This window comes from Haliotis rubra, unplaced genomic scaffold (assembly GCF_003918875.1).
Source record: "Haliotis rubra isolate DU_JTF1 unplaced genomic scaffold, ASM391887v1 Scf177, whole genome shotgun sequence".
In the NCBI taxonomy this organism is placed as follows: Eukaryota; Metazoa; Mollusca; class Gastropoda; order Lepetellida; family Haliotidae; genus Haliotis; species Haliotis rubra.
The window spans coordinates 1,046,760-1,178,580 of NW_025765747.1; the positions used below are offsets into that span (position 1 = coordinate 1,046,760).

The following is a 131,821-nucleotide window of genomic DNA, read 5'->3' on the forward strand; positions in this document are numbered from 1 at the left end:
GGACAACATCTTTGGTAGCTGCAGGACTGCTGGTGGTTGTAGGGGTGAGTGACTCCCACAACTCAAGGGCAGATAGATGGGCTCCCATGGATGTTCTTTATTTCCTCCATAACGGATGAAGATTGCAGAAAATATAATATCTAAACTTATTTCATCACAAGAGCTAATTTAATGATTATGGCAATCAGCAGTAGATGTAGCAGATTTCATATAGATTGATGTAACATTAAGAAAACATTGACGCCTGTTTTCTTATTGTGCAACAGATACTTTGTGAATCATCTGCTGCAATACATGGAATTCTAAACTTGTTTCCGACTGAGTAGCTATGGCTCCAGGTTTGTGCTGTGTGTTGTGTAGATGCAGGTGTGTGTTGTGTAGATGCAGGTGTATGTTGTGTAGATGCAGGTGTGTGTTGTGTAGATGCAGGTGTATGTTGTGTAGATGCAGGTGTGTATTGTGTAGATGCAGGTGTGTGTTGTGTAGATGCAGGTGTGTGTTGTGTAGATGCAGGTGTGTGTTGTGTAGATGCAGGTGTGTGTTGTGTAGATGCAGGTGTGTGTTGTGTAGATGCAGGTGTATGTTGTGTAGATGCAGGTGTTGTGTAGATGCATGTAGATGTGTATGTTGTGTAGATGCAGTTGTGTGTATGTTGTGTAGATGCAGGTGTGTGTTGTGTAGATGCAGGTGTATGTTGTGTAGATGCAGGTGTATGTTGTGTAGATGCAGGTGTATGTTGTGTAGATGCAGGTGTGTGTTGTGTAGATGCAGGTGTGTGTTGTGTAGATGCAGGTGTATGTTGTGTAGATGCAGGTGTGTGTTGATGCAGGTGTGTGTAGATGATGTGTGTTGTGTAGATGCAGGTGTGTGTTGTGTGTAGATGCAGGTGTGTGTTGTGTAGATGCAGGTGTGTGTTGTGTAGTGTGTGTTGTGTGTAGATGCAGGTGTGTGTTGTGTAGATGTATGTTGTGTAGCAGGTGTATGTTGTGTAGATGCAGGTGTGTGTTGTGTAGATGCAGGTGTGTGTAGATGCAGGTGGTAAGTTGTGTTGTGTAGATGCAGGTGTGTGTTGTGTAGATGCAGGTGTGTGTTGTGTAGATGCAGGTGTGTGTTGTGTAGATGCAGGTGTATGTTGTGTGTGTGTTGTGTAGATGCAGGTGTATGTTGTGTAGTGTATGTTGTGTAGATGTGTTGTGTAGATGCAGGTGTGTGTTGTGTAGATGCAGGTGTATGTTGTGTAGATGCAGTGTGTGTTGTGTAGATGTGTATGTTGTGTAGATGCAGGTGTATGTTGTGTAGATGTGTATGTTGTGTAGATGATGCAGGTGTGTGTTGTGTAGATGCAGGTGTGTGTTGTGTAGATGCAGGTGTGTGTTGTGTAGATGCAGGTGTGTGTTGTGTAGTGTGTTGTGTAGATGCAGGTGTATGTTGTGTAGATGCAGGTGTGTGTTGTGTAGATGCAGGTGTGTGTTGTGTAGATGCAGGTGTGTTGTGTAGATGCAGGTGTATGTTGTGTAGATGCAGGTGTATGTTGTGTAGATGCAGGTGTGTGTTGTGTAGATGCAGGTGTGTGTTGTGTAGATGCAGGTGTATGTTGTGTAGATGCAGGTGTGTGTTGTGTAGATGCAGGTGTGTGTTGTGTAGATGCAGGTGTATGTTGTGTAGATGCAGGTGTGTGTTGTGTAGATGCAGGTGTGTTGTGTAGATGCAGGTGTGTGTTGTGTAGATGCAGGTGTGTGTTGTGTAGATGCAGGTGTGTGTTGTGTAGATGCAGGTGTATGTTGTGGTGTGTGTTGTGTAGATGCAGGTGTATGTTGTGTAGATGCAGGTGTATGTTGTGTAGATGCAGGTGTGTGTTGTGTAGATGCAGGTGTATGTTGTGTAGATGCAGGTGTATGTTGTGTAGATGCAGGTGTGTTGTGTAGATGCAGGTGTAGATGCAGGTGTATGTTGTGTAGATGCAGGTGTGTGTTGTGTAGTGTGTGTTGTGTAGATGCAGGTGTGTGTTGTGTAGATGTAGATGCAGTGTGTGTTGTGTAGGTGTAGATGTTGTGTAGATGCAGGTGTGTGTTGTGTAGATGCAGGTGTATGTTGTGTAGATGCAGGTGTATGTTGTGTAGATGCAGGTGTGTGTTGTGTAGATGCAGGTGTATGTTGTGTAGATGCAGGATGTGTGTTGTGTAGATGCAGTGTGTGTGTAGATTGTGTAGATGCAGGTGTGTGTTGTGTAGATGATGTATGTTGTTGTGTAGTGTGTGTTGTGTAGATGCAGGTGTGTGTGTTGTGTAGATGCAGGTGTGTGTGTTGTGTAGATGCAGGTGTATGTGTGTGTTGTGTAGATGCAGGTGTATGTTGTGTAGATACAGATGTAGATGCAGGTGATGTGTTGTGTAGATGCAGGTGTGTGTTGTGTAGATGCAGGCAGGTGTGTGTTGTGTAGATGCAGGTGTGTGTTGTGCAGGAGTGATAGATGCAGGTGTGTGTTGTGTAGATGACCAGAAGTGTACTGTTGTGTAGATGCAGGTGTATACATTGCAGTAGATGCAGGTGTACCGAGGGATCACGGAGCCTTTTAATCCAGAATTAAGTTGGCCATGATGTAGCTGAATTGCTGTTCAAAGGATCCCCGACAGCGCCATATCAAAAGACATTAAAATATGGTACTTGTTGGTCCCTGCCTGGCTTCGCATTAATGGGTACAACAAGGACTGGTCGGCTCGAGTCAGTATAATGTGTCTGAGTGGGGTATTCATGCTTCACTGCCGCATGGTATCTCTGAAAGTGGGCTAGCACTATAAAACCAGCTTCAAAGTACAAGCAGCCGCATTACACATGCACGCTTGTCATATGAGCCGAAATATTCTCAAGACGACGTTAAACCCAATTCCACCACCAAAAGAGCATTGAACTGAAGTCACTCCGATAGTGTATAAGCTCAAGAATAATGTTGAACTTCCAGATGTTTTGGGGAAATGGAAACTGAATTTCATATGTATTTCTGATTGCTCAAAAACACTAAAATCAATTTGTGTTTTCTCACTTAACAATATTTCATTGACAAGATATTATGCCATGACAAAAGGCCCATTGAGAAAGTTTGATGAAAGTGTTATGGATCAAATATATAATGATTCTCTTTTTTCATAAATTATGAAAGAAAATATCTAACATATCTTTGGAGCATCCTGTGAAACAGCAGTGTAATTTCTTATTTAGCAATCTTTCATTGTCAAGATGTTATTCCAAGGCAGAGGACACATTAGAAAAGATAAAATTTGCCTGCATTGAACATGTGAAATTGAGGTTAGGTTCCATAGCTACCTTTTATGATTGGAGTTAAACCAAAACCAAAACCAAAACCAAGTCAGCTGGGCTCCAAATGATTGTTTTGAGCCATTCAGTATTTGCTTACCGGTAGGTATTTTGAGACACCGCTTTGTATATTGTTCAATCCATTAGTATACTGAGATCTATAAGCATGAAATATATAATATATTACATATGGCTGTAATAAATTGGGTTCTGGTGACGTATTCTGCATATTTTTGTGCTTATGATGCTACGTATTTAGAACTCTGATTATGATGACGATTTTCTGGTGTTGCAGCTATGTGCCATGGAATTTTCATCAGCGCCGCCCCTTCCAGTCTGATTTCTCTGGGAATCTGGACTTTGCAACCTTTGTGAAACTGGCTCAAGATGTGGGCTTGCTGGTCATCCTGCGGCCCGGCCCCTACACTGATGCAGGCTGGGACTTTGTAGGTCTCGTTTGGTTGCCTTGGTTACAATGTAGTGCTGCTACAGGTGTTTGATACACAAGTCTGTCAGTCTGGGTCTGTATTAAATGTGTCTGATTCAGTGACACATTACACAGAAGGATCTGTTTTGTCTTGCATAGTTCAAAGTTGTCATTTCTGGATACAACTTAATCAATTATAGGAAGGTGTCACTTACAATGAACTTAAGTGTTGTCTCTAGCTGTTGTTTGGTAAGTCAAGTAATTTTGTTGAAAGATAATATGTAAATTTGAGATTTTTCCGCCCTAAAATATGATGATATACCATGTTTACGATTGTCGACAACACTTCATGTCCTCTAAATACCTCTAAATAGGATAACCTAACGCTTCACTTGAACCATCTCTGAACTGTCGTTTAGTTAATCCAAGTCTCGCTCATTGTAGATGAAGGTAATTAATCCCCTCAGAGTTACATGTACCTTCCTTGAACACATCAATTAAATCATTTTTCTTGTTTTGCTACCACGTTATGCATGGACGTTTGCAAAATAGAATTAAGAACAGCCATGTTATAGTTTTACCTGAGCACTTGCAAGTTTAATAATGTGTGTTTTATAAAAAAAAATCAATATCTGATGTGTGAAGTTTCCAGAACAAATAGCCCTATTCTTATGAACAATTATTTTAACATTTTTACATTTCAGTGTCAAGATAAATGTACATTGATACAAACAGTATGAATACATGCTTCTATTCATGTATATTATTATGTGTGTTTGGTCTTCTTGTTTACAAAATGGATAAAATGTACAAAACCTGTCCTCTTGGAATTCCTATACCATACTTGCCATGAGATGCCTTGACCGCTCAGTGGATGTATATATACCTGTCAGATACCCCCGCCCTACGCCTGTGTCTGATGGAGACAAGACGGATGTCTGTTACTTCTGTTGCAGGGCGGCCTGCCTGGCTGGCTGATGGAGAGTCGCTACGTCAATAGGAACATTCTCCTACGTAGCAACAACACAGGTAGGCATATATTACAGGTAGACACTCATTACAGGTTGGAAACCATTACAAGTAGGCACACATTACAGGTGGGCACACATTACAGGTAGGGACACATTACAGGTGGGCAACCATTACAAGTAGGCACACATTACAGGTGGGCAAACATTACAGGTAGGCAACCATTACAGGTAGGGACACATTACAGGTGGGCACACATTACAGGTAGGGACACATTACAGGTGGGCACACATTACAGGTGGGCACACATTACAGGACGGCACACATTACAGGTGGGCACACATTACAGGTAGGGCACACATTACAGGTAGGCACACATTACAGGTAGGCAACACATTACAGGTGGGCACACATTACAGGTGGGCACACATTACAGGTAGGGACACATTACAGGTGGGCACACATTACAGGTGGGCAACCATTACAGGTAGGCACACATTACAGGTTGGCACACATTACAGGTGGGCAACCATTACAGGTGGGCACACATTACAGGTGGGCACACATTACAGGTAGGCAACCATTACAGGTGGGCAACCATTACAGGTGGGCACACATTACAGGTGGGCAACCATTACAGGTAGACACACATTACAGATGGGCACACATTACAGGTAGGCACACATTACAGGTGGGCAACCATTACAGGTGGGCAACCATTACAGGTAGGGACACATTACATGTAGGCACACATTACAGGTAGGCACACATTACAGGTGGGCACACATTACAGGTAGGCAACCATTACAGGTTGGCAACCATTACAGGTAGGCAACCATTACAGGTAGGCACACATTACAGGTAGGCACACATTACAGGTAGGGTAGGGACAACCATTACAGGTGGGCAACCAATACAGGAAGGCAACCATTACAGGTGGGCACACATTACAGGTAGGGACACATTACAGGTGGGCAACCATTACAGGAAGGCACACATTACAGGTGGGCACACATTACAGGTAGGGACACATTACAGGAAGGCAACCATTACAGGTTGGCACACATTACAGGTGGGCACACATTACAGGTAGGCACACATTACAGGTAGGGACACATTACAGGTGGGCAACCATTACAGGAAGGCAACCATTACAGGTGGGCACACATTACAGGTAGGCAACCATTACAGGTAGGCAACCATTACAGGAAGGCAACCATTACAGGTAGGCACACATTACAGGAAGGCAACCATTACAGGTGGGCAACCATTACAGGTAGGCAACCATTACAGGTAGGCACACATTACAGGTAGGCACACATTACAGGTAGGGACACATTACAGGTGGGCAACCATTACAGGTAGGGGTAGGGACACATTACAGGTGAAGGCAACCATTACAGGAAGGCAACCATTACAGGTGGGCACACATTACAGGTAGGCAACCATTACAGGAAGGCAACCATTACAGGTGGGCACACATTACAGGTAGGCAACCATTACAGGAAGGCAACCATTACAGGTGGGCACACATTACAGGTAGGCAACCATTACAGGAAGGCAACCATTACAGGTAGGCAACCATTACAGGTAGGCAACCATTACAGGTAGGCAACCATTACGAAAACACATTACACACATTACAGGGTAGGTAGGCAACCATTACAGGTAGGCACACATTACAGGTAGGCACACATTACAGGTAGGCAAACACATTACAGGTAGGCACACATTACAGGTAGGGGCACACATTACAGGTGGGCAACCATTACAGGTGGGCACACATTACAGGTAGGCACACATTACAGGTAGGCACACATTACAGGTAGGGACACATTACAGGTGGGCAACCATTACAGGTAGGCAACAATTACAGGTAGGCAAACCATTACAGGTAGGGACACATTACAGGTAGGCATACATTACAGGTAGGCACACATTACAGGTAGGGACACATTACAGGTGGGCACACATTACAGGTAGGCAACCATTACAGGTAGGCAACCATTACAGGTAGGGACACATTACAGGTAGGGACACATTACAGGTAGGGACACATTACAGGTAGGCACACATTACAGGTAGGGACACATTACAGGTGGGACACACACATTACAGGCACACATTACAGGTGAGCACACCATTACAGGTAGGCACACCATTACAGGTAGGGGACAACCATTACAGGTGGGCACACATTACAGGTAGGGACACATTACAGGTAGGGACACATTACAGGTGGGCAACCATTACAGGTGGGCACACATTACAGGTAGGGACACATTACAGGTGGGCAGACATTACAGGTAGGCACACATTACAGGTAGGCAACCATTACAGGTAGGCACACATTACAGGTAGGCACACATTACAGGTGGGCACACATTACAGGTGGGCACACATTACAGGTGGGCACACATTACAGGTAGGCACACATTACAGGTAGGCACCATTACAGGTGGGCACACATTACAGGTAGGCACACATTACAGGTGGGCACACATTACAGGTGGGCACACATTACAGGTAGGCACACACAGGTAGGCACACATTAGGTGGGCAACCATTACAGGTGGGCAACCATTACAGGTAGGCACACATTACAGGTGGGCAACCATTACAGGTGGACACACACATTACAGGTGGGCACACATTACACGTGGGCAACCATTCCAGGTAGGCACTCATTACAGGTGGGCAACCATTACAGGTGGGCACACATTACAGGTGGGCACACATTACAGGTAGGCAATCATTACAGATAGGCAACCATTACAGGTATTCAGATTCTTGCTACAAGTAGTGGTAGGCATTCAGTATGAACATTTGTGACAGGAAATTATGGTTTTATTTGTTTCCGTTAACTATAAACAGAGTTGATACACAAACAAGTCTTTCAACCAATATATCTGCAGAGTTTGTCTGGCCAATGTCCTGTACATGTGTGCTTGTATTCGACAGATTACATGGAGGCTGTGGCGAGATGGTACGCTGACCTCCTGCCCCGGGTCCGCCCTCTCCTCTACAGTAATGGAGGACCTATCATATCAGTGCAGGTGTGATATGTACCTAAAACGTTTCTTGAAGATGTAACAATTCAGGTTTAGATCATTTAATATATCAGAATAGATAAAAGTGACTGGAATGCGTACATCAGTTAATCTTTTCTCCTCCAACTGATCATGTACAAATCTGAAAGATCAGTCATCACGCATTAACAAGGGAGGGAACTCAGTTGCAGTTGCTTTACTGGTATTAAACTATCTTAAAACTCCAGTTATCTCCCTTTAAGTCTTTGGTACGGAAGAACTTATTATTTTCCTCCTGCATTTTTTGAGGATCACTTTTGTCCGCCTGGTTTGAATAACGGGGTAATGTACTACTGAGCATGTCCATCCGTGTGTCTGTCTGAAGCAGACCATTGAATATTTCTGGATAAAACTTGCTGTACAGCTCAGTCTCATGGTGAACTGGTGTCTTTTGATGATTTGGGATATTTATATTGTCATGACAACAAGTAGGACTTTACTTTAGAGCTCATTTCTAGAGCAGAACTATCGAATATTTTCAGATGAAACTCAGTCTCACTCACTCAAGCACCAACAAGCTTGCTAACCAACTTTTCCATTAACAAGCTTGTGAACCAACTCACTCACTCATTTTCTCAAATCCTAAATCCACTCAAGCTCCTACCCATCTACTAACTCACTCACTCACCAATTCATTCACCATCTAATTCCCTCACTAACCACTGTATCACTCACTAACTTACTGGCTACAGGTGGAGAATGAGTATGGATCGTACTTTGCCTGTGATGACAACTACCTGCAGACACTACGTGACATCATGAGGTCCTACCTTGGTGACGATGTCATCCTGTTCACAACAGATAATGCTATTGCAAGCTCCCTCCGATGTGGGACTCAGGATGGACTGTATTCTACAATTGACTTTGGGCTGACAGGTTAATATAATTTATTTTATTTATTATTAAATGATATTTATATAGCGCACATATCCACGCAACTAGTGCATGCTCAAGGTTCTGGTATATTTTCCCCTCAATCATTGGATGTCAAATATTACAGTTTTCAAGTTCAGATATTCTGGTAATATAACTCCCTGATCAGGTATGTTTTCTTCAATATATTGTGAATCTAGTAAATGTCCAAATTATAACTGACAGATTTATAATAAATTATAAAGTAGCCAAACCAATCCAGGACATGGTGAAATATTATTTCTATTTATACAAATTCACCAAATGGTTAAACAACTTCCAGACTCGCCCGAGAAAGTGTTTGCTGTCCAGCGTCAGTTCCAGCCTCACGGCCCGCTGGTGAGTCACCTGATGTCTGCTGTTCGTGGATATGTCACGTGACACTTGTCTCCATTTTTCCGAGAAGAAAAGGATGCTCTTTCTTTTGTCCTTACATCATTATGTGTGTGTTTCAAATGTTATATATATTCGAATTCGTGTAACCGGAAATCAAATGATGACAACTATGACAGGGAATGGTGGGGACCGACAGGTACTTCCAGTTATGCATAATATTCGAGACGCCGGCATTCGACTCATCGTGATTTGACTGTATTTATTTGATTCATAATTTTGTTTCATACAGTGAGTCATGAAATTCTTTTCACAAAATATCTGGGCTGTGTTCTGCTGTTGATTACTGATAACATATTCACAATCAAGGCATAATGTAATCATTCTAGATCAGGAGACAGTGTCATCATGGAATCCTGTTTGCATATTTGCAGGTGTGTTCCGAGTTCTACGTGGAGTCTCCTCTAGACTACTGGGGATACAACCACTCCCAGCAGTCTCCCCAGCAGGCAGCGCAGAGTCTGGACCTCTTGCTGGCATATGGTGCCAATATCAACATGTAGGTATATCTTGTGGTATATGGTGCCAATATCAACATGTAGGTATATCTTGTGGTATATGGTGCCAATATCAACATGTAGGTATATCTTGTGGCATATGGCACCAATATCAACATGTAGGTATATCTTGTGGCATATGATGCCAATATCAACATGTAGGTATATCTTGTGGCATATGGTGCCAATATCAACATGTAGGTATATCTTGTGGCATATGGCCAATATCAACATGTAGGTGGTATATCTTGTGGCATATGGTGCCAATATCAACATGTAGGTATATCTTGTGGGCCAATATATGGTGCCAATATCAACATGTAGGTAGGTATATCTTGTGGTATATCTGTGGCACTGCCAATATCAACATGTAGGTATATCTTGTGGCATATGGTGCCAATATCAACATGTAGGTATATCTTGTGGCATATGGCGCCAATATCAACATGTAGGTATATCTTGTGGCATATGGTGCCAATATCAACATGTAGGTATATCTTGTGGCATATGGCGCCAATATCAACATGTAGGTATATCTTGTGGCATATGGCACCAATATCAACATGTAGGTATATCTTGTGGCATATGGTGCCAATATCAACATGTAGGTATATCTTGTGGCATATATATCTTGTGGCATATGGCACCAATATCAACATGTAGGTATATCTTGTGGCATATGGTGCCAATATCAACATGTAGGTATATCTTGTGGCATATGGTGCCAATATCAACATGTAGGTATATCTTGTGGCATATGGTGTCAATATCTACATGTAGGTATATCTTGTGGCATATGGTGTCAATATCAACATGTAGGTATATCTTGTGGCATATGGCGTCAATATCAACATGTAGGTATACCTTGTGGCATATGGGCAATATCCATGTAGGTATATCATACAATATCAACATGTAGGTATATCTTGTTGTGGCATATGGTGCCAATATCAACATGTAGGTATATCTTGTGGCATATGGTGCCAATATCAACATGTAGGTATATCTTGTGGCATATGGTGCATCAATATCAACATGTAGGTATATCTTGTGGCATATGCCAATATCAACATGTAGGGTATATCAATATCAACATGTAGGTATATCTTGTGGCATATGGTGTCAATATCAACATGTAGGTATATTTTGTGGTATATGGTGTCAATATCAACATGTAGGTATATGTTGTGGTATATGGTTCCAATATCAACATGTAGGTATATCTCGTGGGATGTGTCATAATTCTCATACCTTTTCATTTGCCAGTAAATATGTTTGACTGTTCTGTAGGTATATGTTTGAAGGAGGAACCAACTTTGGATATACAAGTGGTAAGTGTCAGTGTAACCAGTGTAGTTTTTAAGATTGAGCCCGGTTTATTTTCAACAGCTGATTAGATTCGCTGAGTGTTGTGACAACTGAAAACCTACATGTAGAAGATAAGTTACCTATTCTGTCATTTCATTTAGGTCAAATAATTGTTATTAGTGTCAGTATTAGTACAGTAGATTTGTAGTAAAGTTTCAAGTCGGCATGTTGTAGCTCACTGGCTTCAATTTTCGGTACACAGCATAACAAAACAATTACTGGCAAGGTCAGTATGCAAAAACACGGATGGGAGGACCCAACACCTCTTGTTGCCTGACCAAATCTCATTATAATCTTTTACTCTGATGGAACACCTATCTGTGTCAAGATCTGAGATTGGGAGGTTGTGCCAGGAGAACCTATGGCAAACTTTGACCACCCAATCAAAATGAAGAATGGGTGGATTCTTGAGCCAGTCAGCTGTAAGTCAGCTGTCAGATATACCTTTGATGGTACTCCTTGTTGGGGGTACAAGCCAGAGTACATCCAATAGAAGTTTCATCTGATCTTCTTGTGGAGAAGTATCCTATCAGAATATAGCTCTGATTTTAGTGACATTGACACTTCATGAATATGGTTTCATTGTTTTATTAATGATGCAGCAATTATCAGTAGCGGCTGTTGTGTGTTGAAGGAAGTTTACCAGGAACTGGGAACAAGGTGAAGTTTGTCACGACGACGTACGACCATGATGCTCCCATGTCTGAGGCAGGAGATTCGAGGGAGAAGTACCACACGATACGGAAAGTTGTTTACAAAGTGAGAATTAGGACTGCAGTCTCTTCAGCATTGCTATTGCCAGAAATTACATTGATATACTTAGGTCTTACGACACTCTCCCTCACCAAGCTGACATGCCACGGTACTTTACAAAGTGGGCTCACTCACTCACTCACTCACTCACTCACTCACTCACTCACTCACTCACTCACTCACTCACTCACTCACTCACTCACTCACTCACTCACTCACTCACTCACTCACTCACTCACTCACTCACTCAGGTGCATTCAAAAGAAGTCAAAGAACATCTGATTTGTTCACATAACTCTGACTGTCGTAAGTCAATGTTATAGGAGTTTCGATGGTGATAGCACTACAATAGCTGTGTGAAGATACATCTGATATTACACACAAGGCCTAATTGTTCTGTCTGTTTTCAGTATGTGAAACGGCCAGTTGCTCCAGTCCCACCTAATACAGTGAAGTTTGCATATGGTCAAGTACAGATGAAGCTGGTGAGGGCCCATTCTTTGGTTTTGTCTGAAATATTAAACTGCTCAGGTAAAACATAAAGGCCGAAAGATTTTTACCAAATCTTCCGACTGGATAGAAATGAGTCACCTAATAATGAACACTAGATTAGTTGCAAATAAAACCATATAAACCATAAACAGGGATACTCTTCTATTCTCCCTGCCGTAAATGAGTTTGCAGGCTTTGCACTATTTAAAGAAACCTTTAGAAAAATAGGATGACATCACATGACATCAGCTTCACTGAGGTTAGTTATGTTACCCTGTTTGTATTGGGTAACGGTTATTATCAGATGTATATCATATATTGCAGGATGCAATTGTACAAAAATAACTCAAGCTAAGATTACCTTATATCTCCTTAAGTTTTAACCTTAGGCTTTTGCAAAAGTTGACATCCCTTTGCACAAATCTAACTTACACAAAGGTAGCCTTAGTTAACTGTTGATCCGACCCAACATTAGTGTGGCTAAGGGTGATGTGTTTAGTTATTTGAACATGGCTACATTCTTGTGAATGTGTGAGGTAACTGGTAGATAGCATATATGAAGGATCATATAGATCTGTTTTTCATCAAATAACCAATCATAATTACGGAGTTAAGGTTGCCGCTAAGCATCCTCCCAACATGAAGTTGAACAAAAGGTAACTTTGTGCAACGTGTGTAACTTTTTGTTAAGTGTGTAACTTTTTGTTTAATGTTTAACCTTAGTCACTATATATATATTAGTGAAGTTTGTTTTGTATAACGGCACCCAGGTAGATATCCAGGGTATGCCATTTTAGCATGACCACCCGAAATTTTTGTTATATATATATATATTTGAGGGGAATATGAATATAATGTTTAATGTTGATATCTGGTGTATGTCATGTGTTGCTGGGTTGATATCTGGTGTATATCATGTGTTGCTGGGTTGATATCTGGTGTATATTATGTGTTGCTGGGTTGATATCTGGTGTATATCATGTGTTGCTGGGTTGATATCTGGTGTATATCATGTATTGTAGGGCTGATATCTGGTGTATATTATGTGTTGCTGGGTTGATATCTGGTGTATATTATGTGTTGCTGGGTTGATATCTGGTGTATATCATGTATTGTAGGGCTGATATCTGGTGTATATTATGTGTTGCTGGGTTGATATCTGGTGTATATTATGTGTTGCTGGGTTGATATCTGGTGTATATTATGTGTTGCTGGGTTGATATCTGGTGTATATCATGTGTTGCTGGGTTGATATCTGGTGTATATCATATATTGTTGGGCTGATATCTGGTGTATATTATGTGTTGCTGGGTTGATATCTGGTGTATATTATGTGTTGCTGGGTTGATATCTGATGTATATCATGTGTTGCTGGGTTGATATCTGGTGTATATCATGTGTTGCTGGGTTGATATCTGGTGTATATCATGTGTTGCTGGGTTGATATCTGGGTATATATCATGTGTTGCTGGGTTGATATCTGGTGTATATCATGTGTTGCAGGGTTGATATCTGGTGTATATTATGTGTTGCTGGGTTGATATCTGGTGTATATCATGTATTGCTGGGTTGATATCTGGTGTATATTATGTGTTGCTGGGTTGATATCTGGTGTATATTATGTGTTGCTGGGTTGATATCTGGTGTATATCATGTGTTGCTGGGTTGATATCTGGTGTATATCATATATTGTTGGGCTGATATCTGGTGTATATCATGTGTTGCTGGGTTGATATCTGGTGTATATTATGTGTTGCTGGGTTGATATCTGGTTTATATCATGTGTTGCAGGGTTGATATCTGGTGTATATCATGTATTGCTGGGTTGATATCTGGTGTATATCATGTGTTGTTGGGTTGATATCTGGTGTATATCATGTGTTGCAGGGTTGATATCTGGTGTATATCATGTATTGTAGGGCTGATATCTGGTGTATATTATGTGTTGCTGGGTTGATATCTGGTGTATATTATGTGTTGCTGGGTTGATATCTGGTGTATATCATGTGTTGCTGGGTTGATATCTGGTGTATATCATGTGTTGCTGGGTTGATATCTGGTGTATATCATATGTGTTGTTGGGCTGATATCTGGTGTATATTATGTGTTGCTGGGTTGATATCTGGTGTATATCATGTGTTGCTGGGTTGATATCTGATGTATATCATGTGTTGCTGGGTTGATATCTGGTGTATATCATGTGTTGCTGGGTTGATATCTGGTGTATATTATGTGTTGCTGGGTTGATATCTGGTGTATATCATGTGTTGCTGGGTTGATATCTGGTGTATATCATGTATTGCTGGGCTGATATCTGGTGTATATTATGTGTTGCTGGGTTGATATCTGGTGTATATTATGTGTTGCTGGGTTGATATCTGGTGTATATCATGTGTTGCAGGGTTGATATCTGGTGTATATCATGTATTGCTGGGTTGATATCTGGTGTATATCATGTGTTGCTGGGTTGATATCTGGTGTATATCATGTGTTGCAGGGTTGATATCTGGTGTATATCATGTGTTGCAGGGTTGATATCTGGTGTATATCATGTGTTGCTGGGTTGATATCTGGTGTATATCATGTGTTGCTGGGTTGATATCTGGTGTATATCATGTGTTGCTGGGTTGATATCTGGTGTATATCATGTGTTGCAGGGTTGATATCTGGTGTATATCATGTGTTGCTGGGTTGATATCTGGTGTATATCATGTGTTGCTGGGTTGATATCTGGTGTATATCATGTGTTGCGGGGTTGATATCTGGTGTATATCATGTGTTGCAGGGTTGATATCTGGTGTATATCATGTGTTGCAGGGTTGATATCTGGTGTATATCATGTGTTGCAGGGTTGATATCTGGTGTATATCATGTGTTGCTGGGCTGATATCTGATGTATATCATGTGTTGCAGGGTTGATATCTGGTGTATATCATGTGTTGCAGGGTTGATATCTGGTGTATATCATGTGTTGCAGGGTTCATATCTGATGTATATCATGTGTTGCAGGGTTGATATCTGGTGTATATCATGTGTTGCAGGGTTCATATCTGGTGTATATCATGTGTTGCAGGGTTCATATCTGATGTATATCATGTGTTGCAGGGTTGATATCTGATGTATATCATGTGTTGCAGGGTTGATATCTGGTGTATAACATGTATTGCAGGGTTGATATCTGGTGTATATCATGTGTTGCGGGCTGATATCTGGTTTATATCATGTGTTGCAGGGCTGATATCTGGTGTATATCATGTGTTGCAGGTTTCATATTTGGTGTATAAGAGTTTTTTGAGTGTTACAGGTTGGTGATATCGTGGACGTGCTGCCCTCTGTGTCGCTGTCTCCTGTCAAGTCTCTCTACCCTCTGTGTATGGAAGACATACACCAGGTGAATATATTCACTGTTTTCATGGTGTGGGAATTCTGAATAAGAAATGACATCAGCACCTGGACTTGTGTGGTCAGACTCGGTGGTTGATGGTCTCCCTGTCACAGATTTGTCTGCTTCACACTCTTTTATAACACCGCCCGAAGTCCTGGCTGGAATATTGCAGTAAGCAGTGTAGACAAAATACACCCACAAACACTGTCATGATGAATAGAGGTGTTGCTACCTGCCTGTATCTCTCTGTTATCATGAACAGAGATGAAGCAGTGACTATATCTCACAGTTATCATCAGTAAGGATGTGACAATGACAATATCTCACTGTTATCATGAGTTAAAATGTGACAGTGACATATCTCAAAGTAACAATGAAGAATCTTTTTCGGCATAACATCCAACTGAAACCTCTGTCATTTGAGTGTAAAGTAAATTATGACATGGAAATCATTAATAGTTTGATGTCTCATCTTGCCCCTTTCATCAATATCGTTAACGTTGTTCCTACAGTATTATGGCTTTACCCTGTACCGCCACGTCTCCGAGAGGTCCTATGTCAGCCAGGAACTGTTGTTGGATGGCATTCGCGACAGAGGTTACGTCATCATCAACAAGGTATTACAGGGGTGGGGGTGACAAACTGGCTTATGTTGTCTCCCTTTGCTGCCAGGGCTCCACTGGTTGTTGATGGGCCCAATTTAGGCATCAGGAATCTTATATTTGGTCTGTCAGCATGTGTGATGATTTCACCATGCAGACTAGGGTTTCCCTGTTAAGGTTTCAAGAGAGTGGGTTTAAATGGAGTCGGTTTATCAAAGAGGATGTCATTTGTTTATAATAATTCTTTCGATGTTTCTTGCTCTGATTTGTTCAGCACCATAAATGAGCTGATGAGTGTCAACAAGTAGGTAGATGTTTGATACCTACATCACTTGGGACTCCCTCCACTAGCTGACATGGTACGATAGAACTGGAATACTGTTCTCAGCATATTTTAGCCAAATTCACTCACTCACCCTTGCAGGTGATGCAGGGTATCCTTGTCAGAGGGGAGATAACCCATCTGAACATCACTCTACATAAGGGAGACAACCTTGACATCCTTGTTGAAAATCAAGGCAGATCATTAAATGGCATTGACTTCAATAAGAACCAGAAGGTAAGATGTTGTACTCAAGATTGTCTCCAAGTATTTAAATTCAGAATATAAAGGTACGAAACAGAGTTCTGTCCCTTAGCTGTGCCAGGCTCTTGTACCTTCACCATGTGTGAGGGATGGACCAAAGTGAAAATACAAAGTACAAAATGTATCACATGGTCATTCCTTCCACAAGAAGTTGAAATGCCTTTGTACAACCGAAAACTAGTCCAAGTGCAGAAAAATCCATCTCACTGAAATACTCTGTCCTTGTTGTCATGTGGTAACAACATCACACAGTCGATTCTCTGTTGTGTGGAAACATGTTAGATACGTGGGTGTAGGGCCTGTGCAATACTCTGACAGGCCAGTGGTATGCATAATCTACTTGTATTCATGAAAACCACCAAGGCTTTGCCTGTATTTTCTGAGCAATGATACCTTTATCCTTACTCCACCCTTAAACATTTCTCAGCTGGGGCAGCGGGGTAGTCTAGTGGTTAGAGCGTTTGCTTGTCACACCGAAAACCCGGGTTTGATTCCCCACATGGGTACAAAGTGTGGAGCCCATTTCTGTTGGAACTGTTGAGAGAATAAAATCTGTTTAAATTGTTTTCCACATTGCAGGGTATAGTTGGGAATGTCACTGTGGGAGGCTTGGTGCTTCAACACTGGACAATGTTCCCTCTCAGCCTGGCCAATGCTTCAGTCCACCTTGGCAGCTCAGTATCCAGGTCAGTAGATCTATATCTAGATCCCTGCCCACCTTAGTAGCTCAACATCTAGATCCCTGCCCACCTCAGTAGCTCAACATCTAGATCCCTGCCCACCTCAATAGCTCAACATCTAGATCCCTGCCCACCTCAATAGCTCAACATCTAGATCCCTGCCCACCTCAATAGCTCAACATCTAGATCCCTGTCCACCCACCTCAGTAGCCCACCTCAACATCTAGATCCCTGCCCACCTCAGTAGCATCAATCCCTGCCCATCTAGATCAACCTGCCCACCTCAATAGCTCAACATCTAGATCCCTGCCCACCTCAGTAGCTCAACATCTAGATCCCTGCCCACCTCAGCTCAGCTCTAGATCCCTGCCCACCTCAGTAGCTCAACATCTAGATCCCTGCCCACCCAGTAGCTGAACATCTAGAGCTGCCCAACATCTAGATCCTGCCCACCTCAGTAGCTCAACATCTAGATCCCTGCCCACCTCAGTAGATCAACATCTAGATCCTGCCCACCTCAGTAGCTCAACATCTAGATCCCTGCCCACCTCAGTAGCTGAACATCTAGATCCCTGCCCACCTCAGTAGCTCAACATCTAGATCACTGCCCTGCTCAACATCTAGATCCCTGCCCACCTCAGTAGCTCAATATCTAGATCACTGCCCACCTCAGTAGCTCAACATCTAGATCACTGCCCACCTCAGTAGCTCAACACCCATCTGTGTAACTCAACACCCATCTCTGTAGGTCAACATCCATCTCTGTAGGTCAACATCCGTCTCTGTAGCTCAACATCCATCTCTGTAGCTCAACACCCATCTGTTTAGCTCAACATCCATCTGTGTAGCTCAACATCCATCTCCATAGCTTAACATCCATATGTGTAGCTCAACATCCATCTGTGTAGCTCAACACCCATCTGTGTAGCTCAACACCATCTGAGTAGCTCAACACCCATCTGTGTAGCTCAACACCATCTGAGTAGCTCAACACCCATCTGTTTAGCTCAACATCCATCTGTGTAGCTCAACATCCATCTCCATAGCTTAACATCCATCTGTGTAGCTCAACATCCATCTGTGTAGCTCAACATCCATCTGTGTAGCTCAACACCCATCTGTGTAGCTCAACATCCATCTGTGTAGCTCAACATCCATCTGTGTAGCTCAACACCCATCTGTGTAGCTCAACACCCATCTGTGTAGCTCAACACCCATCTGTGTAGCTCAACACCCATCTGTGTAGCTCAACACCCATCTGTGTAGCTCAACACCCATCTGTGTAGCTCAACACCCATCTGTGTAGCTCAACACCCATCTGTGCTGCTCAACACCCATCTGTGTAGCTCAACATCCATCTGTGTAGCTCAACACCCATCTGTGTAGCTCAACACCCATCTGTGCTGCTCAACACCCATCTGTGTAGCTCAACATCCATCTGTGTACCTCAACACCCATCTGTGCTGCTCAAGTCAGCAGGTTAACATACCTGGTTGGATTATCAGTTTGTAACAGACATGTTTGAAATGATTAGAACTGATGCCACATCCCCAGCTGTGGTCACCCTGTACACAGCTTGGAGAATTCAGGCTGGTCTCCAGCAACCTATGCTGGTCATATGCATGTGTAAGACAGACTCGGTGATTTGATTCCTGGCATGTCCCAGACAGTGTGGATCATTGTTTACAACACTATCTGTCTGGTCCAGGCTATATTGTTTACAGCTTAACATGTGGTATGGAATATGCCAGTACATGCCATCATGATCACAGATGTCATTATATAATTATAGACTGTTTATGAGGTCAATACCTGTTTTTATGTCTTTATTGACCGAGGTCAATATTGATTTTTGCGGGTCCATAAAAACAGGTATTGACTGAATTCACCAGTCCATAATTGTTTTATTATGTAATTACCACAAAAAAAGCTTCTAGAAACCAAAACATGTCCATTTATTCAAAAAAAGTAATTGTATTTTCGCTGCAAACCAATAACGTTCTGTCATAGCTTGACATCAAAATCTATTTTTAGCAACTCAAGTGAAAAATAATTTATCGTCGGACCTGGGTTGGAGTCAATATGCTGTTCTGTCGACGGTCAGGTGACCGCCTCTAGACCAATCAGGTGGCAGCCTCTAGACCAATCAGGTGGCTGCCTCTAGACCAATCAGGTGGCTGCCTCTAGACCAATCAGGTGGCTGCCTCTAGACCAATCAGGTGGCTGCCTCTAGACCAATCAGGTGGCCGGAAAAATATGCTTACATAATAATGTAGAATATTAACAAATGTAGTGGGGTTTGCAGAGACAAATCAAGTTTTTAATGGCTTTCATTACAGGCTGAAGGCCAGCAGCGACACCAGTGAGACACTTCTAACACCATCCTTGTACATAGGCTCGTTTGTGTTGCCTAGCACACTGTCTCAGCCACTCGACACCTATGTTGATATGAGACCCTGGCACAAGGTAGGCACACTCGACACCTATGTTCATATGAGACCCTGGCACAAGATAGACACACTTGACACCTATGTTGATATGAGACTGGCAGAAGGTAGGCACACTCGACACCTATATTGATATGAGGCCCTGGCACAAGGTAGGCACACTCGACACCTATGTTGATATGAGACCCTGGCAGAAGGTAGGCAGACTCGACACCTATGTTGATATGAGACCCTGGCAGAAGGTAGGCACACTAGACACATATGTTTATTCTCAGGCCCTGGCACAAGGTAGGTACACTCGACACCTATGTTGATATGAGACCCTGGCACAAGGTAGGCTTTCAACACCTATGTTGATATGAGACCCAGGCACAAGGTAGGCACACTCGACACCTATGTTCATATGAGACCCTGGCACAAGATAGATTCTTTACACGTATGTTGACATGAGACCCAGATGCTCCCCATACACTGAACACTTTGATATAGATGTACGGTGTTTAAGAAATACGTCTTTCTTTCAGGGACAGCTGTTCATCAACGGCAACAATGTGGGTGGCTACTGGCCATCCCTGGGGCCCCAGGTGACTCTGTATGTCCCCCTGTCATTCCTCAAGCCCCACCCTGCTTCCAACACAATTCTAGCCTTTGAGCTGGAGTCAGCACCCTGTCCACACACATGCACCATTCGGTTTGTTGATCAGCCATTCATCAACAAGACTGTGAATGTATTTGATTGATCTACCATTCATCAACAAGACTGTGAATGTATTTGATTGAGCTACCATTCATCAACAAGACTGTGAATGTATTTGATTGAGCTACCATTCATCAACAAGACTGTGAATGTATTTGATTGATCTACCATTCATCAACAAGACTGTGAATGTATTTGATTGAGCTACCATTCATCAACAAGACTGTGAATGTATTTGATTGATCTACCATTAATCAACAAGACTGTGTCAACAAGACTGTGAATGTATTTGATTGATCTGAAATGGGCTACCATTATCAACAAGACTGTGAATGTATTTGGATTGAACCCATTGATCTACCATTAATCAACAAGTCTACCATTAATCAACAAGACAGCAAGATTCTAGTACAACATGCACAGGATGTCCCCCAGCAAATCCTCTTTCATTCTGAGTGAGTGAGTGTAGTTTATGCCGCTTTTAGCAATATTCCAGCAATATCCCGGCGGGGGACACCAGAAATGGGCTTCCCACATTATACCCGTGTTTGGATTCGAACCCAGGTCTTCAGCGTGACAAGCAGACGCTTTAACCACTAGGCTATCCCCTGTGAGTAGTACGTTGCTCACAATACCTGTAACTGGGTATTCTGCTTCAGGCTCGGTCATGTACAATCTGCTGCCTCACAGCTGGAGTGAGTGAGTGAGTATGGATTTACACTGGTGACACCAGAAATGGGCTTCACACACTGTACCCATGTGGGGAATCAACCCGGGTCTTCCACGTGATGAGCGACAGCTACAACCACTAGGCTACCCCAATGGGCTTCACACATTGTACCCATGTGGGGAGTAGAACCCGGGTCTTCTGCATGACGAGCGAACACTTCAACCACTAGGCTACCCCATCGCCCCCAAACGGCTGGAATATAGATAACTGAAGGTTATACAACAACCAAACAAATAACCAAACAAAAGTCCATAATGATTGCATTCTTTATTGATATTACAAAATCTACATAGAAGTGTACAAAGGACACACTCAGCAAGATGAGAAGCGTGCGTTATCTGACGATAATGACACAAGTTGAAACATAAGGACGACTTTACTGTGATATCTTTGTGCTGCGAGTTGGACTTCGACTTTACCATTGAACAACCATAATTTAGCCACTGATTTCAGTGTTTGAAATGTAGAAAATATATACTTAACATATACATATGCAGCAAAATATACTTTTCTCCATCATAAAGGATATATGCATATATACATGTGTGTATGTCCCCTGAGACGGAAGCAAGTCAAAGACAATTACAGCTACACAGACAGTGACACGAGACTTACAGAGGTACTGTCAAACTTCTTTAATCCACACTAAACGTTATTGATGGTCTGGATAAACAAACATCTGGATTAACAAATCTGAGATATGTGGTAACGCCCACATTTCAGATAAATGGCCAAGATAATCAAACCTCTAAACAAATCTCGGGTATTTAGTTAAAGCATTTTTTTAAATCTTTACAACAGGAATCGTCCAGGCCTTAACATTGGTCTAAAATCTAACCACTAACTGAATTATCCCCCTTCAAATATATTGCAAGTGATTCCGGGCCATTTGATTGGCTATCCAAGCAAACTGTTTATGCATCCATGTCTCCATAAACAAATGGCCCCACACATGTATAAGGTACTAATGCTTCCTAATCGACTGACAACTGAGTGTGAGGGGTGTGTTGCTTTATGGACTTCCTTGTCGGGATCCCAAATAATTATTTTTGTATATTTTCATGTGGAAAGAATCATCAATAACAGGAACTATGACATGCACTGATTACGGAATAAATACAAAATAATATGTATACTAACATATACAAACAATTATCATAAAGAGTTGAGAAAAATGAAAATAGAACATGCAGCATAGCTTACATGTAAAAAAAGTTACAAAATTAATCCGTCATATTCAGTGTTTGCAACACCATCTGATCACTATCGCTACGTCAAAAATTTCATACATGCAATTAATATATATTGGTAAAGTCAAAACCAATTAACATAGAAATCTGTGTCAATATCAACAAACACCAAGTAGATGTATTGCACATCACACAATACCATTGCCCACTAGAAGCACCACGGCGTGCACAGATTGCAAGAAATTTCGATTATATCATTCAAACCTACCACTGAGGTAGCAAACAGACATGTACACACGTTGCTAAATATCTTCGTTCCTTTGCTGACAACCCTACTCCGCGCCACGGCCTACACATAACTTAACAACATATTTACACTGGAGAATGAAAGCACCAGAAACAGCTTCAAGGTACCCCCTCAAAGGACACTTTCAAGTGAAACAATACAGCAGGAGAAAAATAAACTATTTTACACAAAAATATGGTGTACATTTTGTATATTCATCAAGCTTAGTCAAAACATTCCCGTGTTAAGAAAAGATAAACAAAGTATTCATATGAAAGCATTTGTTACATATCGATAAGTTCATTCTAATTATTTTGTCCAAAGTTCTCACAGACAGTGAAACAGTGTACAGAATACATAGTTACAAAATGTGTTTGAACTTATTAATTTGTTGTCATGGTGATTGAATCAGAAACCAATATCTGACCTCTGGCTACTTCTTCAAATTGGAGATCCATTCAAGAGGCGTTCTAGAATACTGTCTGACTGAGACTATCTACCAATCTTATCCATTGGTGGCAATAGTAACACATATTCTTTCTTAGTTTTCAACAAGGAATACATCATCACATAAGTCTGAATACATCTGGTCAAACTCTATTAAATTAAAGAAAAGTCTATTCTGTTGTAACAACTATTGATCTCTAAGTAAATGTCAATGAAAATATTTGATTTGGTCGAAGGGATTACTATAGAAAGATACTGCTACATCATACACAGATAGAAATGAATATGAAATGTCCACACAAGGAGCAGATAAATCAGGGTAAAGTGACGCCTCTAAATGTTATCGTGCAATCATCAATATTAACTGAAGATGTTAAACACATGTCCAACCCATTACATTCATGCAATTTTTATACACCCAATGCACTGATGATTTACAAAAACCCACCTGAAACGGTACCAGTCCAGAATGGTCTTCTACAGTACACGCTACACAAATAGAAATGACATATTTGTTCACACTTACGGCTGGGATGAGTCCTAATTTACTACCATGGTACCTCACAACTTTGGTACTCATTGTAGATCTGAACTCTAAACTGTTTAACTAGAACAACAACAAAAGCTACTTCAACATAAATATATAACAATGTGGTCATACATACACTGAAGATGTATCTTGAAAGTGACATAATAAAGTGAATGGTAAGAAAGAAATGCAGACATAAGTGAGTTGTTGTGTAACCATGGAATAATATTGTTGTTGTCATTGTACAATACATCTCAGACTAACAATGGGTCAGGGTGGGGACTAGTACCAAAGTTACCCATCCCTAGCCTAGTTCAGATCACGACATACTCCTTCATACAGAACACCCAAAATGTTACTGAAAATGGCTACTGTGCTAACATGTTGAAGCCAGAATTTCAGTGTGGTAGACAAGGAGAGAGGTGGAACACCAGACATTGACACAACGGCCTGTTCATTAATATAATCCTATGCAGCAACTTTTTATGCAATGCTATGCTGGAATATTCCAGATCTACGCCAACCGGCCATAATTATACCATTTAGTATCATGATTAAGCTTATGACAATGCATGCCATTGGGGTACAATTAGCAAAGGACACAGGCTGGAGTACCTGAGGATGATTTAAGAGAGACTGGTCAAGTGTTTTGAGAGAGATTAAGTTGGAATTAACAGTGCTTTGAACAGTGTTTCTGTTACTTCTTTTGTCAGCTTTATTTGTGAGAAAGCCCTTGTTGGTACAGACTCCATTTACCATTCAGATGAACTCACAACCACAGACATGATTCTATGAAACATCATAATCAAGGCAACATATCCTGATACCACTAAGGGAGGCAACTCTCTGCAGCCAATATCAATCCTTGATATCACTGAGCTCCCCAAATATTTTACATCTCATCACTAGCATGCATCTACTGACAGTAGCTCAAATTCTCAACACAAATGAAACTGTACAAAAAAGCAGTTGTATAAGCTTGTTTTATGATGAACACTATTTTGCAAAGTGGTGATAAACATGTTAGTTCTGATGTTGTACCTACACTAAAGCACATAGCTAGAGCACATGGCAAACACAAACTGGACAATCGATGGGAGTGGTCTCCTTTAGATAGACATGTCTGTTCACATCAAGAAACCTTGTTCCATCAGTTTTCCCCATGTCTATACATCCAATTTTCTCAAACACACACTGAAACAGATGAATCACACAGACTCACGATACTTTACTATGTAATGACCTACAAACCAGAAATCAGTCGACATTTCATAGCTTTCCTTTTAACAATTTCAATTTATATAAACTGTTTCAGAGACGTAGTATCAGTATTCACAATGAATAGCATCCCTTGCAGACTGATTCTGTAGTATTTTAATCTAAAGATCACAAAATCTTAAGCTGTCACAGGTTTTATAATCTGACCTTTAACAAGGAAAGATTAAATTGAATAAGATTGGTCTGTGTCTGAAAATATAATACAAGATTGAAAACATATCAACAGATAAAATCATCTTAAAATTTCATTTAGGCGGTAGGTGATGACTTTTGTCAAGTCCTGGCCTGGTTTGGGTTCTGATGTTATAAATCCGACATCCGACAAGTCAGTGTTATAGATTGGCCTGACAGTGGATTGGTTTAACATATAAAGTTGATTCACGAAAAGAAAATATTCCAATTATATAAAATTCCCAAAGTGATCTTCACCCTTGGCGTTGTTAAAAAACATGAAAATAGTTTTCTTCTTAAAGTTTCATTTTGAATGAACCTTAAAACAACCCTCACTAAGTTAAGACCAAAGTTTACAATTAAAATGTACATACACATGTAGGTCATACATCATACAACACTTATATGCCATGCATCAAATGAAGAAGCCACTTCATACCCTCCAGTAAGGTTGAACCTCACAACTAAATGTAAAACCACACATATACACATACAATACATGCTATCATGATACACATACGCATGCACACACGTCCACATGCACTCACTCACATGCAAAGATAGATCTCAAATTCAGGCAAGGATGGGTAAACTGACATGCAGGAATGTCACAAAGCCAATATTACCACATACAAGAAGCAAGAATAACAGTCAAGATGCATAGTTTGTATAAAATGGTCACAGCATTTTTTCAAAATACCAATCAAATATACAAAATATTACGTCACACCCAGAAACAACTAACAAGTCAGAATTAATCATTACATGATGTGCTAATACATGGAAGTGAAAAACCAAGGCAACAACTCAACATACATCTGGTGCTGACAAACCAAGAATCAGGGATTCAAACTGATATGTAGCAGATCCTGGCATGACCATCAGTTTGTCATATACCATACCCCTTTAAATGAATAATTAGGGCGTCATTGTTAAAACACACTGGTTGATTGGCTGAATCTCCTTTGGACAAATTCTTCAGATACTGGATTGTCATGTCATGTTTGCTTCATTATGAGTGAGTGAGTGAGTGAATGGGTGTGTGAGTGAGGGAGTGAACAAGAGTGAGTGAGTGAGTGAGATAGTGAGTGTGTGTACGCGTGGGTGGGTGGGTGTTTTATGTGAGTAATTATGGCTCAAAACTGCATCAGCAATCTTGCCGCTATGTCTGAGAGTATTTTTGAAAGGTATTTTAAAAAAGAAGAAGACACATAAAAAAGCAAATAAGCTTAATGGCTAAAGCAAATAATACAACATATTCTGTAATGACACATTAACAAAACATTTGAGATCATATCATGGAAAAAGAGTCACAGAAAGTAACGTTGGTGTAACACTATTAGACAATTCATATGATAGCGTGTCAGTATGATGTGAGAGGTAAACCCATACTGGTGCAACAGAGCAGAACAAACCATACTGAAGATAATGTCTTTCAGTGGCATTTAGAAGTTGTACATTGATGTCCAAGATATTTTTATGGATTAAACTTCTTTGTAATTTCTCTCACGACGTTTCAAGACCATTCCAGGTCCCTTCATCAGGTGAACTGGCAGTTAGGACTATGACGTCGTCACTATGACGTCATAACTGAGTTATGACGTACAATGCAAGTGACATCACAGTACACTAGGGAGAGTACTGTATAAGTGAGTTTGAAGAGTTATTTACATAATGATGAAAATTCATGCTAAATAATAGAGTTGAAAGTTGAATTGTCATAGTGACGACGTCATAGTCCTAACTGCCAGTTCACCTGATGAAGGGACCTGGAATGGTCTCGAAACGTCGTGAGAGAAATTACAAAGAAGTTTAATCCATAAAAATATCTTGGACATACTGAAGATGTTCACCACTCAGGAAGAACAGAGCAGAACAAAGAAAGGAGAAAATCCCCTGAAGAATTCAAATCCCAATCAGCAGATTATGGCAAGAACTTGTACACCTATGATTTCAGAAACATAACATTTCTTCAGAGAAAAAAATGTTTCAACAGAATTCAGATTTAAAAGAAATTGTGTCTCTTATATTAGAAAGGCAACAACCCAAAATATCTTCCAACAGGTAGGAATTGTGCACAGATCCTATATTGTAAAACAAAAGAACATGAAAATACCATTATGATAAAATATGATTATTACAATGACATGGATGAACATAACAACATTCTCCTAAGCAAGTCAACACCACAATAACATGAAGGACCGTTATGTAGAGCATTTACACAACAAAATGAACAGTTGAAATAAAAGGACTTCATCCCGACTCCACATACAACACACAGTGTCCTTCAGTGTGATGATTTCCCCAAGCTGGCATCGAAACAGATGTAGACCCACATTCCTCATGTGTAAATTAGTCCTGATATGTTACATTGTTTAATACCTGCTGCTGGTGACACACTGTCACCCAGGTCATACATCATCACTGCTCCTTCTAGTCACCCTGGCAACTAGTCTTGACCAGAAATCCATCGGCAGACCAGCATCAAATACTGGGAACTAGTCTAATACAGAATCACAGGCAGTCAATCATTGGATTCTGGTGACCATCCACCTGGAATCCACACAGGGAGCCAGTGAGTGAGTGAGTGAGTGAGTTTAGTTTTAAGCCACTTTGACATTGTACCCATGTGGGGAATCGAACCTGGACTGTTGGCATGAGAAGTGAATGCATTAACCACTAGGCTACCCCAGAGCCTAACAAGGGCAGACAGGCAGGAGGTACTGAGGAATTATTCTGCCATGGAAGCCAAACACAGATGTCAGTTCCATTGTGAAGTATAAATGTCAATGTGAAGTATTCGTGTAATTGTAAGGCATAAATGTCATTTTGAAGTATTCATGTAACTGTAAGGCATAAATGTCATTGTGAAGTATGTGTGTCATTGTGAAGTATTTGTGTCATTGAAAGGTATAAATGCCAATGTGAAGCATTTGTGTCAATGTGAAGTATCCTTGTGAGTGAAGTATTAATTCATATCACTTTACAGCTTAACTTAGGATGGTGGTGAGCAGCACTCAATAGTATCCTCCAACAAACATACCTCCTTGTGGATCACCACATCAGCCAAAGCTGTAGCAGATCATTTTTACAGACAACTCTAATATAAACCAAGACCATTGGACATGAAATTTGGAACTTTATACACACAAACTTCATGAGTGAAGGAGTTTGGTTTTACGCCACCTTCAGCAATATTCCCGCAGCATCATGAGAGATGACCTTCACACACTGTACCTGTGTGGGGAACCTCTGGAGTGACAAGCAAGAAGAAGCAAATACTTATTATAAAATATACTGCTTGAAACAGATAAGGGAATAAACGAAAGTACCAGTGTTCCTCCATTTATTCCCAGACTGTCGCCAAATGTGCAATACAAAGCATGCAAACAAACCTGGGAAAGAATATAGGAACACTTGTACTTTCATCAGCCATCTTATTTGTTTCCATCAGTATATGTGAACTGTAGAAAAAGGGGGAATAAAACGAATAATTGAAGGGAAATATATCATATATCAACCACAGTATTACAAAAACACAATCCAGACACATCACAGTTAACCACTAACACAGTAAATATATACTTATATACCCTGTCCAGATACATAGCAACACATCACAACAGTTGGCAGGGAAACAGTCTCCTATCTTTACTGAGTATTACTAATCTTCTAATGAGAAAATTAACTCAAATTACATTCTCAACCATACGACAAACAGACTAGACATTCTAGGGACAAAAATATCAATAATGGTAAATGTGTAATAAAATTATTTATAAACATTTAAATGTTAGGTAGGACCTGGATCAGTGTCATACACATGCTAAACACCTGGAAAAAAGTTAAGCACCCCTTACTGTTAGCAAAAACAAATGTGATTTATGAAAAAATTAATGTTGTGATTTCTTAAAACATAGTCTGAAAATATATAAGTGGTGAAAAATATATGCAAAATCATGTCACCCATTATTGTGTAGTAAATACTCCACCAATATAGTTAGGCGAGTGACAAGCACCTGCTTTCTGTGGTTAAAAATAGATTCATGATGTGAACCAATACTTGAACCTGTGAAGATCCAGGTTCGAACTGGACTTCAACAATCCGTGTTTGTTGTAAGAGGTGACTAATGGGATCGGGTGATCTGGCTCACTGACTTGGTTGACACATATCATATCCCAATTGTGTAGATCGATGCTTATGCTGTTAATCACTAGATTGTCTGGTCCAGACTCAATTGTTTACAGACTGTCGTCATATAGCTGGAATATTGCTAGAATAGTACTCAGGACTCTCAAAGTAGTAAGTGAACGGGGCTTAACACAATAAACATGAGATGAAAGATATGTCCTTTGTAAATGTTTCCAAAACTTAAATAAATGGTAAGGAAATATTCAACTGCAGTAACAGTGCTTAGCTTGTTTCCAGGACAATATACTACTCAAAGCAAGTGAAGGAACACCCACCACTGGAAGGCTGTGTTGCAATATAAGGGTAATGCTATTTTTGAGGGCATTATCATTTGCAGAAGCCCGAGGTCTTCCATTAACTGCCCGACGAAGGAGGGCAGTTGATAAAGACCGAGGGCTTCTGCAAATGATAATGCCCTCAAAAATAGCATTACCGTTATTATTGCTAAAATACATGGAATTTGTGTTGAAAAGAAAAAGGAAACAATGAAGGAATTTGACTGTACGTTTACCCAAATCAACTTCTGACGGGCTTGACTGCCCGAATGCAATTACGTCATCGAACAATTCAAGTGACGTCACAACAGAAAGTGACGATATTCGACCTTGGCCTTTGACAAGACCATAGCCTGCAACATGTCAAGCTATGACAGTGTTCGGTTTTGGTCCATCAACAGTCTTAATAGTGCAATTGTTAAGGTTAGCACCAGCAAGAAAGCCAATATTATCGCTATTTAAAGCGGGAATTTGGGTTGCTTTGACTTGTTTGACCCAGAACATCTGCCAGTCGAAAGCCACTAATGTCGAACTATGACGTCACTTGACAACAGAACTGATAGTGGCCCGTCGTTAAGGTTGAGCGGTCCAATATCATTTGCAGCGGACCGCAAATTTCTGATAACAGGTGAGCCGTTTCATGATAATTCCATGTATTTTAGCTATAATACATACCAACAATGGCAGATTAACAGGTGTTCTTTTACTTGTTTTGAGCAGCATACACACAGTCTTGTTAATAAATACACACATCATGCAACACAATTACACAGGTGATGAGAAGGCAAAGAGATATCTGTGGCCAGTACAACATATGTTAATGTTGGGGATTACACTTTCTTAGTAAAGTAAAGATTCTAGCACTTTTGTTGGGTTGAGTCCCATCTGGGATTCGAACCCACACCCTCAGGGTCGGGGTGGCCAGTAACCTTCCATTATAAAGAGTATTGACACAAATAATATAATCATTCCGGTTCTGGAATCGCAGAACATTGAACAGGGACTTGATGCTGAATTGATTATATCATGCAGAAAACCAGAAGAATGTGTTATACCAGAGCAAGCTATTTTTGCAGAAATCAAACTATATTTAATGCTCATTTCTGTAATAGATACACTGAACCTGAGTTAAAGACATAGGACTAGAGTTGTTTGTAATATACTGGCTCTTACGCTTGTTAGCACTTACATTGTAACAAAGTCTTATCTTAGGTCTTATCTCTGAACAGTGTCTCAGGCCGAAGACCCGGGTTTGAATCCCCACATGGGTACAATGTGTGAAGCCCATTTCTGGTGTTCCCACCGTGATGTTGCTGGAATATTGCTAAAAGCGGCGTAAAACCAAACTCAGTCAGTCAGTCTGAACAGTGTCATCAGCATGTGTTGGTGTGTGGGCTAACACTACTTCAGACATTGTTTCAGAGTATCACTCCAAACCCCTATATCGACCTATGGTCTCGGTGAGAGAGTGAGTGGGTTAAGTTTTACGCCACTTTTGGCAATATTCAAGCAATATCATGGCGACGGACACCAGAAATGGGCTTCACACATTGTACCCATGTGGGGAATCGAACCCGGGTCTTTGGTGTGACAAGCGAACACTTTAACCTCTGCCCCTTATGGTCTCAGTACACCACAGGACAGTTTTGTCGCGTACAAATGCTAGATAACATGCCTATGAACATTCTCTTAAACAAATCAGTCTCTATCATGCAATTAGCAAAGTATTATGTTGCTGCTTGTCAAGAATAATTATTTAATTTGAGGTTTTTGTTCCTGTGTCTCAGCAAAGTTAAAATACATTAAAATACTGTGCAAGACAAAACAACGATTTAAAAAGGACATTTCCAGCAGTTTTATATTTTTATATTTAATCAGAAATCCACCCTAACAACAATTTTACATCTATTCACCTGCACTTTTACCTATAACAGTGTTTCCGCTGGCTGGAAATTGATTTTAAAATTTGCTGGACACGATGACCGACAGCCTTTGAAATTACTGGACATTCTAACTTTGTACCGGTCAAAGTCCGATATGTACCGGATAACGGAAACACTGCTACAGACATCCTGCAAACCATTCTGCATCTCTACAGATGGGAAAGGAAAACTTAAAACTTATGCAACAATCAACAAGATAAACCATCAGTATTAAGAAATCCGTGTGCAATAAAATCGGGGTTATTATTCACAAGATTTGCCTGGGATATATCACTAATGGAACAGGATAACAAGTAAATATCAGATCAGGTCTCATCCTGAACATTAATGGCTGTAACCACAACACATCTTGTTGAAAGGGCTTTTTAGTTAAACCATGTAATGAACAGGATCGAAGCTGAATTAGTGTTGCATTAGTACAGGATGTTTTCATGATGCAGAACACAAGCATTCAACATAATTCAGCTTTAGCATGACTGAAATTATTACTGGTAATAACTGACAAATGATAATTCAGAAAACAGAGTAGCTTCTATCACATGGAAGTTACATTTCAGTGTATGTGGATCTCATCATCAGGCCTGCTTGATCCCTCTCACCATCATTATCTCACCCAAAGCTCACGGAGTGCGACATCCTGGCAGATCTTGATGAAGAGAGGCAACAATTTGGAGAAAAAGATCTGATTTTAATGAGATTACTAAACCATAATAATAGATTCTGCTTATTTCCAAATTAATCTGAAACAATGTGAACTCTGCCATTAGTGAATGAGTGGTTGAATTTAGTTTTATGCCTCTTTTAACAATATTCTAGCAATATCACGGCGGGGGACACCAGAAATGGGCTTCACTCATTGCACCCATGTGGGGAATCGAACCCGGGCCTTCCATGTGACGAGCGACCGCTTTAACCACTAGGCTACCCTACCACCCCATGTCCGCCAAGAGGAAACACAATGACCTGTCAATGACATCTTTCACACAATCAACTTTTACAACAAATCCACCTAGCACCTACACATAGAAAACAATTAATGTATGATAATCTGACTAAAATGAATTATTTTTTCATGCATTTTATGAAATCAAGACACTGGATAAAAATTTGCATATATTGGCAAATTGTCATTCACATTTTCAGTTTCAATATCCTTCAGATTTTGCATAGGGTAAAATATGATTAAATGTACAACATAAATATATATGGGAATTAGAGGACTGTAAATGGTTTAAAGCCAAGCTTAATGGCCACAATTTATACTATTCTGATGAAGAATCTTGCATGAACAAATGATGAAGAATATTAGCAGATGAAATCATAAACAAGTATAAGTGAAAACAAAGAAGTATTGACGAATAGATCTTCCCTAAAATCCCCTCTCCAGTTTGTTCTGGTTGCTGTCAGAAAGAATAATGTCTCCATTTGTTCCAACCTTTCCATTGGTTGACAAATATTTTCCTGTGTTATCATTGGTTAGATTGTTGCCATTAGCTACATGATCAGACTTGTGATTGGTAACATCATCGTCAGATATTTCTTCATCGCTTGAACTTCTGCCATCTTTTTCAATCTGAAAAAAGCAAAAACAACTAAATCAGCACCTTTAATTCAAGGGAGATAACTGTGGACTACATATATTATCTCCCTTTACTCTCACTGAAAGCATGACTGTGTCTTCAAATGATAAAAAGCATCTATCATTGATGAACATCTGAACCATTTTAACCATAGCTTCAAACTTTATTGGAAGTATGTTCGGATAATTCTTTTTAATAAACATCAATGATTACACTTAGAAATCTCTGTGATAAAGCTGATTTTATAGAAATTATACAAAAATAATTTCACTTACTGAGATGCAAACAGATTATGATGTACTAGCATACCACCTAAGTATCAAAGCAACTGTGCTATCAGAAAACACATCTCAACCTTGACCTCACTAAGACAAATTCTTGAGATCCAAAGATATGCAAGCCATAGGATTGTACAAGTAAACAAGTAAGTGTACGTAAGTAAGAACCACAGTAACTGGCAAAGAATCATACACACAGTCTGAATTCTACAATGAACTTGTTAATTCTGGGTGGTCAGTTAGAGGTTTCAAATCTAATTAACAGTCTCTGACTGAAACAGCTGGTTTGACATCCAGATCATAGCTAATATTCTAAGAAAGGAACTTCTTTCTCAATCACTGTCAGTAAGCATTATAGAATCATGACAAGTCATGATAGTACGCTAAATGTTGCAGAAACTACCACATCAAAAATAAACATTACAATAAATGTGTGTAGAAAACATAATGGAAATCAACTAAGAGAGTTAAGGCTTTAAGATTTTACTGCAGCCAGCTGTGACGTCACTCTTTTGAATCACAATGAACCCCATAAAATGACGCCATAAATGTGAGATATCATGAAGAGCTAAACAATCACACACAGTGACACAAACACATGGTGTCACAATAACACATAGTGTCACACACACGTATAGTGACACATGATCACACTGTGATGCAGACATACAAAGTGACACACACGTATAGTGACACATGATCACACTGTGATGCAGACATACAAAGTGACAGACATGGTCCATCACAGCTGCATCAGTTATGCTCCATATGCAGTATCCAGCTGACAACAGGGACGTGGTCTGGTAGGTATTGTTAGTAACAGTGAAAAATAATCAGTTCAAAATTTCATGAATTCGAAGAACTTCATGGGTGTGAATGAGGAAAACCATCTCAACTAGAGGGTAAGTAACAGCTAACTACTGAACCCAACCACACTTGTGTTAGTACATTCTCTTCCCACAGAGGTTACTCCTGTCATATCTTCGAAAAAATTCCTACGTAACCTCTGTTCTAATACGGCCCTTTCATGGTGTGAGCGTTCAAGACTCGTGATTGGAGGCAATCAGATTTCGTTGTGCAATCAGCGACGTTGTTTCAAAAGTGATCATTCGCAAGGCCTCGGTAATTTCCGTATGCTTCGAGAAAACTAAACTTCTTCCCCTGCGCGATGCGCAAACGTTTCTTCTAGACAGAACTCAGTCATGTTATGGCGGATCAGTGGCGTCTCCATCGCCCTCGTTGACAACGGACAAGCTAGCCATTAAACGTCTTGTGTGTAACATCAACACAAGTCCCCGGCAGATGGGGGATATTTGTGGCCCCACATTTTCTTGTGTTAGTCAAGTTGAATCTAAGTCGATGTAACACGTGTTCTGATTGGATAGAAAGAAGGGAGATAATTCGTGTTGCGATCTTTTGCCGCTAGGGGATTTTACGAGAACCGGGGAATATGGCCATATTAGAACAGAGGTTCGTAGGAAGATATGACAAGTAACCTCTGTGGGAAGAGAATGGTGTTAGTAGGACAGGGCTACACACCATATACCTCACTTTATCCTGGGATTCTCATGCACGTGAGACTGATGCTTAATTTAGATTAAGTCGTGCAGTTTAACAACCACCAAATACAAAGACATGTCTACAAAAGACATGACTCTTGTCCTTCAGTTTGGGCTAAAAAAGCAAAATTAAAGCAATGGGTTCATGAAATCCTTGTATCGGTCATCATGGAAACAAATGATCCAACAATTGTTCAAGCACATATCAGCTGGTCTAGAACATTGGTAACTGAAACTGTGTTCCCTTAAAATACTCAGGATAAGATTATATCTGTAGGTTGTTTTTCAGATTGGCTTTCAGGAGTCCTACACATATTGTATTGACGTACCATGTGACTTTACATATACTTTATGTTTTAAACAGATACACAAACAAACAAGGCTCATCCACACGTGCAGATGATATCTGAAGACAATATACCGAGAAGCCCACCAAACTGGGTTACTTCAACATCTACGTATGTGACACCTGTGTCTCCTTGAACATGCTCACTATATGTTCTGATGAATTGGAATACTTTCAGACACGATATGAGACTGAAGTACAAAGTGTGAGGTATCACTAGTGTTGGAATCGGAAACCAAATCCAGTATCGATCACCGGAGGATTTGTGGTGAACGATTATCGATTATAATCGAAATGTATACATTTTTAATGTAATCATCAAATTTAAGGGTTTCCCCCAGGTTTTTTCTAATTAATGTTTTTTATACCTAATACTGTCATGCAATGAAATGCACGCAAGAAAGACACCGGAATTGTAAATAAACTTCTTTCGATCGATTTTCGAATATTTTCGATCATTGGAACACCACTAGGTATCACAGATACTTTGGGGGATGAATTTAATTATTAAGACTAAGCTGACAATTTCAAATCAATATCCCCAAAACTTAGGTTATAGTAATGACAAGTCTGTATGGACGACCATCTTCTTTATTGTACAATGGCGATGTTTCGGTATAGATACTTATACCATTTTCAAGCATGTCATTCCGCCTTAAGTAACCTTCTATTTTGTATAGATCAAAGCCAAAGGTTGTAAAATATTAGCCTAAGTACTGATTTTAATCAATGATATGATTGCAACTTTTAGTTTCCCTAATGGCACCCTTAAAGAGGGAGATATTAGTATTCAGCCAAGCATTCAAAGAATTGAACCTTTATCACAAGCTTAAATTACTTTTAACACCGTCCCATTGTAATTCAATATGTTCCATCTCGACTACAGATCAGTATCTCAGTATCTGGGTCAGACCCCCCGGAGAGCAGAAGGTCGTGGGTTCGATCCACGGCCGCGTCATACCAAAAGACCTTAAAATATGGTACTTGTTGGTCCCTGCATGGCGTTCGGCATTCATGGGTACAAGGACTGGTCGTCTCGGGGTCAGTATAATGTGTCTAAGTGGGGTATTCATGCTTCACTGCGGCATGGTATCTCATGCCCAGCAGGAGGTGGGTGCAGTAAGATCTGCTTGTATTAAGTGTGTTGGTCTGCAGGAGAATCATGGATTCTTGTTACAACCACCTTCATATGACAGACTCAGAACAACCTGATATAAGAAATAATTGTTTTTATCCAGAAAACAGCTAATTCATATTATCAAGATTAACTGCATGAATCATGTGAGTAGTAGTTGACCACATTTTAAAAGACTTTGTACTTTGCTGCAATGATTTTATGAGCGCTTCATTCAGTATCAGGCTGATAACATTCAGTTCCACTGCCAACATTTCGGGGGGTGAAATTGAGTTTAACGTCGCGCTGGAGAATATTTCGCTCATATAACGACGTGCATGCGTGTGTATGTGCGGCTGCTTGTACTAGCCCAGACTGAAGCTGGTTTTTGTTATAGTGCTAGCCCACTGAGATACCATGCCGCAGTGAAGCATGAATACCCCACTCAGACACATTATACTGACTCCAAGCCGACCAGTCCTTGTTGTACCCATGAATGCCGAGCGCCAGGCAGGGACCAACAAGTACCATATTTTAACGTCTTTCAGTATGTAAGGTCGGGGATCGAACCCGTGACCTTCTGCTCTCCGGGCAGACGCTCTAACCACTACACCACGGAGGCGGTCCAACATTTCAGGAAGCATCATAGTGTTGACTGAGTGATTGAGTGAGTTGTTTTAAGCCACTCTTAAGGATATTCCTGCAATATGACTGGTGCCCAAGGCCCTGTTCCACAAAATGATTGTAGCACTACGATGATCGTAAATCCCATACTCTAACATAGACTTACGGCTGTCATAGCGTTAAGGTGATCGTAACTCCCATACTTTAACACTGACTTACAACTGTCGTAGCGCTAAGATGATCGTAACTCCCATACTTTAACATAGTCTTACGGCTGTCATAGCGTTAAGGTGATCGTAACTCCCATACTTTAACATAGACTTACGACTGTCATAGCGCTAAGGTGATTGTAACTCCCATACTCTAACATAGACTTACGACTGTCGTAGCGCTAAGGTGATCGTAACTCCCATACCTTAACATAGACTTACAACTGTCGTAGGGCTAAGATGATCGTAACTTCCATACTTTAACATAGTCTTACAACCGTGGTAGCGCTACGATCTCTTTGAGGAACGGGGTCCAGCACATTTTAAGTGCTTGCTAGATTGTGGTATTATCTGTATACCACATTCTGCAATGCTACTGAAGACCTATTACAATACGTAACAGAAAATGTTGGGTTTACTGCATCATTCATTCATATTTTCACCTCATTTTCAAGTTTATTAAACAGTGAACATTAAATCACCAGGTACATGAAAATGAGAAATATGTACTGTGAAGAAAAAGGAACATCAGAACAAACAGCCCAATGGGTCCCTTATCATACAGGTTGACAAATTACAAATGAAAGAATACATGCAATATATTGAAGTAGGAGTTGTGAAACACGAATAAATATTGCAAAAATTTGCAACAGGATTGTCAGGCCAATACCCATCATTAATACCAACAACATGCACACCCTCGAGGAACAACACATCCAGTGAAACAACATGCATCTGACAATCCTATTGTTTTGGACAGGATAAAACAGGTACAGGCTACCCACATTTTTGTGACAAAAATCCATGATTTTTCAAGACAAATATTGCTTTTTCCAGACACAACAATATATGTCCCAGGGTATTTTGACACCTTTAAACATATATTACCGTGTCTGAAATAAAACAATATCTTAAATACGGCCTCCCATTTCCCTTTACAGCTGTCCGTTCACATCTCTTCATAAGATGACATGATAATCATGAAACATCAAGTGTAGCCAAAAAACCCAGATTATTCCATGAATTTTCCAAGACTGGATAATGGGGTGTGAAATGTCCAGGTTTTTCAGGTCTTGTGGGAACCTTGACGTAGATACAGAACCATGCCATGTTTTAATGTAAGTTCTTGGTAGTACCATCCATTATAGAAACTGTCCTTGTCATAACCCTCCTATAAAATCTTCATTTAGGGGTCTCCAGATTCAACACCATACTGCTAACTTGTTGGAGCCTCACTGTGGTCATCATGCTGAAGACCCGGTTTCAAGTTCCCACATTGGTACAAAGTGTGAAGCCCATTTTTGGTATAAACCACCGTGATATTGCTGGAATATTGCTAAAAGCGGTGTAAAACCATAGTCACTCACTCACTCATAGACAAACAGAGTGCGCAGGTTCAGCAATCTACCAGCAATATTCCAGCAATATCACTGCAGGGGACACCAGAAATGACCTTCATGTATTGAACCCATGTGTAAGACTACACCTCTGCCTCACTTTAACTTTGGCAAGGAGTGAATATTCTTTTATTATACCACAATCAGCAATCTACCAGCTTTATCCCTGCGTCCTGTAAATTATCTGGACCAGACAAATGTGGCTGATGTTAAAAGCAACATGTAACATTGTCACAGTACAATGGCAACCTTGCAAGTCACTGACAATGGATAGATTATTTCACGCATACTCTAGCCCAGATTCCAGAGGGGGTTATGACAAAGACCGTGGACATTAATTCTTGATATCTGAAGGTACGAGACAGAGCATACAGTACTTACATTTCCTCTTTTCAGAGCATTGTATGCCATCTTGGAGATGATGACGAACCAGAATATGTGGAGTACTTGCAACACGATTAGCAGGCCATTGTATAAGAAGTATATTGCACAGAAACCCACAATGGTTGTCGACTGGAACATTGCAGTATATATCAACCTGGAAAACCAGACAGCCTGAGTGAGCCAATGCCTAACACAAGTCCCAAGTCAAAATGTTAAGTACCGTACTTCCTCTAATAAGCACCCAGGCACTTATTTTTTCAACGGACTTCCTGACCTGGCGCTCATTAAAGGCCTGGCGCTTTTGTGCTTACTGGGTGTCATTACCGTAATTGCGAGCTGCTTATTAGAGGAAATACAGTACTTCGAAATGCACATTTGGGGTAGAGGACAAAATATTGTGGACACAAAGAATATTCTGCTTTCAGTATTTGCAAGGTTAAATACAGACATAATTTATGACTCTTCAATGTATACAATCTATTATCTTTATGCAGTAATACTTGAATGTACCTACTCATGTTTGAAGACTGATGTGTTGTGAACTGTCAACATGTACTAACTTGTATTAGGCATGACATGTGTATAATAATGTATGAATGTTTCTACCTCTTGGTTACCCAGAAGGATATGGTGCTATTATGAAAACAAACCCAATGAACCCATGAGCAAACAAGTAATATTACCCATAGCACCGACTTACCTAACTGCTCAAGCTTAGACGATCCACAATTATACAACCTTGATTGTATGACTTTTGTATAAAATGATTGTAACTAGAACTGTCACCTGTCACTGTGTACGATTATTGTATAAAATGACTGTACCTACTGATGTGACTAACAAATGTGGAATTTTTTAAAAAATACAGACGTAATCTGGCTTTTCATTAAAAACATGGAACACCTATTGTCCAATTATCACTGCTTCTGTTAATTGCCATTTAACTAGTCCAGTACATATTAGGCTTTTATTTGCAGCATTCCAGAAATATATTGCAGGGGGAAACATTCACAGACGAAGTGGGAATATCAACAGTCTGAGTATCTCAGCTTAATGAACATTCTACAGGACATACCAGAAGGAATCAAACAGCACATTATACCTTACAGGTAAACAATACTTTAGTCACAGTAGGATAAATCAATGTTGTACTTACTTATATGGGAACAGAATCATTCTTGTAATGATCCACACAAGTAGAAATAAGGCAAACACTATGTCTGTTGTTTTCTGCCATTTCAGATATTTAGCCATTTTGGCAGTCTGAAACAAAAGCATGCTCACTTTAATAAAACAGCAAATACGACAACAACATCAAATAATCAAATCTTTGAAGGGCATTTAGAAGTGGAATGCATAAGAAAAGCAAGATGAAGGTGATGAAGGAGCAAGCATACGCTCCGAAACATCGTGTTATTCACAATAAAGAAGTTGACATCCATATATCTTGCTTTTCTTAAATATCAAATAATAACAACAATAATTTGCCGAGCAACTGTCTCCAGCTTGTGATAAGTTCGTGACAGAAAGAGCAATACAAATGGTGGAATGAGTGAGTGAGTAAGCTGGGTTTTAGTCTGTCAGTATTTGTCTGTCAGTCTGTCATACATATGATGTGGAATTTATGGGTTGTGATTGCTGACCCAGAACATGTAATATTATGAGGAATTATCATATAATACACGATTTCCATCATATTCACTGGCTTTTGAATCAGTAACATGTCATCTGAGAGAAACATCGTCTCAAATCTGGTCTCCTGATTCATGGTACTGACTTCAGTTACGTCAAATATAATGTGAATAACCCAGATGTGGTAATCGCCACTTAGATATCTATTTGTTGCAATCTCTTGCCACTATTGAAGCTACCATTGTTTGATGTCTAGTGTACGCTTTTGTCTCGTTGTGTAATAAAACATTTATAGCCTATATATGAGGTCAATAACTGTTTTAATGCTCCACCCCACAAGCAATTGTGTCCAGTGACAATTAAAGTCCCTGGTCAGTAGTGCTTTCTCCTGGTCCATAAAACATAGTGACTTGACATAAATTCAGTAACTGTACCCTGCCACTGTATCGTGAATGCGACAAGGTCACGTTAACCCTACCACCCAGAGTGACTTGGTGACAGTTAGTGTATCTAGCTTTTAGCATTATTTAATCAATAGTAAGACAGGGAGCACCAGTAATGGGCTTCTACCTGCGGAGGAATTGAACCGGACCTTCTGTCTGAGGAGCAAATGCTGTAACAGGGTTTTTATGCAACGCGCAAATGTGCGTCCCGCCCAGAATGGACACAGAAACATAATTCACTGCGTCCTGAGGGATACACAATGTTATTCACTGTATCCATAACACATCTATGACTTTGCTAAGTGTTTAGTTGTTTCTATCAGAGCAGTTACATGCATCATTTCATCCATCCGCTCACATGATCAATGATTCATTCCAGGCTCTCAACAATTTATCAAATCAGTTCTCTACACTGTTTCTTCCCAGGATCCTCACATCGCATGCAAGGACCCCTAAAACTAACCATATTTGTGAGTTGAGGTAAAACCCTGTAACCATTTGACCGTCCTGCCACCGAGAGTAAACCATGACATCAATCAGGAAATCATCAATCTTTACAGTGATGTCATTGTTTTAAGAACTTTAGGCAGCTACTCGAGGTCATCTCTTCACTCATAAGGATCAATCTATGCCTGATCATATGATCATCTGATCCTCATGCTCATCTCTTATGACAAGCCAATTCTCAACCTTTTCCTCCATGGGTCCATGTACCTACTGAACAGTATAGTGTCCATGGGGGTCAAGAGTGAGTGAGTGAGTATGGTTTTACGCCGCTTTAGCAATATTCCAGCAATATCACGGCGGGGGACACCAGAAATGGGCTTCACACATTGCACCCATGTGGGGAATCGAACCCGGGTCTTCAGCGTGTCGAGCGGACACTTTAACCATTAGGCTACCCCACCCCCCCCTGGGGGTCAAGAACAGGACCAAGTGATGTCTCACCTCCAACAAGGAGTCCACAGCATCATGCAAGACGAGGATGAGTGTCCCAAATCTCACAATATTCTGTGACCATGATAGAAACATGAGGCTCAGTGTTACCAAGTGGTGGATGAACATCTCAAAGAAATCCTGGAACAGAAACACAATATTTAGTTAAGGTCAAGTGTCACGACCGTTACTAATGCTTTAGCTAAAACCTTCGTGAAAATTGATATTCCACCAAAATTGGAGGTGATGTTGAAAGACAGCATCCTTACACATGACAACAGTGCCTATCGAACCACCCACCCTCCCAAACACCCTAATTGGAGGAACATACAGCACTAAATTACTTGCAGGATAAACAGGACAAACAGGATAAACAGGAAAACAGGATAAACAGGAAACAGGATAAACAGGATAAACAGGAAACAGGATAAAGTAAACAGGAAAACAGGATAAACAGGATACAGTAAACAGGAAAACAGGATAAACAGGAAAAAACAGGAAAAAACAGGATACGGTAAACAGGAAAACAGGATAAACAGGAAAAACAGGAAAACAGGATAAACAGGATACTGTTGTTCAGTGCCACACACAGCAACATCCAACTATGACAGTAATTATGTCTGTGCCAGACATACTAGTGATTGACATTATGAGTGAGTGAGTTTGGTTTTATGCCGTTTTTAGCAATATACCAGGAATATCACGGCGGGGGACACCACAAATGGGCTTCACACATTGTGCCCATATGGGGAATCGAACGCGGGTCTTCGGCGTGAGGAGCGAACGCTTTAACCACTAGGCTACCCCCACCGACCCTGATGTTATGAACTAGGGGTGTCACGATACACCAATCTCACGATACGATACCATACGTATTCATGATTTTATGGTCACGATACGATACGTATCGCGATACATAATTTTCCACGCCTTTTCTTAGCATTACCTTACCGGCAACATACGCGCTCGCTGATTGGTCCATCAAAATAGTCTAGCCAATCACAAAAGCTGTTAGTTTCCAACCTATTTTTTAAGTAAAGCTAGCTACATCTATTTATCGGAGCGGTCTCGTATAATTTTACTATCAAGACTTTGAAGGAGATGGATATAGCATAAAAATTTGAATCGATAAAGTTTTAAAATAGGAATCGATACACGCAAGCATGTATCGCGTATCGTATCGTCAGTAAAAATGTATCGATGCATCGATACAATCGCGTATCGCGACACCCCTATTATGAACAAGGCTCGATAGAACACAGAATAACCCCAGCGCAGAGACTAGTAGGAAGACTGATATATGGTTTACTTCCCAAGAGGAAGATATGCAGTCGAAACATTGCAACCAATCGTTGTCCAGATATAAAACAGAAATGACCACAATTGTGTGATAACAATGATACTGACCAGTGACACAATCGTATTCCATACCTTTCTTTTGACATCCTTAAACTGTGTAATTAAAAGTGAGAGGTAGAAGGATGCTTCCATTGCATAGTACCAGAAGATTTCTGGGGTGATATCCTGAAAAGCAAAATGAAGACAAGTCAGACAGTGCAGACATTCCAGTTATTTGACAACTGCAGCCTAAAACAATCAAGTATGGACCAAACAATCAAGTGATCAACATTATGAGCAACAGGGCTGCTTATCAATATAGATCATAGAGATCAATAATCAATAATTCATTATCAATAAATGTCTCTGACTGACTGACTGAGTTTAGTTTTACGCCGCTTTTAGCAATATTCCAGCAATATCACGGCGGGGGACACCAGAAATGGGCTTAACACATTGTGCCCATGTGGGGAATCGAACCCGGGTCTTCGGAGTGACGAGCCAACGCTTTAACCACTAGGCTACCCCACCGACCCATCAATAAATGTCAGAAAAGTAACTTGCATGACCATGGTGAATGATGACATACCTTCATCACATGATATATAAGCACCACATGCATAAAGACAAACATTTGTGTATTGTGAGTGCAGCTGCATCATTGTGGAACTCTCTCACATTTAGCCTCAAGAAATCACCTGCACTATCTGTGTTTAAATCTGGACTGAGAACATACGTCTTCCGATGATCCCACTAACTGTCTTCACCGATGTCTGTCTTCGGTATAAATGTATGTATGCTATGATGCACTTTGAGCATGTCCCTCATTATCCTAATTATTATTATTATCATTATTATGGCATATTCCTGTGTGGAGCAGACAAACCAGTGATTGATCTCAACAATACCATTTGTTGGGGTACAATGACAATGAAATTGTGTTGGGAATTATTTAAAATCTTAGAATTGATGATTAGTTTATTACAACCGATCAATCATCGAAAATAATTGGTTAGCTTCATTTATTAAATTCTCCTGGTTATGGTTGTTAATGCACAAAAAATAGAGAAAAAAACCATGTAGTTCTTTCGGGGTTTTTTTTGTTGCAAATTGCACAAAATGCATTTAAAAATTTCACATCTTTAAAGGAACATAAATTTCCTCTGGAGTCTTTAAGATAAATTCAGTCATGACAAGGAACGAACTTGTAGTGCTTATGACATGTAACAAACAAAACCAACCATGTGAAATATATTGTTATTGCAAACAAGTGTTCCAAAATTATTTGTGTTAGATTATGAGAAAACATGATCGATTGCTTGGTCGTTTAGTCTTTGCGACCAATCTTCGATTATTTCAATTAATCGGACCACCACTACTATGAAAATTAACAAAATCAACATCTCTCACCACTAACTCACCTTGCACAACCAGCATAGGTTGGTGGGGCTTAATCTAACCTATAAGCGATGTGGACCAATATGTATGTGATTGGATCGCAGACGACAAACCCGACACTGAATAAATACTTACATGACGTGGATATCCGATCCAACACTGCATGGTATCCCATAACCAACTTTTCTGGAAAACAAACAGAAAACAAAATTATTGTGTCAGTTATCTAACTGCTGTGAGCCCCCCCAAAAAATTATCTTGAAAAGAAAAGAGTGATGTAGTAGGAAAGGATTCCTTAAATTGCTTTTGACAAAGGTATGGTCTTGTGAGTTTACAAACAAAACATAACCCATGAACAAGTTCATCAGATTTAAGTGAATGAGTGAGTTTATTTTTATGATGCTTTTAGCAATATTCCAGCAATATCACGGCAGGGGACATCAGAAATGGGCTTCACATATTGTACCCATGTAGTGAATATAACCTGGGTCTTCGGTGCGATGAGCGAACACTTTAACCACTAGGCTACCCCACTTCCCCATCAGATTTAAGACGTCCTATTTGGTCCACAGATTTAAAATATTTCCTTCTGCCCTACTTTGGCTGAATGATAACATCAACAACACAATAATGCATGAGTGTTTTAGCTCTTTATAAAGAGGAATACAGATCATCCCCAACATCCACAAAATGCAACCTTGGTCATGTGTCAGTGTGTGGGAACTGATTTTGAAAACATGTAGATTATATAAAGACTGTTTCCAGTTGCTCCTTGTCCATCTTGGAAACCTAACTTTCTAGGATCTGATTACAAAACAGCTTTCACTTTTGCTCAGAATGATTTGTTGACACTGTTGCCAAACTTCCATAATGCACAGTAGATATCACTACTAATCTGCATAGTGAAACACTTATAGGTAGACATGGTAAATACAATCTGTTATTTGTTAACACGATCAGCTGAGGAGCTGTTACAACAGTCGAACCCTAAATATCCAGGCACTTGTGTTTTCCCTAATATTGTTGACTGTCCAGAAACATAAATCTTGTTGCTTAACTCCAGGCCACAATAGTGGTAATTTGAACATAAGTAATGTGAAACTATCAGTCATTTCTTGCAGTCACTCATAATTTTGATAGACAATTTATAAATAAAAAGCCCAAAATACTCCAAAACATATCTAAAATAGATTACAAACATTGGTCAAGATATATAATCAATATTTCTTATACCCAGTTATTGTAATATCTGGATTAAATTTACACTGTGATCTCAGCCCTTGATGTTGGATGCCAGGTGATGAACTACAAAACATCGTCTAGCATGGCCGCTGTCCAGTAGGTAGGACATAATAGCATGTATTAGGCACTGTTGGTAATTGACAATCACTGATGTCTGGATAAAGGAAGCATTTTATGCACAATGTGTTTGTTTATCTTGGCTCTGGATAAGCATGGCTCCACAGAACACAGTATTGATCAGCTGAGCATGTGATACAACACAATATCGTCCCATGTCATCCCACAATAGCACACAAGCAGACAATATACTTACATCCCACAGCACTATCAATCCGTACCAAAATATGAACAGATAGAACAAAAATCTCCAACTGAAACAAAAAGGAATGTCTAAGCTACAATGGCCATAACACAAATACTGGTAAGGCATCTGGCAATCTTATAAAAACATTCATAAGGTTAGTCATGCATCTGAAACCTGTATGTAGTACAATTCTGTTTAGTGTAGTGAACACAGGCAGTAACTATGTCCATGTCCATGATATCTAGTATTTTAAACAGCAAATTAATGAAGGGCATCATTGTTGAAGACTGGCACACATATCTTGATACATGACTACCATCCTCTGTTATACACAGTAGGATATTGTATAATATACTGAGGGAAACAAATAAGGGAACACCACTTTGGGGTAGTGTTTTTTCATTTATTCTCATATTTCCTGTTTTTCTCTGACAAGCTGTATCAGAGCTGGTGATAAAAACTGGAAAATATTAGAGGAACGCTTGAATTTTTTTTTGTTCCTCAATTTGTTTCTCTCAGTATATATACTACCCATCAAAAGTTTAGACTCACTTAAAGCACTCACTATATGTTATGTATATATGTGTGGTTCCATCGAAGATGAATTTCTCCCCTAACTTGGGGAACCAACTGCAAACCTTATGCAGATGAATTGCATGAGGATCATGCATCAAATTGCTGAAAAGCATGTGCAAATATCGTACATGTGAACAGCTGCGTTTTGGTGTAAAGGTTTGTTAAGAATTCGCCAATTTTCACTGAGTTTCATCATTTATTGAACTCATGACAATAATCTTTTCATCTTTACGAATTTGTTTTACAATACATTAGTTCATGTGTAAACAGTACCTTTAAACAGTATGGACTATTTTGCAAAATCTAGTTTAGAACAGCTGACTGAAGTAAGTGGCTACATTTACAGTAGTGAGTCTAAACTATTGATGGGTAGTATATATCCTGTCTGCTTCCTTCGGTTCTCAATGCTATCAGGCTAACTCAGCTGTTTCCTGCTATGTGACATCATCCGGTAAATAATCCACACTGAACTGGACAACCCACTGCTGTCATTAGGAGCAGTAATTGACTAAAGATAATTCAATAATTGATACAAATTGCCCAGGTTTCTCATGCTGTGTTCAGTTTTTGCATGATAAATACAGACGTAACCTGGCTCTATATTAAAATCATGGTATACTTATCTCCTAATTATCACTGCTTAATTGCCACATAATTTGTCCAATACAATACTCATCAATACCATCTGGCTCAGTGTTCTCTCACTACAGCAATAAAACAGCAGAACCAGTGCAGGTCTTTACAACGGTGAGGACCATAAAGTACGAAAGTAAGAAGTATAAAAAAACCTCAAAAACAAGTTAGCAATCTGAAGTGAGCTAAAACTGATTTGATCACAAAATTTGTTTCAATGTATCTTGAACGAGTGAGTTTAGTTTTATGCCGCACTCAGCAATATTCCAGCTATATGGTGGAGGGTCTGTAAATTATAGAGTCTAGACAATCCAGTGATCAACAGCATGAGCATCAATCTACACAACTGGGATACGATGACATGTGTTAACCAAGTCAGCGAGCCTGGCCACCTGATCCTGTTAGTCCCCTCTTTTACGACAAGCGTGGGTTATGGGAGATTAATGTATCTTGAACACATATGGCTGATGTGTATACCTTCAATACAACAGGTCACAGTTACCTGAAGTTATTCAGGCATGTTCCCATCAACAAGATAAAGTTATATACTACCTGTATATCTACTTAACCGGTGTTTTTTACAGGACATGTAATTAGTTTCCCCTACTGATCAAAGTGAAACTCTACCTTCTCCTTCAAACTGGCTGTAATATATGGACCTGAATTCCCTAATGTAAGATGACTGACTGACTGACTGAGTTTGGTTTTACGCCGCTTTTAGCAATATTCCAGCAATATCACGGCGGGGGACACCAGAAATGGGCTTCACTCATTGTGCCCATGTGGGGATTCGAACCTGGGTCTTCGGCGTGACGAGCCAACGCTTTAACCACTAGACTACCCCACCGCCCCTAATGTAAGATGAGAAATATTCACCTTGATTCTGTAAATCTATAGAGAACGATGGTTCGGCCCTCCATTCGTCTTATCCGGAACCATCTTTCTACTTGCCTCACGCTCAGATCAGTCTGTTTGGATATGCTCTGAAGAAAAGAAATATCAGTTTAATGTCTCATCACATTCAAGTAACAGTAATTAAGTATTTCTTTTTGACATTTCTTATATTCAGAAATGCATGACACAAAAAATATTGTCGGATAGCTTTGATAGCTAGAAGGGTCTATGGTATTTGATAGCTAGAAGGGTCTATGGTATTTGATAGTTGTCAGGGAATAGTACATGCTCTAGAGGTACAAGACTGTTGATAGTTGTCAGGGAATAGTACATGCTCTAGATGTACAATGCTGTTGATAGTTGTCAGGAATATCACATGCTCTAGAGGTACAACACTGTTGATAGTTGTCAGGGAATAGTACATGCTCTAGAGGTACAACACTGTTGATAGTTGTCAGGAATAGTACATGCTCTAGATGTACAATGCTGTTGATAGTTGTCAGGCAATATCACATGCTCTAGAGGTACAACACTGTTGATAGTTGTCAGGGAATAGTACATGCTCTAGAGGTACAACACTGTTGATAGTTGTCAGGGAATAGTACATGCTCTAGAGGTACAACACTGTTGATAGTTGTCAGGGAATAGTACATGCTCTAGATGTACAACACTGTTGATAGTTGTCAGGGAACAGTACATGCTCTAGAGGTACAACACTGTTGATAGTTGTCAGGGAATAGTACATGCTCTAGAGGTACAACACTGTTGATAGTTGTCAGGGAACAGTACATGCTCTAGAGGTACAACACTGTTGATAGTTGTGAGGGAATAGTACATGCTCTAGATGTACAACACTGTTGATAGTTGTCAGGGAATAGTACATGCTCTAGAGGTACAACATTGTTGATAGTTGTCAGGGAATAGCACATGCTCTAGATGTACAACACTGTTGATAGTGTTGTCAGGGAACAGTACATGCTCTAGATGTACAACACTGTTGATAGTTGTCAGGGAATAGCACATGCTCTAGAGGTACAACATTGTTGATAGTTGTCAGGGAATAGCACATGCTCTAGATGTACAACACTGTTGATAGTGTTGTCAGGGAACAGTACATGCTCTAGAGGTACAACACTGTTGATAGTTGTCAGGGAATAGTACATGCTCTAGAGGTACAACACTGTTGATAGTTGTCAGGGAACAGCACATGCTCTAGAGGTACAACACTGTTGATAGTTGTCAGGGAATAGTACATGCTCTAGAGGTACAACACTGTTGATAGTTGTCAGGGAATAGTACATGCTCTAGAGGTACAACACTGTTGATAGTTGTCAGGGAATAGTACATGCTCTAGATGTACAACACTGTTGATAGTTGTCAGGGAACAGTACATGCTCTAGAGGTACAACACTGTTGATAGTTGTCTGGGAATAGCACATGCTCTAGCTGTATAACGCTGTTGATAGGTCGGGGAATAGCACATGCTCTAGCTTACTTCTATTCAAATGTGTAGGGAGAAATCATTACCTCTATTTAAATGTGTAGGGAGAAATCATTACCTCTGTTCAAATGTGTAACAAATTGTGGAAATAATTAGCTGTATTCAAATGTACAGGGAGAAATCTTTAGCTGTATTCAAATGTACAGGGAGAAATCATAAGCTGTATTCAAATGCATATTGAGAAATCATTACTGCATATTGCTGTGCATAAAGTGACCCATATATAAGGCGATGACTTTGTTTAAACCTTCAAAATCAATGCTGATATATATCCAGGGTCTATTTAAAGTGATACTGACTGAAGTGTATACACGATCCTAGTATTGGAAATAAAATGCGTGCTTGTCTTCTGTTGTTTGTTTACAGAACTCCAGCACATGGTGACATTTTTGTGTTGACAGGGTGTATCACCAAACTGGAGACAGTAATAAAATCTGGCCATTTCAACTGTTGAAGTTAGACGGAGAGAGTTCTGGAATTTAATTGCGAATTGTCTTAATAATGATAAAAGTGCATTCATATTGCGCTAAACTCCATTCACTCCAGTGCATTATTACCCCAGATAACCCACGCTGCCTGTGAGGTGCTAGAAGGTTAATAATCCAACAAATGTCACAAATGACGGTACCCAGTCTTTTCTGCTTAGTTACTAATATATTACATAAAACTAACTTTTGTTTAACTATGAGTGTATTTACTCAACAGTCTTCGATACAAGCTTATTCCAACACTTGTCAACAGAGAAAACAGCAATGGGAGCTGGGGTCAGGTTCCCTCCTTAGATCTCACGTGTTAGGTTACATGAGCAGCTGATCCGCAAATGTCACAAATGACTTTGTGGTCCATTTCGATACAGCAGTCTAATCAGATATGTGTTATGGAAATGCAGTGATGATATATATAAAATATATACGTATACATAAAACTAACTGTTATGCAGAACTATATCGGATAATTTGAGATAATCCTTCTCAGGCGTGTTTCTGGGTCTTTTTTTCACCTTGTCAGTAGGTTGGGTAACTGTAGTTTTGGTAAGGCAAATGCCAGCTTTATTTGCACAATATATGTAGTATGAACAAGGAACTGGGATACAATGAATGCTTATACACCAAAATGGTTCTTGGGACATTTATTTAAAACAAAATGTGAAGTTTAACAGTCAAACCACACCAGTTGAACAAAAAAGCAAGATCTTCTACAGCAGGAATGAAGCGAACTCCTTCAAACCAGTCTAATAGACCAATCCAGTTTCGTTTGACAGACTGGATCGGTCTATTGTAGGTGTGAAAAGCTTGACTTCTACACAGCGGTGTACAGAACTGCTATTCAATTGTATACGGAGGAATCATTACTTCCAAGTACAAGGGATTTTTTTTATCTGTATTCAAATGTTTCATGAGAAATCATTAACTGTATTCAGATGTTTCGTGAGAAATCAGTAGCTCTATTTAAATATGTAGGGAGAAATCATTAACTGTATTTACGACATATCTCAACAGATGACCAGCTGTTTTCAGATACATACGAGGAAATCATCAGTTGGAGGAGAGCTAACACATATCAGGAGACTGGCCTTCTTTTTTTAAGCATTATTATCCCCACCCTACCTATAATAGGAGTTAACAGAAAAATAAAAATACATCCTTAACTGTACTCTCACACATGCACATTCCATTATTCCAGGGAGCATTGTACAGCATAGTGTTTGACAACTGAAGTGAACTATTGGTGATATACTGTTGATTGGACGGGTTTCAGCTGACTGGGTACATGGTTCCATTAACTCTGCTTGTTGAGGACAAACGTTCAGATCAATGCAGAGTTACTCAAGCAGATACAGCCACTTACAATAGGCTGCACTGGGACGTATCTTTTATTAATATGCCTTCAGAGAGCGCTCCAATTCAGGTATTTCAGCAGAGTGATGGAACCTGTTTCCGTGAACTGAAAGGACTCTTCATGTCCTGACAACTGAACATCAGTGTGGTGACAGTCAGGCTGACAGAAAGTAGAGCATGCCTTGGATAAACATCTCCAGATTAGGAAAAGGGCAGTAGAATTCTATATTCCATGATGGTATAGAGAAACTGACACTTCTCAAAATTCCTACCCTTGCTGAAAGTAATATTTTTAATTTCAAAATCTATGTACTGGATATTGTAAAAATCAATAACAATTGTGAGTAGGAATCCATGCTTTTAATTGTCCATCCTAAGTACTGCATTCCATGATTAAGCATGCGATAACAGCTAAAACATTATTACAATGGTCAATGGAGAGGGCTCTCGGTTAATATTCTCAGCTCCCTGAGAAGTATACAACCCTAGCTGCCTCTCTGGTTCTAAAAGTGTTAAGAGGTTAACACTTATATTACCATCTTGCCCTACTGAGTACCCTTTCACTTATTTGCTTGGTTAACTGACACGTCTCATGAATCATGTCCCTTGTAGCCTGTTGGGCGATACTCAGGTCACAGTGACCTCAATGTGGAAGTTCCAACTATGACATTAAGAGTTTGATTAACAGTCTGTGTCATGAGCAGGGTATGTAATAAATACAGAACATCATACATTTGGACCTTAAGTATTGATTTGGAAGATGTCATGGTTGATGAGAACAAACTTGTTCTTGAAACTCATTGTTTCTCTCCCAACATCACATCTCTTTCAATACATAAGGTCCAAATATATATATAAGTATACATAAAATTAACAAATCTGGACAGAGTTTTAGAGCATTTTGTCCAAGAAAAAGAACCAATCCAACGCCAGATTCACTCAACTACAGGACTGCACATCCACAGTGCTTACTATTACTATACCTGAAAATGTATGTCCTGTATATATACGTAGAAACAAATAAAGGAACACAGGAACATTTAAGCGTTCCTTTATTATTTTCCAGTTTTCATCACCACAGAGCTATTCAAAGCTGGTGATGAAAACTAGAAAATATTAAAGGAACACTTGATTTTTCCTGTGTTCCTTTATTTGTTTCTCGACGTATATAAAATCTTCATAAAATTACCAAGTTTTAAGTAAGTGAGTGAGTTTTAGTTTTATGTCGCTTTTAGCAATATTCCAGCAATATCATGGCGAGGGGACACCAGAAATTACCCATGAGGGGAATCCAACCCGGGTTTTCGGCGTGACGAGCGAACACTTAAACCACTAGGCTACGCCACCACTACGCCCCACCAAATTTCAAAGCATTTTGTCCAAGAAAATGAACCAATCCAAAGCCAAAGTCAGCATCCCCAATGCTTACTATTAATGTACTAGAAACATATACCGTACTTACCAAAAATGAATTTTTGTCTGGGGTTTTATTTTGTGCAAATATTTTCTCCAGATATGGGTTGGGCGCCGCCTTTAGGGCCCTCTTATCCTTGAGGCCATAGTACCGACCTATGGGTGCTGCTACGTATCTGAAAGAAGAACATACATCATAGTTATACCATACATATCACATAGAGCTTCTTGGCACGTTACTCACTGCTGAAAAAAGTAACTGCTTACGTTTTTGTTGTTATTCCCAGGCAATGTTGATCTTGATGCATTGAACAAACACAGATCTATCTACTGGCACTCAGATGCTAAAACTGGTAATGGCTTTTGACTTTACTAGGAAACATTAGAACACAACGAATTAAATACTTGTTTTACATCACAATATCAGTCACGGTATGGCTGAAAATATAGCTGATGTGACTTAAAATCTTCTCACAATATCAACTGACAACAAGGCAATGTTCTGTTTGCTGTGGTAGTCTTACCAGGTAGGCAGGGTTGTACATTTATCTAATTTCCTGGTTTAGAAAATTACAGCTACAAAGCTCTGTAGCTCACCTGAACATAAAGTAATAGTGAGTGAGTGAGTTCGGTTTTGTGCCGCACTCAGCAATATTACAGCTATATGGGGCGGTCTGTAAATAATCAAATCTGGACCAAACAACCCAGTGATCAACATCATGAGCATCGCAATTGGGATACGATGAACGTTTTCTTGTTTCAGTGGTGTGGTGTGGTGTGGTGTGGTGTGGTGTGGTGTGGTGTGGTGTGGTGTGGTGTGGTGTGGTGTGGTGTGGCGTGGCGTGGCGTGGCGTGGCATGGCGGGGTGGGGTGGATTTGGGGTGTGATGTGTAGCCATGTGGAAAATGACACTCCATGTCACATTGGGCCTGTGATCTCTACCTGAATACACATCCCCCATTTCCCTTTACTGAATTATTGGAAGAATAATGCAAATAGTATAAATAGTTAAAATTGTTAACACGTGTATGCCTACACATGAAAACTACAGTTATTCAGTGTGGAGAAGATTTACTTGGTTTGACTACTACAGTTATTCAGTGTGGGGAAGATTTACTTGGTTTGTTGCCAATGTTAATGTGAGATTTGATTTAGCAGGCCTGTTTAAAATGTAGAACATCTGGATTTATGATGAAATAGGGTAATTAAATGTCAGTTAATCTCATTAGTATTATACTGACTAAGCAAGCACATGAACATCAACACGAGCAAAGCTATTGCTGATATGATATGAATTCAAAAGCAGATTGGCATTAATTTCACATTATCAAATTCCTCAACGCTAACTATATTTCAAGTTAACAGTCTTACAAATTAGGTCATGTTGGACATCCATCATTGACAGGTGACGACCAAAGAAAAGACTATAGTCTGTTTACAGTGAAAACGTACCGATGAATTTCACTTTAAACAAAATATAAATCAAGTTAAGTGAAATTAAGATTGCGAATCCTCATAATTTTACCTTGCCAAATGAACATTTAAATCTCAAATTTTTTGTTTAACAAACGATCATAGTTTCAAATCGCTATTGTTGGGGTGAGTGCAGTACATGGAACAGTGAAACAAAAGCATGTGCGGTACGTGATGAGCGTTAACTTAAACCAACACTACTTGTTCTCGATGTTTCATTTAAAGTGCATACCCCCTTGTAATACAAACCAATAATAGCGATTTGAAACTATGATCGTTTGTTAAACAATTTTTATCCTAAGTTGAATAAAATTCTGAGATTTGAATGTTCGATTGGCAAGGTAAAATTATCAGGATTCGCAATCTTAATTTCATTTTATTCGATTTACCTTTTTGTTTAGAGTGAAATTCATCGGTACGTTTTCACTGCAAACAGACTATAATACATATTATTTTCCACGATGCTTCAGGAGCAGATGCTACCTTCCAAAAACTAGTAACACATTCTTTGCATTCTGGGGAACATCGAACACTTAGTGTGAAATATTCTAGTTCAGATTAGGATTTCTCTAGGAATCCAAATTATGTGCCTTAGGGAGGCAAATTTGGAATTATTTATTTTCAAAATTTGGATTTTTGACAAAATTCCTGCAAGTACCCTCGACAAGCATGGGTTACTGAAGATCAATTCTAACCCAGGTCTTCACGGGTTGTGTGAACATTATTTGTTACATATCATTTTGAAAGTAAAGAGACTTTACTCATGGCAATGACTCACATCCTAAATAATTATGATTGATTTTTCTGAAATTGTCTTTTAACAAATATAAGAGTAAGAAACTTATGAAATCTCTTAATTTTCCTGAAACTGAAGAATTGCATGTGCTTTGCCAGATACTATTGCTTCTTCTTTGAGTGGCATTTTTTAAATTTGTAAGTGTGATAATGACAAATTTGTGGATAACAACTTCTTTATTTCTAGTACAGATGCTTGCTAGAAAATGGTACAAAAATCTGTACTGGAACCTTGCACTCACTAAATAAAAGAAGTTGTTGTCCATAAATTTGTCATTATTTTACTATTGTTTCAGAGTCTGTATGACTCTGAGGAACTCCTGGTGACCTCAGGTGACCTGGGCCTGTTCAAGAGAGATTTTACCGCCAGCTGTTGTTTTTGGTCTATGAGAGAGTATGGAGGTGCACATCAGGAAGATCACTTTGTGGACCAGGAACCTGGATTGTCAGCAAGCTGGTGGAGTAAGATACCATATATACCAATATTGCATGTATGAGGCAGGAGTCATCAAGCTTAACATAATCAATGGATCTGCTAGATGGATTTAGTGTAAGGCAATACAAGTCCCTGAGAGTGTGATGAATGAATTATGAAATGAATCCAAGTCAAGAATGGTTTGCCCAGTCTGAATTAATCTGGGCTCTATTTTGATTTTACTTATTATTATATAACTATATTTTACAATAACAATGTAACTTTACTTCTGGGACCTGATGTAAGCGTGAGGAAATACCAGCCTCAGTTTGGTGGACTGTCCTGGATAAACCATCAGTACAAGAAAATACACTGCTCCAGCACAACATAATAATAACTAATACGTCAAGAACATGATACAGTCAGCATGGCAAGTGAAACCAGCTTTCTCCAATAAGTATCTGGCAAAACTTATATTTCATAGAGCAGCAAGTGCTTGTTTTATGACCTGTATATGGCTAGTCCAGGGCGGGGTGCTCCAACATACCCCCCTCTACTACAGCAGCAAGTGCTTGTTTTATGACCTGTATATGGCTAGTCCAGGATTGGGTGCTCCAACATACCTCCTCTACTACAGCAGCAAGTGCTTGTTTTATGACCTGTATATGGCTAGTCCAGGGCGGGGTGCTCCAACATACCTCCCTCTACTACAGCAGCAAGTGCTTGTTTTATGACCTGTATATGGCTAGTCCAGGGCGGGGTGCTCCAACATACCTCCCTCTACTACAGCAGCAAGTGCTTGTTTTATGACCTGTATATGGCTAGTCCAGGATTGGGTGCTCCAACATACCTCCCTCTACTACAGCAGCAAGTGCTTGTTTTATGACCTGTATATGGCTAGTCCATCAACATACCCCCTCTACTACAGCAGCAAGTGCACCTGCAAGTGCTTGTTTTATGACCTGTATATGGCTAGTCCAGGGCGGGGTGCTCCAACATACCTCCCTCTACTACAGCAGCAAGTGCTTGTTTTATGACCTGTATATGGCTAGTCCAGGGTGGGGTGCTTCAACATACCCCCTCTACTACAGCAGCAAGTGCTTGTTTTATGACCTGTATATGGCTAGTCCAGGGCGGGGTGCTTCAACATACCCCCTCTACTACAGCAGCAAGTGCTTGTTTTATGACCTGTATATGGCTAGTCCAGGGCGGGGTGCTTCAACATACCCCCTCTACTACAGCAGCAAGTGCTTGTTTTATGACCTGTATATGGCTAGTCCAGGGCGGGGTGCTTCAACATACCCCCTCTACTACAGCAGCAAGTGCTTGTTTTATGACCTGTCCAGAGGCGGGGTGCTTGTTACCCCCTTACTACAGCAGCAAGTGCTTGTTTTATGACCTGTATATGGCTAGTCCAGGGCGGGCTGCTTCAACATACCCCTCTACTACAGCAGCAAGTGCTTGTTTTATGACCTGTATATGGCTAGTCCAGGGCGGGCTGCTTCAACATACCCCCTCTCTACTACAGCAGCAAGTGCTTGTTTTATAACAGCAGCAGTCTGTCATACAGACCCTGAAACACATACACCCAAAACAGCAAGTCTAGAATATGTGGCAAGTTTAGATTACCACAGTGTCTGCAAATGAGGAAAGTCTTTGGGCTCCTTTTCCCTATATTTCATGAACATACTTTAGGAATCGGTTTGCTGACCACTTCCGAGACTTGATGTTAATCTACCACAACAGCATAGGCTTGTTTCATGATCTGCACGACTACATGCCCTGTATTTCCTTAATCACTCTCAGGCATGTTTATGGGAAAATGCTTAAACACACCTGGCAAAGAAAGTTGAAAATTAGGATCTTTCCACAAATCATTTCACATATAAGAGATACCTAATGCACTGTTTAGCAATGTGATGTAAACAACTAGAATGCAAGCATTGTTACAAGTAAATCAGATTTTCAATAACACAATTCACGGAAACCCCTAAAACAGTTTTTTATTGGTGACTTCTAATATGTATGGCTAATGTTGTGTTGTGTTTTGCCAGTGTCGAAGGGTATAGGGATGACATCTACTAGTGTGATATACTCTTGTCAACATGTTGAGGGAATTAACCTGGAAACAGAAGGATGCCGGCCAGTCCCATTATGAGAATAGGGAATTTGACATTTTGAAAGTGGTCAAATGTAACATACCTGTATATTATATTTAAGAAATACAGTTCGCTCTACCACCATGTATAGTGTAATAAAACACACTTTTGCCCTGAACTATTATAGTTAAAGCACGAGGACGCTTGCGGCCGAAAGTGCTTTAACGCCATAATAGTTCAGGGAGAAAGTGTGTTTTATTACACTATACATGGTGGTAGAGCTTAACTGTATTTCTTTCTAAGATGCCAAATTTAATACTTTCTAAGGATAATTACGATTAATTTAAGGCAGAAAACAAGCGGCGGTGTCGGTGACCTAAATTAAGAATCCTTGCACAGGGCTAACTGGCTGTTCTATTGATGTGTCTGCCCCTACGTTAAGACCTAGCGTTACCAGAAAAACAAATGATAAACAGTTTCATGACAGTTTACGCTCGGATTAAATATCTTCTCTAAAGTATTTTAATTACATCTGTGATTAACGTAAACCATGTGAACGTCGCATTTCTACTACCAACGTATGTTTAGATCAGTACATCCAGACGAAGCTGAGTAGTCTAGTGACATTCCACGATTGCATTGTGGGAATGTAAACATTGCTTAACGCGTTACCGTGTCGCTGAAAACTTGCGAGTCGAATTGAGACATTTAAAAAGTCAGAAAACATAAACGTAATGTTTCCACAAGTGATGTTAGGTGAGTGACGCAACTGCAAACCAAGAAACGGGATGCAACGCAGTAGTTTACTGTAGGAGGCTGTACGAGGCGATGACAACTGACATGCATCGTGACGCCGCTTACATTGTGACGTAATGTAAAATGGTTCGATTACGAGGGGGCACACTAGAATGGCGCAGTGACGGGATAACGTCATTCAATTGTTACGTCATCAAAAAACTATACCTTTATTGTCTGATAATGTATTTTTTTTCGATTGTTCTAACCGCTAGGCATCTTAGAATTGGGATTACACTTCCTCAGTACCGATTCCAGTACTTTTGTTGGGTAGAGTCCCATCCGAGACAGGCACCTATTTGCCAGCACACAAAGTCAGCAATCTAACCCGCTCAGCCATCTCAGTGGAAGCTGACTTCTGGGGGTGTAGGTTAGAATCTCGGCTAGAATTCAATCCAACAAAAGTACTAGAATCTGTACTTTACTGAGAAATGGTTTGCATGTACAACTTGAGTGGAGATGAAGTGAGGGGAACAGGTGTATACTGGTTTTTTATTCGTAAACTGCAACAATGTATGAATGAATACACCACTTTCAGCAATATTCCAGTAACATCACTGCAGGGGACACTAGAAATGGGCTTTACACATTGTACCCAGGTGGGGAATAGAACCCGGGTCTTCGGCATGACGAACAAAACCCTTAACTGAAAGGCTAACCCACCGCCCCTATACAAAATGACATTCATGAAGCCTCATTTTCAATTTTCTTAAATGAGGAACCGTCTCTGTGGTGTACTGTGGTTAAAGCATCCGCCCGGAGAGCGGAAGGTCGCGGGCTCGATCCCGGCCGCGTCATACCAAAAGACGTTAAAATATGGTACCGTATATGACCGTCTATAAGCCGAATTTTGAGGACCAAAAAAGCAGTCTGTAGAAGGGGGTCGTCTTATCCATGGGTTACGCTTTCGACAAACTTTTTTCCAGGGGTCAAGAAAACAACATCGTGAACAAACAACAGATCACTTTGTCAAGGCGAACAAAACAAACAACAGAAGATGACTTTGTCAGTAGAGACGTCAAATTTGCAATTAAACATCACTAGACAAGATTATTTACCTTTTAAGTTATAAGTTGTTTTTGCTGGGCATTGTATTATTTGCAGGGATTAAGATTAGCGTGTGTACCTGAGCCGGAAATAGCAATCAGCTGTGCACATGTTTCCCGGCGAACAAGTTCAAACATGCACAATAATATAACAGGACGAATTCTGATGCAGTCATCAGTAAAATATAATACAGAATACTATTATTTAACCAAAAGAAATATATCCTAGCATTATGTAATTTTAATTACAGTTTTATGTAAAATATATATAATCAACACTAAGGTTATACGGACCCTCATGAACGTGGTAAGCAGAAGTTGTACGCACATGGAATGGGGTAAAATGCGGAAGCCATTTAAATTCACACATTTTTACCGATGTTACTGTAACCCAGCAGTCAATGGGAAACGAGGTGGTAATCAGTTCATGATTGTTGAATGGGGTAAAATAAGCAAGCCAGTTTGTTGCTACAATAAATATGATATTTATAGTTATAATTATTGGTAACTGCCAGTTGTCTGTGGTCTGTGTTTGCCGCGATTAGGACCCCATCGCGGGGGATCGACTTATGCACGAAACATACCATTTTGACACTGATTTCAAGGGTCAAGTTTGGGGGTCGTCTTATCCATGGGGTCGTCTTATAGACGGTCATATACGGTACTTGTTGGTCCCTGCCTGGCACTCGGCATTAATGGGTACAACAAGGACTGGTCGGCTCGGAGTCAGTATAATGTGTCAGAGTAGGGTATTCACGCTTAACTGCGGCATGGTATCTCGGTGAGCTAGCACCAGAAAACCAGCTTAAAGGGGAAGTGTACACGGATAAATCAAATTTATTCTTATGTGAATCAAAGTGAACTGTTTTAATTAGTTAATACCAATGTTTGAAAATATACACTCATTTTTCTTACAGTGTAAGTATAACCCTCAAAATAAGTGCTGAAATGTTATGCCAATCTGAGGTATTCGTTTGCCGAGCTAAAAAGGCCTGGTCCATTATGACATCACTATCGGGAATTAAGCGACTCTTTCAAAATGGCGTGTTCACTGACACGAATGCGCCCGGAGTTTCGGAAGAAATTTTTGTTGTTTCAAGCAGCGTATGTGCATAAATGTGGACGTGAAAGTAGTCCGAAAATTCTGTCAGTCTGCTGGTTGTTATTTTCTTTTGTTTTCATTGTGACCAAGGGAAATAGTAAGAAATTAAGAGAAGTACCGTCATCGTTATCGCGTGAGTTTCGTCAGTTATGTCAGTCATGCTTTCAAAAACTATAATATGTTGTGATGAATCTAGAAAATCATTGGAATACACCTGTTTTATTTAACTATCGCTATTGTTCACGATACCTTTCCATGCATGTTCTAAAACTAATGAGCAACAAGCAGGCTTAAAGGATACACAGTGTAAAATCTGAGATTGGCTTTGTATACATTTCAAACAAGTATTCTTTCACAGCTGCATCTCATATCCTCGATATATTTCGTTAGATTTCACTGAAACACTTTATTGGTGACAGAGTCTCGGTTCATCGATAATGTTTAGAGAACGAGCATTGGTGATTCGATCATACAACAACAAAACTACCGCTGATCACAATGATCACGTCTTTTTCTTTAAATTCAATTCTCCCAGTAAAATTTGACATTTGAATTAAGACATACCATAAATTACGCAAAAGCGCAGTGAATGGTGATTTAGAATGTGTCAAAACTGGCGAGATTCACGATGCATGTAATTTTCAGTAAATTTTATCTACAATGAGCGGATGATATCATAGAAAACGAATTTCAAACAGTGTTCAAAACTGCACATTGCATTTAACTGCGTGATGTATTTGGATATGTACTATCGATATCAAAGTGAAGGTGGAAGAGGAGGACATATCATTACCATTTATGTAAGAACTTTAGTAATAAACGTAGAATGCCGGCACATTCACCGATGGCAAGCAAAATGTAGTGCATATACGTTTTAGGTTTCATGAAAAGTCTGGGCTAGTACAAGCAGAACCACACATACACATGCCGCCATATGAGCAAAATATACTTAAGAACGACGTTAAACCCCATTTCACCTCACCACCTAAATGAGGAAAGAGTACTTAATAGATGTTAGATCAAGAAATCGTCTCTTAATTACTTTCACAGTCCTGCGAGAACTTCAGTCTAAAATCAGTAGTGTGATTAAATATTGACACACTGTTTTCATTAGCATACCATTTGATCAATAAGGGAAGCAGCTCTTGCATGGCTGTCACGAGACCAAAACATGATGTACGGCCTACACAACAGATTAGAGTTTCAACAAACAAATAGCTCTGCTTAATTACTGAGAAACAAGAATGTAAGAAACAGAAATGTAAGAAACAAAAGGAAGAACATTCCCAAAAGCGACAGAGTGGTGCAACTTGGTCAACTCCCATCCAGACCACATAAACCAGTGGTGTAATCCCAACCAATCAAACTTGAGGTCTCTCAAGGCAGAGAATACATTATACAGCAATAAACCTACATACTGCTGGAACCAGATCAACACATTCAGTAACATCATATCACATGTGTAACCTAGCAGATGAAGCTAACTTGGCCGAAAGGTTGAAAATGATAAATGGATGAGAAGTTAGGGGTGGAAATAGCGCTTAATTTGCAAGTAATGACACGATAAATATTGAAACGGCACGGATAAAATATTTTCACAGTGCACTGGAGGCCACACCCACATTGCATCCACTCATGCCTTGAAACAAAGTGTAGTAGAAAGAAACTGGATATGTTAAAAATTTGTTTCAATAAAAGTCACATTTATCATAGTGGACAATCACATGTCAACAAACTGTTTTCCTGATGGAAATAACAAGATCGTGCAAAACCACAGCGTCGACTGGTCATATTGTTCCATACCTAAAACGTATACGTCAATACAGCAAACTGCTGCGGCATAACCTTAGTTATTATTATAAATATTTTACATTTACAGAGCAAAACCTGCAATTAAAATGTCACAATGCTAGAAAATATTTCTATTGGTAAAGTATACGTTTCAGATACTATTTATTCTGCTCACTGTATCAGAATTCATTTCTGTTATATTGTTGGGAATGTTTTAACTAAATCACAAGTAGATCTAGGAGAAATGTGTGCACAGCTGCTTGGTATTTCTGGCACTGTTTCCGAGACAAATTCACATGGTAATCTCAATCCCTGCATATAATACAATGCCTTGCACATACAAATTAGAACTAAAAAGATAAATAATATTGTCCAGTGATGTTTAATTGCAAATTTGACGTCTAATTTGACAAAAGTAATTTTCTGTTCACACACAACAATACGATGTCCTTACCACCAGAAAAATAAGTTTGTTGAAAAATTCCAGAGACTGCATTTTTGGTCCTCAAAATTCGGATTATCTGCGGTCATATACAGTATATGGGTCCAAGACAAATGAAGTTGAACAGTCTTCATGATGTTTAGGAGATCCAGCTCACATGTTTACAGGTTTACATGATACCAATATATCAACATAAAAGTTAATTGGATCACCAAAAGGAATGGGCACACTTATTTTAACAAAGGCACACCTAAATCATGGCATCTGGGGCCCTATGGCACCTTTTGGAAAAATTGCATTTCTATCCCTGGAAGTTTACCCATGTGGGGAATCAAAGCCAGGACCCGGTTGTATCAACCTTTAATGAAGCATTAACGTGCCATTAACATTCATTAACTAATGTGTCATTAAATTCTGTTGTACTAAGGTTTTAATGACGTCGTGTTGTCATTAGCGCGTCATTAACTTAATGAAGGTCATGGGGTATCATTAGAGAGTCATTAAACTTCCTGGAAAAGTGAACATTGCGCCAAAATTTCGTTTGCGCAGTACTTAATCTACCTACACCTATAAAATTACACAGAAATGTAGAGTATTAAATGTCCTATCTCATGGTATAAACCCAGTTTGAAAAGTAGACACTGCTAAATGTTACCCCTAATTTTGTTGTGCGTTAATTTTCTAGTTCTTGCTACGATACTCTTTCCGTGTATATTCTAAAATTATTGAGCTAATATATGCTACGAATAGAGAAACTTATGTCCAAAAACTTGAGAAAATGCTGCCCAGTATAAAATCTGATTTCGCTTTGTTTACTTTTCTAGCAAGCGCTGTGTTATGAGCACAAGGCTCTGTTTTCACACCCAATATGTTTCGTTTGTTTCTGGACACTTAGTTTTAGTGACAAAGACCATTTGTAAGTTGATTCTAAAATGCATGAGGAATTCAGCGATGCATTTGTCACAACTGAATATGAAATATACGTGATGTAATAAGCGTCATATGACCGGCCTTAGCGAATCTTGATTTTGTAAACCCTATCCAATATGGCGGAAAGCTCCCTTCGGCGTTCAGAATTATTTAGATGTGTTTCTTCACAGCAATCGAAATGTTTGTTTTTGTTCCGAGGTTTAGCTGTAAAGATGTCATTTTGACAGACGACCGAGAGTAACGCTTGCGTGTTTATGTCGCGGAATTGTGGGAAATATTTAGGGGAATCCCCGAATTTAATGAAAATATTTACATTAGGACGTCATTAGATAATGATACGCTAATAAGTGTTTGATACAACCGTTTTTAACGTTGCCATTAACTAATGACGCATTAAGGATTTAATGTATCATTAGGGTTTAATGTTGACATTAGTTAATGAAGCAATGATACAACCAGATCCAGGTCTTCGGTGTGATGAGCGAACGCTTTAACCACAAGGCTACTCCACTGCCCTCCAATTTAAACACATAATCACATTTTATTTAATGGCAGGTATTTACTCAAAATTTGGGGGAAAATAAAGATTTTTTAGACTAAATACTGTCATTATGAAGCTAAGAGTTTGAAATTTAGCATTAATATCAATGAGTCCTTGTCATAACACTAATGTTTTAACTTAAAATTTAGCATTATTCGGGAGTCCTTGCATCAAACTGCCACAGAAGAAAGCCTCAAGGATCTGGATTTCGACCACTGAAATTGCATCATTATCTGCTATTCCTACAATCAGCTTCTTACTCAATAATCTGTTATCAAAATTATTCAACATTTAGTCCATACAACCTACTTTCTACATCACACGGACAATGTATGCTACAGGTCGTATGCTACAGGTCGTATTCCCCATAGACATTATGTAATATCCACCAGTGTGTGTGGTGGTAGATAGTGACAAGTAACAGAGTCCACCACCACCATGACCATGCTGATGTTACTGTAGGGGACAAGATGGCCCGGGGAGATAATCTGTCACATGTCTGGCGAGACATGCCTGGTATGTAGTGACCTGCTGGTGATATATGGGTGGGAGGGAGACCAATGACCTGTCCACACCACCTAGTAACACATACCATAGTCTGTGTCACTGTCCCTCAAACATACTATTTCCCTGTTGCCCTTTCTGTAATGGAGAAGCCCTAAATGTACAATGTACTTTTCCTCAAGTTCGGGCAGTCAGGTTCCTTTACAGTTCAAATGGAGTTATAGCGCGTCAATCAATATTATATATTTTCAGAGCCTCAGAGTCAGTCAACCCAGAGTCACAGTCTCCATCTGTTGCCACTTGTCTGAAGCTAAGCAACAATTCAGGGCAGAATGACCAGGTATATGAAACATATTACACTAAACTCTGCTGAAACTTATTGAATAAATAAAAAACAATCACCTTTCAATTTAAAATGTTTTTTACACAGATGGTTGTCCTACAAACAGTATCTAGACCAAGCCAATTATTTATTTGTGATTTATAAGCAGCATTTACATTTAACATCACATAAACACACGGATAAGCCAATAGCCAAAACATAAATGCTAAAGATGAGTTGAGTGAACATATTATAAATAAGACTGTGGATACTCTCTTCAATTATACGATGATATTGTTATGATAATAATGATCAATCAAAGAAATGTGTTCCTTTGAAATGCTGCTAAAACAAAGCCTTTGTTTTGTTTAATGCCACACTCAGAAATATTCCTGCTCCATGGCAGTGGTCTGTAAATAATTGAGCCTGGACCAGACAATTCAGTGATCAACAGCATGCACACTGATCTATGCAAAGTGTCATCCAAGACAGTGAGCCTGACCACCCGATCCCTTTAGTCGCCTCTAACGACAAGCATGGGCTACTGAAGACCTATTCTAACCCAGATCTTCACAGGCCACAAAGCCTTTGCTAGCAACCTTGTTAACTTTAATTCCAGCAATTTCACACCAAACATGACCATAATGACTGGCAGTACTTGAACCAGTCACAGAACATGTGACTAGTGTTGGGAATTGGTTAAAATCTTATAATTGATGATTGGTTCATTACAACCGATCAATCATTGAAAAAAATTGGTTAGCGTCATTTTTCAGATTTTCTTTTTCAGGTTGTTATTGCAGATAACATGATACAACTTGTTACTTTACAGTGATGACTAATATATTATGAACAGAAACTTCCTGGGGTCTTCTAGAAATATTCAGTCAGAAATAGTCTAATATTCAGTTAATATGATGTTCCATCATCAAGTGATTCAAAGACTAAAACAGTTGTTCCAAAATTGTTTGTGTTCGATTATGAGAAAATGTGATCGATTGCTTGGTTGTTTGGTCACTACGACCAATCTTCGATTATTTCAATTTATCGGAACACCACTACATGTGACAGTACGACTGTAACAAGATGTTGCTGCAGGTACTGCATTCACTGTAATAAACACCCTAGTGCTTAGAAATTGACACAGGTGGGCGTTTACACATGTTGAATTTGTGACAGAGCAGTTGTGAACAAGTCTAGTTTCATGAAACTGAAACCAATTCAACTGAAACTTGGTCAGCCATCATGAAACGCCAGGGACATTGCCAACTGCAGCTCAACTGTCTCTCACACACTTGACAATAAATGAAAAACATACCCAACTCAAGTATTCAGTATTTGGGAAGTCTCCATTGCCTTAGTTCCATAAATTACATTTCTGGGGTCCTTTGAGTCTTATTATATATTTTGAACGAAAACATTGTTAAGTAGGGTACCCTATTTCTAGGATTGAAATTTAGCCTTCCACTTTGCCATTTCAGGGTCTGTGCAATGCATAAAACACATTGTCCAATATTACACATGTAATACATGGGCCATTAGCATAGAAACACAGGTGACATTATCAAGTGAATCTGCTCTAGCTCCACACCGCCTTTATACTGCAGCCTGCTGCAGCCACATTAGTCTATGTAGAGCTGTTCATGTCACTCCAGGACTTCTACTATAGCTCTACTGAAGCATCATACGGAGTAAAAACTTGGGCTGGCTAAAATGATTGATGTATCATAATATCGTCGACAGGAAAAACTATTAATGATTGTGTGTGTTTTAGTTTTACACTGCATGCACAACTTGAGTGGAGTTGAAGTAAAGGAAATGGAAAACACTGTTGGGTTTAACATGTAGAGCAACAATGAATGAATGAATATAGTTTTACACCACTTTTAGCAATATTCCAGCAATATCATGGTGGGGGACACAAGAAATGGGCTTCACACATTGTATCCATGTGGGGAATCGAACCCGGGTCTTCAGAGTGACGAGTGAAGGCTTTCACCACTTGGTTACCACACCACCGCTGATAAACTATTTAGGATTACTAACATGACAATTGTGTAAATAATATCAGAAATATACTTTTGTGATAGAATAAAGTTTTAAATTATTCACACAATACACAAAGTTAGGACTGTATTCATTGGCTGCTTCTGAAATATGTTCAAGATGCTGTTTTGTTAGTCGGGCTGGCTAAAATGTTTGATAATCAGAATTGTTGTTGATGGGAATTTTTTAAATGATTATCGATATAAATACAATGTCATTGATAATATTTTGATTTACTTGGACAAACCACAATGTTAGGTTCTTATTCACGGGCTGCTTCTAACTTATGTTCAAGACAATGTTTGCTTAGTAATCCAAACCTAAATAAGTCAACACCCACCAGTGACATGAAACATGTTGATTTCTTTCAAATATTTTTTGTCATTTTTGCTTTAAGTTACTTATCCGATATATATATATATATATATCGATAACTAATAAAAATTCTATATCAATAGCAGGCCTAGGAGAAACCCAAGTCTTCATGAACTTTCATTTATTCATGACTGACTGAGTTTGGTTTTACGCCGCTTTTAGCAATATTCCAGCAACATCACGGCGGGGGACACCAGAAATGGGCTTCACACATTGTACCCATGTGGGGATTCGAACCCGGGTCTTCGGCGTGACGAGCCAACGCTTTAACCACTAGGCTACCCCACCGCCCCTCATTTATTCATGACCTTATTCGACAAAGTGATCGTGATGCAATTAATGTCTGATGAGCCTATGATAAAGTATTGGAGCTGCCCGTAGCTCTGGTAGAGACAAGTTATCATATCAAAAACTGTTCACAGGGAGCAGCACAGAGACATGGCTACAACAGTTCCATCAGATCCCGCAAATTCAGCTCTACCATGCCTACTGTAGTTGTCATGAATTTCAGTGGATACAACAAATGGAAGCCGCCAGCACAGAAATTCAAACAGACACATTTTCAACGCTTGCAAAACATAGTTGGCGTATACATTTTTAATTACGTTATCAACAATCAGCCATTTCCAACATTCTCCCAAGATATCATTTCTTATTGTTTTTAATAATGATCATTACTATAGCCTGCTTAGATGCAGCATTGAGATGAGCGAGTGAGTGAGTGAGTGAGTGAGTGAGTGAGTGAGTGAGTGAGTGAGTGAGTGAGTGAGTGAGTGAACAAAACACCGCTTTGAACAATATATCAGTTATAACACAACTCCATGTGAGTGAGGAAAGCCTGTAGGTTGTACAATACATCCTAACAAACCTTAAAACATGAAAGCGATCTCCCAACTGACAGATTTCTTGTGCACAGGAATACAACTCTAAATGACAGTTTGCTCAAGCTGAGTCTCTGTCTGCACCTACACCCCACTTCAACCCCGAAACCCTTCCCCCTCTTTATATGACTGAGTCTCTGTCTGCACCTACACCCCACTTCAACCCCGAAACCCTTCCCCTCTTTATATGACTGAGTCTCTGTCTGCACCTACACCCCACTTCAACCCCGAAACCCTTCCCCCTCTTTATATGACTGAGTCTCTGCCCGCACCTACACCCCACTTCAACCCCGAAACCATTCCCCCTCTTTATATGACTGAGTCTCTGTCTGCACCTACACCCCACTTCAACCCCGAAACCCTTCCCTCTTTATATGACTGAGTCTCTGCCCGCACCTACACCCCGCTTCAACCCCGAAACCATTCCCCTCTTTATATGACTGAGTCTCTGTCTGCACCTACACCCCACTTCAACCCGAAACCATTCCCCCTCTTTATATGACTGAGTCTCTGCCCTGCACCTACACCCCACTTCAACCCCGAAACCATTCCCCTCTTTATATAACTGAGTCTCTGTCTGCACCTACACCCCACTTCAACCCCGAAACCCTTCCCCCTCTTTATATGACTGAGTCAGTTTGTGTTGTTTCACATGTCCACACACAGCAATGCTCCAGCCATACAATGGTTGCTTGATAATAGTGGACCACCTCTGGGGCAAGGTGACATAGAGTCAATGTCTTCACTGAGCCAGAACAGCTTGTCCAATAAATCTCTTCTTAAGACTTGCATAGGTTACTGTGAACTAATTGTGATACAAGGAAGATATAGACAGACCAGAGACTCTCCAACATATATTAATGACAGGGGAGGACACGCACACCAACCTCTCCTCATACGAGGTATAAATGTGCGCATTTGGATCAATTTCAAATACAGTATCACGTTTCAACTGAACAAATGTAAAACTGAAAAGCCACTTTCAAAGGTCAAGTTACTTCTTCTCTAGTGTGCCTATAAAATAAGAATGCGTTGTTTGCAAAAGTCATGAGCTGAAGTCTTTACCCGTTTTCCCTTATGACTGACACTGACGTGAAATATTCATGCAAGTATGAACTGTTTGCATGGACTGAAATCCTAGTTCACGCCAACCTGCTAAAACAATCCCAGTGGCATGTGGAAACCATTTATTCTATGTTGAGCCAGTGATTAAAGCTGCATATTGTGGCCAGAACCCGACAACCACTCACAAGTTCCCAGAACATCATTATGCCTTCAAGTGAGACAAAACATTTCTCTTAGTTTTGAAACCTGCAGCTCCAACCACCTGTCTCTTGATAAACTGCCTCTGTTTTCAGGAATGTTGCAAAGCTGCAGTGTTGGATATTGATTTGATGATAATACATAATGTTTAATACAAGATCGGAGATTAGGAAAAGAATTTTTCAACTTATACTGCTCAAAAGAAGTTGAAGATCGCACAGTTTGATATGACATGCATTAATCTGTAGAGATACTGGGTATAACCACACACAGACCCCTACATATGGGTGTTCTAGAATGTCTAACACAGGGATCGCAACAGGAAAATCCATTTTCAGCTGAAAACTTAATATTGTGTCATCAAAGTGTGTGTGTTCAGGAATTCACAGATTTGATCAATTTGAAACAAAAATCGGAAGAAATCCGCGAATCAGCAGAAAATTGCCATTATTGTTAACTTGCTCTGAGTAGTACATGATAGGCAATGATAAGTATCACTTCATTCTAAAATGTTCAAGTCAACGTAAAAAGTTGAACGATTAACAAAAAGACCACAACACAACACCACAAGCACTGTTCGAACCAGAAGGGTCTTTGGATCCTGGAGTTGTGTGTCACTGACCCCATGAATACAGACACTGTAATGAAGGAGTAAGAATATACTCAGAAACGTCGTGTCCATCACAATAAAGAAGTTGACATCCATAAAATTCTTGCCTTTATGTGCAGTGTTCATGAATAGCTTCTGACCCTCTGACAAATCCGGCAGATTCGCCAACGGTCTGACAGAAGTCTACATCCCACCGGCCCCAGTGTCTGACTGTATGTTTCACAATGACTTTGACTGAAGTTGTTATATGTGGCATGTAACACTTGTTTCCTGTTTATAAATCTTATGTTTGTTAATAATTTCAATGCCAATTATAAGAAATGATAAATCTGAAATGTGTGTTTAATTTTATTCTATGGGTGCTTTGAATTTTCAATGGGTCAGACACACATCTGAAACTTACAGGACCCAGTGTCCTGTTACTTTGAAACACCATTCGTGAACACTGTATGTGTATCACTTCTAAATGCCATTCAAAGACACTAGACACCGTGAGGTCAGCATGGCGTAGGTCACTAATTGCTAGTCTCAAGCCTCCGTCTCATCAAATATACGTCAATCTCATAACATCAGTTAATACCAGTCCATATACAGAACCTGTACCATTCTTATAATTGTTTACATATCATAAATGAGAAATTATTTACAGATAAGTACTGGTTCCTTGTCTAGAAAATATTTTTCATGTGCTCTATGCCATCACTTTCGTGGGATAAAAACTTCCACCAAATTTCCAGATCCATGAAGCAATTAAAAATGAAAGTATGCCCTGAAGACGTAAATCTACTTAGTCATTGCTAATTGGGGTAATGTTAGGGCATGTCTAATAATCAGGACACTCCACTAAATACCAGTAATAGTTCATTTGATTGGCCCGTCAGTGATTTCTCTTATCACTCAGTCAGTACACATAAGTGGTATATTTCTCCTCGTATCATCCAAAGTTCACAGTCAAGCCACTCATCTACCTGTCTTGTGGGGGCTCTTGAGTAGAGGTAATTAGATACCACAGTTTCACTACTTACCTTGACAGAGAATGTTAGCCAGGATACTAGTATATTTGTCCAAATACACTGTACCGTATATGACCGTCTATAAGACGACCCCATGGATAAGACGACCCCCAAACTTGACCCTTAAAATCAGTGTCAAAATGGTATGTTTCGTGCATAAGTCGATCCCCCGCGATGGGGTCCTAATCGCGGCAAACACAGACCACAGACAACTGGCAGTTACCAATAATTATAACTTTGGTCCACATTATTCAAAGAATTCACTGTCATATATATTGTGTCTACTCACGGATCGAAACGAAGTGTAGTTGACAGAAAATGCATAATATATTTTGCTTCTCTAAATATCATATTTATTGTAGCAACAAACTGGCTTACTTATTTTACCCCATTCAACAATCACGAACTGATTACCGCCTCGTTTTCCATTGACTGCTAGTTTACAGTAACATCGGTAAAAATGTGTGAATTTAAATGGCTTCCTACCCCATTCCATGTGCTTAACACGTTCATGAGGGTCCGTATAACCTTAGTGTTGATTATATATATTTTACTAAATTTAAATAAAATTACACAATGCTAGGATATATTTCTTTGGGTTAATTAATAGCATTCTGTATTATATTTTACTGACGTCTGCGTCAGAATTCATCTCATTATATTATTGTGCATGTTTGAACTTGTTCGCCGGGAAACGTGTGCACAGCTGATTGCTATTTCCGGCTCAAACACACACGGTAATCTTAGTTAATTTATAGAGCAAAAACTGTAACTAAAATTACACAATGCTAGGATATATTTCTTTGGGTTAAATAATGGTATTCTGTATTATATTTTACTGATGACTGCGTCAGAATTCGTCCCGTTATATTATTGTGCATGTTTGAACTTGTTCGCCGGGAAACGTGTGCACAGCTGGCTTTGTGTATGAGACAAATACGCACGGTAATCTTAATCCCTGCAAATATTACAATGCCCAGCAAAAACAACTTATAACTTAAAAGGTAAATAATCTTGTCTAGTGATGTTTAATTGCAAATTTGACGTCTCTACTGACAAAGTCGTCTTGTGTTGTTTGTTCACGCGAAGTGATACGATGTTGTTTTCTTACCCCTGGAAAAAAGTTTGATGAAAGCGTAACCCATGGATAAGACGACCCCCTTCTACAGACTGCTTCTTTTGGTCCTCAAAATTCGGCTTATAGACGGTCATATACGGTATATATTGTTATACAGGGGTGGAAATAACTCTAAAATTGCTAGTGTACTCTGGTACAGTGGCACATGTGAAATTACTTGCCCTGATCATTTTTCCACTATACCGGCCGTTTTCTTGTTGATTTTTTAAATAAACAACATTATTAACATTGGAAAGTCAACTGGACACAGGTACAGCATGATATAAAAATTTGCTTGCCCGACAGAAAAAAACACTGGACTCGGACGTCGGGCAATGGATTATTTCCACCCCTGTTATACTAATCAAAGGAAGTGAAGGACAACTATATAATATGAAGCAATACCGCATGACAGATCAACTGTAGTAATATGACAGAAATGTGTGATCCTTAACATCTTTTGAGTGTTATATATCAGCAAAACCATGACTGAGATGAAGTGGAGTCCTAGGACCCTTTAGGTCTGTTCCTACAGTATTTGAACTTAGGAGGTCCTTATCTCCCAACTTTAACAAGTGTGTGAGTGAGTGTGTTATAGGTTTACGCCCGCTTTTAGCAATATTCCAGCAATATCAGGGCAGGAAACACCAGAAATGGGCTCCACACATTGTATCCACATGGGGAATTGATCCTGGGTCTTCAGCGTGACGAGTGAACGTGTTAACCACTAGACTACCCCACCACCCCTAACTTTAACACGAGGGCTACGACAACGTGGACATGGTCCCCTTGACTTGCACATGTGATATATGCCAGGGTAATACTCTCTTTAAAATACAATGTCCTTCCTTAATTTACAGAAATCTCAGACATATTTTCATAACTTCAGGAACTTCTCAGTAAATCAACTCATTTTTGATTAAGTGCCAACTAATTTGTTCATCAGGAAACCTTTCAAAAGGTTTTTGATACATTACACATTTGTTTAAGAAAATAGCCACCTAAATTATTTCAAAGGATTTAAAGGAAAGTAGTTCTGGCCAGAGGACCTCATTAGCATATTTATCAGCTTGGACTGATTGTTCATTGCGCTGATAACCATGATAAGAACTACCAATAAATGATAAAATACCGATAATTAATATGTCTCCTGCTCATCAGTTGATAAATACATCAGCAATATTTGTGTAGTGTGACAGATTAGTATTTGTTTGTTTGTCGTGTAACTCGGCAGTATTCCAGCTTTGTGCCGTGGTCTGTAAATAATCAAGTCTGGACCAGACAAACCTTTGATTGCCACATGTTACATGTAACACGTTATATGAAGCTTTGAGAGAAGCCAACCACTGCACTACATTTTCATGCAATTTATTGACCCTCGTGGGGACTTGTTCAGGAAAGTACACAGGGGCAGCACTGATTTGTTTCCTTGTTCTGTAACCTGTTTGTAATTCATTCCTCTCAAAGGCAGAAATTAATACAACAAACATTTATGTAAAGTTAAGGAAGGAGTTGTGATGTGAATCAACAACTGTCTGTCAGCTCAATCAAAACAGGGTCGGTGGGGTAGCCTAGTGGTTAAACTACACTCAGTCAGTCAAGACAGGGTTTTTAACGTCAACATTGCAGGACTCAAAAGTGAGGAGAAGAGAAAAGAAAAGGCGAAGAAGAGAGAGAGAGAGAGAGAGAGAGAGAGAGAGAGAGAGAGAGAGAGAGAGAGAGAGAGAGAGAGAGAGAGAGAGAGAGAGAGAGAGAGAGAGAGAGAGAGAGAGAGAGAGAGAGAGAGAGAGAGAGAGAGAGAGAGAGAGAGAGAGAGAGAGAGACCGAGAGAGAGAGAGAGAGAGAGAGAGACCGAGAGAAAAAAGACAGAGAGAAAGAGAGAGACTGAGAGAGACTGAGAGAGAGAGAAAAACAGAGAGAGACTGAAAGAGGTGTTAGAGAAAGAGACTGAAAGGTGTTAGAGAGAGAAAGAAACTAAGAGAGGGAGTTAGAGAGAGAGGGAGAGAGACAGAGAGACTGAGAGAGAAAGAAAGACTGATAGAGACTGAGAGGTGTTAGAGAGAGAAAGAAAGACTGATAGAGACTGAGAGGTGTTAGAGAGAGAAAGAAAGACTGATAGAGACTGAGAGGTGTTAGAGAGAGAAAGAAAGACTGATAGAGACTGAGAGGTGTTAGAGAGAGAAAGAAAGACTGATAGAGACAGAGGTGTTAGAGAGAGAAAGAAAGACTGATAGAGACTGAGAGGTGTTAGAGAGAGAAAGACAGACTGATAGAGACTGAGAGGTGTTAGAGAGAGAAAGACAGACTGATAGAGACTGAGAGGTGTTAGAGAGAGAAAGACAGACTGAGACAGGTGTGTGTGTGTGTGAGAGAGAGAGAGAGAGAGAGAGAGAGAGAGAGAGAGAGAGAAAGAGACCGAGAGAAAAAAGACAGAGAAAGAGAGAGACTGAGAGAGACTGAGAGAGAGAGAAAAACAGAGAGAGACTGAGAGAGGTGTTAGAGAAAGAGACTGAAAGGTGTTAGAGAAAGAGACTGAAAGGTGTTAGAGAGAGAGAAAGAAACTGAGAGGGAGTTAGAGAGAGAGGGAGAGAGAGAGACAGACAGAGAGAAAGACTGATAGAGACTGAGAGGTGTTAGAGAGAGAAAGACAGACTGAGATAGGTGTGAGAGAGAGAGAAAGACAGACTGAGACAGGTGTGAGAGAGAGAAAAGAGAGAGAGACTGAGAGAGGGAGTTAGAGAGGTTAGTAGTGGCAAGAGGGGGGTTACGAAGGGGAGAGAGAGAGAAGGGACACAGAGAGGAGAGAGGAAGAGAAGAATTGAGAGGTTAAAGGGAAAATATGGTGGAGGAATGGAAGGTGGATGGAACAGACAGAGAAGTAATTCAAACACAAGTAGTAAAACACATACATGGATAACATACACAACATGGGGTAGGACATGGAGACATCAGTGCTGCTCCATGAAAAACAGATCATATTCTAAGACAAAGGCATTGAAGCCAACATCGCTACTCAAGTGTGTAAGCCTTCTCCAGTGAACATCCTCACATGAGATGCACCTGAGATGCATACGTCTATAGCTTCTTTTCTCAAAACAATCCACTGACTTTAACACTGGTTGGAAGGCATCAACGGTTAGATCAGCATCAGCACTTAGGTGAGTCAGTGTAGTTTTTATGCCGCTTTTAGCAATATTCCAGCAATATCATGGCGGGGGATACCAGAAATGGGCTTCACACATTGTGCCCATGTGGGGAATCGAACGCGGGTGTTCGGTGTGAAGAGCGAACGCCTTAACCACTAGGCTACCCCACCTCCTCAGATCAGCACTAGAAGATGGGGTGGTCAGTGACCTTGGGTTAAGCTGCATCACATGCAACATTAGTCTGTCATACAGACCCTGACACAAATATACCCAATGCAGTCCATGCTGGTCTGGAATGTGTGGCAAGTCTAGATTACCACACTTCAGGAAATGAAGTCTCATGGCTCCTTTTAATTATATTTTATTTAAATTTAAAACCTTTTTTTCTGTATAATATGTTCATTTCAGAGACTAGATGTTAGTCTAATGCATTATCTGCTGACTCAGTTCAATTTGATCTGTTCCATGATGCACTGGTGCACTGCAATAATAAACTCAGTGATATGACACATGATCCGCTTTATTCAGGAATGGAGCTTATAGTTTGGTAATTGTTTTAATTATCTGCATATTGACGGATTACAATTTGATACTGAACTGTGTTAGCACTGCCAGAGTCAGAGATAGATTCGATTTTTTTATCACATGTTCAACAAGGTTGCAATGAACATGCTGAGATGCTCTTTTCCAAGCAGAAAGAGAAGTTTGCGTTGAAACTGAACAGGTGAAATGGGCTTTGAAAACACAATCACAGGCACAATGAATTACAATGAATTAGGCTTTAATAGGGGTAGGTAGTCTTGTGGCTAAAGCATTCGCTCGTCATTCCAAAAAAGATCCGGGTTCGATTCCCCACATGGGCATAATGTGTGAAGCCCATTTCTGGTGTTCCCTGCCATGATATTGCTGGAATATTGGTAAAAGCAGTATAAAACAAAACTCACTCACTCACTCACTAGGCTTTAAGCATGTTCATCATGTTCCCTAAGTTCATACTCTTTCACACTTTTATCGGAGACATTGTTACAAGGTACTAGAATTAAACAATGTTTCAGATCATCAGTTCATTTTCCATGGTCACTAGAAAGGTCACCTGACTAGAATGGCCACTAGAACTGAATATTCATGATTCTTTTAAAAAGGGAGTATTGAATTTGGTTTCTATTTATCAACACAGGATATGAAAAGTGGAATATGTCCTATCCAGACACATATTTAACTGAACATTAATGTGTCACTGGTCATCGTAATGATAAGTAACACTGTCAGCATGGTCAAATATATGCTCTTTTGCTTGTCTTCTTCTTCTAACGAACATAGTGGAACACTTGTATCTCCTTATTTGAAGCTCCCTTCAAAATAAAATCACTAATTGGTACTCACCACGAGTTGCTCCTCTTTGTCTCCCCTTGCGGGAAAAGGTGTCGCCACCTCTGGCCATGTGCTCCACTCTCCTGATTTAGCGAGCCCAACACTTGAATTTACAGGGAAATCCAAAGTGTTATGTGGGGAGGATGGGAGGGCTTACCTCATGAGTCAGGATAAGTATAAAATATCAATTTTACTCTAAAAATTACATATTTTTTCCTTATCCTGACTCATGCTCTTTTGCTTGTAGCATCCTACGGAACGGAGGTGGGTAACAGAATACTTTGGATTTATAATTAGTGATTTTGTATAGATATACTGTAATATCCCCTACGGGAACTTCATGAAGTCTTAGATTTAGGATGTTTCCTGTATAAAGAAAACCATAGGTTATATAAAGCCATTAAGGGGAATTACATTATGAATATATTGAACAATACATATAAATTATATATATATATATATAGGTGACTCTGATAGAGGCACTGAAATTGACTATATCCAAGTATATGCTTAAGGTAGAATACTTAAGCTGAACATATATACATAGCCCTAAAACTCCTTAGAGTTATAAGCTAGATGAGTATGTATAAAATACATATTAATCTTGTGAGGCTAATATTTTAACTCACGAGGGGGACTGTCAGTTGCTGAGCCAGGACCAGTGGTCCTAAATGGTGAATGCCAGAGACATCTTCTGTAGTGATGTCTCTTAGGTAGTGATTAGCAAATACCATGTTAGATTTCCAATAGCATCCTTCCATAATCGTGTTCAAGGAACAGTTACCGCGGTAGGGCGCAGGGTAGAGGCCAGTGCCCTGATCTCATGTGGATTTGATGCTGTTGGTGGGTCCAAGCCTGCTGCCTTGTAGGCACGGAGAATGACAGTCCTTATCCAAATAGATATTGTGGTCCGTGACACTTCTTTGTTTGATTCAGTAGGGCGATAATGGGATGAATAAACGCTTGAGAAATCTTCTCCTTGTTTTGGATCGTCGTAGAATAAACTTTGAGCTCTTACCGGGACACAGTGATAGGTCTTTGTGTATCTTGTGATCCGAGAATAGAGGATAGCCGGGATGTGGAATAATCTGTCTGGTTGACCTGGCAGTTGATTCTTTGCAATGAAATCCCATCTTAATCCGAGGAAGCGCTGTGTTATGATTGTCATCAAACTGTATCCTCGTAATCCAGAGCGCGAATTTCAGACATTCTTGCTGCTGTGGCTAGCGATAGCAGAAACAATGTTTTCTGTGAGAGAAATTCAAAGTTTGTCGATTCCAAGGGTTCATAGACCTCACTCGTGAGGTGTTGTAACACTACATTCAGATCCCAAGCTGGGGCGTGGAACTTCCGCTTTTGGTCCTCCAATCGGAAAGCTCGTAGTAAGGCCAGTAACTCTGGAGATCTGTGTGGGTGATCGACCTGGTGATGAACGGAGTGGAGATCGTCTATGGGATGATCTTCTCGGAGACTTGTGAGGTGAATGTTGATAGCTTCGCGAAGCTCTTCGGCAGTCCCTCGATGTTCTTCTAGACGATGAAGATCTGGAATCATATGTCTTTCGCGAATGCCTTCGCGAAGCTTCATTTGCGTCCGGTCCGGGGGATCGATGATATGACCTTCGCCGAAGGCCTCCGTGATGTCTGATGGTCTGAGTCCATATCTAGAGATGAAATCGAAGATGGTGATGATCTCTCCGCGCTGAAGGCCTTCGCGAAGGCTGTACATCTAGGTCCTTCGCCAAGGTGGTGCGGGACTTCCTTCGGAAGGTGACATCGCCTTGGCTGCTACGCTGACGGGGTGCCTCTGGGGTGCTGTTCACGTTGGGCCTTCGCTGGTTCGGACCCTGCTTGGCGAAGTTTGTAGTGGTCCTCCATGATGTTCATAATCTGCCGCGATCATGTCTTCTGGGATGATTCAGACGAAGTCGCCGGGCGCCTTTTCTGCGATGGGGTTCACATCAATGACGCCTGACGCCGGTGTAGAGGCATCAGGCTGCATGGAGATCTCTGCAGAAGTCACAGTCGCTGACACCGTCAGCTTCTTCTGCCGTCAGAAGTCGGGATGATTATTGGCTGATCATCGTAGAGGCCCAACTCTGCTGCTGGAACGATCTCGCTGAGAAAGTTCTTGCTGTCTTCGTGAGATTTCCCTTTGAAGTCTGCGCTGCCCTGGGTGTCCTCAATCTGCGCTTGACGACGACGATGAGGCCCTCTTAGACTTAGTCTGCAATGACGGGATGTCTGGGGAGGCCGGTCGCGCTTCGAGGTAACGGACTGCGCCCCACGCTCCTCTGCCGCGAGGGGTCTCTAGCAGAACACCAGACGGAGAGGGTCGATCGCTAGCAGCTGACTGGAAGGAATATCTGGACTCTCTGCCATGTTTTGCCCTTGTTTGCGTGATCTATCTGCAGCACGCCTTAAGACTAAAGATGATATTTATTAAATGCAGAATGAGATAAATTAATGCAGTAACTGCAACGTGAATTAAACGCACACGGCGTAGAACAACTAGGGCATATTACATGTGGATCGGAGGCAGAAAAACGTAATCTACAAATCGCACAGATTTTCATGAACGATAAAGTTAGCTGAACAATCACGTAATACACGTGAATAAACAGTAGAAATAATGATAATTAATCAATACAAATAGTAAAGGATACTAGCTATACCTCTATAGTAACCTATGAGAGGTAAAACTAAGAGATTATCAAAGGATATGTGTGTAAGGAGACACAAGGCGCTCTCACATCCTGCTCACTGGGCGAAGAAGGAGAGAGTGAAGCACATGGCCAGAGGGTGGCGACACCTTTTCCCGCCAGGGGAGACAAAGGGGAGCAACTCGTGGTGAGTACCAATTAGTGATTTTATTTTGAAGGGAGCTTCAAATAAGGAGATACAAGTGTTCCACTATGTTCGCAAGAAGAAGAAGACAAGCAAAAGAGCATGAGTCAGGATAAGGAAAAATAATGTTTTTTCTCATGGTCATATAAATATTTTGTTATCACAAGGTTATTGTGTCACTGAATTTGTTGAATAATACATAAACTGCTAACTTGTCAATGTATTCGTTACCCAATATTCATATTCATATGATACCCAATATTTGTGATATGTATCATATTTGCCTCATAGTGGAGTCATTGCAGCCCGGTTCCGTTGACTCCTAACATTTACATCTAAGTGTATAGTTGGTGGTTGTTTAACACTGCACTCAGCAATAACCCAGTTATATAGCGGCAGTCTGTAAATAATCGAGTCTAGACCGGACAATCCAGAGATCAACAGCATGAGCATCGATCTAAGCAATTGGGATACGTTATTATGTCAACAAAGTCAGTGAGTCTGACCACCCGATCCTGTTAGTCGCCTCTTACTACAAGCATGGGTTGCTGTAGACCAATTCTAACCTGGATCTTCACGGGTCTACTCTGGCTTTTATAAGTACATAAAACCTCAGTTTAGGAGGCCTCAAAGTAATTGATTTGTGGAACAAGACGCTCATCCCAAAACTCAGAAACCCATCAAAGAAACGCCTGATGACACCTCCAAAGTTTAGTCACATTTTAGAAACATATTTTGTTAAGTAAACAAGCAATACATTGCAACAGGGCCGATTATTGTTTTGGTTGACAATACATTAAGGGACTTGGCAAACTGAAGCAAGTCACTTTGCTGTATGGCTTTTATATATTCCACGTTGCTTATCTCACTCTCATAAATAACAGAGTTCAAGTACAAAAGAATCTTTTTATAAAAAATGTAAACTTTTAATTCTAGTGAACTGATAGCAAATTGACTTCATGAAGAGATATGGTTCGGTTTACTGAAAGCACAAATTGAATTGTAACTGCCCTATTAAATGCTAATGGACATCTTTTTTTAAATACTGCACTCAGCAATATTCCAGCGATATGGCGGTGGTCTGTAAACAATCAAGTCTTGACCAGACAATCCAGAGATCAACATGAGCATCGATCTACGGCATTGGGATACGATGACATTTGTCAACCAAGTCAGTGAGCCAGACCAACTGATCCCTTTAGTCGCCTCTTATGACACGCATGGGTTGCTGACAACCAAGTCTATCCAACATCTTTATGGGTTAAATACTAAAGGGCACAAGGACAAATCAATCAAGAAAAACGATTGTGCAATATATATTTCACGACTCAAAACAGGTTTAAGAAATCCCCAATTTTCACATGACGATATAAATCTATCACAGCTTTAGGTATTGCAACACACAGCTTTCAAGTTGTGAACTTAAAATTGTTTTGAGTGGTATACAAGGTAGGGCCTGCATTTCACAAAGCAATCATCGTATCCCCTATACTTTAACATAGCGCTACGACAATCATAGCACAATCATAGCACTTTACTTAATCATATCAGGCCACCACTATCTCCTATATTTTAACATAGAGCTAAGACCGTCCCGTCCTAGCTGCCATCAATCCTATCTTTAACTTCTAGAGTAAGATCTCTCTATACTATTTAACATAGCACTACGACTATCGTGATCTCCTATACTTTAACATAGAGCTACTTACTATCGTGATCTCCTATACTACTTTAACATAGCTATCTGACTATTGCAGGGTTTTACGGGACGCGTGATTCCTGCGTATTGGATGCAGAAAATTGATGAAGTACCCCTAAATTAAAATCCAGTGAGTCCTTTTGGACGCAATATAATTTTTTTCTAGGAAAGAACTTTCTGAGTTTGTAATGATATCCCATATTAAAATATAAACATTCTGTTTACAATCATTATTCTAATGACATTGAAAGTAGCACATATTATGACATAATCATTATCGAATGGGAAGCATCCATGATCATTGATTTCATGCAAATTGATGACTCCCAATTTTGGAAATGGACTCTCAGAATACATATGCCCTGAGTCCCCAGGACTCCCAGTTTCAAAGAGCTATGTAAAACCCTGCTATCGTATCTCCTATATTTTAACATAGCGCCACGACTATCGTATTTCCTATACTTTAACATAGCGCTACGACTATCATATCTCCTATACTTTAACATAGAGCTAAGACCGTCCTACTGCTACGACTATCGTATCTCCTATACTTTAACATAGAGCTAAGACAGTCCTAGCGCTACTACTATCGTATCTCTTATACTTTAACATAGCGCTAAGACTATCGTATTTCCTATACTTTAACATAGCGCTACGACTATCGTATCTCCTATACTTTAACATAGAGCTAAGACCCTCCTAGCGCTACGACTATCTAATCTCCTATACTTTAACATAGCGCTACGACTATCATATCTCCTATACTTTAACATAGCGCTACGACTATCGTATCTCCTATACTTAAACATAGAGCTAAGACCGTCCTAGCACCACGACTATCGTATCTCCTATACTTTAACATAGCGATACGACTATCGTATCTCCTATACTTTAACATAGCGATACGACTATCGTATCTCCTATACTTTAACATAGCGCTACGACTATCGTATCTCCTATACTTTAACAAAGCGCTATGACTATTGTATTTCCTATACTTTAACAAAGTGCTACGACTATCGTATCTCCTATACTCTAACATAGCGCTACGACAATCATATCTCTTTTACTTTTACATAGAGCTAAGACCGTCCTAGCGCTACGACTATCGTATCTCCTATACTTTAACATAGCGCTACGACTATCGTATTTCCTATACTTTAACATAGCGCTACGACAATCCTAATGCTAAGATCGCTTTGTGAAACAGGACCCTGACATCCCTGACACAACTGAGTCACCTGCATGCCTTGCTTGTTAGGTCTAAAAATTTGTTTCAGTGCATGCACTCCTATTAATTCCACAATACTGCATACAACATCTGTCAAACGTCCTTACCAAATTGAAGTAATTCTGTTCTCATGGTGATAAGTTTGTTTCTGTGTAGCAAGTGTTAGCAATGTGTATCTTCAGTGGCATGCATATGAATGTGGCGTCATACTACTTAGGTCATCAGCGACCATGACATATACTTTCCTTTCTGTGTAATTTACCATTAAGTAGACCCGAGGGACACACTGACCTTCTGAAACATTGTTCACATACAGTGAGTTAAGGGACCATAGTAGTATTAGTAACACATTGATACGATATGTACCTTGCAATTATGCATCTTGAAACACAAACCCAGTTCCAGAGCAATCAGCTGACAACAGCCCACCAGCCCATTACCCTTGCTAGCCCAGAGTCTTAAGAGCTGCCGGTTACTAAATGAAGCTTTCCTAAATACTTTCACATTCTTAGACAATGATGTCTAAGCGAGTGAAACATGACCAGGCATGGAGCATGAAAATACATATCTCATGGTGAATAACATTACTTATACCCCAGCTAGCCAAACCATTTTGTGTTCAGTCACTGTGACTCATTGTCCACTTACAAAGTATGTCTGAGTTGTTGTATGCCAAACAGTATACTGCTTGAGAATGCTCAGTGTAGACGGAACAAATGTAAACAGATATGACTCTGGACTTTTAGGCGTGTTCATTCTGATCCATTGTCACATGATAATGAGTAATGCTCTTGTGCAATATATCTCGGCCTTGCAACATCAAAGCAAACCATTTATCCACTAGAATATTGAACTGAGCCCAATCCATGTATATGGAGATATCGGACACTGCCATATGTTGCCGTAAGGCATGATGTGCATCACTCTACTTGTGCACAGACATTGACAGAAGCACATTCATATTAAGCGGACTGTGAGAGGAATGCAAACTGTGTCTATAGGGAAAATGGGTGTGACTGAAGGGAAGTAATTATTCTGAGTGATATCAGCATTAACTAATCTAAATATGACATTCATACTGGTTTATCACAAAGATTTGCAAGTATAATCTACACAAAATAGGTGTAACCTGGGATCCTTCAGCTTCTATAGCCTTTGATGACAGTCGGGTAGCCTTGTGTTTAAATAGTTCGTATTTCCAAGGCCCAGATTTGATTACACACATGGGTACAGTGTGTGAAGCCCATTTCGGGTGTCCCCCACTATGACATTGCTGGAGACTATGGCTGAAGGGTGTAAAAACTACTCAGTCAGTCAGTCCTATAATATTTAAATCTTGTACCCAGCACCAGTGATGGTCTTAGCTTTCAACACAATGACAAGTGCTCATGACTTTCAATAGTTTCATGATTAATTTAAAACTCTGATTCGTGAAATGGGTTGTTATGAAACACCTTAAAGATTAGACTAAAGTTTCACTGTTGTAAACATATACAAGACTACATAGATACACACATACTAACATTTGTATAGCGCCGATATCCAGCTCAGCTGTTCAAAGGCGTGGTGGGTGAGCTGGCTAAGGTGCCAGGCTAGTGATCCAGCGAGGTTGAGGTGTCGGGATCGAGCCCACCTGTGACCGGGTGTAAAAACCTTGGAGCCAACTTTGTGTGCAGACTCTTTCAGTGTTGTCACAACCCCTAGTGTACAGTACACAACCCTGTGCACTTAAAAGAACCTACGAATCCATTGGTATATGACCAGATGGTGGCCACATGAATACGTGCAAACACCTAGTTGCGGGTACAGCAACGTGCAGTAAACTTGGACAAAGTACTGTGACTATGTGTCCCAGTCCACCCAGCTGTGAATGGGTACCTCGTTAGGATGAGAAAGCCACAATAACTCGGTGTGCCTAGTGGCTGCAAGAGTTGTATACTCCCCAGGGAGTTGAGATTGATAACACATTGTGCCGTTGAGATTGACATCCAATGATCGAGGGAAAAACACCAGCGCCTTGAGCAAGCACTAGTTGCGTGGATATGTGCGCTATAGAAATATCGTATAATTAGACTAAACAGTGAAGACAAGAACTGTGGGTTTGCACTATACTCGGCCACAGCAACATGTAATGTGTAGTCAGGCAAACAGTATCTCTTGATGGGAAACCAATACTCTCTATAGAAGATGTTGATGCTGTGACAGCTTGTGGCACTGATAGTCATCCAGGTACACCGTGAGCATTGATACCTTCATCAACACACTAACCTAATGACCTATCGACACTTACTATCATAAAGAAGCATATTCAAGATCTGCATAAAAATGGAATATCGATATTCACTTTCAGGAAAACAGTGACTGTTGATACTCAGTATCAGAGAACACTGATATCAATCATTGATATCAAATACCAGACGGCAGAATGTATTGATATCAACCACCAGAAGGCGTAAATATTAATATTTACTACCAGAGGGTGGTAATATCGATATTAAATACCAGAATAGGGTATCCATGAAGATCCAGGTTAGAATTGTTCTTCGGCAACCCATGCTTGTTGTAAGAACAACTAATGGGATGGTCATGCTTGTTAACTCACATGTCCTCATATCCCAATTGCATAGAGTAATGCTCATGATGTTGATCACTGGATTGTCTGGTCCTGACTCAGTTACTTGACAGACTGATGCAGCAATATTGCTTGAATACATTGTGGTGAAGTGCAGCTTGAATATTGGTGAGTGCAGCTTTAAACAAAACAAACCAAACCATAGTAGGTGGGGAATAGTGATATCAACTACCAGAGAAGGTGTGGAGACCTGGAGGGCCATGGCAATACTTGGACGTTGTGGATCCTCAAACAGGCTGTTGACAGTCTTGCCATGTGAGATCAGCTGAATTGACAAAAAGACCATTGCTTGTGGCAAAATGGAAAGATGTGTGGGCAAAGAATTTCATCTGTGTAACATTGTGCCATGAAATTGCCCTGGATGTGTATCGGCATGGGAGATGGCGGCCCACATCATAACACTCCTGACACAAATCTGTCCACTTCCTGTTTGAGTTATGAGCATAACATTCCCAATGAATGTCCATATGGAGAAACAAAAAAACCCACTCATCACGAAACCAAACACCCCTAAATTGATGTTGTGGCTATACTCTGTGTCTTTGACACCACAGATGTCACAGGTGACAATGCTGATCAGTCAGAATGACACTTCTTAACTTGTTTAAACGTCCATTTTAGAAAATCAAGTAAATAAATAAATGTATGGATACATAAGTAAATCAATAAATATATGGATACACAAGGAAATAAATATATAAATGTATGAATACATAATTTAATAAATAACAATTTTCCTGACTCAGGATCTGATTGAGTGTCAGACTTAGTACTAGTGAGGTGAGGTGAAATTGGGTTTTACGTCGGGCTGGAGAATATTTCGCTCATATGACGACATGCATGCGTGTGTATGTGTATATGCGGCTGCTTGTACTAGCCCAGATTTAAGCTGGTTTTCTAGTGCTAGCCCACTGAGACACCATGCCGCAGTGAAGCATGAATACCCCACTCAGACACATTATACTGACTCCAAGCCGACCGGTCCTTGTTGTACCCATTAATGCCGAGCGCCAGGCGGGGACCAACAAGTACCATACTGTAAACGTATTATATTTCGCGCAGGTTTTATTTTCGGCTTTTCGCGCAAAACATTTTAGCGTGAAAATTTATACACCGCGAATAAACCTGTCATTCATTCAGTCTAGCCACGCTCGCCCCTGAGTTGTTACCATAACACATCAAGTTTGAAGACAGAAATCTACGGGAATCTTAAAATGACGACTGATAGTAGCATAAAGAATCATACTTAACTGTCGCTGTAATGGATTTCCCAAAACATAATTAAATAATGAGCCAAATCCCAACGCCGAATTAGCTGAAGACAGCAATGTGTGTTGAGGCCGCCATGGAAATTGGTCACATGTTCTATTTCGACCAATCGTAGTGACAGATGGTTTGATACAAAACAGATTACCATGAAATGACTCGGGAAAGTTTTAATACAGCAGTATTTTATTTATTCATTAAGATTTTATTTACCAGTACATCATGAAGCGCGAATAGTCACTTAACACTCAATCATCTCATTCACAACAACCCGGCTTGTTTGAAATCACAAAGAGCTTCATATACACATTCGCAATGCCATCGTCAGATCGTCAGAATTCGGAACATAAGACTGATGTGTTTTTCATCTCTTTATATACTAGTACTTGCATCATGATATCTCACTTCCTAAGCACATAATACTTCCGTGAGTAAACGGATTACTGTGTACTAGTATATCGCACAGATAGGGATTTCCTGTGAGTAAGCAATAAACGCCGCCTGACAGGTTAAGCCACTCTGTTTGTTTTCACTGCTATTAGTGGCGGCCAAAGAGACAGATGGCAGTTCCGGCAATTACTGATTGCGCGAATAATTGACCGCGCGATGTAGTCTAAACTGTCAATTCCGCGAAAATTGCACCACGCGAAAATAAGTACGTTTACAGTATTTTAACTTCTTTTGGTATGACGCGGTCGGGGATCAAACCCGCGACCTTCCACTCTCCGGGCGGACGCTCTAACCACTACACCACGAAGACGGTCACTTCGTACTAGTAGTAGGATGACTCAGAAGTTCTAACATTGATGTACGTTGCAAATACCAGATAACAATGTGACACTACAAATTACACGGACACAGTAACTGACCAGCTGATAAGATTCAAACCTGCTGACCTATTGCCCTGTAAGCTTTACTTAACTCAATGAAAAAATGACTGAATTATGAAAGTTTTATTTAGCATTTGGAAATAATACTGAAGTGAACAAATACTTCTTGAAAGTCTCAAGCATCAGCGACATGTGTTGTGTGTCATTTGCTGGTGGTGTTAAAACACCTTGTCAAAGTCATCAGCACATCATCTTCATATTTGATTCATAAACAATAACTTGAGATCATTAAGTTTATAAAAAAAACTTTTAAAAAAATCAATATTAAAATGTCATCATTATGATCACAATGTCTTCCCTAATATGCTTTCACCCAGTTTGGGTTCAATGACCTTTTAGCACTGGCTATTAGGAATGCTCAAATATTCTGCATAAGCATTCCCAACATGCATGACATGTTTGACTCAGGCCTTGACATAAGTGGGACACAGATAACTCCGCCATCCAAGGTATTCCCACATTTACTCATGTACTTAACACCAACACTGTGTCATTTCACCAGCCTTCAGCAAAAATTAACACTCACACATAATCTCCCACAGTTTACCTAACAACTGCTCAACACCCTTCATAATGCTGCAGGACCCTCATTGGGAAGCCCCTGGTGTTTAACTACAGATACTGCACAGAAATGAGGAATGCTTACCGCCCTGACCTCTAAACTTTCAACAAAACTGACTTTTATAAAACGCTGAATCTGCTACACTATTTTTCACTTGAAACAAAACACTACAAAAATATTAGCAGGACATTGATGTTCAGTGAGTGAGTGAGTGAGTGGTTTTATGCCGCTTTTAGCAATATTCCAACAATATCACCATGGGGTACACCAGAAATGGGCTTCACACATTGTGCCCAGGTGAGGAATCGAACCGGGGTCTTCTGCGTGACGAGCGGACACATTAACCATTAGGCTACCCCACCAAATGATAAAAATATGGTAGCAACAATCAATGTGTAGCAGGACATCGATGTTGATGAAGTTGACTCCTTTGGTCATGTGGACAAGGCATGCAATCTCGGATCAGATGATCCATGGTTTGAATCCCATCGTGGGACGGCTACAGATGTACCCTAAAGAGAGCTACTTATCAAATAGCATCCTATTACTTATTCAGATAAATTGCCTGTCTCTAATCGACACAGTATGCATCCCAAGGGTGTTTTAGTACCCCATGCCCGTCTTATAGCCTACTGATGTAGGTGAGGTGAGGTGAGGTGAGGTGAGGTGAGGTGAGGTGAGGTGAAATTGGGTTTAACGTCGTGCTGGAGAATATTTCGCTCATATGACGACGTGCATGCGTGTGTATGTGTATGTGTGGCTGCTTGTTCTAACCCAGACTGAAGCTGGTTTTATAGTGCTAGCCCACTGAGATACCATGCCGCAGTGAAGCATGAATACCCCACTCAGACACATTATACAGACTCCAAGCGGACCAGTCCTTGTTGTACCCATTAATGCCGGGCGCCAGGCAGGGACCAACAAGTACCATATTTTAACGTCATTTGGTATGGCGCGGTCGGGATCGAACCCGCGACCTTCCGCTCTTCAGGAGGACGCTCTAACCACTACACCACGGAGGCGGATGTAGGCAGACTTGTTAGAAAACAACCGGGTCAGGTGCAAGGAAGTGTCCATTTTGAATGCATTTCTCAATTTGGATTTCAACTTTCAACATATATTCATGAGAGACAAGCATTGTGTGATACATTGGGTTTAGATTACGGACAGTCTTTTGTGTGTGGACAGTGCTCCAGATAAGATTTAGCTCATGTGGGTTCTGTACCCACTGTATTTTATTGGAGTGGGTATTATGAATGTTGATTGGGATTTCATTTTCCGTTACCCACTGCTTTCAAATATGTGCGTATTTCAGTCATATTACTCACCTAAGTATTATGTCATTGAGTAAGTTTACTAAGCAGGTATGTTCTGCCTTATGTCATACCTAATCAAAACCAAGTTAAATATAATGGAAATGATTTCATAAAACATCACTCATCCTATACTGAGAGTACAACACTTGTCCTATACTAACAGTACAACTTGATAGCAATCGATGTCTTTTTCATTACGCAAGCGATTTTTATAAATATATTCCATACGCATTTGTTTTATACTTTTTGCGTATCTAACATTTTAAATGCGTAATTGGTCCGCAACAATTATTTTTCAATGCGTAATTGGAAATTTTCTATGCGTATTTTACTCGGATACGCAGCTTATCTGGTCCTCTGTGTGGAAATAACTCAATGGGAGACAGATCAGTCCATGTATTGTTTGAGTGACATCAAGACAAATCAGTTCATGTGACATTACATCACTATGGGACAATTCACAACCAACAAACACATTAAAAAATTGGCTTCAAATGAAGGAAACATTTTAACACTCATTGACACTGACTGACTGACTGAGTATGGTTTTACGCCGCTTTTAGCAATATTCCAGCAACATCACAGCAGGGGACACCAGAAATGGGCTTCACACATTGTACCCATGTGGGGATTCGAACCCGGGTCTTCGGCGTGACGAGACAACGCTTTAACCACTAGGCTACCCCACCGCCCCCACTCATTGACAACAAAAGAGCTAAATGAATTGACGTTCATGCTGTTGACCATTGGACAATTTGTCCGACCCAAACTAATCACAGTCAGATGGAGGTGAGGTGAGGTGAGGTAAGGAGAGGTGAAATGGGCTTCAAAGTCGTACTTGAAAATATTTAGCTCATACGACAATGTGCATGCGTGTGTATGTGTGGCTGCTTGTACTTGCCCAGACTTAAGCTGTTTTTATAGTGCTAGTTCACTGAGATACCATGCCGCAGTGAAGCATGAATACCCCACTCAGACACATTATACTGACTCCGAGCCGACCAGTCCTTGTTTTACCCATTAATGCCAGGCAGGGAACAACAAGTACCCTGGTTTAACGTCTTTTGGTAGTACGCGGCTGGAGATCGAACCCGCGACCTTCCGCTCTCGGAGTCTCCGGGTGTACGCTCTAACCACTACACCACATAGGCGGTCACTTTACCTAGAGCGTCAGGGGGCATTGTTCCTTGTAGGAGTGGTGGTGGGGTAGCCTAGTGGTCAGTGCTAAGCATGAATACCCCACTCAGACACATCATACTGAGCAGTCCTTGTTTTACCCATTAATACAGAGAGCCAGACAGGGAACAACAAGTACCATGGTTTAACGTCTTTTGGTATGACGCGACCAGGGATCGAACCTGCGACTTTCCGCTCTCTGGGCAGAGGCGGTTACGTCAGGGGGAAGAAGTCTGAGTACAGGATAAAACCATCAATCACAAAATCCCAGGACAAACTCACACTAAGGATCAGAAGGTGATGTATCGACAAGAATTCTTTTCAAATCGAAAATACATTTTTGTGATTATTGTCGAGTGCTTTGGAGAGTAACCCAGGGTAACAAACCTTATGTGGACATAATGTGACTGTTCTAAATATTTTGAACAAATACAGGATGTTTTGCATGTAAAAATGTCATAAGATGATCAACCTTATCAAAGCCGCCCACCCTTTGACAGAGAATGTTTATGATTCTCAAAGGGTGATTCTGGTGACCTTATAAAACTGTTTTCTCCGCTATAGCATACTGATGTAGACTCTAAAAGTAAACACACTCTCCATTTGTGAACAATTTTGGTCCACTGGCCATTGTCTTCCGTTACCTTACATGGAAGTATTCAAATTGAACAAAACCTCTGATAGAAGCCATGTTTGTGACAAAATGTCAACGTAATTAGTTGTACACATACCATGGCCAAACTCTACAGACCATCAGTAATCAGAACCACATTGTGTCTCAGTAAGGGCAGAAACAAATCTGGAAAAGAAGCAAATCTGGAGGCCATTATCCCTGGTTGAAAGTAGCATTGTCCTACAACTATTTACAGTCAGTGTGTGGACTCATGACTGCCTAGATGTTGAAAGTATGATACGAAAGTCCAAGTCTATCTCACAATGCACAGTGCCTGATCCATATATTTCCCTAGACTAACGCTTAGTCTCTGAATATATGATATTGATTGTAACAAATAAACCCATTGAAAAGTAACCCATAGGGAGACCAGAGATCAGAACCTGGAGAAATCTAGACTTGCTTAATTTAGGGCTTAGCCTGATCCATATATTTCCCTGTGATAGACTAAGCGGCTTAGTCTCTGAATATATAATTTATTGATTGTAACAAATAAACCCATTGAAAAGTAGCCCATAGGGAGACCAGAGATTCAGAACCTGGAGAAATCTAGACTTGCTTAATTTAGGGCTTTAGCACTGCAGATGGGGGGGGGCTTAGCAGTAGGGAAAATAATGATTGGTTCAGGGACTGTGACTGTGAGACAGGACTGTGACTGTGAGACACACTAATATTTTCCCTCCTCCAGCCCTTACTGTGATGTTGCATGTTTTAATGTAGCAAGTCTAGATTTTCCACACATTCTGAATCTCCCATCCTTTTCAACAACAGGTCCCTGCTTCTTTTCATCCAAATTACAGACATTCAGAGACTATGCATCAGTCTATGAATGACTTCATTAGTCATCAATAGGCCTACAATGGAGATACCATCATGTCACGACAATTTGTGCTGTCACATCGATCATAACCATGCAGAAACTAAACGATGGATTCATCAAGGTTATCAGTAAATACAGAATGGTGCAGAGTTCCAGCTGAACGCTCAGCACTGTCCCGGGTTACGTATTCCAGCCTAGAACAACACATCAATACCTACAAACCCTGGCACAAAGTACTTATTTAGTGTATTGGAGCTGAATTATCAATGACTGAGAGAAAGTAGGGATCAATACGAAGCAATATTCTTCCTGTTCAGACCACTGTACTGACTGACTGAATGCATCTCCCCTGTGCCATGTGCTGCAACAAACATGGCTGAGTCATACTTTATCAATACTGATTGCTTACATATCTCCAATGTTTCAAACTGTTAACCTGTTACAGTATAGAATGCCATCTCCATTACAATCAGTGACATTCCATTTGCTATCAATTCCCAAAAGAATGTATATTATTCCGACAATGGTTATCTGGGTGTTTCCTCCTCATCCTGTTTGGTTCTAGATGTTTAATTCTGTACAGTTCTATGTAAGTTATTGCTTCATATCGGTATCAGAATCTGTACCGAAACGTTACATCATAACATAATAAAGAAGTTGTTATTCATAAAGCACCATGCTCTTCTTATCATTCATCTACACTTAAAATGCCAATCAAACAGATCAGTTGAATTCAGCATTAACATTCTTGGTATGCAATGTATAACATCTATTACTGCTTAGTATGCAATGCATAACATCTATATTACTGCTTGGTATGCCATCTATATTACTGCTTGGTATGCAATGTATAACATCTATATTACTGCTTGGTATGCAATATACAACATCTATATTACTGCTTGGTATGTCATCTATATTACTGCTTGGTATGCCATCTATATTACTGCTTGCTATGCCATCTATATTACTGCTTGGTATGCAATGCATAACATCTATATTACTGCTTGGTATGCAATATACAACATCTATATTACTGCTTGGTATGCAATGCATAACATCTATATTACAGCTTGGTATGTAATGCATAACATCTATATTACTGCTCGGTGTGCAATGCATAACATCTATATTACAGCTTGGTATGCAATGCATAACATCTATATTACTGCTTAATATGCAATGCACAACATCTATATTACTGCTTGGTAAGGCTGTAACGATTCACTCGCATATTCGATGAATCGAACCGTAGCCCTTCATGAATTCAATTCGTTATTCGTGGTCACCAGAACCGAATATTAACGAATATTTACGATTTTTTTTAAGGGAGCATGTTTTACTTGAACCCTTATGTCCTTTCCAAAGTGAGATATGCAAGAATGGAACATGTACTAGCATTGCAGTAGTGCAAGTCATGTTAGTTTGCCAAGACTGCACATGGTACTGTCGATTATAACTATTACATACCATATCTGAGTGTCATGAGATCATTGGTTATTGCTGTGACAAATTAACACTGTCAACATGTCCGTTCAATACTGTACATCAATCACTTAACTACAATATTGTATTCGTGAATAATTATTCGTATTCGTTATCCAATATTCATGATATGCATCATATTCGCCACATAGTGTATTCGTTGCAGCCCTACTGCTTGGTATGTAATGCATAACATCTATATTTCTGCTTGGTATGCAATGTATAACATCTATATTACTGCTTGGTATGCAATGTATAACATCAATATTACTGCTTGGTATGCAATATACAACATCTATATTACTGCTTGGTATGCAATGTATAACATCTATATTACTGCTTGGTATGCAATATACAACATCTATATTACTGCTTGGTATGCAATGTATAACATCTATATTACAGCTTGGTATGTAATGCATAACATCTATATTACTGCTCGGTATGCAATGCATAACATCTATATTACTGCTTGGTATGCAATGCATAACATCTATATTACTGCTTAATATGCAATGCACAACATCTATATTACTGCTTGGTATGCGATGTACAACATCTATATTACTGCTTGGTATGCAATATACAACATCTATATTACTGCTTGGTATGCAATGTATAACATCTATATTACTGCTTGGTATGCAATGTTTAACATCTATATTACTGCTTGGTATGCAATGTATAACATCTATATTACTACTTGGTATACAATATTTACAACATCTATATTACTGCTTGGTATGCAATGTATAACATCTATATTACTGCTTGGTATGCAATGTACAACACCTATATTGCTGCTTGGTATGCAATGTATAACATCTATATTACTGCTTGGTATGCAATATACAACATCTATATTATTACTTGGTATGCAATGTATAACATCTATATTACTGCTTGGTATACAATATATACAACATCTATATTACTGCTTGGTATGTAATGCATAACATCTATATTACTGCTTGGTATGCAATGCATAACATCTATATTACTGCTTGGTATGCAATGCATAACATCTATATTACTGCTTAATATCGATGCACAACATCTATATTACTGCTTGGTATGTAATGCATAACATCTATATTACTGCTTGGTGTACATCTATATTACTGTTTTGGTATGTACTGTATAACATCTATATATCTACTACTTGGTATGCAATGTACAACATCTATTGGTTGCTTGGTATGCAATGTATAACATCTATATTACTGCTTGGTATGCAATGTACAACACCTATATTACTGCTTGGTATGCAATGTATAACATCTATATTACTGCTTGGTATGCAATATACAACATCTATATTACTGCTTGGTATGCAATGTATATACATCTATATTACTGCTTGGTATGCAATATACAAAATCTATATTACTGCTTGGTATGCAATGTATAACATCTATATTACAGCTTGGTACTGCATAACATCTATATTATGCAATGCATAACATCTATATTACTGCTTGGTATGCAATGTATAACATCTATATTACTGCTTGGTGCAATATATAACATCTATATTACTGCTTGGTATGCAATGTACAACATCTATATTACTGCTTGGTATGCAATTATACAACATCTATATTACTGCTTGGTATACAATGTATAACATCTATATTACTGCTTGGTATGCAATGTTTAACATCTATATTACTGCTTGGTATGCAATGTGTAACATCTATATTACTACTTGGTATACAATATATACAACACATGCTAACATCTATATTACTGCTTGGTATGCAATGTATAACATCTATATTTGCTTGGTATGGTATAACAAATGTATAACATCTATATTACTACTTGGTATGCAATGTATAACATAACATATATACAACATCTGGTATTGCTTGGTATGTAATGCATAACATCTATATTACTGCTTGGTATGCAATGTATAACATCTATATTACTGCTTGGTATACAATATATACAACATCTATATTACTGCTTGGTATGTAATGCATAACATCTATATTACTGCTTGGTATGCAATGCATAACATCTATATTACTGCTTGGTATGCAATGCATAACATCTATATTACTGCTTAATATCGATGCACAACATCTATATTACTGCTTGGTATGTAATGCATAACATCTATATTACTGCTTGGTATGCAATGTATAACATCTATATTACTGCTTGGTATGCAATATACAACATCTATATTACTGCTTGGTATGCAATGTATAACATCTATATTATGCTTGGTATGTATAACATCTATATTACTGCTTGGTATGCAATGTATAACATCTATATTACTGCTTGGTATGCAATATACAACATCTATATTACTGCTTGGTATGCAATGTATAACATCTATATTACTGCTTGGTATGCAATATACAACATCTATATTACTGCTTGGTATGCAATATACATCTATATTACTGCTTGGTATACAATGTATAACATCGATATTACTGCTTGGTATTTAATGCATAACATCTATATTACTGCTTGGTATGCAATATACAACATCTATATTACTGCTTGGTGTGCGATGTACAACACCTTTATTACTGCTTGGTATGCAGGCTAGGTCTCTCCTACTACATCATGGAATACAGCTTATTTCCAATTCACGTCCCTGCATGTATGTACAGCATATACACTTAGACAGTATGCATTTCACAAGTGACTCCTAACCACAGTTACTAATTGCCTCATATATATGTATTGTCAACATCAAATCCAACCTATATGAAATTGGTGGCAGAATAGTAGCCACTACGATGTTGGTTGAAGTGTTTGCTTGTCAAAACCAAAGGCTCGGAACATGGGCACAATGTGTGAAGCCCTTTTTTGCATAGTCACTCACAGATGACTGGATAAAAAACCAACACCCATGTCTTGCAAGACACTGTTCTATTTATAGTCTGGTTGGGATTGAAAGGTATGTGTTTGACAACTCCTCAATACTGAAACTCAGCCTATAAAAGGTCTACGCTGGATCAGACAAACAAGCGCATGATATATTGAGCACTCAACCACACAATACTGACACGAAAAGATATGATCAACAAAGTCTCTGAACCAGGACAATATATATTTATTTCTCCAACCTGAACACGTACTTGTAATCCAAACAGGTCTACCATGATATCAGTCTGGACAAGTGAGGTTAAATAGTGCAAAGCATTTCAAAACAAGAGGTGGGCCCACAGTTACTACAGATGATTTATCCTTTGCACTTGAACATACAATGCTAAACTGTTCATTTATCAGAATGAGAGAGACTAGAAACAAGGGAAACATGGTGATGTGTCAGGGAACTCTTACATAAAACAATCTTTAGATTTGCGATCCCAGCCTGACATTAAACTCTAACAAATATCAAGCAATGTGTGTTATATTTGGGATTACACTTTCTCAGTAAAGTACAGATTCTAGTACTTTGAGAGTTGAGTCTCGTGTGATTTGAGGCACACTCTCAGAGTCAAACACCCCACACAAATACAGCAATCTAACATGCTCAGCCACTGTAGCATCCACAAAGGATGGAAGTCGGACAAATGGTAGTGTAGATCATGTACACTCTGAATAGGCATGGCCCTCATGGCATGAACCTATGGCTATTGAACCATAGCAGTTTCACAAGGCTGCACCCTAGACGCTAAAATCACAAAGGGCAAGTTGTGGGTCTCAGGACGACATCCATATAGTCAGGGTTTTACCATTGTTTACCTTGACTCAAAAACATGGGGGCCCCAGGGACGCCTAATTGTTATTTTTAAGGGTCCTTGCGGGCCCAAAGAGGGTCCTGTGAAGTAACAGTGTATAGAACTGTACCTTTCAATAATTTTTTGAGAACCTGGTATGAATCATTGCTCATGTGGACGGTGGGACACAGACAGACATATGAAATACTGCACATTCTCAGAAAGAAACAACCAAACACTTTACAAAGTTATAGGTGTGTTGTGGTTACAATGAATAATATTGTGCTCCCCGCGATGAATATTTTTTCTGCGCCAATGTCTACATTTGTGTGTGTACAGGGCGCATGGATGAAGTAAACCCTGCTTATAGTGTTCAAATAATAGGGAATAGTAGTAATAAAGGCTTCAGGCTAAAATGGAACCACAGCAAAACGGCACCTGGCGAAAACGGCACCATTTGGACATAACGGAACCTCGACTTGGCGAACACGGCTACAAATCTTATGGCGAAAACGGCACCAACTAGAATCTTATGGGGAAAACTAGTTTGTTATAAGATAATCGGATTGCAGATAGTAAATACATCTACTATTATGTCGGAACTATCAAAATTTAAGAACAAGGATGTATTTTTATATTCAAGGATACGATGTGAAAACTACTTTATACGGTAACGGCGCATTGAATAACTCAACTATTAGTGATATTCTGAACTCATTACAACAGTTCATTTCTAAAAGTAACCGCTTACAGTAATTATCAAATCTATGTATATATTCAATGTAAGGCAAGTTTTATATATTTGATTTTCTGCGGCTGCTCATTTCGTTGCTAGGCATATCCAACACTATACCGAACATATTTATTATTCAATCATTTATCTGTTATTTTGTCACAGTATTTTTCTTTTGTTGTCAAATTATTTCAATTATGTAACTAATTACCTTAGTTGTGCGTGCGACGTTAAATAAAGCAAATAACAACAACCCATTGTTTGTTAGTTTTTTGGTTTTATGGGGATTTTTTTTCTGTTTTGGGTATACATAACATAATAATTTTTCTGAATATACATAACATATATTATGCAAGCTTAATGATGTTTCATTTTTCATATTTTACCATTTTTATTAGACATTTCCTGAAATTGTGTCACTGCCGTTACGAAATTTGTAACATCATTTTGAAAAGAAAAAATCCAAAGATAATATTTATTTCATGTACATATATATTAAAATATCTAGTTTTACAATATAACATGGAGTTTTGAAATTGTATATTTATTGCTTATGAAAAAGACAAAAAAATTCAAATGCCACATCTGTGACATCAGCCACTGGAGTTGTGACACATGAACATTGAGTAAAATTGGGTGGTGTAAAGTAAATATAAAAATATATTTTCCCTAATTTTTTTACTGTAAAGTGTAGAAAAATATTGTGATAAGTTAGTTACCATAATTTTTTTGGTTTGATTTTGACTTAAGTTTGTCGGATACAAACATCTGACATAAATATGCACAGATTTTGAGAATGACTCATATGTTGATATAATCTTGTTAATGTTATAATGAAATGAAATAAAACATGAGTCAATGTCATACTTTGTTTTATATATGGTGCCGTTTTAGCCCAGAAATCAGTAGCCGTTTTCGCCAATATGGTGCCGTTTTTGCGCACACAAATTTGGTGCCGTTCTGCTGTGGTGCCGTTTTAGCTATAACCCGTAATAAAGGCTTGCACTTCTTCTTACAGCATGTCTTTGAATACAGGAATTCAAATTTTCAAAATTCAGTATTGTGGGGAGAGGAGAAATTTAGGAATTATGTGGGGTTTTTACACTGAACTTTTGAACTGATCCCTATTTTATGTGTAATTGAGGGTTTCCACTATCTTTCGACTAATCAGGTTGATGTTCATTTCAAGTAAGGATCAAAGATGCTTCAAGGTTTGCACCACATTGAGATCTGTGTTTGAACCACATGAATGTATACCAATACATCATGAACAAATACTCTACCTTTGATATTCTTTCCTCATGTCCCTAAACACTTCTCGGATCAAATGAGTCGAAAGTGTAAGGAAGTCTAATGCATCACTGATCATTATTCTTTTTAACAGATCCAACAATCAAAAGTAAGAAAATCATTTGTTTCATGCCATCAGTAAACAATGAAATATCGACAGTAATAATACAAGAGGAAAATAAAAACAAAACCTAAATAATCAATGTAGTAATATGTCTGTAACAGGAGTATTCGAATACGATGATTTTACTTGCTCAGTTATAACTCACATACATTAAATTGCCATGTGTATTTGTTTCCGATATTTCACTGACTAAATACTCAGATTTTCTCTCCTTCGACGTAAACATAGCAACAAATAGCAGAGATTCACACTGTTTACTCGCCTTTATTGGATTTAAATCTATTAATAGATAGTTTAAGTCCAACACTATTGACATTATCACATGAAAATTTTAAACACCTGGCTTGCAGCTAATCGTTTGAAATTGATACCTGAACATAGGTCATGAAATTAGGACAAACATGAACTGGTTCGTACAGTTCATATTCATAAACCCATCTCGTGACTTGAGGCTGAACGTAGAAACAGCCTCGGCTGCAAGCGACTCAAACGTTGGCTCACCTTTCGAACAGCGCTCGCAAAACAAGCAACAAAACTGTGAGGGGCACGGTGACAAGCATATCGGACACTTGTGGTACATAAATTCCATCATCACGGTTCTCCAAATCCTTCCAGCTATGCTGAGGAGGCAGCCAAAACCATTCACTCCAAAAAGTGTCCCGAATCCACTCCCACATGGCAGCCATTACTATTGTTTTTCTAATATCACGCGAGATGCAAGACTGTTGTCCGTACAACAGGCGATATATATATATGTGTGATACGTTTGGGACGTCCCAGCCAGGCTGTAATACGATGGGCGGAGTTATCGTCCTTGATTGTAACAGCCTGGCTGTCAATTAAGACTGATAATATTGATAAGAATGATAATATTGTTATCATACACTATTGTTGAAATCTGCGAAACATCTACAATAAATATGTGTCGATTCGCTGTGTAAACTTCTGCCACTGTGACTGAAATTTCATTCTGTTATGGATATTTCAAATTTACATTGTTCAATTATTGTGCCAGTTAAAAAAATACATAATATACAACATTGTAAGACAAGCTCGTTGGAAAATGTAGTTCTTGTTAAATATATTGATATTGCGTTTGTAATAAACTGGTCCACCAAAGATGTCTTTAAGCAACTGCATGAAGCGACATTTGCGTGCCTGACATAAACACTTCTCAAACTGTGATCGGATCCATACTGTGTTCGTTGCACAACGATATTTTCTCAATGATGAACTCAAGTCCCGATATCTCGTACTGCTGAGACCGGACCGTCGCTTCAGTAACGCGGCAAACTAAGCAAATATCTCGAAGGCATGTAATTATTTGAATCTGGACTAGACAAACCAGTGGTTGACAGTGTGAGCATCGACCCACATCGCGATATATCACACAGTTTACAACACGATCGAGTTAGACAAAGATCGAACTGATAGAGGCAGGGATCCAAAGAGAACACGATTTTCCACCTTTGGGTGTGTGAGAGAGAGAGAGAGAGAAAGAGAGAGAGAGGAGAGAGAGAGAGAGTTGGGTTAGAGAGAGAGGGAAAGTGTGTGAGAGAGTGTGTGAGAGAGAGAGAGAGAGAGAGAGAGAGAGAGAGAGAGAGAGAGAGGGATCAATATTAGGGGGGTAATTAATTTTGTACATATAAATGTTATAAAGTTGTTGACATAATATGGGAATGGGGCAGGGGTCATTGATTTTGTACATGGCATGCATGGGGGTCACTTACATTGTACATAATCCTCCGGGTGTCACATTGTACATGCTTCTCCATAAAAATCATCAGCATCATCATCATCTCTCTCTCTCTCTCTCTCTCTCACACACACACACACACACACACACACACACACACACACACACACACACACACACACACACACACACACACACACACCACCTAGCCGTAAATTTTGAACGGTCCCTTTTAAATATCAAATTAATTCAGTTGAGAACTTGCTTTAAACAAAAACAAGAAATAAATGAATATGGTTTAATGAACAGGTTCCGGCTCTTTGCCGTATTATATTCATAGTCAGTTATTCTACCACATATATAAACAGGGGGCTCAGATGATCAGGTGTTGTAATGTATTTACAGGATAATAGCTTGATCCTTCAAATGATCGTCAGCTGGCAGTATTGTATACATACATACACTTATCATGACAACTCATTGACTATCAAATGATGATTGGGAATGCCTTCATTGCATTGTGTACATGGGAGCCTGAAGTTTATTACGTGGTTCATCTTACTTGCCCCATATTGATGTATATACATACTGCTCAGATATGTGGCACGAATACCATAACATGTGCGTTTACAATCATCACTCTTAACCATACTCGATTTGAGTGAGTGAGTGAGTTTAGGTTAAAGCGGCAATATTCCAGCAATATCACGGCGGGGTATACCAGAGATAGGCTTCATATATTGTACCAAAGTGGGGAATCGAACCCGGGTCTTCGGCGTGACAAACGAACGCTTTAACCACTAAGCTACCGCCCCCTGGATATGAAATACGGAGTGAAAGTCTACATACAAGAATGAACATTCTCTCAATGCTGGATATATCAATTCCGTGTGTGTATAAAACAATTTAATTGTAGTTTCCATGCAGGGTGGCTTCTCTAAGCCGTGTGTGACATAAACCTGACAAATCATGCTATTATGTATACTAAATTATTATATTATATGACCAGAATCATGTGTAGATTACCCGACAATATTCAACTCACCTGGAAGCAATATACATAAGGAATATTTACGACTGCTTCTCTTTGTTTTTTTTGTCATCCGTTCACCGTTGATTCAATGTGCGCTACAGACATCGTTACACATTTATTTTAAACATAGTTTCATTTCGACTGAAAATTTGAATAGGTAAATAAAACAACGGTCTTTTTAATACCCCTCCCCGATACAAGTATCAAATAAGTGTATACATGATAAAATACAGAAGATGTACCTTCGTGACGAGTTATGAAGCATAACAAACCGTGTCCGGAGTTGTAAGTGGGGACAGTGTACCATACAGAGCGTATACCTGTATGTGAGTGAGTGAGTTTAGTTTTACACCGCACTCAGCAACATGCCAGGAAGCGGTCTCTAAATAATCGAGTCTGTAAATAATCGAGTCTGGACCAGACAATCCAGTGATCAACAGCATAGCATCGTTCTACGCAATTGGGATACAATGACACATGTCAACCAAGTCAGCGAGCCTGACCACCCGACCACGTTAGTCGCTTCTTACGACAAGCATGGGTTACTGAAGACCAATTCTAACCCGGATCTTCACGGGATCTTCACGGGAATGTACCTGTATGTGACAGGTGCCTGTTCCGAGTATTAACCACGTGTACATCTTCCAGGTGTATATATGGAGAGATAAAGAGCCTATAGTTGCAATGAACAAAGGAATAGTGTAGCGGGTTGTCATAGTACACAATACTAAACAAACAAACACAAACCTCAAATGGACGAAATAAACTGAGAAAGAACAAGTTTATCTACAGTAAATATTCCATATTGTCGCCAACGCCCTGTGATCGTTTTGCAGTTTAGTATTTTAGGTGGTCAATTTGTGTTATAATAATAATACAGATCATTTGTAATGCGCTTGACTCCACAACACTTGGCCATGCTCTAAGCACAAACACAAGACAGTCAATAGCGAAGACAAAGAAATGTTTTTAGATGAGATTTAAAACTTGACAGAGTTGGAGCAGATTTAATGTCTGTAGGGAGAGAGTTCCACAAGAAAGCAGCTGAATGTTTGAAGGATCTATGTCCGAAAGTTTTGAGTTTATATGGAGGCACAACAAGAAGTGATTGGTCGGCAGATCTGAGATTCCTCGGTGGGACGTAGGGTGAGACAAGGGCTTGGAGATAGAGTGGAGCAGTTTCATTTAGTGCTTGATAAGTTAAAGTTAGAATCTTAAACTCTATTCTTTCTCTGATTCTCGACCAGGGGAGGGACTTCAATGCAGGCTGGATATGACTTCATAGTTTTGTGCACGTGATAATCCTGGCGGCGGTGTTCTGCAGCTTCTGCAGTCTGTGAAGTTGGTCATTGGTAATACCAATCAAGAGACTATTGCAGTAGTCTAACCGCGACAATACTAGGGATCTCATCAGTGTGGCTGTGGTGTTTCTGGTGAGGAGGTGACGGATAGAACCAATGTTCCTGAGGTGTTGGTGGCAGATCTTCGATAGGTGGTTAATATGCTGTTCCATGGATAGATTCTCGTCTAAAAACACACCTAGGTTTTTAACACAATGAGAAACAGGAATTTCTACATCATCGATCTGGAGATGATCGATACCACATTTCTGCAATCTGGATTTAGAAGCAGTAATCATGAGTTCAGTGTTGCATGCAAACTAGTTTGACGGAATGTATGGAACATTATTCACTTATGTTGTATACCCAGGTATACCAGGTATACAACACACTTATTCAAGTAAATTGAGAGCCGATCAGTTCACATCGTGGTTGATGCTCAGCCAGAGTCCGATTTTGATATGCACGCGAGCCCGCACACAATGTTTGTGCGTAGCACAACTATATAACAAATGAGAATGCGCCTAGTTGCTAGCGTATTCATATGTTGATTAGTGCACAGAACGGGTAATGTGGTTTCCCCACTGTTCACAAGCACCATATAAGCTATACTTGACAAACAGAAAGTACCGATTGTTTGATTGTAATTGATAACCTTGGTTTTAATCATGTTTGCATACACACAAACAGCTGTAGACTGCCATTCACGTGGATGTACAACGACCCTTTATTGGGTTGAACCTTTATGTTGATACAATACTCCGATCTGTTTCATACTGACGAAGACTTTTTAGGTATCGGTTTCACAGTGCTTACAGTTGTTCAGCAGCCATTGACAGTCGATTTCAAACTGAGAACTAAACCCATGTCTCTGTCTCTGAATGTAGCTGATAGGTAGCCGTCATGAGATGATTGATAGGTCGGTAATCGATTAACTCTACAATACACCAGGGGGAAACATATTCAACAAATCTAACCATCTTCTTTGATGGGCGTTTTAGAAGTGAGGTGATGAAGAATGGTGATAATTTTATGATCATCACTTGCTTGACAACGACATTAGAATCTTTGTGGAAACGTCGCCTTTCACAGAATATAGAAGTTGTGTATCCATACAATTACCATTCTTCTAAATCTAACATAAATGACTTCGGTCCACTTGTGGTTTTGCTTCTTCCATGCACCCAACACCCAACGTTTACATGAATTCAGAGAGATTTTGAATCCGTGGCCGTGAGGCATACTCTGCAAATATTTTTTGTAATGTTTATACCAAAATGGCAGTTGTTAAACCAGTTAATGCTACTGTAAATTTGAAACGGTTCTAAAACAGTCTTATAAAAGTGGTTTTTGCACTCTCCACATTGAACGTGTGTCCAACAGATAGTTCCTATGCAAGCATCGTTAAACAAAGAGAGCACCTGCCATCCTTGATTGCCAGCATTCACCACGCATTCCACCTTTGTAATTACCGGTTGTTGTTGCTAGGATGTATATATGATAATTAACAACCTGGATAATATGAAAAGTTGAACTATGTTACGAAATAGTTCACTCACCCGAATGTAGCTTTGTAATTTTGGTAGTTCATTCAAATTGGGAGTGATTGTAGTAGTGATTTGTAGCAGTGATTGTAGTAGTGATTGTATGTGATGTGTGATAGAGAGATCGGGGGTTGGGGGGGTTGGGTTGGGGTTGTGAGTTTAGTGAAATGGGCACACAATCTGGAGTACTGTAAGGATGCAGTATACACCGTGATTGTATTATCATTTCAACTGTGGCAAATCCGCAGTTAGAACACGCGTTTCTCAAAGTTCATTTGGAAGATACCTTTGTGTTGATGGGTACATGTCGAGAGTCAATAGGTGAATAGCAGATCATTGGGTGTCGTGGACTTGAAGGGAACATGATGGCGGCAGATAGGAGTCTCTGGACAAGGCTGGTGGCCTATGTCCTGAAACATGAATTCCACGTGTTATGTGGCCAGACATTGCTGATATATTTGAATTAAAATTTACTCAACATGCATACAGGAATACATGATTAATTTACACATTGTAAGTGAATATAATTGAACGTTTTGTCAATCTTGTTTACCGTACAACCAAATGCTTTGTGCATCAATATCCAATAGTATCACTTTCGAACTTCTTCAGTTCCCCCTTTTATTCTAACCCAAGTACTTGAAGACACACTAAAGACGTAGTGGTCTATTCGACTAGAAACTCGACGTCGAGTGCTTGTTAAACATCGTTCGTGGTAGATTACTAAAATCGCTTCTGGCTCAACAGTCCTTCTTTACCTCAATCACGGGGCTGATAATGGCAGAATGGTCCAGACTAGCAGCTCAACACCGTCCAGTAAATAATAAAGATCATGTAAACAAAATGATACACGGTACGTATAGTAGATGAATTTAATCAAACAGTATGCCTCTGTTACGGATGTGAATTTAGTGGAAACAGAGAGATATTGCTATCGATAAATTCATCACCGCTTTCTGTATTTTCTATTATTTAACTGGACCGTGGTTAATGGTCTGAACAGAGATTCATTGATTGTGGCGTACATCTGCCGATCGCTGCCACGTGACACAAGATGTCTCTGTACAACGGTCACGTGACATACATTTTGACAAACGGCTCGAAAAGTCGAAATATTGAACTGCATACAATTTAATATAGGCAGTTATGATTCTGTTGGCAACATGTGCTGAAGGTGCGACGTGCAGTACAGTGGAGTGAGTGCGAACAGCCGTGGATAGGAATAATGTTTTAACACGCTCTATATGGTGGCTTACAGTAGGCAAGTTACCAAAGTTACCAAAGAGGCATCGTGCTTTATTTAGTCAACCGAAATTTCGAGTCATTGTTGAATTTTGTCGAAATTTAATTTTTTTCTCTCGCTACCCTGATTATATTTTCGTATGTTCGATTATATTTTCATTATTTCAATTTTATTGAAAATACTCGAATTTTCAAATTTTGTCCTCGTTTCTATCATTTTCTGGTTTATTTAATTAGGCCAATACCTCGAAGTTTCGTAAAAAATTGCAATAATAAATAATGTATTCAAATAAAGTGGAAACATTTCGCTTTTACTCGAGAAAGGACATCGGCCATGAGTCACCCGGGATACCCGTGAAGATCCGGGTTAGAACTGGTCTTCAGCAACCCATGCTTGTCTCCCCGTGAAGATCCAGGTTAGAACTGGTCTTCAGCAACCCATGCTTGTCTCCCCGTGAAGATCCGGGTTTGAACTGGTCTTCAGCAACCCATGCTTGTCTCCCCGTGAAGATCCGGGTTAGAACTGTCTTTAGCAATCCATGCTTGTCGTGAGAGTCGACTAACGAGATCGGGTGGTCAGGCTTCCTGACTTGGTTGACACATGCCATCGTATCCCAATTGCGTAGGTCGACGCTCATGCTGTTGATCACTGGACTGTCTAGTAAATTGCTGAGTGCGGCGTTAAACAACAAATAATCAACACACAAATCATTCGATGTTTGACCTGGCAAACACTTTCTCAGAGACAAGCGTGGGTTGCTGAAGACCAATTCTAACCTGGATCTTCAAGGGTTCCAATCAAGGACATCAGAGTCAACCCACCCAAATCAAATACAATTATAAACAAGGCTGTCTCTCAATACACGGTGAAAGTATACAAACATGCTCTAAAGAAAGTTTATAAATTCTACATTATAGGCATTCATGATAATGAAATCGTTTTTACGACAGTTTCGGAATTGTAAATAACCGGACAGAACAGGACAACCAACACAGACCAACCATTCTACGGATTATGTACACACTTTAAAAAGAAACAGCAACACAGATTACAAAGGGGACTCAATAAAGTACGCATGATGAATACAACCGCCATGTTTTCAGTGGAGACGGCAACACACCGAGTGGGTGTCACTAAACCTGTTGCGGACTGTGTGAATTTCTGTTCCGTTCCACTGAAAATGTCGGGTGTTTATCAGTGCGAGGCATACGTTTCAGGAATGGTGTCTTGTTTGCAATTTACTTGGATTTTTCTATTTTAAGCGTACTAATTCTATAGTCGTGGGTAGCCTAATGGGTCAAGCATCCGCTCGTCACGCTGAAAACCATGGTTCGATTCCCCACATGGATTTGTTTGGTGATATTGCTGGAATATTGCTAAAAGCGCCGTAAAACAACATTTGTTCACTTAATATAGTCTGGCTGCTTTCTGGTGATTTTCATTGGAAGGCCTGTTAATTGTTCACATATACTGTAGTTAATAGCATCGTTGTAGCAATTTACAATGATTTATGTTAGACAATCAAAACAGATACATCCACGTGACGAGAGTCCATATTATATCCTACAGTTCACCCCGTTAACCAAAGCTGTTCCCCATTCTACACAGTGGGAGAAGGCGTGTTCACCTGGTCTTCAATAACTCATGCTTGTCGAACGAGGCGACTAACGGGATCGGGTGGTCGGGCTCGCTGACACCTGTCATCGTATCCCAGTTGTGCAGATCGATGCTAATGCAGTTAATCACTGGATTGTCTGGTCCAGACTCGATTATTTACAAACCGCCGCCATACAGCTGGAACATTGCTGGGTGCGGCATTAAACAACACCCAACCAACGTGTTCAAGTTAAAGTCATCGGAAAGGCAGTTATTGCATTCTTTTACGAACGCTTCAAGTACAGCTTATTTCAAATGTCGTCTTTTAGTCACGATGGTTCTGAAGCCCATGGAATGATAATTGATTATGTATATATGCACAATGCCTTTTGGAAGGTGGTCAAAAGATCGCTGACTTTGTGTACTGGCGATCTGGTACCTCTTTCTGAGAATGTGGGTTCGAATCCGGTGTGGGAAAGTAAGAAAATGTAGTCCTAAAATAATTAATGTACCGCGTTATGAAATATTGTTCGGTGTGGAGATGAACAACGGGCCGTGACTTTGTAAGGTGGAACTTCTGAACTAGCATATTTGTCAAAGAGTATATTAGGACGGATCCATTCTGCACCGTTTTCTTGATGGGAACTGCCACTATATTGTATGAGATGCAGATACACAGTGACGAATAATCAGCGAAAGGCAACTATAACACGAACCGGCTTCAGTTTTGGTTTGAAGAATATGGACTCATCTGCCTTTTAGGTTCAGGGTACGTTTGACTTTGTTTAAGTTACATTTCTGTATACAGGAACGTTCCTGGGGTACATGTACCTGTACTAAGTACAGGTAGGTGTTGACGACCCCTGCAGCAAAATGAATAGTTTCTTGCTTTTCATTAAGATGATTGATATAAAATTTAATGATGGTAAGAAAATTTTGAAACGTTTGGGCAATTTATACCAATGTACACCATCTAACGTGGTCTAGGCTATTCATCCACTGTATGTCTGGCATTATACAGTCTAAGTGTCAATCAGTTGTATGGGAAGCAATATCCTTCAAAACCAACTTCCGCTAAGCCTCTTTTCCGTTTACGTCCCATCGCAGGCAAGTTTTCTGCAAATGCCGAACATAAATCGGTTTCAATCTGAAATACAATGATTAACAAATGACTTTTATTGAGTGACATATTTTCCCGAGACATTTGTATTTGGTTTATGCCAGATATTTTACACAATCATTTGCGTTTGAAAGCAAAATAGTGATTTCAAATAGCCTATATAGACATGAAGTCAGCGTGACAGGATTCATACGTGTTGTTCATGTAGGACTGACTAATTGTGTTGATTTTAAGGCGTTGATTGAGCACATCACGTTATGATGGTATGAATATTTGTTATAAATTTAAGACCGCTAACGTCGGCTTGAATGAGGTGGGTGGTCTTGGGTTGATGTCCGCTCCATATCATCTAGTGGTGTTGATATAATCACCTTCACATGGAAATTGCTAATCAAATCTAACAGATTTCGTAGACCACGGGGGTACTGCAGCAAATAACGTTAGATTTATATTGTGGAGAGTTTGTGTAGGTCAATAATGAAAGTATTTCAAAGCCTTAATATCATTTTCAATCACAACAAAATAGGCAAATCATAATGTCTCACTGATTGCAATTTTTAGGTAGGATCAAAATACACTGTCTAAATGTTCTGTCATCTCTAGAAACATTATCATAAAGGCAGCCTTCACTGTGATTAACATCAAGTACATGTTCCTTCACTGCTTTATATACATTTTTGTTGACATGCTTGCTAGTTTTCCATGTTGTCATTGGGGCAAGTGATGCTGATTTTTTTGTCCTTTCAAATGCCCACATTTGTTGATTTCATAAATGTTTGATACACGACACAAACCACAGTGAACATTTCACCACACTTCTGTATAATCCAAAGTCACAGAAACTTCTTTTCCCATTCAATCAAATCCTCATTGGAGTATTGGCACATTCTGATTTAAGACTATAGGGTTTTCATAAAAATGCAAGCATACTTGTATGCATTAAAATATAAAGTGAGGCATGGACATTATTTTTGCATTATTTTACACAGATATGCAGCCAGCCTTTCTGGTGTCTGTATTTACTAATGTGATGGTTCCTTACACTACTCTTTTCATTACTTTACAGGACGTTCATATTTCTTTTAGGGACCCTGGAAATCAGTAATTGACGGTCCCCTAGACCCCTAGTTCAGGAGGTCAAAGTACAACCCTGTCTAGGGCCATCAGAAAGTGATCTCTTGTCATTAGTTTGGTAACAAACAATTGATGAATTATGTAATATACATTTGCCACTCTTGTTCTACCAGTGATAGTGACTTGCTTCATCCGTGAAGATCAGGGTTAGAATTGATCTTCAGTAACCCATGCTTGCAAGAGGTGACCAACAGGGAGTGGGTGGTCAGGCTCGTTGACACATGTCATTATATCCCAATGCGTAGATTGATGCTCATGCTGTTGATCACTTGATTGTCTGGTCCAGATTTATTTACAGACCTCTGCCATATAGCTGGAATGTTGCTGAGTGCGGTTTAAAACTCACGACCGCACGTAAAGCTAAATTCACTGACTCGTGCACCGCATGTCACAGAAATATAGTGAAGTAGCAAATTCCTATTCCTTGTAGTGAGAGGGGCAGTGGGGGTAGCCTAGTGGTTAAAGCCTTCACTCGTCGCACCGAAGACCCGGGTTTGATTCCCCACATGGATACAATGTGTGAAGCTCATTTTGGTGTCTCTTGCTGTGATATTGCTGGAATATTGCTAAAAGCAGTGTACAACTAAACTCACTCATTTATTCCATGTATTGATAATTGTTACAATCATGCGGTTAGGTTGTCTTTGGTTGTATTCAGCCCATCAGCAAATTTGATATAACAGTCTCAGCATCTATGTTTCGTCTTTCTCTCTATGGCTCGCATTTTGGTAAGCCTTCACTAACCTTTGGTGTCATTTCAATGGTTATTGGGATTGCAAGTCACCCACCCTTGATTTCCATTTGCCAGTTCACTGTTTGAGAAATGTTTTTTTCATCCATATTGTAGGAAATATTCATATATGATATATTTGTCTTTGCAGCCATGGGCAAGTTCATGAAATCAGGCAAAGTTGTCCTTATTCTCGGGGGCAGGTTTGCTGGACGTAAAGCAGTCATAGTAAAGGTAAGTGCATTGCTGAGGAAGATTTACTGTGGTAGCCTAGTAGATTTTGGGTGCAAACAAGAATACCTTTCAATCTTGTCTGAACATCAAGTTTGATACAGGGATCTTTGATTGGTAGTTCTGTATCAAAATTTCTAACCTTCACAGTATTATGTTGGTGTGTAATCAGAGCTCCAGATAAGATTTAGCTAATGTGGGTACTGTACCCACTGTATTTTTTGGAGTTGGTATTATGAATGTTGAGTGGGTATTTCATTTTCCGTTACCCACTGCTTTCAAATGTGTGGGTATTTCAGTGATTTTACTCACCTAAGTATATGTCATTGAGTAAGTTTACTAAGCAGGTATGTTCTGCCTTATGTCATACCTAATCAAAACCAACTTAAGTATAATGGAAATGATTTCATAAGAAATAACTCATCCTGTACTGACAGTACAACACTAGTCCTGTATTGACAGTACAACTTGATAGCAATCAATGTCTTTTTCATTACGCATTTCATTATTCATTATTATAAATATATTCCGTACGCAGTTTTAAACTTTTTGCGTATCTAACATTTTAAATGTGTAATTGGTACTCAACAATTATTTTTCAATGCGTAATTGGAAATTTTCTATGCATATTTTACCCGGATACCCAGCTTATCTGGGCCTCTGTGTAATAATATTGTGAACAATCACCATTGTTTGCCCTGTGGTAGCTCCATATATGTTAGTTTACAGGCATATAGCTGTAATATTGCTAAGTGCGGCATAAAACTAAACTCAATCAATCTATATATTTTAGGAAGTTAAAATTAACGGAAGTATCATCGAAAGTATACTGTACACTTGATAGATTCAACATTTGCAGTTACTGTGAAATAAAATGTGTATTATTCAAATTTCACACATTATTCAATTCTCTGACAGTATTTGGTATGATTATCAAGCCTTGCACTTAGTTTACTGCTGTAAACTATTCTGCAGTACTATTGCAATAGTGTTGGTGACTATTTCATCTAATTACTGTAATGAAATTAGCCCCACACTGAATTATGATCAGGTCAGTTGAAAGGTGAACATGTTTCTTGATCTTTGAATGTGAGGTGGAATGAAGAACTTGTTAGGATAGCACAAGTGTTTATGAAAATATGATATGTGGTTAAAATTTCAATTTTTCAAATTTTATGGTCTATGGAATGTACTTTGTATTGTAAATATGTGTGAACCAAATCATTTCAACAGAACCGTGTAAGGATCTACATCAAAACATCATTAATGCAGCAGGTGAGAAGTTGCTGCTCACAAAGTTGTATGTTTACTAATTAATCACCAAGGAAACATGTTTGTGTGTTTAGAACTATGATGAAGGTACCCAGGACAAGCCCTACAGCCACGCCCTGGTGGCCGGTGTAGACCGTTACCCCCGCAAAGTCACCAAGTCTATGGGCAAGAAGAAACTAAAGCAGAGGTCGAAGATAAAGTCCTTCATCAAGGTCTACAACTACAATCATCTTATGCCAACCAGGTAGGCAGTGGTAGAAAATGCAAAGTATTAGTGGAAATCATAGTTCTCCAGTGTTTGTAGCTTGTCCTGATGGAAAACTGGAATTTAATTTCCTGGAAAACATGTTTGCTGTTTTTACATATACTGTCACTCAGAGGACCAGATAAAATGTTAGATACACAAAAAGTTTATAACAAATGCATACAGAATATATTTTTAAAAATCGCCATGGATGAAAAAGACATCGATTGCTATCAAGTTGTACTGTTAAAGTACTGTCGGAAATAGAAAAAACTGTTTTAGGCTGTTACTATGTATCCCTAAAATTTACACAACTGCAAATAGTGTGCTGCCTTGCATACACAAGGGTCATATCAAAGATATTTTGTGCTTTTCATGTGTGCTGACTATGTCTCATCTATTGATTAACATCTTGCGTGTCTTTCTTTCATAAAGTTTATGTTGAGATATGTAAAAGAGTATGATACCTGATAACCATAGAAACGCATTGTATTACATGTCTCAAAATATATAGGTGGCATGACCACCCAATCGCGAAGATTGACAGGACTGGATATTATTTGTAAATTGTTATGACATGCCCTGTACTACCCCAGTATAATTGCCCTAAAAGATTATCTTATCTTAGCTGATATCTCTATCCCCTAGCCCGACCCCAACGATCGTCTGCAGACACCCCTCCAGGTTTTGCTTTTGAGACAAACCCTCCAATCTGTTTCTTTTCATAGTGACAATGAGACTCCATGATAGCTACATCCTTAATAGTTTCAGCATGAAAGTTATTGTTTTATACACAAGCTATCGTTTATAATGAAGCTACCTCTAATTTCAAAATGGGCATTTAAAAAATGTCCTTTGTAATACAATATTTTTTTTATGTTTCCTATGTCCCTACCACTGAGACTAGTGGGGCGGTGGGATAGCCTAGTGGTTAAAGCGTTCGCTCGTCACGCTGAAGGCCCGGGTTAGAGTCCCCATATGGGTACAATGTGTGAAGCCCATTTCTGGTGTCCCCAGCCGTGATATTGCTGGAATATTGTTAAAAGCGGCTTAAAACTAAACTCACTCACTCACTGAGACTGTAGTTAGGCTGAACTTAGTTTAACATGTTTCACACTTGCACATATCAACTACATAAATTGTAGAGATAAATGAGAAAATAGTTTTTTCTATTTCCGACAGTACTTTAGTATAGGACAAGTGTTGTACTGTCAGTGTAGGATGAGTGATTTTTTATGAAATCATTTCCATTATATTTAACTTGGTTTTGATTAAGTGTGACATAAGGCAGAACATACCTGCTTAGTAAACTTACTCAATGACATAATACTTAGGTGAGTAATATGACTGAAATGCGCACTTATTTGAAAGCAGTGGGTAACAGAAAATGAAATACCCACTCAACATTCATAATACTCACTCCAAAAAAATACATGGGGTATAGTACCCACATGAGCTAAATTTTATCTTGAGCTCTGGTCACTTAAACTCAGAATGGATTCATTTCGAGTCTGTCCACTTCTCAGTGGGGACACATTTTCAAAAACTATTTAAGTTGGAGAACTGAAATTTCACACTGATGGAACTGGTCATGATCTAATCCTGTCATGAATTCACTATCACTACAATCGAATATTCAAAGGGGATTTTTGCCTTACTTCATCCTGTTTATCAAGGCATGATATGTATGGAATATATCCAGGCAAGGCAGAATAAGTCAAAACTCTTATATTTTTATTGGACAGTAATGCAGTCATTGTCATCATAGCTGAACACATAGGCACCTGACTCTTATATATCTATAAGTATGATGTATACCTATTTCTATAAGATCAAAACAAAATGGTGTCTCTGCTCGGTTTCGGTCTGACAAATGCTTTCATCGCTTGGACCGTTGAATAAACTGCACAATTTACACTCAGTTGACATCTGTAAAGTATCTTGTGTATCACTCACCTAATAATTTTATTCCCATTTGAAGCTTTCATTAAATTTGCCGTGTCAAGTGAAAAGTGGAGAGAGGTTCAAAATTGATACCTGTCTTTTCTCTTCTTATATAGGCATCATATATGTATCATACTTATGAATATATAGTCGAGTGCCTATGGCTGAACACTGTTAGCATGCCAAATGACTAATTTTGTTATTATTTCACGGAATATATTGAATAACACATCAACTGCTGACTTCTTACTGTATTCATAGAAAATATTTATAGTCTTAAAGGTAGAGGTGTGACGATACAGACATTTCACGATACGATACGTATCGCGATATCTTGAAACGATACGATTCGATACGATGCATATCACGATATGCTATCTTTAGTTATTTTCTTTAAAAAGGTGTATATTTATAACAAAGTAACAGTGTAAAATTTGACATAACCTTCATTTTCTAGTGAAAATTCACAATTTTAAGGTCAACGATACATATCACGATACGAAAAGAATGTATGGAAATTTATTGTCAGAAAAAGTATCACGATTATCGATACTAAGATATATCGCCACAGCTCTACTTAAAGTAGATACATTGAATCAAAATACATATATGTACGAACATTATTCAAAGTGAGAAATGTAACCAAGAAAGAGGATACTAAACGACCTTCCGTGTAATACCATTTTTATGAAGCAAGTTAATGATTTGGTATCAAATGAGCGAAAGCGAGTTTGGTACTGAATCTTTCACGGGTTTTATAAAAATGGTATTTCACTTAAGCGAGTTTAGTATTCTGTTCATTACTCTCCAACATAAATTGATAGAAACTGCCTACAGTGTGATGACTCTCAGCTTTCCGCAACTCAAGGAAGGTCTAAGAGGTATTAGGATTGTGATGTCATAGCTGTAAACCACTCTGGCGTCATCACTTGCATATTCGGTGAATCGAACAGTAGCCCTTCGGCATCACGCGAATAATGTTATTAGTAACTTATTACATAATGTGTAATAGCATTGAAAAATTAATAAACATATCTACAATGGGTGAGTAATGATAACATTTTCTCCATTCCCTTTCAGGTATTCTGTTGATGTGAACCTAGAAAAGTCACTTGTAAATAAGGATGCTTTCAGGGACCCTGGACTCAAAAGGAAAGCAAGACGAGAGGTGAAAGCCAAATTTGAAGAAAGGTGAGAAGTGTACACGACCTACAAATGTACTAACATTGCAGATAGTATCAGTCTATAATGTTCCTCACTCTTAGGTACTGGCCGAGTGTGCGAAACGTTTGAGATGACTCCCAGCTTGAACATGGTCATGTCGCATCATCTTAGCTTCAAAGACTTACATAATGTTTAGAAGGGAGGTAACTCTACCCTTTGTCCCATCTTTGACGTCACCATTATTTTGTCACCAATATAATTTAAACCACACTTGGTCGTTTACCCAGTGATGACACTTGAATTGTTTTCATTTTGGAAAGATATGTTTTTTGGACATTGCCCAATAATTGTTGTTTAAAATAATAATGAAATGCCCTGCATTTGTCATGATTATAGTTACCTTGTTGGGGCTCAACAAATGAACATTATTTTTGTGAAATATCAAATATTAATCTTGATTTCAGCTTTGTTATTCAACCATACGTAAGCTGAAACTTCTTTCAGCAGTTGGTACTTAGTCATTTTAGTACTAACATGTGAGGTTTGGGTATGTGTTTGGTTTGTAATGAGTGAATGTTGATTTAAGCCACATCAGCAATTTTGCTAATATTCATGACTATGGTTTGTAGTGAAGTTTTACACATACATTCCATTGTCTTGAATTTGCATAGAAGTTTTAACGGTTTAAGTTCTCAGAATGCAAATTCGGTCATGTAAACTTCAAGGGGCAAGCCAGACGTGCCACAAATCGTTGAAAAGAGATGTGCACACCAGGAACATGTAATCATTGGTTTGAATTTTAATTATAAAAGCAATACTCAGAGGCCCAGATAAGCTAGAAAATTTCCAATTACGCATTGAAAAATAATTGTTGCGTACCAATTACGCATTTAATAAGTTAGATACGCAAAACGTTTATAACAAATGCGTATGGAATATATTTATAAAAATCGCTTGCGTAATGATTGCTATCAAGTTGTACTGTTAGTATAGGATGAGTGATTTTTTATGAAATCATTTCCATTATATTTAACTTGGTTTTGATTTGGTATGTCACAAGGCAGAACATACCTGCTTAGTAAACTTACTCAATGACATAATACTTAGGTGAGTAAAATGACTGAACTATGCACATATTTGAAAGCAGTGTGTAATGGAAAATGAAATACCCACTCAACATTCATAATACCCACTTAAAAAAAATACAGTGGGTACAGTACCCACATGAGCTAAATCTTATCTGGAGCTCTGCAATACATTTTTTTTATTGTTGGTCTCTGTGTGTTTCAGATACAAGACAGGCAAGAACAGATGGTTTTTCCAAAAGCTGAGGTTCTAATTGTACACTGGGGGAAAATAAATTAAAAAAAATACATGAAGTTTTGTAATTGTTTTGTAGTTCTGTTGGCATTGCTAATGGTTGAACCCCCATTATTTGTACAAAGTTCATTTCAATGCTGCTGGAGATTATTGGCTGAAACTTGTCATCAGCAATCGATCGAGAGAGAGATTGAGAGATCGATCGATCGATCGAGAGAGAGAGAGAGAAACTGGCTTCAAACATTGTTTCCATGTGTGGAATTGGACCCAGGTCTTCAGTGTGACGAGCAAACTCTTAAGCCTTCGACTACCCTACCACTTGAGGTTATGGATATTATAAGTTGTATGCTTCTCTCGAGGGTAATATGGTCTGATGTACGCCTTTTTGTAGCAGTGTCATCCGAGCCGGTAGGCGAGGGATCACACTGCTACAAAGAGGCGTACATCAGACCTTATTACCTGAGGGAGAAGCATACAACGTATTTATCTTCCCGCCATGTTAAATGTACAAAACATCATTTTATTTTAGATCTGTGTTTAAGATCGCTACCGACTATGACATGCAAGCAAAATGGCGTCTGCCTCTCGTCTGGATTTTTAACATCAGTGAAACATATTCTGACAAGCATAAAACTGCTATAAAAATTGTTAATTATGTTTAATAGAGCTGTGTATCGGTGCCTAAGTGTCGAGACGATTATCCTGATACCAGTTTAATGAGGCGATACAATATATCATGAAAGTATTGGCAAGGAACCTGCGAGACGATTATCATCACGATACAGTGATGGCGATACGATACGTATCCCGATACTTTACAATTCTAAACACAGGACATATATGATAGATATAATGACTGAATCTTTATTTGTTATACAGCAGAACATGTGCAACATTCACACACACTTAAAAGGCTGTTCATGTAATGAAGTTTCAGCATTTAATGCTTAAGAAAGTACAATTCAAACATAAACCTTTGATCTAGGCTTCCCTTGGAAAGTTGTGTTTCTGCACCAATGCTTTCACTGACATTTCAATGTAATTTATACCAGAATCACTGAAAAAAACACTTAAGTATGCTTTCTAAATATATCTTCTCTTTTTTAACAAAGCTAAGACATCCTTCATAGTTGTTAATAAATGGTGTTATTTGTCAAACAACTAAAACATGTTTCAATTACTTAAAGACAAGTCTTTTACAGTTCTCTGAGATTGAAAAATGTTCACATTCTTTCACTGATACACCAACACCTTTGTTCATCTAACAAAGATGGCAGACACAAACAGATTCCTATAAGGTTCAGTTTGTTTTTAAAATTTAGAAGTATTTCAAAGAGACTCCCTTCCTACTCCTAATGCAATACTCCTTACAACTTTAAGTAGTATTTAAGTAGTATCGGGATATATCGTCTCTTGTGGCGATACATCGATGTATCATGGACCCTTGCGATATAAATATCCTGATATATTGCCTAAATGTGTTTTGTATCGATGCACTCGTATCCCGTAGTTGACGATGCAAACATCGATACTATCGATGAATCAATCGTTACACCACTAATGTTTAAGCCAGTGTGCAAACCACTCAATGTATAAAATAGCTTAAATAAAGCAGTGAAAGTCGGTCAAATATATCTATACAAAGTGAACACAGCTGATCGAACGGTTTTCGAACTCCGGCACGGCATGCGTCATATTATGACGTCATATGATTGTTTGCACTTCAGCTTCTCGGCGGAGAGCTTGGCAGTTGCCCTCCTGGGAGGGTGACACGGAAACTTGTTAAAACCGTCATTGACCAATGAAATTAAAGTATTTTGCATGAAGGTAAAATAAGATTGTCCTGTTGGCAGATATCATTATCATGGTATCCAGGCTTGGATTGTGGTGGCGCATTTGTACCACTCAAAAGAAATGATAGAACACCCAATTGACCAAAGTAAAGAATATTTTTATGAAAAATCTGGTGTTCTTAAAATATTTTTTGAGTTGTACATCAATCACTGGCTTGTCTGGTCCTTACCAGTCTTATGCAACTAGTACATATGGATGATTCCGGGCTGAGAACAAGGCTCTGTTGCCACCATCAAAATCTCACTCTGATGCTGATGCTTCTCACAGTCTACCGATGTGTATGTTGCTGAGAAGAAGGTATCTATGGAAGTTGAAGACAAACATTTTATTGAATTTTTATTTGCCGGATAACACAAGAAACATACAAGGAATAATAAGAGAAGAAGAAAAAAGGTACAATTAAATTAAGTCCGGACATAGGCATAGCAGATTTTCAAGATACAATCTTAAAAGTAAGAAAAGATTTTTTTGTATTTGGTTAAGATAAAATATTTAAAATAGTCTCTCCTGGCATATGGGAGGGGCAGTGGGACAGATGCCAACTCAAACGACTTTATGGTATTCGTTACGGAAAAAAACAACACAAAATACGCGACTATCATAACAGTAAAAATATACGAATTTAAAAAAAATTAAATTATCAATAGCAGATGTACCATATACAATAAATTGCAGCCACATTTTATTCAGAATTTCAGCAATATGTGGATACTTACTACTGATTTAGGTGAGTACAATGTTAATAACAAGTTCTTAGAATATCTATATATTCTGTACTAAATATGAACATTCTTTGGATAGGTTAATACTAATTTTTGCATGAGTGTTTGGCCAAAATACTAATTGGGCTAAATTAGAATTGGCATCTCTGGGTGGGGTGGGGTGGCTCCATGGCTTTCTCCTCAGTGATATAGCATTCCCTAAATGTACAGTTCACTTCTCAGAGAGTGCTGGAACTATAACACAATTCTCGGTGTTTTGAGTCCTATATATATATATATATTTGTGTAGGAAAGTCAGACCATTCAATACAAATAGCAGTGGTGTTAACAAGTGACTGCGCTGTGACATTAGTTGATTCACAATAGTTGATATTTCTCTTATCTGGGGAGACCCCATGCATCCTTGGAGGGATAGGTCTGCCGACATGCCAACCGGCGAAGGCGATCACCAAAGCACCTAACCCAACAACAACATCTGGGGGATAGTTATTCAGTCCAGGACATGGTTTGTACCCAGGTGGTATGCACGTGACCCGTAGCAACAGATGAATGATCCGAGCTGGACTATTCAACACGCCCAGGTGGGGGGATTGGGTAGCCTTGTGGTTAAAAGCGTTCGCTGGTCACGCCGAAGACATGGGTTCGTATCCCCGCATGGGTACTATGTGTGAAGCGTATTTCTGGTGTCCCCCGCTGTGATATCGCTGGAATGTTGCTAAAAGTAGTGTAAAACCATACTCAGTCAACACATGCAGTCACTTTGACGCTTGACGTTGGAGGACACATGCCACTGATTACACTGCACATATGACACTACACCAAATCAGATTCCGTAGTTTAAGAAGCACTTCAGCGCAGGCAGAAACATCTGACAGCTGTGATTGGATGGTTTTGTGTAAGATTTGTTGTGTTTACATGTACACCCATCCAGTAATTAAAAGTGAGCATGTTTTTCAATATTTCGTGCTCATTTTTTTAAACATATCTTCTGCAGAATGTGTGCAGAGATATTTTCAAGTATGTGACATTTGGTGCTGAACTTGGGTTGGTGTGTTCAACTTCCTGTACTCTGAAAAGGAATTGGTTAACCCAAAGACGTATATAATATACGTCCTTGGTTAACCTTGCTGCCTTCACAAACCAAGCGTTTGGATTGGTTGTTGTTTAACGCCGCACTCATCAATATGCCAGCTTTATGGCGGCGGTCTGTAAATAATCGAGTCTGGACCAGACAATCCAGTGATTACAGAATGAGCATCTGTCTACTCACTAGGGATACAATGACATGGGTCAACCAAGTCAGCGAATCTGACCTCCCGATCCCGTTAGTCGCCTCTTACCACAAGCATGGGTTGCTGAAGACCAATCCTTCCCGGATCTTCACGGGTCACAAACCAAGGGAGCTAACTGATAAAAGTTTCGTGGAAGCTGCAAGTTTATGGACGGTTAACTCCCTTCCCTCGGGAAACTACACTCGAGGACGCTTGACCAGCTTTGAAATTATTACTCAAATATACATCGATGCATTGATGCCTCAAATATTCCGGATGCCCCAAATAAATTTGTTCGTGATAGTTTCATTATGTGATTAAAAAAAAATCAAAGTAAATAACAAGCTATCCATTGCATCCTGACGCAGAATGTGACTGTGGATGTTAATACGCAGCATTTTGTTGGATAAAATGTTAACACATTCAAAGAAGTACAGCACGGAGAGGTTCAATGTTATGGAGATTGGAGAACCACTTCTGGTTTATTACGTCTATAGCAAGGTTTTGATGACGCTTCCTTCCGCATCAAGCTGGCGTGACTACAGCGTCCCTACAAATCAACACTGGCCGAAATGGGAAAGTAGTTTTCAATTTTATTGTCACTTTATGAAAGAAATGAACAAACGTGACATTATTCTGCATCAAGGCTCATCTGAAATAATAAGTAATATAATAATAATAGTCCATTTATATTGCGCATTTATCCATTATGCAAATGCATAAATAAAAACATCTCCCAACAAAATCCACTTGACTGACTGACTGACTGAGTTTGGTTTTACGCCGCTTTTAGCAATATTCCAGCAACATCACGGCGGGGGACACCAGAAATGGGCTTCACACATTGTACCCATGTCGGGATTCGAACCCGGGTCTTCGGCGTGACGAGCCAACGCTTTAACCACAAGGCTACCCCACCGCCCCTTAAAATCCACTTGAACATGAGGTAAAGGTGAACTACTAGTATCATGTAAAGATACTGTTACACCACTGGTACGTCAAACAATGGCGATTCATCCCTGCCGGCACCATTTGCCCTGTCATTCAGCAACATTGACAAGTCTTCACAATCACGTCTTGTCTATTTGATGTTTAACAACATTATGCAGAATTCCAAGCCTATGAAACCCTCGGCCTGTAAATACTCCGGTCTGGATCAGACAATCTAGAGGCTGACACCATGAGCATGTACACAGGGGGTAAGCCCTGTACAGCCTCAACCGGAAGTTGGCTGTCATCAACTACCATTTCCCCGAAAGTACATCTGTAAGGTTGAAATACATTTCTTTCTTTCCGTTTTACAATTCTTCACTAGTCAATATTCATTATTTATCCAGTAAACAGAAACTTTCTTTTATGAAGAAGGTATAACGTGACTGTCATCGAGGGTTAAGGTCACGACGCAAATGTATAAAAGGAAACTGAGTCTTGTCTTCCGATAATAACGTTTACAGTTAGTTTAATACTGCCGGTTGGTTTAGTCAAGATAAGTTTTAGGGTGAACACAACATTATGTTTTGTTTCAATGGTGTCTCTTGTGATCTGCTTGAGGTATATTTTAGAAGCTGTTAAGTAACAATAAATGTACTACAAGTTTGACAACTGCTTTATTTAAGGATTGACTCTCTTAGGGACTTGCACCATTCAGAAATGAAAAATCTTTCTTTGACATCACTCAACATCAGATCATAGCCACAGTGTCCAATAAGTCGTTCTGCATTTCGTGTTGAGCTGTTTTCTGAATATTATGTCGAAAGTGTTTTTCATCAACATATGAAAGCGACACTTTACAGAACCCCTCGTCATGGAAGCAGCATCTCATGAGCAATCTGAAGGAAACGATGGCAACAGATGAAACAGAAAGGTCATTTACATTGGAATGAAAAACCAAGATTGACAATATATCTATCAGAGTATGGATTGCACACTGACAGACCTCATGCATGATTCTGTAGCTGAACTCATACACACACGAAGTGCATCCGTTAATACCTGAAGCAATTTTGCACAGACAGTCATACCGAACGGGAGGATCTCTTTTACAGCACCCCTTTGATTTGCTCGGTGAGGTGAGGTGAAATTGGGTTTAACGTCGTGCTTGAGAATATTTCGCTCATATGACGACGTGCATGCGTGTGTATGTGTATGTGGGGCTGCTTGTACTAACGCAGACTTAAGCTGGTTTTATAGTGCTAGCCCACTGAGATACCATGCGGCAGTGAAGCATGAATACCCCACTCAGACACATTATACTGACTCCGAGCCGACCAGTACTTGTTGTACCCATTAATGCCGAGCGCCAGGCAGGGACCAACAAGTACCATATTTTAACGTCTTTCAGTATGACGCGGTCAGGGATCGAACCCGCGACCTTCCGCTCTCCGGGCAGACGCTCTAACCACTACACCACATAGGCGGTCGATTTGCTCGGACAACCAGATGTCAGTAAAGATGTCGGACCTGCTGATCTATGGACACTTAAGCTGTTAAAAGGTGCAGCAATCAAGGGCCAGCTACAATAGATCTTCACCGAGTGAGTGAGTATGGTTTTATGCCGTTATTCCAGCAATATCACGGCGGGAGACAGAAACTGGCTTCACACATTGCACCCATGTGGGGAATCGAACCCATGTCTTCGGCGTGACGCGCGAACACATTAACCTCTACACTAACTGTGTCCGAGAAACAAAACTTTGAAAGGAAAAGCCACCAGCATGGCCTCATTAAATGTTTGTAGCAACCCCAACACCCGAAACGCTTGGTGAGTAAGTGAATTTATATGCCAGCAGCTTACATCTGTTGGATCCATTGAAATTCATGACAAGTACAGTAGGCATGGAAGAGCTGAATATGTTGAATGTACTGGAGCGGCTGTAGCCATATTTCTCTACTGCTCCCTGTGAACAGTTTTTTATATAATAACTTGCCTCTCCTAGAGCTACGGGCAGCTCCCAATAATTTATCATAGGCTCATCAGACAGTTAGTGAGTGAGTATGGGTTTTAGCATACTCCAGCAATATCACAGCGGGGGACACCAGAAATGGGCTTCACACATTGTACCCATGTGGGGAATCGAACCCGGGTCTTCGGCGTGATGACCGAACATACCCCACCGCCCATGAAACGATTGGTAATTGTGAAGTGCGGATGTATTCCTGGTGACGTCAAGGCTGACACGAGGGGCAACTAGACCGAAGAAGAATAATTCCAGAAAAAGTCATCTCAAACTCGGAGACGTTATCAGCCAACACAAAGTTTTCCAAACATTTCAACTGTACTTGACTCAGCATACTTAAATATACTACTGAATTTGAGTGGCATTTTAGAAGTTGGGAAGTACAATATAGAACAAACTTTATGGATAACAACTTCTTTTTATTCGTGAGTGCGACGTTTCGATACAGATTCTTGTACCGTTGTCAAGCATAATGGGACATGAAGAGGGGGGAAGTGTATATATACTGGATGTGACAATGTGACAAAGAAAACAACATAATTAACATAATTGGCTAGGCAGAAGGCTGATGAAGCCAGAGAGTAGACAAAGGACAGGCTTAGAAGCCAATGATGTACAAATGATAATGACATGTTTATACAGCAATGAGTTTATACAGTCCATTTACTCATCCACCAAGCCCAATCCACTGTATAAACTCATTGCTGTATAAACATGTCATTATCATTTGTACATCATTGGCTTCTACATTGTTCTATATTATACTACTGAAGTTATGCTTTTATGATTCAGTTAATGAGCAAAAACATCGTCCCATTAATGTAATATACAAGACAAGACAAGATTTTTATTAGGTCAAAGACCAATACAATATATATATATTGAATATTTGCCTGTGCACATGGCGATGTACGTATATAAAGAGAGCAATCACATTGTTATTATCATTATAGCCCAAGAGTGAGGATATGTATGGACGATTTACAAAATTCAACTTTGTTTCTTTCATTTAAGATATGATAAATACACTTTGCAGCTTTCAGTACTTCAAAACTGTTTTCACCTTTTAACAATTTGATAAACTTAAACATACTTATATTTTCCAATAAAGTATTACTTAAATGCTGTTTACGTATTTCTCGATATTTTGGACAAATCAAGAGTACGTGGTACTCATCCTCTATTTCGTTAGTACAAAAGGGACATAATCTATTGGCAAATGGGATTTTAGGCACACTCCATCTTCCTTTTTCAATCATAAGCATATGTGAACTAAGTCGGAAACGTGTAAACGCAATTCGGTACTTCCTAACATCAATATTAGTTAAATATTTCTCGATGCACAGAGTTTCCTTAATATGAAGATACAATCTAGTTTCACTTAAAGTTGATAATTGATGTTTCCACATTTGAGAATAAATGTCCTTAACCCTTTGTGTAAATTCTCTCACAAAATCACAACTTTCAGGAACATATTGGGCAACCCAAATATAGCCAAAACCAAACCAAATATAGAACGTCAGTGTGAAAGAATACCCACCCTTGACTATTCTCAGAGTGAGTGAGTAAGTGAGTTTAGTTTTGTTTTACGCCGAGTCAGGCACCTAATCGCCAGCACACAAAGTCAGCCGCCAAACTCGTTCAGCCACCGCGACTTCCACATGGCGATTAGGTGCCTGACTCTGACGGTGTGGGTTCGAATCTCGTATGGGACTCAACCCAATAAAAGTACTAGAATCTGTACTTTACTAAGAAAGAGTAATCTCAAATATAACATATGTTACATTAGACCACTTTCTAAATGGCATTGTGTAATCGCTTGCCTTTTGGTGACTACCTGTGATATATAGCTGCACCACACACTAAATTTTTTATCCTCAGCTTCAGACATACAAAAGACCTTTGTCTTGAACCCGACCCACAACCCAGTACCAAAGCCCAAGATCACACGGACACTACCCCGGCCTTAACTCTAGTGTGTTCACAGTAGATAAGCACAACCCTTTATGATATACGATGTTCTGTGTGATACGGATTTCTACTTTAACGCCCGTCTCGCTCTGCTGCTTTTATTGCTGTCGGGCAATCTAACTTCTGACACAACACATTTCCCCACATTAACCCCTTGAATGCTACATTTTCCTCCCCCACCCGCAAAAGTTTATTATTCATTTCAAAACTTCAAAAATCGTAATCTAACACAATTTGACTGTGCTAACCTTCGTGTGGTGTGGTGATGATATGGTGGTGATATGGTGGCGTGGTGGTGGTGTGGTGGTGATATGGTGGTGTGGTGGTGATATGGTGGTGATATGGTGGTGTGGTGGTGATATGGTGGCGTGGTGGTGATATGGTGGTGTGGTGATGATATGGTGGTGTGGTGGTGATATGGTGGTGTGGTGATGATATGGTGTCGTGGTGGTGTGGTGGTGATATGGTGGTGTGGTGGTGATATGGTGGTGTGGTGGTGATATGGTGGTGTGGTGGTGATATGGTGGTGTGGTGATGATATGGTGGTGTGGTGGTGATATGGTGGTGGTGTGTGGTGTGGTGATATGGTGGTGTGGTGGTGTGGTGGTGGTGGTGTGGTGGTGATATGGTGGTGTGGTGGTGATATGGTGGTGTGTGGTAATGATGATATGGGTGGTGTGGTGGTGATATGGTGGTGTGGTGGTGTGGTGATGATATGGTGGTGGTGTGGTGGTGTGGTGGTGATATGGTGGTGGTGGTGGTGATATGGTGGTGTGGTGGTGATATGGTGAATTGTGGTGTGATATGGTGGTGTGGTGGTGATATGGTGGTGTGGTGATGATATGGTGGTGTGGTGGTGGTATGGTGGTGTGTGATATGGTGGTGTGTGGTGGTGTATGGTGGCGTGGTGGTGATATGGTGGTGTGGTGGTGATATGGTGGTGTGGTGGCGTGGTGGTGAGTGGTGGTGTGGTGGTGGTGTGGTGGTGTGGTGGTGATATGGTGGCGTGGTGGTGGTGTGGTGGTGATATGGTGGTGATATGGTGATATGGTGGTGTGGTGGTGATATGGTGGTGTGGTGATATGGTGGTGTGGTGGTGATATGGTGGTGTGGTGGTGATATGGTGGTGTGGTGATGATATGGTGGTGGTGGTGGTGATATGGTGTGGTGTGGTGGTGATATGGTGATATGGTGGTGTGGTGGTGATATGGTGGTGTGATATGGTGGTGATATGGTGGTGATGTGGTGGTGGTGGTGATATGGTGGTGTGGTGGTGATATGGTGATATGGTGGCGTGGTGGTGATATGGTGGTGTGGTGGTGATATGGTGGTGTGTGGGTGGTGGTGATATGGTGGGTGTGGTGTGATATGGTGGTGTGGTGGTGATATGGTGATATGGTGGTGTGGTGGTGGTGATATGGTGGTGTGGTGGTGATATGGTGGTGTGGTGGTGATATGGTGGTGTGGTGTGGTGATATGGTGGTGTGGTGGTGATATGGTGGTGGTGGTGGTGATATGGTGGTGTGGTGGTGATATGGTGTGGTGGTGATATGGTGGTGTGGTGGTGATATATGGTGGTGATATGGTGGGTGGTGATATGGTGTGTGATGTGGTGGTGTGGTGGTGATATGTGGTGGTGATATGGTGGTGGTGATATGGTGATATGGTGGTGGTGTGGTGGTGATATGGTGGTGTGGTGGTGATATGGTGGTGATATGGTGGCGTGGTGGTGATGTGGTGTGGTGGTGATATGGTGGTGTGGTGGTGATATGGTGGGTGTGTGGTGTGGTGGTGATATGGTGGTGTGGTGTGTGGTGTGGTGGTGATATAGTGGTGGTGATATGTGGTGTGGTGATATAAGTGATATGGTGGCGTGGTGGTGATATGGTGGTGGTGGTGGTGATATGGTGGTGTGGTGGTGATATGGTGGTGTGGTGATGATATGGTGGTGTGGTGGTGATATGGTGATGTGGTGGTGATATGGTGGTGGTGTGGTGGTGTGTGGTGATATGTGGTGTGGTGGTGATATGGTGGTGTGGTGGTGTGGTGGTGATATGGTGGTGTGGTGGTGATATGGTGGTGTGGTGGTATGGTGGTGGTGGTGGTGTGGTGGTGTGGTGGTGATATGTGGTGTGGTGGTGATATGGTGGTGTGGTGGTGTGGTGTGGGTGGTGGTGATATGGTGGTGTGGTGGTGATATGGTGGTGTGTGGTGGTGATATGGTGGTATGGTGGTGATATGGTGGTGTGGTGGTGATATGGTGGTGTGTGGTGATATGGTGGTGTGGTGGTGATATGGTGGTGGTGGTGATATGGTGTATATTATGTGGTGGTGGTGATATGGATTATGGTGGTGTGGTGGTGATATGGTGGTGTGGTGGTGATATAGTGGGTGTGGTGGTGGTGGTGATGTGGTTGGTAGTGGTGGTGTGGTGGTGATATGGTGGTGTGTGGTGGTGATATGGTGAAATTGTGGTGTGGTGATATAGTGATGTGGTGGTGATATAGTGGTGGTGATGGTGGTGATATGGTGATATAGTGGTGGTGATATGGTGTGGTGATATAGTGGCGTGGTGTTATATGGTGGTGTGGTGGTGATATGGTGGTGTGGTGGTGATATAGTGATGTGGGTAGTGCTGGTGATGGTGGTGTGGTAGTGAGTGACGTGGTGATATGGTGATATGTGATGTGGTGATATGGTGATGTGGTGATATAGTGATATGGTGGTGTGGTGTGGTGGTGATATATGGTGTGGTGATATGGTGATATGGTGGTGATATGGTGGTGGTGATATAGTAGTGGTGGTGATATAGTGATGTGGTGGTAGTGTATGTGGTGATATGGTGGTGGTGATATGGTGATGTGGTGATATGTGATGGTGGTGATATATGGTGGTGATATGGTGGTGTGGTGGTGATATGGTGGTGTGGTGGTGATATGGTGGTGTGGTGGTGGTGATGGTGGTGGTGATAGTGGTGTGGTGATATGGTGGTGTGGTGATGATAGCGGTGTGGTGATATGTGGTGGTGTGGTGGTGATATGGTGGTGTGGTGGTGATATAGTGGTGTGGTGATATGGTGGTGTGGTGGTGATATGGTGGTGTGTGGTGGTGATATATGGTGGTGGTGTGGTGATATAGTGGTGTGGTGGTGATATGGTGATATGGTGGTGATATAATTGATATTGGTGGTGATATAGTGGTGTGGTGATGTGGTGGTGGTGGTGATATGTGGTGTGGTGGTGATATATGGCGGTGGTGATATGTTGGTGTGGTGGTGATATGGTGGTGGTATGGTGGTGATATATGGTGGTGTGGGTGATGATATGGTGGTGTGGTGATAGTGATATGGTGTTGTGGTGGTGATATAGTGTTATGTGGTGATGATATGGTGGTGTGATATAGTGGTGGTGATATAGTGGTGTGGTGGTGATATAGTGGTGTGTGGTGGTGATATGGTGGTGTGGTGGTGATATAGTGTGTGTGGTGATATGTGATGTGGTGGTGATATGGTGGTGTGGTGGTGATATAGTGGTGATATGGTGATATGGTGGTATTGTAGTTCTATGGTGGTGTGGTGATATGGTGGTGTGGTAGTGTGGTGGTGATATGATGGTGTGGTGGTGATATGATGGTGTGGTGGTGTGGTGGTGATATAGTGATATGGTGGTGTGGTGGTGATATGGTGGTGGTGTGGTGGTGATATGGTGGTGGTGTGGTGATGATATGGTGTTGTGGTGGTGATATGGTGTTGTGGTGATGATATGGTGGTGTGGTAGTGATATAGTGGTGTGGTGGTGATATAGTGGTGTGGTGGTGATATGGTGGTGTGGTGGTGATATGGTGGTGTGGTGGTGATATGGTGTTGTGGTGATGATATGGTGGTGTGGTGGTGATATAGTGGTGATATGGTGATATGGTGGTATTGTAGTTCTATGGTGGTGTGGTGATATGGTGGTGTGGTGGTGATATGGTGGTGTGGTGGTGTGGTGGTGATATGATGGTGTGGTGGTGATATAGATGGTGTGGTGGTGTGGTGGTGATATAGTGATATGGTGGTGTGGTGGTGATATGGTGGTGTGTGGTGTGATATGGTGGTATGGTGGTGATATATGGTGGTGTGGTGATATAGTGGTGTGGTGGTGATATGGTGGTGTGGTGGTGATATAGTGATATGGTGGTGTAGTGGTGACATGGTGGTGTGGTGGTGATATGGTGGTGTGGTGGTGATATAGTGGTGTGGTGGTGTGGTGGTGATGGTGATATAGTGATATGGTGATATGGTGTGGTGGTGATATGGTGGTGTCGTGTGATATAGTGATATGGTGGTGTGTGGTGGTGTGGTGGTGATATGGTATGGTGGTGATATAGCGGTGGTGGTGATATGGTGGTGTATGGTGGTGATATGGTGGTGTGGTGATATGGTTGTGTGGTGGTGATATGGTGGTGTGGTGGTGTGGTGGTGATATGATGGTGGTGTGGTGGTGATATAGTGGTGTGGTGGTGTGGTGGTGATATAGTGATATGGTGGTGTGAAATGTGGTGATATGGTGGTGGTGGTGATATGGGTGGTGTGTAGTGATATAGTATTGTGTGGTGGTGATATGGTGTTGTGGTGGTGGTGGTGTAGTAGTGATATAGTGGTGTGGTGGTGATATAGTGGTGTGAAAGTGGTGATATGGTAATTGGTGTGGTGGTGATATGGTGGTGTGGTGGTGATATAGTGTTGTGGTGATGATATGGTGGTGTGGTGGTGATATAGTGGTGATATGGTGATATGGTGGTATTGTAGTTCTATGGTGGTGTGGTGATATGGTGGTGTGGTGGTGATATGGTGGTGTGGTGGTGTGGTGGTGATATGATGGTGTGGTGGTGATATGTTGTGTGTGGTGGTGTGGTGGTGATATAGTGATGATATGGTAGTGTGGTGGTGATATATGATATAGTGGTGTGGTGATATAGTGGCTATGGTGGTGATATAGTGGTGTGGTGGTGATATAGTGTGTGGTGATATAGTGGTGTGGTAGTGATATAGTGATATGGTGGTGTAGTGGTGATATGGTGGTGATATGGTAGTGTGGTGGTGATATAGTGGTGTGGTGATATGGTGGTGGTGGTGATATATGGTGTTGATATAGTGGTGGTGATATATGGTGTGGTGATATAGTGGTGATATGGTGTGGTGTAGGTGGTGATATAGTGGTGTAGTTGTGATATAGTAGTGTGGTGGTGATATGGTGTGTAATGTAGTGGTGATATGGTAGTGTGTAGTGGTGATATAGTGGTGTGGTGATATAGTGGTGTGGTAGTGTGTGTGGTAGTGATATGATGGTATGGTGGTGATATAGCGGTGTGGTGGTGTGGTGGTGATATAGTGATATGGTGGTGTGGTGGTGATATGGTGGTGTGGTGGTGATATGGTGGTGTGGTGATGATATGGTGTTGTGGTGGTGATATGGTGTTGTGGTGATGATATGGTGGTGTGGTAGTGATATAGTGGTGTGGTGGTGATATAGTGGTGTGGTGGTGATATGGTGGTGTGGTGGTGATATGGTGGTGTGGTGGTGATATGGTGTTGTGGTGATGATATGGTGGTGTGGTGGTGATATAGTGGTGATATGGTGATATGGTGGT

The 131,821-nt window shown here is 39.9% G+C and overlaps 3 protein-coding genes and 2 long non-coding RNA genes across 5 annotated transcripts; 4 read left to right on the forward strand and 1 right to left on the reverse strand.

Annotated features, from left to right (window-relative positions):
- The first annotated feature begins 3,379 nt into the window (after positions 1-3,379).
- LOC124273131 (beta-galactosidase-like) lies at positions 3,380-20,763 on the forward strand. The gene is made up of 16 exons (XM_046708348.1): positions 3,380-3,414; positions 3,608-3,758; positions 4,696-4,768; positions 7,670-7,764; positions 8,490-8,673; positions 8,993-9,048; positions 9,477-9,601; positions 10,890-10,930; positions 11,602-11,726; positions 12,131-12,205; positions 15,517-15,603; positions 16,110-16,214; positions 16,624-16,758; positions 17,365-17,471; positions 19,805-19,931; positions 20,437-20,763. The coding sequence occupies exons 1-16, from the start codon at positions 3,380-3,382 to the stop codon at positions 20,650-20,652; spliced, it is 1,737 nt and encodes a 578-aa protein (XP_046564304.1). The 3' UTR covers positions 20,653-20,763.
- LOC124273150 lies at positions 5,262-6,451 on the forward strand. Its single transcript, XR_006897562.1, has 3 exons — positions 5,262-5,399; positions 5,662-5,814; positions 6,430-6,451. It is a non-coding gene; the product is annotated as an uncharacterized LOC124273150 (long non-coding RNA).
- Positions 9,608-10,385, forward strand: LOC124273149. The gene is made up of 3 exons (XR_006897561.1): positions 9,608-9,722; positions 9,974-10,207; positions 10,263-10,385. It is a non-coding gene; the product is annotated as an uncharacterized LOC124273149 (long non-coding RNA).
- An 11,117-nt stretch (positions 20,764-31,880) lies between the features above and the next one.
- On the reverse strand, positions 31,881-100,563 carry LOC124273151 (ceramide synthase 5-like). Its single transcript, XM_046708366.1, has 10 exons — positions 100,306-100,563; positions 53,342-53,468; positions 48,523-48,629; positions 46,447-46,504; positions 45,027-45,077; positions 43,587-43,679; positions 42,168-42,296; positions 40,301-40,407; positions 39,142-39,298; positions 31,881-33,226 (listed from the first exon to the last, which is right to left on the reverse strand). The coding sequence occupies exons 1-10, from the start codon at positions 100,488-100,490 to the stop codon at positions 33,023-33,025; spliced, it is 1,218 nt and encodes a 405-aa protein (XP_046564322.1). The 5' UTR covers positions 100,491-100,563; the 3' UTR covers positions 31,881-33,022.
- Positions 100,564-111,336: 10,773 nt separating this feature from the next.
- LOC124273152 (60S ribosomal protein L27) lies at positions 111,337-117,478 on the forward strand. Its single transcript, XM_046708367.1, has 4 exons — positions 111,337-111,474; positions 112,818-112,987; positions 116,012-116,122; positions 117,386-117,478. The coding sequence occupies exons 1-4, from the start codon at positions 111,394-111,396 to the stop codon at positions 117,432-117,434; spliced, it is 411 nt and encodes a 136-aa protein (XP_046564323.1). The 5' UTR covers positions 111,337-111,393; the 3' UTR covers positions 117,435-117,478.
- Positions 117,479-131,821: the final 14,343 nt, after the last annotated feature.

Excerpts from the sequence above, each read along its gene's own strand:
- LOC124273151 (XM_046708366.1), bottom strand. The coding sequence starts at position 100,490 with ATGGCTGCCATGTGGGAGTGGATTCGGGACACTTTTTGGAGTGAATGG. Across the intron at positions 46,505-48,522 it reads TATAGATTTACAGAATCAAG|TTGGAGATTTTTGTTCTATC; the intron begins GTGAATATTTCT and ends TTTTTGTTTCAG. Across the intron at positions 33,227-39,141 it reads ATGCTCTGAAAAGAGGAAAT|ATTGAAAAAGATGGCAGAAG; the intron begins GTAAGTACTGTA and ends TGCTTTTTTCAG.
- LOC124273152 (XM_046708367.1), top strand. The coding sequence starts at position 111,394 with ATGGGCAAGTTCATGAAATCAGGCAAAGTTGTCCTTATTCTCGGGGGC. Across the intron at positions 111,475-112,817 it reads GTAAAGCAGTCATAGTAAAG|AACTATGATGAAGGTACCCA; the intron begins GTAAGTGCATTG and ends TTGTGTGTTTAG. Across the intron at positions 116,123-117,385 it reads AAAGCCAAATTTGAAGAAAG|ATACAAGACAGGCAAGAACA; the intron begins GTGAGAAGTGTA and ends TGTGTGTTTCAG.
- LOC124273131 (XM_046708348.1), top strand. The coding sequence starts at position 3,380 with ATGATTGTTTTGAGCCATTCAGTATTTGCTTACCG. Across the intron at positions 16,215-16,623 it reads GTTACGTCATCATCAACAAG|GTGATGCAGGGTATCCTTGT; the intron begins GTATTACAGGGG and ends TCACCCTTGCAG. Across the intron at positions 16,759-17,364 it reads ACTTCAATAAGAACCAGAAG|GGTATAGTTGGGAATGTCAC; the intron begins GTAAGATGTTGT and ends TCCACATTGCAG.